A 144,179-nucleotide genomic window follows, 5' to 3' on the forward strand; every position below is an offset into this window, starting at 1 on the left:
AGAGTCTAATCAGTCAAAACAAGATCGTGGGAGTATTACAGGACTTCAAAACAAGTTAATAGGAAATCAAAAAGAGTTACTATTTATATATCCTAATTTTTAAAATTTTTTCCCTTAAGTAAGACAAACATAAGAAATGACTAAATAATTTTTTTTAAAAGAATAAGGGAGAGATTGAGATAAAACAGGACATAACAATATAACAATAGAGGTAAAAGCATGACTGTTTCAGCAACCTAGTACTTCACCACCATATAACCCGACTTAATAGTAGTTACCATAGTGTCTGTCTTTTTCCTTGAAATATTTGGATAAAACTTCATATACTCTAACTTCAAATATTTCCATATCAAGAAGCCCAGAATAAAGCCTTTCTAATTAATGAGTGAAAACTTTATAAGGCTTCAAGGCCACCTAATGGGGAGTCATGATTACCACATATTTTTATATATTTGAATCATTACTTACATTAGGGAAACTATTCGGTATTCACATATGCGAGATTGATTTATTTCACTTATGAGTATGGTCTCAAGCTGTGCCCATTTATTGATAAATATCTCAATGTGATCCTTCTTTATAGCTGAATAATACTCCATTGTATAGAAATACCACAACTTTTTTATCCATTCCTCAGTTGATGGACACTTGGGTTGTTTCCAAGATCTGGCGATTACAAATTGTGCTGCTATAAACATAGGAGCACATATATCACTGTGGTATGATGCTTTCAGTTCTTCTGAGAATATGCCTAGAAGTGGAATAGCTGGAATAAATGGGATTTCCAATCCCAACTTTTTGAGAAATCTCCAGACAGATCTCCACAAAGGCTGTACCAGTCTACACTCCCACCAGCAGTGCAGGAGAGTTCCTTTTTCCCCACAGCCTCTCCAGCATTTGTTGTTGGTTTTCTTGATCCTGGGCATTCTTTAAGGAGTGAGATGGTATCTCAGTGTGGTTTTAATTTGCATTTCTCTAATGAAGGTCATAACTCTTAACACATTATTTTTGAACAATGCAAGACTGAAATTATTGTACACAGAACAGTATGCATTGCATTTATAAAACCAATTTTAACATTATTCTGATCAGTTGGTAACCTGAGTGGAAACAGGCTTTTCATTTTAATGACATTTGTCTATAGGCTAACTTGAATTACAGTGTTCAAAAATGCAAAAATAAGTAAAAAATGGTTGAGCTCAAATAAAACATTTGCTTACAGATTGGACAGAGAGACAGACAAATGCATATAAGACAGTTTGTTTATAAAATCAGAGTGCACTCATGTTTGTTTGACCAAATTGAATTATAATAACATTTTTGTAATTTTTAGTTTGTAATTATTGATAGACTAGTGAGAACTTTTTGGTAGGTCAATTAACAGAGCAGAGACCGCTTAGAATTAGAAGAAAAAAATCTCTTATTTATGGTTAATATTTTTGTATTTTACTTTGTCTTAAAAATACTGACAACTTTATGCCCCTTTTCCTTTAAATAGCCTCTAGCTAGCAGCTATTTTCTCTTTATATTTTTAAACTTATTTAAACCTTTTTCTTTTAATTAGTACTTGTGGAATCTCTATCTGCAAGACAATATAATTTGGTTTAATATTACTTACACAGACATTTTTATCTCAACAGCATTTGTGTGATCTCTCTGTAGTTTGGGTTAAGTTGGTTTTTACACCTTGATAAGCTTTAAGACAATTTTTAAGATTTTTGTTGTGGTCCTGCTGGCCCACTGATCTTGTTGCTTTGGCTCCTGCCCAGGGTGGTGCTCTACACCCTGGCTCTGCCTGCACCCTGTACCTCAGCACCCATTGCAAGGGCAAATCTGATGGTAACTTTTACTTATACTTTTAAAAATTAATGGAAACATGGTAATTTTGGATTGTGTTTGCAAGTAGGATTATTGGCTTGTATTACCACACCCACAGAATTTGCTGTCAGCCATGAGTGCTGCTGCCATTTGATGACTGTAAGACTTGTGACATGTGTACAAGGATCTATGAAAGGCAGACACCAGGGCACTGTGCGTAGAAGGAGATAGAGAACTTGGTGGCCCCTGCGTGTCATATAGCATGGTGTTTTAGGCCATGGAAGCTGCAGCTGCCCCTTGCTCCAGTGCTGGATGGTGTCTGGTGTCCCTGCCATTTCCAGCTCAGCTGTGAAGTGTACTCAGGTTTCTCTGATCCCAGCACTGCCCCAGGCTCCTTGGTATGCAGGGCTTTGTAGTTCCAGCTGCTTGCTGCTGTGCGTTACCCAAGGACCAGCTCCCCCTCCCACCTGGGAGTCTGTGAGAGGTGGTGGTAGGAACAAGTCATAGCAGTTTCTCCCTATTATTACGTTTTAGGGTTGCAGTGGCCCCTGCAAGAATCTGTACGTGTCCTGATAGATCTATGCAGGTTTGTCCCTTCCTGACCCTTTCAGATCGAATTGGTACCTCTCCCAACATCTCCCGCACTGGTGACTGATCACTTCATAAAGACTCTCATGCTTGGGGAGTCAGCTCTTCCCACAGATGCTCTGTTTTGGGGGGTGGAAACCTCTCCTGGGAGCATTTTAGTTTTTTCTGTGTCTGAAACAGGAGCTGATGGTTGCAAGCTCCACAATGGATTTAAACCCGAGTGAACTGAATTCCAAGTTGAGAGATCTCAGGGGAGTATTTCTCCTCTGCCATGTGCCTGTTTAAGAGATTTTTGAATTTGTGTTGGCACATGAACCTCTGAATTAAGGGCCTGCTTGAATCAAGGTAAGCCTGCAGACTCCAACTACCTTACCTCACTTTTTGGGTGCCCCCATTTTTCTTCACATGCAATTCTATCATCATCCCGGCTCTCCAATGGTGTCCACTCAAGGTGCCCATCTCTGAGTAGGCAATTATAGCCCCACATTGAATTCCAGTTATCAGGGCCCTGGCCTAGAACCACTGATATCTTGCTCAAGGATATGACAGAAGAATAAAACACAGACAAGATGTATATATTTCAGTTACAAGATGAACCAAGATGATCAAAGCCTAGTGAAGGACTAAGACCCTGAGACGTGGTGTCCCTGGCTTTTAGTAGGTACACAGCTTGATGGGAGGGGAGTGTGGTGGCAGGCTGCAGAAAATGATGTGTATGCACTGATGATACAGGCAAGGCTCCGAGCCTGAGGGACAAAGCTTTTTTGGAAAAGCACACAGGAACAGGTCATGATTAACTAGCAATCTGATTATCTGTTAACTAGACTGCTGAGCTAGAAGGAATTTGGATGAGTCAAAGTCCTCAACTGTAGTGTTTGTCTTGTTTTGAGGCACAAGGACTTCATAAACCTTAGGTCAATTTTAATCCTGGCCTTTGGCCTGAGGATTAAGTTCATTTTGGCACCAGCCACTGGCCTCATCACAAGTACTTAGGCCTAGGACTGACTCAATTTATTTTATGTCAATTAATTAATATCAGTCACTGTCTTCTCTTCACCTGTGTCAAGCTGGTCCTCAGCAGAGGAGTATTGGCGATACATGTTCAAAGGTTTTATGCAATTCAATGAATTCATCAGGCACTGGGATTTTATTAGTTGGTAGACTATTACCATGTCAATTTCTTTGCTTGTTATTGGGTTGTTAAGTGTATTTATGTCTTTGTGGGTTAGCGTTGGTGATTTGCATGAGTCTAGAAGTCTGATCACTTCTTCAAAATTTGGTAATTTTTAAAAATTTTTATTTAAAGGGGGTAAAATTAAACACAACAAAACAGAACAAAATAGGACATAAGAAAGCAATGCAAGAGATATAAATTCCAAAGTTAGACGACCTGAGGCCATCACTGTCTATCATATTGTCGCTTGTTTTTTCCAAATCTTCCATATCTTCACATACAGAGAATTCATACAAAACAACATAGTATAAAACTGATCTGAAACAGAATGAGGAAGGCATTTTAGGTCTTCAAAACCAGACAACAGAGAAGTCACTAATGGCTGTCTCAGAGTCTCATTCTCTTCAAAATAGCTGTCCATATTATCATGTATATTGAAGTTCAGCAAAACAAAACAGGCTAAAATAACACCATTAATTAGAACAAAGTGAAACAAGGATAAAAGTATTTTTCTTCAAAGAGATGGTAAAAGGAAATCCCCCTATTTGCTGCATTGCCTGTGGTCAGCATCTCAAGGGATGTCCAGATCACCGGCTCCCACTTGCTAAATGGGAGTGGGTGGATATGATGTTTGATTTTCACAGCAGGCTCACAGCCCCTCACGGGGCTTGGGGGACAGTGGGTTGCTAGATTTCCCAGTGCTCTAGGTCCCAGGATGGCATGGGTCCTAGTAAACACTGGTGGCTCCCGTCCTGGGCTGCCACAGTCTGCCACGCCCACAGGTGCTCCAGTTGCATTGCAAGGCTTCCAGGTGTCCCAGTGTCCTTCCCACACAGCCCACAGCCGGCAGAAGTCTCCGAAGGTGGTCTAATGAGCTGAAGAACTCCACAATGTGTTCAGGACCAGAGCCATGACACCGGAAGTCCAAGACAATATGTTCTGCTTTGAACTGTGAGTCACAGTGCGCTACATTCATCATGGAGAGGACTCCCAGCCTCTGCCTCGCCCTGCCCAGGCTGCGTCCAAGGAGCCTCCCTGGGTTACATTTTAGTAGGGAGCACCCTACCCACCTTGTCAGGGACAAAGCCCTGAGGACCTACCTGATGGGACTGGAGAGACATTACACAGTCTCTTGTCCTTCAAGGTGATGGATGTCGGGGTTGAGGGGAGACGGATTGTTCCTGGGCGGCAAATGGCAGTCGATGGGAAGCCATGATGCTTTATTATTCTGAAATCATGCTGGCAGCCGGACAGCACCCTAAATTTGGTAATTTATTGGAATGAAATTTCTTAAAGTAGTTGCTAACTGTTGAAGAGTTAAAACATTCAGGAAACGCCTCTTGCCTTGTCACACGGTCAGAACAACCAGATGTTCTGGCCTGATAGGGAAGCTGTGGTCCAACGTTCCCAAAAATAAAAGCACCGTGAAATATTGACCCTGCCAGACAGTATATGAGTTTTCAAAAACATCAAGCCATCTGCTTCTGTAACCGACGCTTGCTTTGCGGTTTTCGGCTTTATATACTCTGCACTCCCTTACTCGGGCACTCTCCCCTCTCGGCACCGGAGTGCGGTTGGAGCGTCCCATGCATGCACGGATAATAAAACCCCTTGATTTTTCATGAGAGCTGGTTCCTTGGGGTCTTCTTCGTGACGGTGATCTTACACTGTCTTCTAGATTTCAACAGTGTCTGTTGTGATTTCATACTTTTCATTTCTAGTTGCACTGGTGTGAGTCTTTCTTCAAATTCTCTTTCTAAGTCTGACCAAGGGCCTATCTGTTTTATTTATTTTTCAAAGAACCAGCTTTTTAATTCATTGATTTCTTTAATAACTTTTTAATTTCAATTTTATTGAATTTTGCTGTCATCATTATCATTTTCCTCCTTAATTTCTATTTGGGGCTAGTTGTTGTTCCTCAGAGAAGGTTGCTTATTTGTCTTGTTCTTTTTCCCTATTATGAGCATTCATTGTTGTGGAGAACCACCAAGATGACACCCCCAAAAGAAGACAGTTTGCCTCCATTTTAATTCACCTTTGCCCTGCTCCCACCAACTGATATGGACAGAGCTGGCACTAGGGAGACGCTGTAAGCAGTGCAAATGAGTCTAGCTGAGGTGCCAATGTGTAGCTGTTGAAGCAAAGTGCCAGGTCTGTGTGCCACCTGCCTCAGGCTCCTTCCTACTATGCATAAACTAAGTGTTGTTACTGGCTGGGATAGAGCTTTGAAAAAGAAGCAGTGATATCTCAGGGCAGATAAAGGTCAGCATCAGAACTGAGGCAACCAACCCAAAACACAAGATACCTCCTGGAACGGTGTTTGCGGATTGCTACAGACTTAGAGGCTACTTGTTACTGGAATCTAGTACTCTCTCTGCATACCTCTCTCTGTGCATTGAGGAGGTGCCATTGTTCCTCCTACCTAGCTCAGCTTACAAAATTCACGTAGTTCCTGCCATTCTCACAGTCAGTCAACTCTGAGCCACTGCTCTGTTCACAAATGATTAAAAGTCAGATTTGGCCCTGGGTTGTGGCCTTTGGTCCAGTTCACCTTTGTTCTGACTGGGCTTAGGATTCTTTGGCAGATATGTTTCTGCCTCTTTTTTCTCACTGTGGGTTACATTTAAAGTGGTAGGTTGGGGTTTACTCATGAGAATTCTAATAACTTTCCCAGGGATTACTATATATGAACACTGAATCTGGATGAGGTTCAAACATTTACAGTTGTGATGAATTTTCCTCTTAGAATAGCTTTCATAGTGTGCCAGAGGTTTTGGTGAGTTGTGTAGTCATTGTCGCTAACTTCCAGAGGATTTTTAATTTCTTCTGCGAACACTGCTTATTTAGGAGTATGTTGTTAATTTTCTAGGAGCTTTGCCTTTTCTGAAATATCTTGTGTCCTTAATCTGTATTTTCATTGCACAGTGGTTAGAGAGTATGCATGGGGTAATTTATATTCTTTCATATTTATTTTACTAGGCTTTGTGGATTAATATGTGATTTATTTTGGAAAAAGTATGATGTACTGCTGAAAAGAATGTGTATTCTACTGTAGATGGGTGAAATACTCTCTATATATCCTTCAAGCCCATATGCTCAAGGGTGTGTTTCAGCTCTATAATTTGTTTACTGACTTTTTGTTTAGTGATCTGTCTCCTTGTGAAAGTGGGATGTTAAAGTTCCTACTATGATTGTGTTAGTGTTTATTTGATCTCTTAATATCATCAACTTTTGTTTTACGAAGATCAATGCTCCAGTGTTTGCCTGTTCATACATATTTATCAATGTTATAATTTTTTGTTGGATTGTTCCATGAACTAATATATAGTGACAATCTTTGATGCTTCTAATCAGTTTTTTTTTTCCATACCAGGGATTGAACTCACAACCTCGCACTTTCCAGGCAGGCACTTGTGCAACTAAGTGAAATCCTTGGTCCTTCAAATCAGTTTTAACTTGAAATTTACCATGTATGACATTAGAATTGCTACCCCTACTTGTTTTAGAGGTCCTGGTATATGAAACATTTTCCATCCTTCGATTTTTAGTTTATAATTATGTTTCTGAATTAGATGGGTTTCTGGAATGTAGCAGGTTGTTGGATTCTGTTTTGTGATCCAGTCTTCTGGTCTGTGTCTTTTAATTGGAGTTTTGAGGTTATTAATATTGAGAGATATTACTGAGATATGTTGACTATTCACTATTATTGTTTTCTTTATCTGTTGATGAATCCTTTGTTTTTCTTTTCCTGATATTTTGTATTGTCATTTATCAATTGCCTTACTTGGAGTTTTTGTTTCCTCTCTGTTTTTAGTTGTGTTGGTTTTGTTGTTTCTGTCTAGAATATTTTTAAAGTATTTTCTCAAGTGCTGATTTCGCAATTGTATATATTTTTCATGGAAATACTTTATTTCTCCATCTATTTTGAATGATAGCTTTGCTAGATAAATTAATCTGAGTTAGAAACTATTTGTTCGTAGGACTTGAATCACTGAATTCCAAGCTCTCTTGGCCAGTAGGTTTATGCTGAGAAGTCTGCTGTAAGTCAAATTGGTTTACCTTTATATGTGACTTTTTTTCTTTCATTGCTTTTAAAATTGTAGGGTTTTTATGGCAGGATATCTGATAATTAAATAAGGATGAGTTTTTTTCTTTTTGGGTCATATTTGTTTTGAGTTCTGTAAGGGTTGCTTAGTTTTATTTTAAACGTTTTTCATATATGCTGTACACTAGCAAAAAGAGCTTCGTTATGTTTGTGTTATGCCTAAGTTATATGACCAAAGTACCTGTAATGTCTTCATACTATTCTGTATGTGCCATTTTTCTGGATGACCTAATTGATATGTTAATCAATGCTCCCCTCTGCAAAGAACTGTAAATTCCTGGGAATCTGAGCTAATTGATATGTTAAGCATTGCTGCCCTCTGCAAATGACAGATGTTAACTAAAATTGAGTGCTAAAATAAGTTGACAAAGGATTGTTAATTCCTGTGGGACTTCTCTGTCCTCTGTGAAGGGAAACAAAGGTCTTCTCCATTCCTTAGCAGATCAAAGATTTTTCATCTCCTGGTCCACATCCATAACCCCTTACTTTGTAAACTGTGCTTTCTTCAAAAAGTCTGAAAAGTTTTGAGGGAGACACACAGCTTTTGCAAACTCCAACTGCACTGTGTTGCTGGGCCCAGGATAAAATAAATCAGCGCTGCTTTTTAAAAACATGTCTTGCCCCATTTTTGGATTCAAGGTTGGGGGGGTAGGGGCTCATTTTTGGACTACAAGAATATATTAGGACTTTTTTCTATGACTTCAGTAAACATGTTAATAAACCTACGTATGTTATCTAACTTCAGGTAGTCTTACATTCATCTTTTCATTTCACCTAGTAGTTGCTGGATAAGCTTCTCTTGTGTGTATGTGGCTTCTTTGAGTACTTCAGTGTGAGTCATTAATTTGTCCTCTATTTTAGACACTTTCTTCACATTGGTTATCTCTGCAAGTTATGAATGCCATACAGTTTTTTTTTAAACTTTAGGCATTTCTCTCTGACATCTTTTTGAGAATTCTATGTATTTTTGTGAGTATAGTATTCAAGTTTTGAACTGTTTTGGTTAGCTTGGATAGTTTTTAAAATTTGTTTCCATTGTATTTACTGTGCATATATTGAGAGAAACTGCTTTGACCTTTCAATTCATTTTCTCTTTGAACTTACCATTTTCTTCACCCCTTCATTAACTTCATAGAGTTCAGGTATCTGATATTTAGTTTCCTCTCACTTCAGGATCTCTTTCTCTGCCTTGGGAGAGTTGGAGGAACTTGGAGGACTTGTGTTGTGTTGTTTCCTCATGTTCCTATGTGAATGTATATCTGGGTTTTTTGGATATATATATATTTCATTTATGCCCTCCTATTTTCCCCTTCCTTTTTGTGGAGAAGTTTGATCCAGGTTGAGGTCTTGAAGAGTGAGAAGAGTTTGTGACTTATATGGAGATTTAGTGGCATATTGCTTCCACATGAATAATTTTCAGATTTGTAATTCCAGTGCTATTTCCTCTTTCTGTTATTTACTTTAAGTGATTTGGACTCTGTCCCTATGTTTTGCAGAAAGGATTACTTCTGTTTATAGCAGCACAAACAGATTGAAACATACAACATGGCTATATGACAGTCCTTGCATTTGTGCTTCCTGCCTTTCTCTATCCTGTATTCACACCATAACTATTTATTTGTAGTAGTTTTGCAATGCTGTAGGTGAGGTGGAGGGAGGAGGATGGAAAGTGGTTGGATGAGGAATGGAAGACACTAGGGAGAAAGGGGAACAGTGATAGATGAGAAGAAAAGTTTGATGTGGGCTCTGATTTTATTGAAGTACTTTTAGTTGAGTTGAAGGGTTAGTGTCAGAGTTTTAACAGTCTATTTGTGGGGTTAAAAGTGAGGCGTGGGAGAAAGGAGGTTTACTTTGTGATTGAAGAAAACTGTGGTTGTCAGAAGCTGCTGATATGGAGGACAATAGGTAAGTTATGGAAGAGTCATAGGTGTAGGCTGGAGAGGACTGAGGATTAATACTAGGGGAGATAAGAGAAGCTAAGTATGGGAAATTAAAAATTTGGAGAAGTTTATATACTTGGGAAAAGAATAAAGAAATATAGTAACAGCATTGCTTTGGGGCTTTGAGGTGAAGAAACTAGACAGGGAACTGAGATAAGGCACAGAACCTAGATATATATTAAATCAGAGGCAATGGGAAAAAAACACCTAGAATCAAAAGCCTAATAAACACAGAAAACCCGAAATGAACATAACATATCCTGCATTACTAAATAAAGAAACAAATGAAAGTGCAAACCTAAAAGATATCCAATGGGAACCCAGTTTAAATGTTTCAGAAAGACGGTGTGTATATGATTCCCATGTAGCTTCTTTACCAGAGAGTCTGCATGCCCTGGCTTCAGTAGGTCTTCTGATCCCTGATCCCACTGAAATACTCAAGCTAACTCAGACTCGGAACTTATCTCCTCCAGGTTGCAAGCACACTTTCAGAGCCTGATCCAGTCTTGAGTTTGGGGGTTAGGAATTCTTGTGTCCCTCTCCCCGGGTGTAATGGTGGAATCAGTAGACACATTCTTTGGCTCAAAATTGTGCATTGAGCCAGGAGTAGCCCTATACAATTAAATCAGCTACAGTAGTAGTAACAAGCAAATCAGTTTCAGTGTTATCTATCAAGGTAAGTTGAGATATAATATAACTGCAGACCTGATTTTGGATCTCCTTTGAGCCTAGAGAAGAAATATGTCATGGCTTGTGTCTAGATGTCCCCTCAAAGCCTCATTCGGTCATAGGCATGACTTTTTCAGGGGTGGCTGAATTTAGAGTGTATGATGCTGAGATTAAGGGTATGTGATTGCTAAAACAGTCCACTGATTGCTTTGGTATACCCTCTACTCCTGGTAGTCTGGATATAATACAAGGCTTGTTTCCTCCTTTGCTTGCATGATTCTGCTGTCTTCTGGTTGCTATGAAGTGGTTCTCCTCTATGATGCCCCTCTGCCAAGCCACCCTCTCTGGGGGCTAGCAGAGTATGGACTGAAATCTCCTCAAGCTGTGAGCTAAATAAACCTTTCCTTTCTTACTTGTGGATGTTGGATATTTAGTTTGTGTAAGGAGAAAGTTAACAAGACAAAATACATGGTAGTGTAAGCATCATAACAACCCAAGTATTGAACTCAGCTAATACGTACTAAATATGATAGCTATGTCTCCTCCTAATGGCAAAAATAAAAGCATTCAACAGTAATTTTATTACCTAAAGCTCAGGGAGTTGAGACCATGTAATTCCAAAGTATAGAGGAGGGATTTTTAAGGAGGTATTTTACTATGTGGTATGAGAAGGAGGAAATATCTAGTTGCCTTTTGGATGTGTGGTTCATATTAAGTAACTCAAATTCCTGAGCTTTCTATTAAGCTAATTCCAAACGCTTGACCATGAGGACCTGGCTGGTCAACCTTCCTCTGGTTTTCTTTTCCCTTCCTCTGCTATTTGTCCTGTTTATTACTTAAATACCTTGTTTTTTTCCCACTTCAGGGGATTCAACTAGCTGACCCATCAGCCTGAAGGGACTTTCACATTTTCAGGGTTGGATTATTCTTTTCATTCAAATTTCAACCCCAAAAGTCACCTTTTTACAGAATTTTTGCATGAAACTCTTCTAAAGAATCTGCTGACTAGAGCTTCTGGGAGAACATGGAAGATAGATAACAACAGCTATGGAGGCTCTCTGAGATACCCAGCTTAGAATCCAGGAATGGTGCTGTGTGAGGAGTCCTCAGCAAGGGGAGATATACCTTGCTGACCCAGGAATGAACTAAGCTGAGAGAAACCAACTGGAAATGCAGTCCCAGTGCTATAACTGGAACAGATAAAATCTCAGTGCAGAAGCTGGAACCCATGCCTCTGGAAGCTGCGATTTGAATTTCCTGCTGCTGCTGCTGCTGCTGTTGCGTCCAAATCGGCACAACAGGGAGAGAGACGCGCGAAAGCTCTGAGAGCCGGAATCGGGGAACAGAGTTCAGAGCGGGACTAGTGGGGAGCTCTGCATCGACCTGCAGTGAGTGAGAGGAATGGGCATCCTTCCATATATTAGGAGGCTCCAAAAGAGGACATTCTGGGACCAGGCAGACTAGCCGGAATAGGACGCTGCAGTGACTTTAGTCGCATATTCCCCTCTCAAGTGGGATTGATGTGGAGTGGTTGGCCTGGGTGACGCCGCTGACTAAGACCCAGTAGGCTAGCCCAAACCAGGTCCCAGCGCCTGGTGGTGCACCCTAGCAATGAAGCCTTCAGTAGGTTGACAGACCTGGAGGAGTGGGCCCAGCAGAGGCTGCCCAGGTCTGTGTCTCCCTAGTACACTTCAGTGGGCGGGAACACCTAGCCAGCAGATTCAAACAAACTGTAACTGACAAAGAAAAAAACTGGGCCTCCTATATATGCTTGTATGGAAAGAACAAAAAGTATGGGAAGAGGGAGCAACAAGAAAGGGTCCTCAGACCCCGATCCTGAGAACACTGATCCAAGAAAGGTAAATGCAAAGGAGAATGAGGACAAAAAACATGCAATATCAGACACAGCACCAATGGACATAAAGCGATATTTCCAGAGTCTCATAGACGAGTTCAAAAGTGAAGTAGTCAACAAAATAAAGCAAGATATAAGTAGAATAGTTAGAGAAATGCCAAGCACCACCCAAGAAAAAACAGATGATGGAATGGAAGAACAGAAAAAAAGGGGAGAATTGTTTGATGGAGAAAATAGAGAAAACATAGAATATGTGAAGCGGGTTCAAAAAGATTACCAGGAAACTAAAAACTCTACTGAAAGCTGGCATAACAGCTTGAAAGAAACTAAGGATAGATTATCTGAACTGGAGGGCAGATTTGTAATGTGGGAGCATGAAATGAAAAACTTCTTAAAAATAAGAAAAGAAACAGCAATAATACAAAGGCTAGAAGATGATAAGAGGACCTATAACTTAAGAATTAAGAACATAAAAGAAGAAATAGGGGCACAAACAGATGAACTAAAAAAGCTATTCACAGAGATAATCCAAGAGAATTTCCCTAATTTAGCAAAAGGTAAAGATACTGAGATGTTTGAGACATTCAGGATCCCAGCCACCTACAACCCAAACAGAGCTACACTCAGGCATATAATAATCAAAATTCTAGAAATCCTATATAAGAACAGAATATTAAAAACCGTCAGAGACAATAAACAGATCACTTACAAGGGAACACCCATCAGAATTGCAGCAGACTTCTCAGCACAAACCATCAAATCACGAAGAGCGTGGGGGGAAATAATTCAAGCTTTGAAAGATAATAACCTCCAGCCAAGATTGATATATCCTGCACAACTGTCCCTAGAAATTGATGGAAAAACAAGGTGCTTCCAGGATAAAGAGGAACTAGGGAAATTTGCAACCACCAATTCAGCTCTACAGAGAATACTGTAGGATATTCTAAAAAAGGAAAATACCAAGATTCCAGAAACAGTGGCAGAGAGGCCACAATGAATGGAACAGAAAGCAAAATGAAGAAGACAAACTGACAACTAATGACAGAAAAAGAGCTCAACAGAAATGAGGCAGAGAAGGTTGGATGGTAGAAATAGCTATTTTGGAGAAAACAAGACATCATAATAGCTAATGCTGATTTAGTATCATCTTGTTTTGAAGTCCCATCAAGCTTTTGTTCTTCTGTCTCCATCGGTCTTAACATGTTGTATATTACTGGATTTTATTATATGTGATAATATAAACAAAAACTTTTATAGACAATGAGATTATACAGAAACCATTGTTCATTTTCTGATAGTTGGTTCTAAATACCCTGTAATACTGTCATTCTCTTGAATGGTTTTACATTGTCTTGTTATGTTTGGTGCTACAGTATATGAAGTTATACTCAAAGATTTCAAGGAAAGAGACACTATGGTAACTATTTTTATGTTGGAGTATCTAGTGGTGAAACACTATTGTGCTTAAATGGTTATGTTTTGACCTGTGCTGTTTTGTTGTTATACCCTCTTTTATCTTAATCTCCTTTTTTATTATTTACTTTTTTATTTTTATCTTTTTAATTAAGGGAAAAATGAAAGAAAGATAGCAGGATATATTATACTAACCCACTTTGATTTCCTATGAACTTGATTTGAAACCCTGTATTGCTCTTACCATCTTGTTTTGACTGATTTTCCTCTATTCTGTTTTGCTTGATAGTACCAAGTTCAAAAGTATAAGCATAACTGTGAAGACAATAAGATTCATTATGACGCCCATTCTGGTTGACTATTGTCTTCTTTTGAAGTCCTGTGATGTCTCCAATGTTTTGGTTTTATTTTTTACTGTTTTGTTCAATTTTATTATAACTGATGACATTGGCAATTCTTTTTAAGATAGCAAGAGGCATTATGGTAACTATTGTTGATCACCTTGTATTTTGTTTTTACATTATGTATTATACCCATCCTTTTGATTTGACTGACTTTGTTCTGTTATGTCACATTTGGTTTTACTCTCTTCAAAGAAAAGTAATAAGAACTGTGGGAGTAATAAAACCCAAAATGTGTAATTGTCATTGTACAAAAGAGAGAAAAAGAAAGTGCTCTGAAGGACATAACTGTATATATATTGAAGTGTATAAGGTAGGTAACCATATTACTGAGTTTTGTTGGATCATTGAACAGAACTGCTTGTACTCTCACTGTTTGAAAGTCCACTTTAAATGTTTTAATTTTGTAACTTGAACAACTATTTCTAAGATGACAATATGTAATCTATTAACTAGTGACTTCCTACTGTTTATTTTTTCTGAAATTCTGTATAACTTGTACCCTTTTTCTGTTATTTTTTTTCTTCTTCTCCTTAAAATTAAAAAAAAAAGACTCTGCTGACTAATCACATGTGGCTCTACCCTTCTCTCATAACTGAGATTATCTGACTTCCTTGTTTGTTTCTTATAGTAAATCTAAGATCTAGGGCAGAGATTTTGCTACTTTATATATATATTTAGATGTGACTTGGATTTGGCATCCTTTGTAGTTCCTGTATTCACTTTTTATTGTTATAACAAAATACTCAAGGTGGGCTAACTTTATTTAAAAAGAATCTTGCTTAGTCAAGCTTTGGATGCTGAGGGTACAACCATTATAGCGTATGCTCTGGTGAGGACTCCTTGAGCTGGGTCATCAGAGTTAGATTAGAAATGATTCAAGTACATGTGAGTGGCAGGGACCACATGTCCAAACAAGAAGTCAGGGAGATATTTAGGAGTCAGGGTCGGGCTTCTGTAACAACTTGCTCTTGGAAGGATTCTCTCCAGTTGCCCAATATTTCCCACTGAGGGTGCTCTTTCCACACAATAATTTAATGAAGCACCCTAAGCCCTGTCGCTTAATGATTCTATTACCCTCTGGGACCAACCTTCCAACACAGGAACTTTTGGGAGACCAAACCACAGCAGTTTTTCAATCCAGGAAAAGACCCCCCGGCTGCCATCTTTTCTTTGTCTAGGTTTGGTTTTTCTTCACTACCAAATGCACAGTTGACACAGGGGACATCCCGTGCTACAGAGATAGCAGAAAGAATACTTCATTCAGAAGCCTGTCAGCTAGAGAGCTGTGCAAAAAGTGAACATAATCTAAATGCCTCTGCATAAATGGAATGTACCCTGGCTTCTCTAGAAGGAAAGGGTGTGGCCTTAGGTGGCTCCACCCCTGGATGCTAGAGGTGGCAGCCAGGGCCAGATTGGAAGCAGTTTCTGCTCTGGAGCAGTAATCATGGGGGAGGCTCTGGATCACGTCTTCATTCTTGTAGGGCTGCTGGTGTGCCTGGCGTTTCTGGTGAAGTGTGTGAGATTCTCCAAATGTGTTCTTCGGAGCTTCAGGAAAACTGTGCCCCCATCTTTCTTGCCATCCATGGGCCAGTGGGCAGGTAAGGAGGCTTTCCAACTTTGCTTTATTAATGTGCATGTTCTTTTCTATTCTTGCGGCTCATAAGAAACTTTGCATCTGATATACTTCAAGATGTATTGCATCTGATATATTGATTGCAAAGGTATAATTCCTTTGAGAGTTCAATTTTAAATTAAATTTAATTCATTTGTAGGACTAAAGAGAACAAGTGAAATTAGAAATGTGTGAAAAGCAAGAAGTGCCTCTAGGAGAGTGACTAAGAAAGAAGGCTCCTCAACTCTCATTGGTATCTTTACAGCTTTGCTAGTTGGGTGTTCTTTTTGGAGATTTCTAGTGATACAAATAATACATATGTCAGAAATTTTTGTATCTATGTCTCCAGATTTCTAAACCCTAGAGCTTTTCCATTTTGCCAAAGAGTGCTTCACAAATTTGAATCCAAAGAAGGTTCATTCACTTTATTGACAAAATATTTTCTCGACCCCTTTTGGAAGGGATGGTGTTGCAAAGTCAAGGCAACAAAATCTCGGAGGCCTCGTTTCCAAGATGATTGGATACAGCATCTGGGTCTGGTCTGCAGTAATTAAATGCTGCCTCTCAATGGAATTTATCTACTGGAGCAGCTGTGCAGAATTTCAGTCTGGGGTTAAGGTCAGGGTTTCAGTACTGCCTTGAGGGAAAAGCTAATCTCTTTCCAGGAGTTTATATTAAAAAATATAAAAGACCAAAATCAATCAATCAGTCAATCAACCAATCAATCCAATAATTAAAAAAAAAGGAACGAGTTGGAAGGAGGACAGGGGAAGGGAATGAAAAAGGAAATGCATTGTGTACAACTGTACATGTTCAAATCCCCTATGATAAATGTAATCCTTGTGTACTGCAAACATGTACTAGTGAAAATTTTTTTAAACGAACAGCTTTAGAAATAACTTCCAGGATAAAAAGAAAATATCAGTACCATGACAGGGCTGCCCAATAAAATACAGAGTAGTAAGTATGAATTTTGGGTTAACAAAAAGTAATTTTTTTTGTATATTACTATCTGGCTATATTAGGCTAAACTTCAAATTAACTGGGTATCCTGTATCCTCAGTTGTTAAACCTGGCTTGGCATTGGCAGTTTTTCAAAAGATCACATGAGAAATTGTTTAGAAATGGCAATGGATTTATAATGGATGCTTCTTTGGTGTGTGTGTGTATGTGTGTGTGTGTGTGTGTGTGTGTGTGTGTGTGTGTGTGCAAATGGGTATATCTTGCTTGCTCCAGCAGTCTTCTGTCTCCAGTGAACTTGCCAAGTGGCTTGAGCCTGAGTATTGTGGATCTCAGTGCCCTGTTGCATAGATTTGAGGCCATAGTGCTGAGTGGACTTCAAATTTGTTCACTAACTTGGGACTCAGCTCTCTGAGAACACACATTCCAAAAGAAGTCAGGTGGTGCAAGAGACAGGCCATTTATGGACTCAAAAATTATGAAAAACATCATCTTAATCTGTTTTTATGAGTCAAGACAGGATAGAGTCATCGTTTGTAAGACTAAGATGTCTTTAGAGACAGACAGACATTAGAGAGGTCACGTATCTCAAGTGCTGGAGAACAGGAAAACCTAGTTACTAGAAACTGAACTTTTAAACTACCTGAGCTTGATACTTGATAATTATTTTAATTGGCATGGTTTCATAGACTTGGGGTTCCCCAAATTAGCCTGAATTTAAATTTTTGTCATTATTTTTAGCAACAAGGTCATAATGAATTTAAGAACTTCCCTAGAACTTCTCTATGTATCAACTAAGATAATGCTGGTCCCGGCATCGTAAATTTGTTTTGAGCATTATCTGGAATGATACAACTAATCCACTTATTTCAAGTAGCATAAAGTCATCATTAATGAGCTATTAGTTGTAATTGTGAGTGATATAATCTAACTTATACTTTCTGCCTTGTGCTTGGTGATCTTGAAGATTCTGAGATGGTTTGTCTGGGGGCTTCTTTCCAGGTTCTTGGCATCCTCAACAAAGAATTGGACACGATGTGCAGAAAAGGCAGCAAAAGTGTACTTTACTGTAGGCATGAAAGAGAAGCATGGTACTAAGTGAGAGTGGGATGCTGGGCAGACTCTCAGTGGCCTCAGGGTTAAGGCAAAGTATTTTGTATCCAAAATTCTTTGATTGGCTTCCCCATTATTCAGATAAGACATTGGGACAGTTTATTCTATCAAAAGCTCACCCTACCTGGCACTGGATTTAAACTGCCCTAGTAAAAGTCTTTCTTGGCTACCCATCAGACGTAAATGAGAGATTAAACATAACACTTTCTGAGTTGCTTCATGTACACTTCCCAGGAGCCACAGAGCCATGTTGTCCTGGGTTCTGTGCATGTGACCTTTGACACCTTCTTCCCAGCTGTCCAGCTTGGCCCAGCTCTAAATTAGCTTAGCCATAGTGGAGGAGGAGGTGAGACTAAGAGAAGTCTAGCACAGCCTCTTTACCAGTGAAAACAGGTGGTGTGCATCTATCTACTTTAAAAGGCCCTTTAGGAACAGCTACAATGAGGAGTAATTACTGAACAGAGGGGGCTTCTGCTTGTGCATGGCTGGAGACTATCTTGGCCTGTGCCTACTCTCAAGTCAAAGAATGTGTTTTTGTTCATACTTAAAAACATGCTTTTTGATTGCTAATTCAAAGGTTAGTTGCATGTTTGTGTTCTGAACTGCAGTGGGTTTTGAAGAGGTGGGTGGGGAGCACAGGAATGAGGTTTATTTTAAACTCCATCACTAAATGTGTATGCAGTGTTGGGGGACAAACTCGAGAAGACCTACTGGGGTGTTGCATATCAAAGAGGGTTCTGCTGAGTACAGATTTTCCAGGGCCCTGCCTTCCCTTTGGGAGTTTTGGTGGCCTCCGTCTTCCATGGGCTATTCCATGGAGTGGGAGTGGAAGGAAGACAGAAATTGACCTTTAGAAAGAACCTTGAAATATTCTTAGGATGGACACTGGGGCTGTAGGGAGAGATAACAGGCCACAAGACTTGCCCTTGATGAACTAAGGCTTACATTGTCTAAATCCTGCGCAGTCAGGGTAAAATGTTACTCCGCTGGCATTCTTTGCTGCATTTTGGAGTATGCTTTCCACAGCCTCACCAGTCTCTAAAAAAACAAAACCAAAACCAAACCAAGCCAAACCAAAACAATGCAATACAACAATTACCTGTTAATTTTGAATATGTAATGAGAGGCAGTCAAAGACTGGGAACTTTGGAACTGAGTGCCTAAGGAATAGCATGAGGCAGGGACCAGCTGAGACCACCAGGATTGTGTATAGGCAACACGGCATGGAATTTATTGCGCCTTGGTGCTGGCAGTCAGAGGGTAAAAAGGCCATCAGTAGGGAGCAAAGAAAAGCAGGTTTTTAAAAATATACGACTTACAAGAAGGCAAAGGACATTAGATGGAAAGATCTTAGTGAACCTCAGTGGTCAAAGTTCTTTGGATGCTTCATGCCCCAGTGGGCAAAGTCATTCCTGATGTCCAGTGGATATTTAGATGTCTTCAGATGTTTGGAAGATTCCCTGCTCCATCTGATCTCTTTTAGGACATCCTGTGTTTGCTGAGGGCACCAATGCTAATTTGAGAACAATGCCTCTGCCAACACACAGGTTGGGTATTGGGAGAGTCATGACAAATCAAGCCTTAAGAACAGAGTGAAGCTGTTTTGCAATATCAAGTGTCCTAATGTTGCAAGGAAATGTATAGCCACTGGGCCAGCAGCCTGTTATCTCTCTCCCTACAGGCCTTGTGTTCATCCTAAGAATATTCCAAGGTTCTTTCTAAAGGTCAAGTTATGTCTTCCTTCCACCCCCACCCCACAGGATAGCCTATGGAAGACTGAGGATGCCAAAACTCCCAAAGGGATTGTAGGGCCCTAGAAAATCTATACTCAACTTATCTTTAAGAAAAGTTAAATTCAATTGTTTAAAACTGTTCCTGCCTTTTGCAGTTATCACTGGAGCAGGTGATGGGATCGGAAAAGCGTATGCATTTGAGGTAAGTTACTGTTCTATTTTACTTTTTAAGCTAGTGTATCACTGTGTTGCCTGGGCTGGCCTTGTACTCAGCTCAGATGATCATCCCATTTCAGCCTCCCGCATAGCTGCACTGCAGGTCATGACATCACACCCAGCTCTGAAATTTTCTTTTCAGCGAGTTTCTCCTTTGTATCCTACACAGCAAAGTCATGCAACACTCACTCCAAACCCTAGTCTTCGAGTATAAAATTGATAGGCTTTATTCAAGAAGGAAAATGTTTTCTATTTGTTAATAGAAAGTCTTTTTTTAAGACTAAGAGATCAAAATTTATCTCTTGAAATTTCTTTTAAAAATGCAGTGATTCTCAAGGTGTCAATACCTCCACCTTGAATTTGCTTAGAGATTCATTAGAACATTGTTGTTTTCTATCACAGTTTGGTCACCTTACTTTCTTTATTCCTTAATGTCTGGATTCCTTCCTTCCTTCTTGGACAGTTTCACTGGGTACAGGATTGGCAGTTGACTTTTCTCTTTGAGCCTTCAGAGAATATTATGCTATTTCCTCCTGGCCTCAGTGACTTCTGATGAGAAATCTGATGTCATTTGAATTGCTCTTCACTCATAGATAAAGTGTTGGTCCTGCTTTTATGATTTTTTATCTCTGGGATTTTTTTTTCTGAAATAGTCTCACTAGGTAGTTCAGAGTTCAGACTGGCCTCTTTTTGTAGCCCAGGCTAGGTACAAAAATGGTAATCTTCCTGTATCAGTCTGCCAAGTACTAGAATTACAGATGTGTGCCACCATTTCTGGCTCTTCTTTGCCTTTGTCAGAAGTTTAGTCCTGATGCACAGATTTTTTTTGTGTGTATTTTTGGAGTCCTGATCCACACATTTTTTTGGCTTTATTCTGATCACTGAGCTTACTGAATTTATACATTTGTTACATGGCATGAGCAGGCATAGTCTAGGCTCTTGTGTATGATGAGCAATGAATTGCAAGTTTACATCAAGTAGCAAGTAGCAAGCAGCTACATTTATTGAAAGTCATGGAAAGTTGCGCTCAGGATAAGTCCATGCCAACAAAGATATGGCACAGATGGAAAAATGGTGTCAGGGTAACAGAAAAGTAAAAGCACTGCACATAGGTCACAATACACAGAAACAGAAATAGCAACAGCCTTGGATCAGTCAGGCTTTTGGAATTTAAAGGATTGGTACTTCAGCCCAGGGGCCATCCCCAGAATCCTAGGTGTGACTGACTGGGATGATTGACAGAGTGCTGAGTCATCTTAGAGGCTCTCAGTACATTCCTGTCCCATAGTTCACTGTGATCTTAATTACATGTATGATATGTATTATAAACAGCATTTATGAATCCCTAATGGGTGGGAGTAAGGACAAGTGACTGATGTCGGTCTAGGGGATCCAATAGATGTGTGCTTTTGTCTGGAACATCAGAGACGTTCCGGTTTTTTGTTATTTTATTTTCTGCCTCTTTTTGAACAATGGAAGGAGAAATGGCTGTAGAGCATTGTTTAGAATTAAATGGGTGGAAGGGGATGAATCCCTCAGCTCCCCTGATTCTAACTGGGCCGTTCCCCCCCCACACCCAAGAAAACCTTGAGCCCCCAAAATCTTTAAAGGGTGACAAGAAGGAAGTTATATCTTCTGTGGCTACTTCCCACTGAATAGGGACATTGGCCCTACCAACCTGGAAAACAAATAGACATGGAGGCAAGTGCTGATTTTAGGTTAGGGCCTAAAATCACCAAGAAGAAACAAATTTAATTAAGAGATTATGTTTGTAAGATCCAAATATTAAGGTTACAAGAAGCATTCATAAAGACCATCTCTACGAAGTAACCAGGACCCCCAGTTCCAGATTTTGGCCAGGATCCTTGACTCAATTATGGATGTTACAAGCATAGTTACCATTTTGCATCTCTTGCTATTTCAGACTGATTGACAGAGGAACTACATGTTTATTTTAGAGACAAACATAACTTCTCTGTTTAGCAGCCAGGAGATCTAGTCACCTATGATATTGTTTGACTGTCACTACCAGTGAGCCTACTTGATCCTGAAGGATGGTGGTATGCTGGGCAAGTTCATCTAGGCCAGTGGTAGTATGGCAACCCCTTTTCTTTTAAGAAAAAGATGTTAATGTAGAGATTTTCCCCCCTAAACTAAAATATCAGTGTTCAGGTTTAATTATAGTTTGTGATAAAGAAGTGGGCTTTATGTTGCACTTTGGTACTCAGGCTCGTAAAGATTCAACATCAGTGGTCTAGGCTGTAGGTCAGTTTCTTAGTAGCTGTTGATAATAGGAGAAGGATGTGATTAGCTTCAAGGTCTTATGCAAGTAATCACTGTGTATTATCTCTCTTAGAGGCAGTTTTTGAATCATCCAGGAGGACCCCAAAAGAAATGGAAAACAACCAATAGAAGTCATTTTAGATCTTGGGCCAGGGACCTCAAGTAAGACAATTTACCTAGAAGGAACAAAGTTTTACTCATCTGGTTTAACAGGGTAGTTAGTTGTTGTCATTTTTTTTTTAATAAGCTTGTGGTATACCTGCCACCATCAGGGTAGCTTGATTCCCCCAGGCAGCCAGCATGGGCAGGGAGAAACAGCCAGACCTGCCCCTGCATGTCTGCCATCATCAGAATACTTGATTCCCTCAGGTAACCAGCATAGGCAGGGAGAAACAGCCAGATATGCCCTGTGTGTCCACAGCCAACCATTGGAGATGCTTGCTTCCCTCAGGTAGCCAACATGGGCTGGGAGAATCAGACAAACACATTCCTGTGCACCTGTGCACTATCAGGGGAGTCCCAGTGTTGCCATGCAGGTTGAGAGAAGAAGCAGCCCCACCATTACGAACCCATGACTATCAGGGAAGCCTCAGCGTAATTGGATGGGTCTGGAGAAGGTGCTATATACCCCACTGTCTCCCCTGAAACCTGGATTTGGAGAAACCCAGGTACCTGGCCTATTCACCGGCACTGAGGAGGGTTAGCCAATGTGGAAAGTGCCTTGACCTCACTACCAGCTTGTGGAGAGGAACCCAGGAGAATATCAAGACAAAGGGACAAAAGGTAATCCCAGACTTCCAGCCCACACAAAACAAGTCTGGGAGACATAAACATAGAAGAAAATGGAAGTCACACACCTGAAATCTCTGAAAGGATAGCAAACAACTGAAGTAAAAAAAAATCAACTTCATTAGGCTGTAAAAGTAATCAGATCAGAAATATCATCTCAATTAAAAGAAGAAATGACAAACAGAATGAAAGAATTGCTGAACATATATAAAAAAGACATAGATTTAAAAAGAGGAACATAGGAAAATGATGGAAACCTTGAATTAACAATGTAGGAAGGAATTACAATGCATGGAATAGATTCAAAGAGATATCCAGGAAATTAAAATCTCCATTGAAAGCTGGCAAAACTGCATGAAAAAGACTGGTAGACTTTCAGACCTTGAAGACAGGATGGCAGCCAGTGATTGTGAAAGAAACACTCTCTTGAAAATAACAAGGAACCAGGAAATATCAATTCAATAGCTATAAGACAATGCAAAGAAAAATAATTAAAGAGTGCTAAGTGTCAGCGAAAAAGCAGAAATGACATAAGAAGATTACTTATAGAGGTAATAGCAGAAAACTTCTGGAACATGGGAAAAGAACCTGGAATACAGATAAGCAAGGCATACAGAACTCCAACTAGCCATAACCAAAATAAATCCACACCCAGACATTTAATAATCAAGATCCCAGAAATTCAGCACAAGAACAGAATATTAAAAGCTGTTAGAGAAAAGAAACAGATCACCTAGAAAGGAAAACCCATCAGAGTCATAGTGGATTTTTCAGCACAAACCATCAAGTTAAGAAGAGCTTGGAGTGAAGAATTGCAAATCCTGAAAGAAAACAAGTTCCAACCCAGATTGATGTACCCTGTATAACTGTCTTTAAAAATTGATGGAAAAAATAAGAAACTTCCATGATGTAGAAAACTGAAGGAACTCATGACGACAAACCCACCCTACAAAGAGTGCTAAGTGATATTCTAGTTTTATCATTGAACAGGAACAGCATTAGAGGGGGCTGATAAACAGAGCAGGCAACTGAATGGAGGGGAAGGGAGGGAGGGAGGGACAACAGCAGGAAGACAGCATGGCAGGGGCGAGACAATGCATGCCAGTTTAACCATTAATGTAGTGCTCTAAACACAGGGAGAGTAGATCAGGAAACAAGATCCATCAATGTGCTGTACACACAAAACACATTTCACTCAAAAGAAAATTCATAGACTGAAAGTCAAAGGAGAGAAAACAGTTGTTTTATGTGGCAGGGAACCAGGAAAAAGCAGGGGTAGCTTGTCCACCAACTGCAGAATGGATAAGAAAGATGGTATTTTTATGATATTTTTATATAATCAAAAGCTACTCTGCCGAAAAGTAGAGTAATTGTGAGGCTCTTGTAAGTAAGTGGATGAAATTTGAGATCATGCTCATGGGTGAAATGGTTCAGACTCATATAGGTGAGCATAAAAACCTGGAGTTAGTGGGATCCAAAATGTACAGTAGATATTGTGAAAGTGATATGGGAGGAAATGTCTGAAAAGGAAAGGTGGTAACCATCGTTAATTTCCTAATATCTTGTTTTGAAGTTCTATATCATTTTCATGGTTTTGTTAGGTTTAATATTATTCTGTCTTGCTTTTTTGATTTTACTGTGTCTGATGATGTAGGAGGCTATTTTGAAGATAACAAGATACATTATGGTAGCCATGGTTGATTTTGTGCTATCTGGTTTTGAAGTTCTGTAATACTTTCATTGTTTTGTTTTCATTGGTTTTATTCTGTTTTGTTTGATTTTATTATGTCTGACAGTATGGATAGCTATTTTAAAGAAAACAAGAAACATTATGGTAGCCATTATTAATTTCCTATTCTCTTGTTTTGAAGTCCTGTATCACTGTCATTGTTCTGTTCTGATTAGCTTTATCCTGTTTTATTTTGTTTGGTTTTGTTCTCTTTAAAATGAAAAAAAAAAAAAAACAAGCTTGAGATCATCCCCTGGTTCACAGGTATATGAGGTTTGTGGTCCTTGTTTGTTTTCTGGTGTCTCACATGACTTCAGTTTTACCATTGAGAGGTGAATTGAAGTATCTATTTATTCACTGTACCTTAATGGCAGAAGGAGTGCTTAGAAAGGTTGCATATGGGCCTTTCCATTTGAGTGTGATTGGTTCTGGGGTCCATCTTCTTCCAGGTCTTGATTAGGACTTGGTCACCAGGGTGGGCACTGGGCTGATAATTATTGTTAGTCCTTGGGAGTGGAAGAATCTTACTTCTGTATTCTTGCTGGAAAGTTTCCAGATAGGTAATATGTTGAAGGAAATGAGAAATTTTTGTATCAGTAAGTCATATGTCAAAAAGCATCTCCATGAAGGATCTCAAATGGACTGAGATTCAGTTTGGATTTGGAGGCTGTTTGAAGATCATTAAGGCAATTGGAAGAGCCACTTATGGTGCATTTGTTGACATAGCTTAGCTTGAGTGTCTGATTGGCTCTCCTGACTTTCCCTGATAACTATTGTCTCCATGCATTTTGGAGATGGTGTTCAATTCCCAATCCTTTGGTGACTCCTTCTTTGACTTGGTATGTGAAAGAGGGCCCGTTATCACTGTAGATAGACCTAATCAGTCCAAACTTAGGAATCACTTATTTAAGAAGGATTTTTACCACCTCCAGTGCTCATTCTGACCTTGTAGGGAAGGCCTCTATCCATCTAGTAAAGTTACCAGTGGACGTCAAGAGGTGTGTGTACCTCTTCCACATAGGCATATGAGTGAAGTCCATTTGCCAGTCTTCTCTGGGGAAGACCACACCTTTGTGTCAGTTCAAGCAATGGGGGAGAATGAGTCTGGGGTATGGAGAGCACAGATAGAAAACATAGGTTACAATATTATGGACTCCAGGCCCGATAAGGCCTCTGTGCTTTAGCGGTGGTAGCACTTCACCCTAGGTGGAAGGCATTGTGCAGGAATTTAAAGATTTACTACTGCACACACTGTGGCAAAGAACAAGTGGGGGTCGCATATAACACCACTGGCCCTTTTGAATTCCTTCTGCATTATTACAAATCATTTAAAGCTCTTCTGTGGAAGATCTTGGCTCTAAGTTAAGATACTAGAATAGTACCATGGATAGAGATATTGATGGGCCAGAATTATATCAGAGCCCTATTTGGCATGAAAACTTCCTTAGAATTACCATAGAAGACAAGGTCCAATGATACTTGATGTACTTAGCAACAGACAAGTGTTACCTCACTTGGGAGACTTACTGCCTTGAAGAGCTTGAAGATCTCTGCTCCATGTTTACTGGGGACTGACAGCTGGTCAATGGCTGCATGAGCACATGGGATCAGAAAGGCATATTTGGAGTTAGTACATATATATTGGACTTTTTGTCCTGGGCAAGATAGAGAACATGAGTGAGGGCAACAAATTCTACCTTCTGGGAGGAAATCCCAATAGTAAGTCCTGTCTCATCAATGACCATGGTAGGGCTGACTGTGGCGTAACCTGCCCTCCTCATGCTGTAGTACCTTTATGAAGCTGCTATCATCAGTGAACCATGTCCTAACCATACCTGTCAATGACTGGTCCCTCAGATCATGGCAGCTGGCATAATTTTGGGCATAACATTGTTCACATTCATGTCCTATCTCTTGTTTGATTGGGAGGAGGATGGCTGGGTTTAAAGTGGCGCAAAGATCCAGTGGCTCACAGATGAAATTAAAGAAGAAATTAGACAGCTTTTACAGTTGAATGGCAATGAACTTGTGGGACACAATGAAAGCAATCTTAAGAGGAAACTAATAGCAGTAAATACCCATATCAGGAAAGGAGACAAGTAATGTTGAAACTCAAACTTCTAGAAAAAGATCAGGCTAAACCAAAAGCTCATACAAGGGAGGAAATTATAAAGATCAGAGCAGAGATTACCACACTAGAGACTAAAAAAGAATACCAAGAATCACAGAATCAGAGTTGATTCTTTGAGAGATTAAATAAAATTGACAAACCTTTATCCAAACTTATCAAAAAAGGGAAAGAAAAGACTCAAATCCAATGCAAGTAGGAATGAAAAAGGCAAAATCACAACAGACCTTGCAGAAATCCAGAAGCTCATCCATACCCACTTTGAAAACTTATATTCTAAAAAGATGGAAAATACAGAAGAAATGGACAGATTCCTAGATACATATGCATGATCAAAACTGAAATCAAGAAGATAAAAAAATCCTAAATAACCCAATATCAATCAATGAAATCAAAGATGTAATTAAAAACCTATTAACAAAGAAAAGCCCAAGCCCTGATGAGTTCACTGCTGAATTCTACACGAAATTTATAGAAGTCTTAACATTGCTAGTTCTGAGACTCTAATGAGATTGAATGGGAAGCAGTACTTCCAAATTCATTCCTGGAAGCAAGCATTACCCTCATAGCAAAGCCACTGAAGAACCCAACTAAGAAAAAAACTACAGGTCAATCTCCCTAATGAACATTGATGCAAAAATCCTCAGTAAGATATTGGCAAACAGACTGCAGCAAATTGTCAAGAAGATTGTACACTCTGATTCATCCCAGGGATGCAGAGATGGTTCAACATCTGTAAATCCATAAATGTAATACACCATATTAACAGAGCCAAGGACAAAATCATATGGTCATCTCAATGGATGAAGAAAGAGCTTTTGATAAAATCTAGCCCTACAGAAAATTGGAATAGCTTATCTTTATCTCAATCTGACAAAAGCCATCTATGACTAGCCAATAGCTAAATGAACAAAAACTGAAAGCTTTCTCTCTAAAATCAGGACGAAGATAATGATGTTCACTGTTTTTACTCTTACTCAGCATAGTCCTTATTCAACTTTAGCTGTAGTAGTTAGACAGGAGAAGGAAATAAAAGGAATAAAGGATATAAAGGAACAAAAGGAATAAAGATAGGACAGGAAGAAGTTAAAATATCTTTATTTGCAAATGACATGACACTCTACTTAGAAGACACTCTACTTAGAAGACCTCCAAAAAACTCCATCACAAGACTTCTAGATTTAATAAGCAAATTCAAGAATGTGGCTGATAATTCAAAGCTGACATTCAAAAATCAATAGCCTTCCTATTTGGTATATGAATACCAAACTCACTGAGAGAGAAATCAGGGAAACAATAACTTTACAATAGCATCCAAAAAAAATGAAATATATAGGAATCAATCTAACAAAGGATGTAAAAGACCTCTACATTGGAAACTGTAGTATCCTAAAAAAGGAGACTGAAGAAGATATTAGAAAATGGAGAGCTATCCCATGCTCTTGGATAGAAATAATTAATATAGTGAAAATGGCCATACTTCCAAAACTGTTATACAGATTCATGCAATCCCAATCAGAATTCAAATAGAATATCTTACAGAATTAGAGAATACAATCCTAAAATTTATCTGGAAACAGAAAATACCTAGAATAGCAAAGGCAATCCTGGGCAACAAAGACAAGACATGGGCATCACAATCCCTGACTTGAAATTATACTATAAAGCTACTGTGATAAAAGTGTGGTACTGGCAAAAACAAACAAACAAACAAAAACAAAACAAACAAACAAACAAAAAAAACCAAACAGACCCAAAGTTCAATGGAACAATTAGAAGATTCAGAAACAACTCCAGATATACTAAGCCACCTTATTTTTGACAAAGGCGTCAAACATATTCACTGGAAGAAAGAAAGCCTCTTTAATAAATGGTGCTGGGAAAACTGGCTCTACACATGCTGAAGATTTACAGCCAGACCCATATCTTTACTATGTACTAAGATAAAATCAGAATGGATCAAAGATCTTAATATTAAAACAGAAACATTAAATTTGCTGGAAGATGGAGTACATAAAACTCTTGAAATCCTTGGTGTAGGCAAGACGTTATGAACAAAACCTGGACTGCATAGGAACTACCACAAAGAATCACCAACTGGTATCTCACCCTACTGGAAAGCTTTTGCACAGCAAGAGAAACCACCAAGAGTGAAGGAAAACCCACAGCGTGGGAGAAAATGTTTGCTGCCTGTTCTTCAGACAAAGAATTATTATTGAGAACATATAAGGAGCTAAAAAAAATCAGTCTTCCCAGATTTAATGACCCAGTTTAAAAATGTGCATCTGAAATGAATACATACTTTTCAGATGAAGAAATGTGAACAGCATATAAATTGTGAAAAAACATTCAATATCATTAGTCATTTGAAGGATGCAAATTAAAACAATACTGAGATTTCACTTCACCCCAGAAAGAATGGCTACTATCAAAAAATCAAGCAATAATAAATGCTGAAGGGGTTATAGGACAAAAGAAACCCTTCTCTACTGTTGGTGGGAGTGCAGACTGGTACAACCACTGTGGAAATCAGTGTGGAGATTCCTCAAAAAACTAGAATTGGAGGTCCTATTCAACCCAGCTATTCCCCTTCTGTGTATATTCCCAAAAGAATTAAAAACATCATATCACAGTGATATATGTGCACCCACAACAGAATTTGTAATAGCCAGATCTTGGAAACAACCTAAATGCCCATTGACTAAGAAATGGATAAAAAAGATATGGTATTTTTTATACAATGGAGTACTACTCAGCCACAAAGAAGGATAAACTGGAGACTTTTATGGGTAAGTGGATGCAACTTGAGAACACGCTCAGTAAAATAAGACACATTTGTAAATATCATATTGTTTCATTAGTGTAAAAAGCTGGAAGAAAAAACATGTATATGTTTGTATAAGTATATGTATATAGAAATAGTTAAGATAGATATACTACTGATTTGTCTTTAGTTTGCTGAAGAGAAAGATTTGTGCCAGTACTGTTTGGACAATTGAATGCAGATGTCTTGTGCTCTGGGTGAATGATTTGGGGTTGACAGTGCACAATGTGCGTACCATTGTTGCCCCCTTTTTGAAGTGTTTTGAAATTTTGTTGTAGTTTTCTTCTTCTTCTTCTTCTTCTTCTTCTTCTTCTTCTTCTTCTTCTTCTTCTTCTTCTTCTTCTTCTTCTTCCTCTTCCTCTTCCTCTTCCTCCTCCTCCTCCTCTTCTTCTTCTTCTTTTTCTTCTTCTTTGTTTTATCCTTGAAATAAAATGGATTTTTAAAAAAACAAAATAAAATAAAATAAAATAAAATGGTACAAGACTGAGGAGAAACATCTGGGGTTTCAGTAAGTATTGCCTGATATTTAGTGAGCCTTTCTCTATCGTCTACAAATATCCCTTGAATTCTAACAGAACTTGAACTTGGTGTGGGTTAGAACTAAGAGCTTTCTCCTAAGAAGTTATATTAGAAGTTTCCTGTACTAAAAGTGTTGTAGCGGCTCTATTTTGTTGCTTGGAAAAGTAAGCAACTTGTCAGTTTTCTGGGTCCAGACATTGAGTTAGCACTCTGTGGCTACTTCTTATTTTTCAGCCAAAAAGAGAGAAAAAGGCTTGGTTAATGCTGTGGCCGGCATCAGGGCTTGTTTTAAGGCTTTAAACACTTCTTGGGGCTGCTGTCCATTATAAGCATTCAGTTCCTGGTCCCCGAGTTGCCTCACACAGAGGTTTAGCTATTACTCCCAAATGGGGCATCCATATGCAGCAGAAGTCTGCCATTCCCAAGAAAACCCTCAGCTGTTGTTCAGACTCTGGAAGGCCCAGAAAATTGCCTTGCTCTCCTTGGGGATAGTTGCCTTTGTACTGGAGTTAAAACACATCCCAGATCAAGGCCTTTGTTGAGAAATCTGGGACTCCTTGCGCAGCTCCGGCCGCCTGACTGCCTGCACTAGCCGCTGGTATCTGGAGTTCGTCAGCGCATCATGGCAGACATTGATAACAAAGAACAATATGAACTTGATCAAGATTTGGATGATGTTGAAGAAATAGAAGAAAAAGAAACTGGTGAAGAAACAAAAATCAAAGCGCGTCAGCGTTCAGATGATGCAAAATCCTCAGATTCTTGCAGCCCTTCAAGAAAGACTTGATGGTCTGGTAGACACACCAACAGGATACATTGAAAGCTTGCCTATGGTAGTTAAAAGAAGAGTGAATGCTCTCAAAAACCTTCAAGTTAAATGTGCACAGATAGAAGCTAAATTCTATGAGGAAGTTCATGATCTTGAAAGAAAGTATGTGGTTCTTTATCAGCCTCTATTCGATAAGCAATTTGAGATCATTAATGCAATTTATGAACCAGCGGAAGAAGAATATGAATGGAAACCAGATGAGGAAGATGAAATTTCGGAGGAGATGAAAGCAAAGGCCAAAATTGAAGATGAGAAAAAAGATGAAGAAAAAGAAGATCCTAAAGGAATTCCTGAATTTTGGTTGACTGTTTTTAAGAATGTTGATTTGCTCAGTGACATGGTTCAGGAACATGATGAACCTATTCTGAAGCATTTGAAGGACATTAAAGTGAAATTCTCAGATGCTGGCCAGCCTATGAGTTTTATCTTAGAATTTCACTTTGAACCCAATGAGTATTTCACAAATGAAGTGTTGACAAAGACGTATAGGATGAGGTCTGAACCAGATGATTCTGATCCCTTTTCGTTTGATGGGCCTGAAATTATGGGCTGTGCAGGGTGCCAGATAGATTGGAAAAAAGGAAAGAGTGTCACTTTGAAAACTATTAAAAAGAAGCAGAAACATAAGGGACGTGGGACAGTTCGTACTGTGACTAAAACAATTTCCAATGATTCATTCTTTAATTTTTTTGCTCCTCCTGAAGTTCCCGAGAGTGGAGATCTGGATGATGCTGCTGAAACTATCCTTGCTGCAGACTTTGAAATTGGTCACTTTTTATATGAGCGTATAATCCCAAGATCAGTATTATATTTTATTGGAGAAGCTATTGAAGATGATGATGATGATTATGATGAAGAAGGTGAAGAAGCAGATGACGAAGGGGAAGAAGAAGGAGATGAGGAAAATGATCCAGACTATGACCCGAAGAAGGATCAAGACCCAGCAGAGTGCAAGCAGCAGTGAATGAAGCAGGATGTTTGTGGCCTTGAGGATAACTTCACTGTAATAGCCTGAACACAACTATCATTTACTTACAGCCTTATGTTTTTGTATTTTCTTGGTAGACTCAGTAATTTTTTTTAAAGGAATTGATACTTTGAAGACCAATTTGTTCTAACTAGCATTTTAACTATAGTTTTACTGTCAGATATATTGAATGCACACATTCTCTGAAGCATGTTCATTCATTGCTACAATTTGGTTCTTTGCATCATATAATTATTGGAATATAACTGTGAAAATTAACTTTATTTTTTTTTCCTGAAGAACCAAAATAGTTTTCCTGCTAGTAGCAGAGTGGGTTTAAGTCGCTTGCATAATTATGCTCTTCATTTTTTATTACAGAAATGCAGTGACTTAATACTAAGATAATTCATCATTAAAGAAAAAAAAATAAACCCTTGGTTAAGAATTTCCAGTAAGACCAAATCTGTTAGGTTATTAATGGAGTTCTATATTTTAGGTGACAGTTAATTATAAGGAAAGCCTACCTTAAACGGTTAGTTATCACAGGGAGGTGAATACAACCTAGAATTTTCAGAAGTTAACTGATAATCTTTTAGTGTACCTCTAAATTCAGCATCTATTAACTAAGCATCTTTTCTTTGCGGTAGGATCTACCTTCTGCTTTCTTGGGAAGGATGACATTACATCATTTGATGAGCCTTTTTCATGTTTTTTTTTGTTGTTTGTTTGCTTGTTTTTGCAGTCTAAAATAAAAATATTAAATACAATTTTAGTTCTCACAAGATAATGTCTTAATTTTGTACTAATTCAGGTTAGAAGAAGTTAAACTTTGATCAGTGATAGTCGTACCCAGTTTAACATATTTAAGGAAAAGGAGCCAACTTGGGAGATATGATCAGCAAGTGGGAAACAAAAAGTAAAAATCTTCTAAATGATAACACATTTTTTAAAATAAGGAAAGTTCAGTTTCATTTTTTTGGATTAGAACTAAGAGAGAGCCCTAAGCCCCTAAGGTCTGTTCTGATCCTTATTGCTTACATATGTCATTTACCCATGTTTCTGTTTACTATGTATTAAAATTGGTAGTACTGTTTACTTAACTACCTCAGAGATGTGTTAAGGTTTAATACATTAAATTTCACGAAAAAAAGAGAAATCTGGGCCTTATGTTGGGACATTACATAACCCTCTTTCCCTAGAAAGTTGAGTCTTAATGATGTTTTGATCAGATAAATCCTTGATGGAGCTATAAATGAAGATACCTGTGTAATATAATAAGCCCCAATTTTTTAACTTTAAACTTTCAGGTCTTGAGCTAAAGCCCATTGAAACAAAAGGGGGCTGTTTCTAAAACCCTGAGACAAGACAGTCCAAACATACTGTGGGAAAGTTTTGTTTGGGGATCTCATTCAAAGCGCGTTAGGATCCACAAGGATAGAAAAGAAGGCATCCTTGAGTTCAAGGACAAGGGAACATTTAGAGTCTCCTGGTATGTGTGTTAAAAGGATATATGGGTTTGCTACCAATAAATGAATAGGTACCACTAGCTCATTGATGGCTCTGAGATCTTGTGCTAGGTGATATTTGCCTAATAGTTTAGCTACGATACAGTGGGTGCATTGCATGGGAACTGGCGTGGCACCAGTAACTTGTTAGTAATGGGCTTTAACCTCAGGCTAGCTCATTTCTTAGGGTAATACTATTTTCCATAAAGATATAGATTAGGGTCCTCGGTGTGCCACATCCCACACCTGGGGATCAACTAGCAGAGACATGGCATCCCATGGGGTCAGGGTACCTGAGTCCCTAGCATATAGGACCCAGATTGCCAGAGGTTTGAATGTCAGCCTGTCCCTGAGTAAGAAGAATATATCTCTTCCTGATATAGGGGAATGAAACTCCCGACCTACTATGTCCGCGAGCTCCTGTTCTCTAAAATTGAAGAATGAATTTTAGGAACAACGGAGGTTAAGAGTAGAATGTATTTATTGAGAGAAAGAAAGCTCTGTCTGAAGAGAGACAGAAGGGGACTCAAGCAGGTTGCCTAAGACTCTGTCTTTTCCCGGGACTTTTATAGAGTAAAACCATGGGTTCAAGGTGGGGGAAGACTGGGAACTCACAAAGCAGATGGGCAGAAGGTGGGACATAACTATAGTTAGCCAATCAGATCAATAGTTCAGGTAAAATTAATTACATTAGGGACAAATGGGAAAGCAAGTCAAATAGGAAACAGGCATTCTTGGAGCTGTGACTTTTCTCCTGGGGGGATGAGGTAGTGACTTCAGAGTGATAGAGAACTAATTAGAATATCAGTCTTTAGGATGTGGATGCATTTGTTTGATCCTTTGTCTTGAGGCCTGGCCCACAGCAGGAGGTGTCTGTCTCCACAGTTGTAAGGTATCTGTACTGGCTCCTTTGAGGACCTAGCCCTGTCTCACTGCCTATATTTCTAACCAACTCAGCTGCCTGCAACTTTCCAATTACTGGTATGGGGCACTCTGGTATTACCATAAAGCAAGCTTTGAAAAAGAAATCTTCCAAATGGCTGTTCAGCATAGAGGTAACGAAAGCTGTCTGAATAACTCTTTCAAGGCTTCTGTCACTCTTTGGACCACCTCAGATTCCCCTAGCACTGTGGGCTTTGTCATGAGCCTTACCAAGTAGGAACACACATGGCTTTAACCTGCCTCCTTTTCTTGTTCAGCTCTCATTTGTCTGCTGCTTCATTATGCTTATTAAAGACTGGATAAGTTACATCACTCAGTTGACTAATTGTGGTTTATCTGGAGTTCACTGACTAAAAATTACTGCTTCCTCTTGGGACCCAAATAATACAGCAGTTGGCTGATTATCAAAGAGTAAGGTTGTGAAGGCTCATCAGTAGCCTGCTTAGTGGCTCTTATAATCCATTTTCTTTCTGCTATTGTATAACAGGAAACCAGAACTCTCCAGTTGAGGTCACAAGCCATTGTTAGGGTATGGAAACCATTAGAAACCTTTTCAGGATCCTGAGAGAATCTACCCAGGCTTTCCTTACATCTTTCCTTACATCATTGAGCATCTATGGCTGAAAAAGAACTAGTTAAGAAGTCATATAAACAGGGACTCAGGTGGGTTGGATGAGGCCTGTGCAGCCCCAAATGGCTAGGGGACAGGATGTGGGAAACCTAACAGGCTTATCCCTGAATTAGTCCCTGACCCATTAGAGAGGACCTGACTGATACAATTGTGGCGGTGGGCTGAAAAGATAAGAAGTATGAAATATAAATGACCTTTATTTTAAGAATGTGGGGAGAGACCCCCCCCATGCTCTGGGGTCCGGCACCCCCCCCCGTCCGGCGATCTCTCCATGGGATACGTGGAGTAGGGGCATACATGTAGCTTAAATTGGGGGGTGGTGCCTGAGGGGCATTAGGGATGTGCAGGTATCTCATTGGCACTCATTTGGCACCAGGGGTAAATTCCTAGGGGTGAGGAAGATAGGGCCACGGGTAAATTCCTAGGGGTGGGGGAGATGGAGCTCCTTGGTTCCGCCTAAGGCTTCACCAGCTACAATGTCCCGTCTGGGCCATAATCCTTTCACTGACAAAGTTTCTCCTGATAGTTCCCAAGCCTTTTGGCCCCAGGGTCATACCTGGTAAAGTAGAATTCCTTGGTCAGAGAAGCCTTATAGAGCATTCCTCTGAGTTAGTTCCTGCGCGGAAGCCTGACATCCTCTAGATAACAGATAACCAATTTCAGCTTTTATCAAAGTGCCCCCTTATAAAGCTCAATGGCCTGGAGGCTGGATGTTTCCAGCCCTGTGTATGTGCTACTTTTCCTTTTGAGCCCTAGAATCTCCCCTATGTCTACAAAGAGTTCAGACACAGGCTAGAACTGGGGTGCCCTGTTGGCTGGTTGCTTCTTAGCCAGTTCTGAAATTCCCTAATGTCCTGTCTTGGAAAGTGGCAATCACTTTGCTCAGAATAAGCTCCAAACACTGACAGTTCCCTGCAGATGTGGTTCACAGTGTGGAGGCACAAGTATTTCATGATCAATTAGAGGTTTCTGACCAAGTCTCTGTTCTGTGGTTTCTGCTGAATTCAGTTGACCTTGACAGTGTCCTCTGCCCAGCTGTGTCCCTCTGAGGAGCACTGAGACAGAGTAATTATCTACACTTTAAGGCACCCAGGGTTAATACAAGGACGCCTTTGGCTATGCTCTCTCTGTAAGACCCCCTCCCCACTACGGTTCTGTGTTATGGTAATGCTTTTAGCTATGCTCATTCTGTAAGGGTCTCTTCCCCTTGTTCCTGGAGTGTTTCTATATTATGGTAAACAACCCCTTTGTTTCAATCTGTTCAAGACTCACCTGCCTGTTAATGTATGACTCAATGCATGTAACCAATTACACAGCATTTTATTACTTGCTTTGTAGTTCCCACTTCTGAATTCTATATAAACTAATCTCCTCCTAAGTTCAGGGTTGTTGCCTTTGAGGAATTATCCTGCAACAGTCCACTGACATAAAAATTAAATGCTTCCTTCTTATTTCCTCAGTGCAGTCTGCGTTTGGCTTGGCTTGGAAATTTTCCCGCAAAGCAGCATTGCTGGCTTTGATGATATTACACTATCTGGCAATCTAAAAAAGGGAATAAGACATGTCCCTAGAAAAACCTAAGCTTACTAGCTCAAGCCACATAGCATATACACCTGCGACAAATGCACAAGATAAAAGTTAAGCATGATGTAAATTTAGTCAGTGAATGCAGTATACACATCCTTCTAGATAGCTGCATACATCTGAAGCCATAGTTATTACAAGAAGAGGAGAGGGGAGGGTGTGATAACTCAGACCCTGGTATAAAATCTAAGGAAGCAAGAAACTAAAATTTGGGAAGCAAAGGCTTTATTTCCAGGCCTTTATTATTGCCTCCAGGAGCCAATTTGGAGACTGCCTACCTGACAGCTAAAAGTCAGGGCTTTTATTTTGTAAATCCACAAACAGTTGGTGGTCACACAATGTAAGGAGGGGGATGGGGGTGTGGCACACTACAAAACAGAAATGGCGATTGCAAGTCTCCCTGCATACAAGCAAGTTTAGATAAGAAGAAGTCTTGTTTTTCTTAGCAAAGAATAGAGAAGTCTAACAGCAATTAACAACCTTAGTACCTTACTTTAGCAACTGTTATTTGTAGAGGGCAACAATGGTTAACATATCAATTAGGTAAGATTTTACAATTCTTTACAGAGGAGAGCATTGATTAACATATCAATTAGGTCACCCAAAGGGAATAGGAAAACACATACAGTAAGGCCAAGTTACAGGTATTGCTATGATACAAATATAACGAAGCTATTTTTGTGAAGAATAGTACAATCTAATACAATCTAATGCAATTAACACAATTCGTGACGGGCCACCAGGTAGGGAAGGGGTTGTCAGGAGCTATTACCTCAGGCCTTTGTTTTATGGCCTTTTGGGAAGTTAAAACTTAACCTAGTTAGATGTGAAGGGAGAAGGGGAGGGGAAGCAGCAGGTGGGCTTATACAGAACAGGCTTCGGAGTGATAGTTAGGGGGCCTTAGGTTATAACAGAGGGGAGGAGAGTGAGGGGAGGGGAGGGGAAGGAAGCGAAGCCAGCCCACGAGCAACACAAGCAACTTCAAGGCCTGGAGGATTTTGTCCAGGGCAAAGTGTCCCAGTCTAGGTGGGGGTTTTCGGGGCCCACACTGCATGGACCACCCCCTGAATGCAACCCAACAGATCCACGGGAGCCTTTGTGTTTGCTGCAAAGGCCAAAGCTTTTTGCCCCGCAGTCTGGTCATCTTTGAATGGCGACCTGGTCAACCACTCATCTTGCACACCCAACAAACGGGAAGAGAGAAGGGGTCTCCCTGAGCAAGGAGGGGATTATTTTATTTTCCTAACTGGCTTCTTCTGACTGCCTGCCTGAGGCTGGTGAAGTCTGCCAAGACTTGTCGTCAATAGGATGCCCACTAAGGTCCCCTGACTGGTTCTTGCCAAAAGACGTTACTGTAGAATGGGCAGGTAGAGTCCAGACTCTTGTGTACAGCAAGCAATGAGTTCCAGGTATACGCCTGTTACAGTCCAATGGCCCAGTACTAGCCCAGGTCCTGTGTATACCAAGGAAAGAGCTGCCAGGTACACCCAGTAATAAGTAGTTCCATGGACTGAAGATCACAAAAAGGTGTGTTCCAGACCAGTCTGTGCCAATCTGCTGCCCTTTCTCACTCAGAGTGTGCTCTTCCTGTTTCTTGGTGTTGAAGAGCATTTTTGTTTTTAAATGTAATCCTGGAGAGTTTTTGGTTTTATGTTAGGAGACTCGATTTTATGTAAGTGCTGGCCTCCACTGACATCACTGAAGCAGAGGGAGGAGAGGTGCCCACTTGTTGGCTGCCAGGAGGAGTGGAGGCCCTGGTTCCCACCTGGCCTCCACTAGGGACTGTGCTGCCTCCTTGCTGCTGCTGGGTAAACTGGCGGTTCTGCTTCCTGCAGGCCCTCTGCTGATGCCACTCTGGCAGGGGTGGTAAGGGTTCCTCTTTGCCGGTCCCCACAGAGCCTCCAGTGACGTTTGGTGAGAAGAGGCTGTGTGACCAGGCAGAAGGAGAATTCTGGCTCTCCCTGAGGTGTCTCTTTGTCTTCTCTGGGAAAGGGAACTAACTGTACTATTGGGCGGGGTATTTATTAATCCATTTTCCATTGTTATACAATGCCTGAGGCTGGGTTCTTTTTTTTTGGTCTTTTTCATTTTTATCAGTATCAGGGATCAACTCACGACTGCCTGCTTGCAAGGCAGGCACTTATGCTGCTGAGCTAAATCCCAGCCCCTGAGGCTGGGTTCTTTATAATGAAAAGAAGTTTATTTAGCAGACATTTTTGGAAACTGCGAGTCCCAGACAGGGTAGCCCCCTTGGGTCAATTTCTGATGAGGTTCCCCAGTGGAAGTGTCAGGTGGGGCCATCTGAGGGAGTGATGCCTGGTGGGACCTGAAGCCAGACAGCCAGGAGGGTCAGGTTTGCTCCTCAAACTCATTTTTGAGAGAATAATTGGGGTCCTGTGAGAACAATCTTAGCTCTTCCAGGAGTAGTGTGTCCAGTGGCTAAGGACACCCCCCACCATCCCCAGCACGCCTCTGCACCAAGGACTAAACTTCCAGCACAGGAGCCTCTGGGTGACAAACCATGTCCAGATGAGGGGTAGGGGTTGGATTTCAGGTTTCCCCTAATGCTGGGGATAAAAGTCCGGCTCCCTGTGCCACCTTTGCTGATGCCAACCTGCCCAGGTGCAGCCTTGGCTTCCCACTCAGGGGGCTGGGACCCCATTTCTTCCAAGGCATTTGCTTGTATCATATGTATTTTCTGTCTTGCTGGGCTTCTCCTTTTGTGATCCTTAGGTTGGAGAGAAGAAGCTTTGCTTGGGACTTTTTGCCTCTGCACCTGTTGGTGTTCCTCATTCACCAGACTTTGTAAATGAGTCTGAAAGAGGCAAAGCAAAAAGAAAGAGAACCCTAGCTGAGCCATTCATCAGGTGTCAACTGTGCTTAACTGGTTTTTTTGCCTTTTTTTTTTTTTTTTTTTTTGCGCTGCCGGGGATTGAACTCAGGACCTCGTGCTTGCCAGGCTGGCGCAGAGTGAGGAACCAGCTGGCAGGCGAACCAGCTGGAGGGCAAAGCTGTGGGGAAGATCAGGTTTTATATGCGGTAGGAAGCCTGATGAATGGTAGGAAAGAGAAAAAGCCCTGCTACCCCATCTTTCCAGAAGCCTGGTATCTATCGCATTCTAATTAGTCTGCATTTATATTTGACTGGCAGTGGAGGCTTTGCCTCCTGTTAAAGGAATTTCAAGCATTACTTGAAGCAGGTGGGAAAGAGCTGTGGAGAGGGGTGGGCCTGGAGGGACCACCGACTCCCACACCTCTGAAGCCCCTGCCGCCACTATTTCTCACACCATCCCCTGTCCCTTATCACCTGAATTCAAGTCCTTTCTTTATTCTCTGCCACACAGAGGAAGCCTGTCTCGCCAGCCAGCGTTCCCACCACCGGGGATAGATTAGCAGCCACAAGCACCTTCCCTGACCCAGGCCCCAACCTACAGTAGCAGGAAAACAAGGCCCATTCATTGGGTGGGGAATTATGGGAGCGCAGGGCTGCTGCAGCTTAAGTCTCTGAAAAGGGGGTGGCAAAACCCGCGTATGGAGCCTGTCAGCCCGGACATTCTGGAATAAGATTGAGACCTGCTCATGGGGACAAAGGGAACAATGCCAGCCCAGACCGCCCGGCATTCCCTGTGCCCCCCTCCTGGCCCAGACCACTTCACACGGAACCTCTAAACCCTCTTCAGCTCTCCAGGGAAAGGGCACAATTAAGGAGAGGCCAGAAGCCCATCAGGCTGAGCTCATCCTTTGTGCTGAAAATGCAAATCGTTTTCCACTTTATGGACAATCTCCCTTTCAGAGGGCTGATGAAGTGAGTCGTGAGACAAAGGTGCTTAATTCTGTAGCCATTTTCCTGATGGGTTCCAGGACTCAAAGATGGAGGTGGGGCTGGGGGGTCTTCGGTGAGATGTGGGGCTACCGCTGATGGGCTGGGCCTCAGAGCAGGGCAGTCTTGGGGTTTTCTTGCTTAATGATTATTTTCTTTCTTCATCAACTTTATTTCTTAAAAGTTGCATAGTGAAATCCCACTCTGGTTTTTCCTTCGCATTTTCCTGATGGCTAATGATGTTTGTGTGTCTACTTCTTTATTTTTAATTAAAAGAGAGATTAAGAAGAAAACAACAAAAAGCCACCCTGCCTTTGCCAAGATAAAGGTAAAAGTAATGTAGGCATAAAATTAGAAAATGTGAACATACAGAAAAACACAGAGAAAGAAAGCTTTTTTCTTAGCCAGTCTTTACCTTACTTATTTCTATAAAGATAATTGGTGCTAAAAATACTTTGAGTTTCCTTCAGGAAATAAGAAGGAAGCCAACCTGGGTAATGCCCCTGGCAGCTACAGGGAAGGGCACAGAGCTGGCCCTTGGGTTAAATTGCTGGGTTGGCTCTGTCTCACACTCACTAAGGAAAGTAACCGTGTCCCTTAGCAATGTATGGTAACATGCTGTGCCACAAGGATGCGTGTAACACACTGGAAAAAAGTAATCGGGAGTTCGTGTCCCTGACACTCAGCTTAAAAAATAGAACAGCCTCGGCACCAGAGCTTTACAGTTCCCTTCCCTCACCCTACAAATGTCAAAACTGTGATGAACATTATGCCACTAATTTCCCTGCGTTTTAATTAAGAGTTCTATTACCCATTGTGTGTTCTTAACCAGTGTGTTGGTTGTATTATTTGTTTTGAACTTATTTTTTTTTTTAATTTTAAAAACAAAATGAGACCAAAGGATAAAAAGGATACAGAATTTCAAAAAAAAAAAAAAATGTCAGAAATGAACACAAGTGAATAGGCTTTGAATTTAATTTAAGTGGAGACATAGGCATTCCATCATTTCCTGTGATTATGATGAGAAGCTGAATGCTTTCAAAATTCGCCCGGGCATCTTCAGATCTGTGTAGCATTCCATCGTCACTGTACTATACCGTTCTCATAGACGGGTGGAGTTGCCTTTTCTTCTGTTGATGGACCTCTTTCTGCTAAGGTGAACACTTCTGTCTCCTGGAGTAGACAGCCCCTTAGGGCCAGCTATTTTTCAAAGAGTTTTCGTAATGCTTATACCTACCTCATCTACTAAGGAGTAACGGTTATAGCAACTTCTTCAACTAAGGAGGGAATTTTACTTTTTCACTCTTGGTGAAAGATTCTGCAAGTTTGAAATGATTGGATTTTTGAATGCTTGATGGGATTTACCTATAAGGTTGTGACTGGTGTTTTCTTTGTGAGACAAATTACTCATTTCTATCATTACTATCTTATTGTCAATATTACTTTGAGTGTTTATAAAACTATTTGAGATTTCAAATTTATCAGTTTCAAAAATTCTTGTTATTCTAGAAATGTATCCTTTTAAGTTTCAAATTTATTGGCAAAGAGGACTTTTTTGTAGCATTCTCTGGAGATGTTTGAAAACAGTTAAGCAGGAAATGTGTTTATTATAAGGCAATCATTGTTTTTGCAAAAGTCACTGGGAAGCTCAACAACCACTTCAGAAAGTGAGCACAGAGGGCTGGGGATTTACTCAGCGGCATAAGCACCTGCCTTGCAAGCAGGCAGTCGTGAGTTCAATCCCCGGTACTGACAAAAAAAAAAAAAAAAAGATAAAAAAAGAAAGTGAGCACAAATAAGGAGGAGATGGAGGATTCAGCCAGGGTCCCACAGGGCATGTTGGTCCACCCTGTTACCTCTTCTTTGAGGGACTCCTGTTACTCAGATATGGGGCAAATTATTTCCAGAACTTCCTATATTCAGACTCTGGAACTATTCTCTGTTTCTGTCTTTTGTTCTCTAGTTTCTATTTCATTCTTTTATTTTCCTTCCCACAAAACAAGTTCATTATTATTATCTTCCAATCCTTTTGGGTTTGTTTTTTTTTTGGTACTGGGGACCGAACTCATGACCTTATACTTGCTAGACAGGTGCTCATGCTGTTGAGCTAAATTTCCCACCCTTATCTTCCGATCCTTCAACTGATTTTTTTCCCATTTATGCTATGTTCTTTTTCAATTAAAAAAATGAAAATTATCTCACACACACCAAGGAACTTGAGCCCTGCAAGAACATCTGGAATTCCTTCACGTTCTCAATAGTCCTGTTTAAGAGTAACTTCCTTCTCTTCATAGAAATCGTATTCTCTCTGATCCCCCTGAGGAGACACAGGTGTTTCTTCTAAGTCAAAGCTGTCTCTTGCCTGCACTGTGTTCTCCCAAGGCTCCTCCTCCTGGGAGTGTGTTCTTCAGGGGGGTCAGAGATTCCCCTGAGGAGCATTTGTGCACTCCCTGCCTGTGGAGTGGAAGTCCAGGGTCTTTCTGTAGTCAGAACTTACCTTTCCCTAGTGCCTTATCCTGGGCGTGAGAACCACCTTGTCCTCAGCTCACAGAATGGAGAAGGCCTTTGGCTAATGCTCCCCGTTCTGGCTTCTCATTCACCTCTGGCCAGGGAGAAAATTACTTTTCATTGTTTTATCAGGATTTCAGGAGGTAGCAAAATTCATTCTGCTCTCTCATTTCTTTTTCTATACTTTATATCCTAGGTGTAGATGAAGTTTTAGCAGTACCTAGTTTTGTTCATCTTTTTATTCCTAATATTATTTATTGATCACTTGTGCTTTCTCCACTTTTTTCTTTATCTCCTAGCAAGAGATTTGTCAGACATACCAGGTTTAGTAGAGAGCCAACTGTCAGAAGAATGTAATCTTCTTCAGTGTTTATACAAGTCCGCTTGACTGAGTGTACTATTCAGGTGGTTTAAATAGTGTATATCCTTACCAAGTATCAGTGTACTTCCTCTAACAGATGCTGACAGGACAGATTAAAATCTCCCACTATAATGATGTATCTTTCATCTCTTTTTAGGCAAACTTTCATATAAAGCTAGTTAGTTAGGTGATCCAGGATTTGAATGGTTGTATCTTCCTGATGATTTAACAAAAAGTTAAAGAGTAAAAAACTCTTTATGTCTATTTTAATGCTGTTCTAGTTTTAATGCCTATTTTTGACTGATATTAGTAAAACTGTGCCTTTTGTTTGGATTATATTCACTATTTGTCTTAATGTGCTCTCACTGTAACAGAAACACCCTGGGTTGGCTAGAAATAATAATAAAAAAAATTTCCTTATTCTGGAGCCTAGGAAATCCAAGATCAAGACACCAACAGATTTGGTGTCTGGTGAGGGCTCCTTCCTGCTTCCAAGATGGCACCTATTGCTATTCTCATTGGGTGGAAGAGCAGGAAATCCAGGCCAGCCTGTTTTTTTTAATGGAAAAATAATAGGAGAATAACAATAATATATTGAGTACTGTTATTTTTAAGTATTTACAGAGTATAAGAAATGGGCATAAAAGTTCTCCAAATGATATTGGCACAAATCTTTCAGTGAACTAAGAGAAACTAGTAGTATAACTATCTTTTTTCCCCTTTTCCCTTCCTTCCTTTCCCCTTTCCCTCCATCATAGGGAGCAAGTTCTTCCCATTTCACAGTATCTATTATACCTTTTGGACCTTATTTACTCTTTCAGTTTCTCATAGCAGGGATACAATATGATGTTTACATATGAGTCTGACTTATTTCACTTATAAGTATGTTCTCAAGTTGCATCTATTTACCTATAAAAGTCTCAAGTCTATCCCTCTTTATGGCTGAGTAGTACTCTATTGTATAAAAAGACCACATCTTTTTTTTTAATCCATTCTTGGTTGATGGACATTAAGGTTGCTTGCAAGATATAGCTATTACAAATTGTGTTACTATAAACATTACTGTGGTATGATGTTTTCAGTTCTTCTGGGAATATGCCTAGAAGTGGAATAGCTGGGTCAAATGGGACTTCCAATCCCAGCTTTTTGAGGAATCTCCAGACTGACCTCCACAGTGGTTGCACCAGTCTACACTCCCACCAACAGTGCAGGAGAGTTCCTTTTTCCTCACAGCCTCTCCAGCATTTGTTGTTGGTAGTTTTCTTGATCCTGGCCTTTCTTTCTGGAGTGAGATGGAATCTTGGTGTTGTTTTAATTTGCATTTCTCTAATGACTAATGATGATGAACATTTTTTCATGTATTTATTTGCCATTTGTATTTCTTCATCTGACAACTGTGTATTCATCTCAAATGCCCAGTTTTGGTTTGGATCTTTGAATCTTGGAGGCGTGATTTTTTTCATTTCTTTATATGTTCTAGATGGTTTTTTGTGTGAGGGACAATTGGCTAAAATTTTTTCCCACTCTTTGAATTGTCTTTCACTCTATTGGTGATTTATTTTTATCTACAAAAGCTTTTTAATAAGATAAGATCCCAGTTGTTGATTCTTTGCAGTACTTCCTGTGCGGTCTGGGTTTTGTTCACGAACTCTCTGCCTACTCCTATGTCTTCAAGATTTCTAGCTATTTTATCTTCTAGTAGATTTATATTTCCATTTTAATATTTAGATCTTTGATCCATTTCAATTTTAGTTTAGTGCATGGTGGTAGACATGGGTCTAGTTTAAGTCTTTGGCATGCACGAAGCCCCCTTTTCCAGCACTGTTTATTAACAAGGCTGTCTTCCAATGAACATGTTGCAGTCCACCCTCCAGAGCCTGTTTTATAAGGGCATTAATCACACTCACTGACAGCCCTCAGGACCACTTCTAGAAAAGTCCCACCTCTTGAAACCGTCACCTTAGAATATCCTTTTGGCTTCAACTTCCCTGTGGTCTTATGTTTTATTTTATTCATTTATTTATTTTTATGGTGCTGGGGATCAAGTCCAGGGCCTTGCACATGTTAGGCAAGCATTCTACCATTGATCTACAGCCTCAGCCCAGGGCCTTATGCTTTAGCATAAAAATACCATAAAGCTGAATTTTGAAACTCTCCAGTATTCTTTAGTAGAGCATGGGAATATGTCTGTTTCTGAAATGTTGTAGGACATTAGGGTTATAATGTAACTGCTGTGGTCACCTAACTAGTAGCTCAAAGGATTAGCCAGCATTTTATTTTCAATACTGTAAAAACATCATTCTCCAGCAAAGGTGCATGTGTGTGCTTGTTAATGTTTCACTCAGTGTAGCAGAGAACCAGCAGGAAGACGGAAGTGCCTATGGAAGGGCACTTGAGCAACAGGGATTTGTACAGCCATTGGGGAACAGGGTATAGGACAATACTGCCGCGTTAGGCAGCAGCTGACTTTCTATACGGTCCTGAGCTTAGCAGCTCTGGGGTGGCTTCTCTGCCAGACCAAACAATGCCCCTGTTTCTAACCTTGGTGGCTGTGAGTTGTCAGCGACTTCATGGACTGAGTATTGTTAAACAAAGGTTAAAGAAAAGCAAAGACACCACTCCAGGGGACCAGATGGGGTGAAGCGAGTGATTGGAGGGTCTGATATTAATCTTCTTAAAAGTCAGGTAATCACCATTTCCTCCCTTGTTAAGTTTGGAACGACGCTTTCTTTAACCGTTGAACATCAAATGTAAAATTCTTGGCCCGAATGTGTGTCCCTATGGCTTTATTCATGAATAAGGTTAAGGGTAGCCTTGGCTGAAAAATAATTTAAAATGAGTAAAGGCATTTGTAAAATAACATTCATGGACAAGACAGAAAAGCATGGGTCTTGCAAATTTAACTTTATGATTAGCTTAATAAACAGCAAATTTCAAGGAGATTGCACAAACCCTACACTCCCATGTGTCGAGACACAGGTCTACCCAGGCAGACATGCTCTTATTTTTCTCTATTTTCCTCCTTTAGGCATCCCTTACCTTATTCCTTCTCTGTTTCTTTCTTAATAATACAAGCACACAGCTGAGCTATTTGTTTTGATCCATATAAAATGTCTGTCTTCTTTTCTTTTGTTTTCTTTTTTCTTTCCTTCTCTTTCTGTCTTCCCATTCCCCTTCTTCCCAGGACAACCTTTCTTTTAAAGTATATCTTTTGGTTTTGTGTGTTCCTAAGAAATGTTGCTTTGTGTGCATTTTCCCGGTAGATAAATGTTTCCTTATTCAGTTATAGAACTAGTCCTTCTGTAACTCTTCTTGTCCTTTTATTTTTGTTCTTACAGCATATTTAATAGAAGCAGATGACTTTGTGACATTATCAGCAGATCTGGTACTCAGTTACTCAACAGGAGGGAAGTGAAGGCCTCCAGTTGAAGGATGGATAAAGAAGGGCCGAGACTAAGGCAAGGCATATGGGGTGATCACAGGCTCCAGAGTGAGCACCTCCTGACACCGTGCACATGGTTCACCCCCTGCCCCGTGCTAGTACCAGTCCCGGGAAAATAACCTTGATATCTGAGTCACCTCCTGAAGGGCCATCTTGACTGTAGAACACACTGTGTAAGAAAGAATAGACCTTTCTTGTGTTAAGTCATTGAGGTTTGGACCTGATTTGTTACTATTGCATGGCCTATGCTCTCGCGTTACTATGGTCATAAAAGGAGAGAAATAACAAAGAAAAAACAGTGAGTGGAAAAACCTAAATAAGACAGAGGCATTAGTGTAGCATATCTACAATCTCAATAAATATGACTTGGTTAAACTAACCAAAAGTAACAGATATTCAGATGAACCAAAGGCAAAATAAAAAAAATTCAATGTTGAAGTTTGAAAATCAAGGCCTGACAGTGGACCAGGAGACAGGGTCCATCGATATGCTTTATACAAGAAATAAATTTAACCCAAAAGGAGGTTATAGATTGAAAGTCAAAGGTGAGAAAGCAATGTTCTATGTGACAGGGAACCAGATAAAAGTGGGGGTAGCTTGTCCATCAGCTGCATATTGGCTAGCAAGCCATAACACTTTTATACCATAGAAAACTACTCAGCTATAAAGAAAGAAAACATTGAGCCTCTTGTAGGTACATGGATACAACTTGAGATCATGCTCAGGGGTAAAAGGTTCAGAGTCACATGGGTGAATGGCATGTTGCCTCCCTAGTATAAAAACTAGAGTTTAGTGGAATCCAAAATGTACAATACATCCTATGAAAGTGAAAGGGAGGACTTGTCTAAAAAGGGAAGGCAGTGGCCGTTGTTAGTCTATTACTGTGATTTGAAACCCATATTGTTTTTGAGATTCTGTTTAGTTTGGTTTTATTCTGTTTCAATTTGTCTAATTGTATTAGGTTGGATGGCCTGGATAGCTATTCCAAAGATAGCAGGATATCTTATGGTAATCATTTTTGATTTCCTACTAGTTTGATTTGAAGCCTTGTATTGCTTTCATTGTTTTGTTTTGACTGATTTTATTCTATTCTGTTTTGTTTGATAGTATCAAGTCTATCAAACTTGATAGTATCAAGGCAATTACTTTGAAGACAATAAGATGTGTTATGATACCCATTGTGGTTTTACTATTATCTTCTTTTGAAGTCCTATTGTGTCTCCACTGTTTTGTTTTTATTGGTTTTGTCCTGTACTGTTTTGTTTGATTTTATTATGCCTGATGATATGGGCAATTCTTTTGAAGATAACAAGAGGCATTATGGTAGCCATTGTTGATCTCCTTGTATTTTGTTTTTAAGTCATGTACCATGTTCATCTTTTTGTTTTGCTTATCTCTATTCTGTTTGTCTCATTTGGTTTTATTCTCTTCAAAATAAAAAAAAAGGAATATTCATGTTAATAAAACAGTATGAATTGTGTAAGTATTCCCATGGGCAAGATGAAGTATCTGACACTCACAGCTTAAGGAGAGGTTCAGTTCGGCTTATGTTTCCAGGGGAGTTCTATCCAGGGCTGGCTGACTCCACAGCAGAAACACGGTGGGAAGGCGTGGTGCTCATTTCTTGATGGTCAGGGGCAGAGTACAGGGCAAGAGTGCCACTGCGAGGAAGTGTACCCACCTCCCACTGGTCCCTGCTCCGTAACCGCACATTCAGCTCTGGACCTCACTGGATGAACCCAGTGGTGAGTGTACTGACCCCATGGCCCAGTCAGCCATCTCTTCAGGCGTCTCTTCAGTCTGTCACATTAATACTGAGCCTATTCTATTCCTGACAATATAGTGTCAAAATATTAAAAGTGGAAATTCATCCAAGTAGAACTGATTGACAGTCTGACAGATATTGTGGGAAATGACCGGGTCTTTTTCAGGAATACAAATATAAAGTATCACTAGTGTTTTGAATTAGAACTCACAAGGCATGATCCGTCCTTTTGTTTCCTATCATTATGCCTGTTCCATCTCTGCCTCTGGCCTTGTCCTGTCACTGACCCCTTTTAGGTGAAACAGGGTCCTGTAGTCACTTCCAGATGTGGACGTGGTTTCTACTCCACAGAGACCAGTGTTCCATCCCGCCATCGTCAAAATGCGGCATATTTGATGAAAGCTACATCGTGTCCTGCCCCTAGTGATGGGAGGGTGGTGTGCGTTGCTTTCCTCTCTTTCTGGCCTTGCCTTTCTTCTTTTCATGATGGCTAATGGAGGTGACTGAACCTGGCTGAACTATGGAGCAGGAGGATGGGAGAGGGTAAGAGAGGAGAAAAGAGAGGCTCACACTGATTTTTCTGTCCTTGCTCTCCCTGTGGGTCCTTCTGTGGTTCTCTCATCCCCCTAGTGAGTGCCTCTTCTGGAAGGACACTTGCCCCTGCAGATGCTGTCCTCCCGGCTGTGACCTCGTTGGTCCCTGCAGTGTCGTACTCTTTTGTCAACTTCACTTCTGCCAAGGTCTCTTTGCCCTTGAGGCAGATGTGTGGCCAGAAGCTAAGATGACCTCACATTGCTTCTCACCTGCGTCTGGCCCAGGAGAAATACTCTTATTTTTATTTGCTGAAACACATCTGGACCTCATAGGAGCTGAAAGTGCCACTGTCAGGGCAGCTGAGGGCCCGCTGTGTCTTGCTTATTAGGTTTTTGGGTGTCTGAGTCAAAGACCAGTCTACAGTTAAAGGAACAGGAATAAGAATTAAGCTTGTGTTAAACCACAGAGGTTTCAGTGATTACTTGTTATCACAGCATTGCTTGTTCTATATTAACTAATTCAGTAAAAAAAGGGAGAGTAAGGAACAAAGAATTAAAAAGTACAGTGAGTATGAAACAATACAGTGAGGTGCTGTTGAAAAACCCTTTTCCCCTGACTCAGGTGATGCACAAGTGATGCATCACCTTCCTCCTCCTCCCCGTGGGGACAGGAGCCACAGACCGACAGTGGATGACGCCCCATAACTTTCCCTAAATTGCCTCCGATTGCTATTCTCTTCGTTGTGTTGTATATTTGTCATATAAGTGAGAGGTCCCCTGAGGAGTGGCTCAGGAATCACCTCAAAGGTTTATAGACATTATTTTGAACATCAACCTCCTTCTGCACAGAACGCTTCCAATACAACAGTCTCCTCACACCACCCAGTTTTTTAACTGTCTGGGCACTAACCAGATGATCTTCAGTTCCATTCATCTGACGGAAACTACCTGGGATTAGAGCAGACTGTACTTTAAGAGTACTTTTATGAGTCTGGTCCCACAAGAGTGCCTGCTTCAGAGGCCAGTGCTAAGCCCCAGGCCTTCCCCACTTGCAGCTGACTGTGAACCAGGGGTTCCCACCATTCCCTCCTCGGGCTCAGTAATTTGCTAGAATGGCTCACAGGGGTCAGAAAGCCACTTTATTTACCATTGCTGGTGTATTATACAGTAACCCAAGTGAAGAGGCATTTGAGTTAGAATATGGGGTGACGGTGCAGGAGCCATGTTCTCTCACCACTCTGTCATCACCTCTGTGTGTCACCAAGCTCTGTCGTTTACTGATCGTTTTATGGTGACTTCATTACCCAGCCGTGATTGATTAAACCATCACCAGCTGATGACAAACTCAATCTCCAGTCCTTCTCTTTTCCCTGGAGGTGGAGGTGGGAATGAAAGTTCTACCTCTGATCATCTGGGTGGTTCCTTTGCCAATCAGATCCCACTCGGAAGCTACCTAGTGACCCCAGCCCTCAGATGACTTATAAGAATACATAAGATACCTCTTACTTGAATAATCCCAGGGATCTTAGAAACCAGGAAGCAAAACCAGATGATAACAAAAGGTGGTCCTTCCACCCCCATCCTTAGGAAAGTATAACGGTTTTAGGAGCTCTGTGCTAAGAACCAGGTACGAGGAGTAAATATTTCTCTTTATATCACAAACATGTTTCTTGGTTCTCTCTGAAGTCATCTTGTGTTCCAGTATTTATTATATCTTAGAACTTCAGTGGAAGCTAACATCTTAATATGTGAACAAGAAATAGTTAAGGCTAAAGGGATTTGAATATCATTTCTTCCTAGTTTAACCAATATTCTCTATGCCTTAATGTCAGTGAAAACTCAGGAGCTGTAAAAGTAAACAGGACTACCAGGGATGTAGCTCAGCAGTGCAGTGCCTGCCTGGAAAGTGCAAGGTTCTGAGTTTGATTCCCCCCACTCCCCCCTCAAAAAAGTAAACAAGACTTTCTTTAGAGTCCTAGGAATTGCAGTTTGAGTGTTAAATCAGTGTTGTGAACAAGCAGAAAAGTAAGAGCTAATACTGAACAAACAGTGTTGCTTTGTTACAAAGCAGTACAAATTCTTTTGTGGGGAAAATTCAGTTGTAGTTGAGAACAGGTACAGGGGCCACTGGAATGCAAAAAAAAAAAAAAAAAAAAAACCAAAGAAAAAGATGAAGAAAAGAATGTACATACTGAGTAAAATGTCCATAAAACAAGAGTCCAGTGACCTCCATATGCACCTTGAGTCTCTGGGCAATTGTAGCTGTTGAGTGACCAGCAGTCAGAGCTGATCCAAGGTTACCCTCCCAGCAGTGGGTGGAGTGGTGCATTGGTCCCCCGACGGCCTCCTGGCTGCATTTTGTAAAAGTTCTTTAGATTTTGTTTGCATTCTAATTTTTCTTTCATTGTAAAGCCCCAAGTTTAGGTTAATAGGTAACTGTTTATAAACTGGGCAGTCAACAAAGATTAAATATACATTCCTTAAAGATACGTACGGAATGTTCTTGAAAACCATCTTCTTGTTTGGCTACAGAGGAAACTGTGCTGAAATACGAATAGTGAAAGGCATACCATTGTGTTCAGGGAGCAGAATGCAAAATGTTAAAAGAAAGTCATATGTAACTGTATCTATTGTAATCCCAAATTTTGTGTACAGTTATCCAAGTATTGTAATCCCTTTTCCAGTCTTCCCCACTATTCAAAAAGTTATATTTGTAACCCCATAAAGACGTTATTGGAATCCCAGCAAGTTAATTCCAATCTACCACCTCTAATGCAACCCACGTCGAGAGTAAAGACACCAAGACATATTCCAGGTGAAGGGCAGCCGAGAGGTCCTGAGTCCAATCCCCGTGGGGATGTGTGGACAAAGGCCCTGATCCTAGGCCTCTCCCAGAATTTATTATCTTGTGAAGAAGGGGGTGGCTCAGGGATGAGTGACAGTGAAGATGGTGGGAATTATGTGAGTAACTTGAGCTGGCTGGCCAGGTGGGGAGAAAAGCATCTCTGCAAAAGGCAGAGATTAGGATATACAGAAGGATCAATTTGCATAATTCAATTAAGGTAGCAACTGAATTGTTTTAGAAGGCTGTTGCTTAGGTTTCTGACATGTAAACTTTTGTGCCCTGGGGAGTCATGGCCTCTTTACCTTGAGGCTCTTACCCAGTTGACACTCCTTGGAGCTGAGTGGCTCTACCATCCCACTGTTCCCTTAACTTCTATAGAGAGCACTATTGGAGGAAACAGGAGACTGTCTGATGGTTTTAGAGGTTACATATGGTACCTCCGCTAGCCTTGTTTGCAATTCTTAGAGCCAACTGAAGAGAGAAGGAAATACCATAGCCAACTCTGTACATAGCAGTATAAGGAGATAGTCTCCATATAATCAAAGTTGCAGCAGTTGTTCTGCATTCAAGGGGAGTCACTGGAGTTGTCTCCTGCATGTATCCAGCTCCTGTCTATGTTGAAAAATTATTCTTCATTGTTGGCCAGCATGAACTGCATACTGAGACGCTGTGTCAGAATGAGCAAAAGAAATGGACGGGAGGGATCTCAGTGAGTTGATCATTTCAAATATTTCATAAGCTGTTCAGACAGAGTTGTTTGACTTGGATGCCGAAAGGAGGCAGAGGGAGAGAGAGCAGTGTGGAACTGTGATCCAAGTTAAATATTTGCAAACTGAATCTAGCAGCTTATAAAAGATGTAATTTGGAAAAAAAGAAAAAAATAAAGATGGTCTTGAACTGATAAAAAGAATCTACCAGGAATGAGAGGAAAGACACAGTGTTCCTGGGATGGCAGGGAACAAGGCGTTAAGTTTGCCACAGTGGTAGCAGCTTAACGAGGAACAGGAGGTAGCTAAGATAACAAGGACAAAGATATCCAAATGTTGATAAGAAGGGGACAAAACTGACTCTGTAAAAATGCTACTGTCATGTGAAAAGCCAAACATCAATAAACAAAGTATTGAAATGAGAAAAACAAATTCAGCTAGGCAGCTGGGAAAGAGCTCCGAATCCCAAATGAAGTGGTGGTGTTTCCTGTGTGACCAGTTCCGTCAGTGCCACACACCAAGCACCACCTCAGGTACTCATGTACCCCATCTTTGGAACAGTTGATTTGTGCAGACAGGTCTAGGTGAGAGGAACAGGAAATGAACCTGGGTATTACTTGTGGAGTTTTTTCTATCCCAAATAACATGGCAATAAAAAAAACCCCCAAACCTCATATACTGGTGGCAGAGGCAATGAAATGCCCACCCAGATTCCTATTCCTCCTTCCACCGTCATCTCTGTCGACTTGTAAGTGGTTGTTCAGCAGTGCACCCTCAGATCCCTACCAAACGTGTGTCACCATGGGGTTAAATTTGCAAATGAAGCCAAGCAGGACAGATGTACGATGCTTCTCATTCAAAGAGGTGAGTGATAGTGTATCTTTTCCACTATCAAAGAGTATTGTCAGACAATACTTAGAGTATCACATACGTCTCAGTTACTTTTCTCTTGTTACTGAGACAAAGTAAGTGGCACCCAAAGTGAGAGGGGGAAAGGTTTATTTAGTTTGCAGTTTGTAGAAGTTTCAGTCTATAATCAGTTGGCTCCCAGGCAGGCTGGCACATGGCAGAGGAGAAACAGTTCGTGGCAGGAAGACAGTAGCAAAGCAGCAAGGGACTTGAATAGTGTCTTTCTGCCCCGTTTATCTTATTCAGGCTATTCAGGGCAGGTAGCACTCATACTCTTAATCGGAGCACCCTTGAGCCTAGCATTGCACCATGAATCAATTCCAGCACTATACTCTCTAGATCCAGCCACACCTGAAAAAAGCCCCATCCAAGACTGCATGAGGCTTTGAAATAAAACCTACAAGGAAAAGTTTCATTTCTGTATGTATCTATCTATGCCCATAAGTGCAGGGAAAAATTTACAGGAGAATCAACAAGACACTAAAGCAGAAGGGTCCAAGGGTGGGGACATGGAACTGGGGGCACTGGGTTGTGTTTTCATTGGTATTGTTTGAATCTTCATAATGAAAATGTATTTGTGTGTTCAGTACTGTGTGTTAACACATTAAAGCAGATAAAGATGTAAACACTAAGGTTTCAATTTAAGATATTTCTACTTGAATGGTTTTGGTGGAAGTTGGTTTTTTGACACCTTTCTTGGTTAAAGGCCATTAGCCTGAAGAGTGAATTAGTGGCTATTAGAGACCATGTAGTCTGAGCCACAATTCAAGTACGTCTCTGTTTTCTCTGGTTTATACTTTTTTTAAAAATGAAAACCATAGCAAATGCTTGCTTTGGCAGCAAATTTTGCTAAGAGTGAAGACAGAGAAGATTAGCCTGGGTCCCCAAGGAAGAACTGAATACAGAAGGTATTCCATATTTTTGTTAAAATATTTTATGGCTTCAAGATCTAAATGTTAGAAAAGAAACACTTTATCTGCTGGAAGATAAAACAGGTAAAACTATTGAAGACATAGGCAAGGACTTTCTGAACAGAACCCCAGTGGCACAAGAAATAATACTGAAAAAGTGGGATCACACCAAATTAAAAAGATTCTGCACACCAAAACCCCCAAACAAGCAAGCAAACAAACAAAACAAAACCAAAAACACCCAACAGAATGAAGAGACCACTTAAAGAATGTAAAAAGTTTTTGTAAGTCATTCCTCAGAGGAATGGCATCTAGAATAGATAAAGAACTCAAAAAAGTTAGACCCTTCCTCAATAAAAGACCTGATAAAAATGGGCAAATGAAAGGAATAAACACTTCTCAGAAGCAGTACAAATAACCAGTAAATATGTGAAAAAATCTTCAGCATCACTGTACACTAGAGAAATGTACATTGTAACAACACTGAGGTGTTATCTTGCTTCAGAAAGAATAGTTATCATCAAGAAATCAGAACACAGCAAATGCTGGCAAGAATGTGGGAAAAGAGGAACCTTCCTACAGGCAGGAATGTAAACTAGCAGTGTTGGTAGGAATGTAAACTAGTGCAGTCACTATGGAAATCAGGGTGGGGAGTCCTCAAAAAGCTAAACATGGAAATTCCATTTGACCCAGCTATTCTCCTTTTGATAGCTTCCCTGAAAGAGTTAAAGTCATCATGTTACAGTGATATTTGCATATCCATATTTATAGAAGTATAATTTATAATAGCTAAATCTTGGAAATAGCCTACATGCCCACCAACAAATGAATGGAGAGGAAAACATTGTATTTATGTGTAAGGCAGTACTGCTGTGCCATACAGGATTTACCTGTAAATGGGTGCATTTCAAGATCGTAATGTTAAATGAAATAAATCAGGCGTAGGAGGTGAAATGTCACATGGTTTCTCTTACAGGAGAAACACAAAGTGCAAATAAAGAGCAGAATGAGGTAGATAATAGGAAACAAGGAATAAGAATAAGAGAGGAAGGAGCAGGAAAAGAAGGGGAAAGGGATTTTTCAAAAAGGGAGAATTGCAGAAAAACCAGAAACAGAGCTTTTGTAAGTGAGAAGGGGACCCAAAGTTGGGGGAGAAGGAAGGAATGGGAGGGAAAGGGGGCAACAAACACGTTAACATGCATGTACCAGCTCCCCACAATAGATGTGCTGCAAGCGTGTACTGATAAAACTTTTTTAAGAAAAAAGATTAGGTGGGGCTGGGGATTTAGCTCAGCGGCATAAGCACCTGCCTTGCAAGCAGGCAGTCATGAGTTCAATCCCCGGCACTGATAAAAAGACAAAAAAAAAAAAAAAGATTAGGTACCTTTTATGTTATGTGTCTTTAGCCACAGCTAAAAAGCTAACAGTGGAAGTCATTTGATTAAACCTGTAGAGAAAGACTTCAGTAAGCTGGGCCTTTGCCACTAACTCAGATGTCACCAACCTGTTTAAATGAGTAATGATTTTTTCTTTTCATTTTGTTCTTCTGGACAAAGTTTTAGCTTTTCTCATTGGTAAGACCTATTTTAGGGTTTCCTGTAACCCCCGGCGCAGCACACGTACACAAGCCCGGGACTCACTCTCACTCCAGCCGTTACACTCAGCCCAGTGTAGGCCTCGCCCTTGCTGGTGCCTGGGAAGCACCTGGCTTTTCCCCCGGGGCCCCCAGTTCCATTCCCCTTCCTGCCAGAGACAGAAGAAGAGCGTTCCCCTGTCCAGTGATTCTCCAGAAGAATGTTTTGGTGAATAGAAGCCGCTCAGGGATTGCTGAGAAATGCTATTTCTGTCCCACGGCCATTGTAGACCTTCTGCCTACAGCTGTCCCTCCCTCCTGAGGGGCACTGGTCCGGGCCTCTGCAGACACCAAAGTGCACAGCTGTCCAAGTCCCTCACATAAGATGGCACAGTGCTCTGCCTGTCATCCGTGTCATCCTTTTGTGCACTTTAAATCACTGCAGGTTACTTATAACAGCTAATATGACAGGAATGCCTTGTAGATAGCCTCATTATTATACTGTTCAGAGCAAAATGACAGGAAACAAAAACCCTGCTGTACCTATTCAGTGGAGATACAACTCTCCCCTATATTTTTGGTCTGTGGCGTGGTTGAATCTGTGGATGTGGAGCCGTGGGTCTGGAGGGCTGACTGTATGTAATGTGAAGTCTGTAATATTTTGATTTAGACACAGTAAATCCCATGTGTTTTGGATAAGCAGCTTTCAGATTGTGGGTGTGTAAAGAAAAGTACCTAGAATAGTTCCCAGGACATAGTAAACACTCAGGCACTAATGCCTATTATGCTCTCCCCTGTAAGTCCCTTGTGGGGGACTATTTTGTCCATATCTCAGCCACACTTGTCCTGTTCTGCATGGTGCCAGTCCTGGTGGAGCAGGCATCTTACACTGCACCCAAGTGTAGCACGTGGAGACTCACTTATTCACCTGTCTCCTCATTTGTTTTTGGTTTTCTCCGTTCTTACCCCCAGCTAGCAAGACGAGGACTCAATGTTGTACTCATCAGCCGGACGCTGGAAAAACTCCAGACCATTGCCACTGAGATCGGTGAGTTCTCCCCATCGTGTTTCAAGTCATGGAGCCACCAGCCCAGCCTGCCCCGTCCTCATTTGTGATCCCTGCTCTATCCCCAGAGCAGCCTTGTTTACAAACTGAAGGGTAAGGTTCAAGGTGCAGGCTTTAGCCTGCCATGGATTCTGTGGGCTGTGGTTCTGCAGTGCAAGAAGAGGCACAGGCACAAACAGACCCACTTCTTCCTTTGATCCAGCACTCGCATCCTTAGATTAGAGTCAGCCCTGCTCATCGGGAGACCCCCAGCTGCCTGGTAACTTCTACTCCTTTTCAAAGCAGAATTTGTGTGCGGATCTGCACTTCCTGTGTCTGTGCTCTGCCCCCTGCAGGAGGGTAAAGGATAGTGCTTACTGGTGGTCATCAGATTTTAAAAACAGATCTGGCCTAGAGCCGCCATGTATGGTTGCAGAAGCTGCAGAGGTTGTGTGCTGTGAAGCTCTAGAAGCAGCTGTTATACTATAATGTTTCATTATGACTGTTTGCTTGGAAGTGTTCTGAGTTAACATTGACTGTATATTTTTCTTTGGATGTTTGAAGTTTAATAATTATTAACGATTAGTAAGTAGTTTTTACCTCAAAGGGACGAGTGATCATGAAGTCTTCAGAAGACCATTGCAGACCTTCTGGGGTCAGCCTTACTGCCCTGGGGAGATCTGAGGTGGAGAAGGTGTGGGCGAGGTGGGGTCATACCACAGCAGCTCTGTACCCTTGAACAATGGACTCTGATTTTATCCTGTCTGGATATATGAAGGATCACTAGTGGGACCAAGACATTCTTGAATATTTTTCTTACCGTGCTAAACTGTGCTTTTCTTCAATCATCCTTGTGAAAACTAAGTCGTGTTTTTGCTTTCAAAGCATCCTGCTCACCTAAATTATGCCTTGAGATTGCTTGATGCAGAAATACTGTGTCTAACTGCAAAATGAAAGGAATATACCAAGAAATTGGTGAACTCTGCTTTTATATCTGCTGGAAAATTCCTACCTGAGGCACTGTAATAAACTGGCAGTGCATTGGGAGTGAGAAGAGTATGGGTGCTTTGGGGCAGTTTCCTGTTCTCTGAGGCTTAGTTTCCTGTACAGGAAAGTAGGAATGATGTTCTCTACTTCACGAGGTTGTCAGGAGGACTGACACGTGAGCGTGAATGTCTCCTGTCTCAGTGCCAGGCAAACGCACGGACGGCTCTGTCTGTGGCCTTACTGAGCGCAGGCAATGGCGGACCTGCTTTTCCACCCCTGGGCCCACGGATCTCCTGAACATGTGCAGGAGACCCAACTTGTGGCTGGGTCTTTTCAGTGGGTCTGTGATGGACATCAGCATTTGCATTTCTAACACGTTTCCCTGTAGTACTGCGGTCTCCACTTTGGGAACCACTGCACTAAATCTGTTTTAAGGCAAATACTTCTCACTGTAGTAACTGATAAATACAAGATAGTAGTAAGTATTACAGTTAGCATCGGGGAACCTCATGGTCCAGAGGGAGATTTCTACCCCTGTTGATCAATAAATACCTGTTTTCTCTAATGCAGCAGGTTCTACTGGGAGAAGTGTGAAGATTATACAAGCAGATTTTACCAAAGATGACATCTATGAATATATTAAAGAAAACCTTAAAGGCTTAGAAATTGGAGTCTTAGGTAAGAAAATTGCAAAATACTAAGGCTGCTGTAATATAGCATTGAAATAATTATCTTAGTGACATTTGATCATTCCATGGTAGCTTAATTTTAACCCTTGATGGTATTTTAAATTGCAGCATTAAATTGATTATTAAGGCTCAACTCTTCAAGAGAGATCATAGGATTAAAAAATTATATATGTATATATTAAATATACATTCCAACCTTCCAAATGATATTTTATAATGTTAAAGTGAATTATTTGTCACAGAACTGGTATTGACCATTTCTCAGGAAGAGTGATCCCAGAAACTGGCCTGAAGAATTAGTTTAGCAAACCAGCGTTTCTCTCACTGATCCACGAAACAGAAAGTCAGTGTTGTGATTTGAGAATTGAAATTTCTTACTCAGGAAACAAAGATATTTCCTGTAATGATTTGTAGACAAGGTCTTTTACAACCACATGCACTGTATGATGTTTGTATTACACATAGAAGCAAGTAAGATTTGATTTCTAAGCTTCTTGCTGAATTAAAAACATTACATAGTCATAAACAAAAATGTAAAACATATCAATGTAGAAAAATTTGAGAGAACAGACACATAAAAGAAAACTACAAATTTCTTAAAATCTTCAAAATTGGAGATAGCATTTTTACATATATGCACACATTTTCAAAAAACGGAATTACGTGTACTTACTGTTTCATACTTTAAAACTGATATCAAATATTTACCTGTATCTAAAATTTCAAGCAGCTGTAGTTTTTCGCTGCATGACCACATACCTGGTTTTGGAGACTTGTTTTTTTCCCATCTCATTTCCACTATCTTGTGTATAAATAAATCTTTTGCACGTGCCTCTTTGGGAATTTCCTACCTACTCTTCTGATGCGTTTTTGTTTCGCCCCTTTCCATCAGTCAACAATGTTGGAATGCTTGCAAGCCGTGTCCCGAGCCATTTCCTTACCACACCGGACAGCATCCAGGTGGGCCTGGGCTCTTTTGTGCACGTTTCCTCCAGCACAGAACTGACCCCTGCGATCCGTGACTGCTAGGGGTGAGGGAGGAGTCATGGGAAACGCATTCTCTATTGCACGGTGAAGGTCTTGAGATCTCTATTTTTACCTTTTACAGTCAAGAGACATCTATCTTTTCAGGACTATCTCTTGAATGAGGACATCTTTCCTCTTCTCTGCATATCAAAATTCTCCTGGCCATTGTCCCATTTTTGAAGCTCCGCACCCTGCTTGATAGAAGGGTGATTCTTCTCAGTGAATTCATAGCTATTGGTGTACAGGGGAGCAGCCCAGCTCTTTGGCTTTGCCTGTCTTTCTAAGCAAAGAAGATTTATTTCACTTTTTTTGTGAAGGAGAAACAGGTGTCCCCAGCATCCAGGGGGTACTAGTTCCAGGACTCCTGTGGATACCTAAATCCATGGGTGCTCAAGTCCCATAGAACCAGGGCACATCTTCCTGTGTACTTTAGATCACCTCCAGGTTACTTGTGATACCTAATACAGAACAAATGCCTTGAATGTAGTTGTTTTACTGTATTGTTTAGAGAATAGTGACAAAACCCCTGTGTATTTCCAGTACAGATGCAATTAAAGAAATAATTTTGATCCATGAATAGCTGATCGGACCCAATAGCTGATCGGGCATGGAGCTTGCAGCATGGAGGGCTGGTATGTGTGACACAGACCCTTGCTGGAAGGGTTCGTGAATTCAGCCCACTTTGCTCAGACCTGTGGTTGGCATTGCCAGCCATGAGCAAAGTTTTTGAGAACCTAACAGTTCCCAGATGCTCTTCCATCAGCCTTTTCCAGGGCCCTGTCTTTTGAAGCCAGGGGTTCTGCCACTCAGAGTGGGTGCTGGGCTTTCTCTCCTCAATTCCACAGCTGTCCCAGGGCCGTTTTTAGGTGGGGTCTCCGTGCCAGGAGGCTGGGATGCTGTTGCACACCCTCACCTGACTCCTCTCTGGACAGCATATAAACCCGGTGGCCTCTGCTGTTCCTCACTCCTGTTTCTGGCACAAGTCTGTGCTTCTCTGTTTGTCCTAGGAGATTCTAGTAGCTTTATTGATTTTTGTGACTGCCCTATGTAACCCAGAACCTCTGTCTTCTATCATACAACCTCTCATGTTTCTACCCTCGGTGCTATTGTCTCTTAGGCCCACACAGGCTATCCCTGCTTCCTCTCGGTGATAATTGAATATGGGTGCTCCTCAACTTAGATGGAGTTCATTCCAGTAAGCCCCTCACAAGGTGAGAATATAGGCCACACACGCATTTAACACACTTAGCCTGCTCCCACCTCGCGCAGCAGGACACTGTACACTGCCGCCATGCCCCTTCTGGCCAAGGGGCTGACTGGGACCGCACCTTGTTTTGGGGTCCAGCATTGAGGAGAAGGTGTCACCTGGCACATCCCTGGCCCCAGAGGAGATCCAAATCCAGCCTTCCAGGCACGGATTCTACTGTGTGCACATTGCATATGATACCAAGTCAGGCACCAGCTTATTTATTTATTTATTTATTTTTTGTCTTTTTTGTTTTTACCGGTACCGGGGATCGAACTCATGACTGCCTGCTTACAAGGCAGGCGCTTATGCCACTGAGCTAAATCTCCAGCCCCTAGCTTATTTTCTTTAAAAAGTTGACTCTACTCCCCTGACATGTTCAAGGAAGCTTGTGACTGACTTACAGGCAAGGTCACATACTGTAGAACCATAGAGCGAACCTGTGTGGTTTCCAGTGCTAGTGCACCCCTGCTGAAAATCAATCAGGAGACTGATTTGAGGACTGGGCGAGAGACGGAACCAGCCAGCCACAAGCTTTGGCCCACTTAATGGTTCTTTGCCACTAAATATTTTCCAAGCCAGTTTCTTAACAATCTGATTCTTGGTTGTGATTATTTATTACAGAGCCTCATCCACTGTAACATCACCTCGGTAATCAAGGTATGTAAATCTCTGTGTTAAATGCACTAAAATGTAGTAGTTGTTGGAATATGTCAGCTTCAGAGAACTGCCCCATCCCAGGGAAAGAGGAATGTCTGAAACTGAGCCACCCTTGACTGAGAAGCCATGTTATAATCTTTTGCTATTTTATTCTGTTTGCACCGAGAAAACACAGTGATGAATTCATTCTATGATCTGAATCTACTTCTACGTTCTGTTTTGTTACATATTAGACCTGATGATGCCAAAATATATTCAGGATTTCAAGGCAATTTTAAAAATTTAATACCCTTCTCTAATTTTAGTTTTTGTAAATAGATGAAAGTCCACTCTGGGAGGAAGAATGGCAGGAGGCATGGATTAGGCTTTCTGGACCTTTTGTTAATCAAAAAATATTTGTTTATTTGAAGCCTTTAACCATGGCTTTGCTTTTTACTGTTTTTACTTGTGATCAATCATGGTCCCAAAATATTATATGGGAACTTCTATGTTTTAAGAGAGAAGAGAGAGAGAGAGAGAGAGAGAGAGAGAGAGAGAGATCACATTAGAATAATATATTACACTGTATCATTATCATTGTTTCATTGTATTATTATCCATTATTAATCTCCTAGTATGCCTAATATATCAGATAAAATTTACCGCAGATGTGTCGGAGTAGGAGAGAACACCAGGGTCCCTAGAAACTTGGTACTGTCCTTGATTCCAGGCATCTACTGAGTGTCTTAGAATGCTCCTCCCTCAGATGCATGGGGAATACTGCGTTCTGAACCCATCTCTGCTCTAACTACAGTAACTGGACAGCACTGGGCAGGTTAGCTAGCTCCCTTGAACTTCATGAGTGCTGGACCCAACCATGTCTTAGGTACATTCAGCATTCTGATTCTTTGACTGAGATGAGCTGAACAGTCATAATGTGACTTTAAGGCTGCCCTATGCTATGCCTGAACAAGGAAAAAGGCAGATTCTTTGGACAGGCAGTCTAGAAAACTGTGCCACTTAAGAACAGAGCCAGCCAAGGCCATGCAACTCAGTTAATAGATGTTGCTTTTGGGTGAACACGATGCTTCTCCTTCTTTTGGGGAGCTCAAGCCCTCTGTCTCCACCACAGTTTGTAGCTAGCGAGTGAGCCCTGAGTTTCCTGCCTGTACTTGCTCCATAGCTCACCACTTTGCTCAGTTCACAAAGTCCGCAGCTGTACGTGGCAGCCCTGTGACCACTCTGGGAGCAGCAGTGGAGCTGCGGAGCTGGGTAAAGTGAGAGCCCTGCTTCCAAGGAGCTGGAACCATCGTTGGAGAGTGGGAGCGACTTAGCTGCTCTCATCTGAATCACCTAGACTAGTAATGGAGGAGGACTCATTTCTCAAAGGGAAACCAGATCCCTGTCAAGGAAGGACAAGGGCGCTGTAAGCTATGTAGCACAAAAATTATTTTCAGGTGGGAAAGTCAGGCTGACAACAATTATCTTTACCACTGGTTGTTTTCTGTAAGCCGGCTGATATTTTATAGTTTCCTGCTCGATTGTTATTGAGTAAACACATTCTTTTTTCTGCTTTTTAAAGCTCCCAGCTGATGTAATTTTAAGTTTTATGTGTCCAACTGTTGTCTGTAGCCTTACCACTAAACTCTTTCACATTATTTTACACATTGATCTTTCCGTCTTGGGCTGTTTGATCATGTAGTTTTCCCTAAATAGGTTTGACAGCCCTCTGATGCCTTTAGCAAAGAAATGCTTTGATTTGTCAAAAAAAAAATTGTTTTGTTTGTTGATAGATATTGAGTTCCCTAAGTAACAAAGAAAAGAAAGAAAAGATTAGCTTCTAAACACGCCGTGCCAAAATGAGCTCTGCTGGATGGCAGCATGATTGGTGTCACTGAATTACTTTACAGATGCCAGCTGGAAATAGTCAAGTTCTCTGTGAGGGGCAGAGATGGGAGAATGAGTTTGAGGGTTACGGAAAGGTGGGATGAGGCTAAACACGGGGCCCCCTGTCCAGCATCATCTCCCTTAATTGGGACTGTGACCCCAAAAGGCTCTTCCCAGGAGAGGGAGACTTTGAGGACAAGCTGGTGTCTCCGCAGGACTCCAAGAATGTCCCCAGGGGAGCTGGAGAGGCAGGGGCAGGGGCAGGAGCAGGGAGATACAATCTGGTTCCTCATCCTGCTCTTGCCTCTGTCCACACCCTGTGTGTCAGAGGCAGAGCGGGGAGTTCTAGAGAGCCCCCACCCAACCCCCCAGAAAGAGCATGATCTGGGGGCACGGAGCCAGGCCTGGGGACGACAGCAGTGGTGGCGGTGAGTTGAGAAGCTGCTGCAGGGGCCCTGGACAGTGGGAAAAGACAGTGTGTGTCTGCTGTCCTCCTTCCATTTGGACCCTTCCCATTGCAAATCTGTCCCTAGGACAAGCCTTGGCTGCAGTCCAGTGTGTGTTAGACACATTTCAGTCCATGAAACTGCCTCTTTCTCAATTCTTAAAAAGTGGGCCTTGTGATACTTCAGTGAAAAACTCTCTAAACAGAGTATTTAGCTTACAGAACTGACACCTTTGGTGGTGGCAGGATGGGACATCGCAACGCATCTGTAATTCCAAGAGACAGGAGTAGCCATGTGTTCTGTTCCCGTAGCTATGTACCGGGCTGCCCCTGTTGGATGAAGAGATGCATCTGGGATGCACCTGGATGCTTCAGTAGTTCCAGTCCATCACGGAGGGATATGCTGGCCAGCCTGATTTTGCCTGTCATTCAAAATAGAGAATGTACAGGAATCACTGTCTTCACTCCACAGCCCTAAGCCAACTCCCACAACTTCATAATGGCCTCCTTTACCAGGAAGACTTTAGGGGGAAGAAACTAGAAGCCTATAAATAACGTGCTGTTTGTCAAATTGCCTCCTGGGTTTCCAGCCCTACTGCTTGGTTGCCAGAGTGACCTCTCACTGAGCAATTTTCAAGGTCACCTAAGGAGGTTCGGCTCTCCCTCAGCTTCCTCTAGGATGTCCTTCCCCCAGGACCACTCTTTGCTCCTTGGTGCTGGGCCAGGGCTTAACTTTGGCCTTCTCTTCTAGATGACACAGGTGGTCCTGAGACACATGGAATCAAGGTAAGAGCTGTCTTTGAAAGTCTTGAGCAACATGGCCTTCTGCCCTGGCAGTCAGCTAACTAGGGGGACAGGGCCCATCCAGCTGCTGGTTTGACCAGTGATAACAGCCAGCATGAAAGTACTCGGAGCTTGTGGGGGAGGAAACACACTGTTCTGGCCTACGCCAGATCTTCAAACAGATTCATGTATTTGAAGGTCAAGGGTAACACACACTGGAAGGAAGAAGAAATGAGCCATTTCAGCACATATTGGCTTATAGAAAATTAACTCATGAGCATAAAAGAAGCCAGTTGGCCAGAGACCAAGACCATATCTTTTTTCTTATGAATTTCAGCCTTTGTTAGAATGAGCACTCTGACCAATCAGGCCCTTCATTTATTCCATGTTTATGTATACCACTTTGTTATAATCTGAATGCAGGAGCTGGTTTTTCTCAGGTGGTTGTCATTAAAAACAAATGGTTAATAGCTTTAGCTTCTCTAGGGCAATGAAGGGCTTGGCATGCTTTGCATTTGCAGTTCCTCGCCCCTGCCCTCCCCTCCAAATATCTAACTGGGAAGGATTAAAGATGCTGCATTTCAAAAAGACAGGGAAGACACCCCCCAGGACTTGTCTGTGTGAGCCACTGATGGACCACCAAATTCCACCCTAGAAGGGAACATCTGTCCTGCTGTGGGGCATCTATGTGTGCCAGAAGAGACCTGCAGCTTGTGTTACACAAGAGGACCCCTTCCTCCTGGAATCTTGTTTGGCCTCAGTCGGCCATCTGTATTTTGGTGGGGAGACTTTTGTCCTAGCGGAATCTGCATTCTGATGGGGAGACCTTTGTCCTGGCAGAGCCAGGAACAAGTTTCCAGGAACAAGCCCTTAATGTCACGTGCTTATCAGCGACACCACCGTGCAGCGTGCTCCTGGAGAACTTAGGGGAAGTTCCAACACAGTTCTTGGACACAGAGCTCTTAGAACCATGAACATCTAGAGAGAGCAGAGTGTGAGGGCATTCAGAGTCCCTTTGGTGGCTTTCTACCCAAGATGGGATCGGGCACAAAGCCACGGAAACTTGGTTTCTTTGCTTTTTAGGAGGAAAGGTCTCATCTTGAACATTTCTTCAGGGGCATCCCTCCGTCCTTGGCCTCTGTTCTCTCTGTACTCAGCTTCCAAGGTGAGTGACACATTATTGCTTTTCTTCCTTCTTCCTCTTGTTTCTCATGGGCAGCATTTGCCTTTGGACCACAGTGCAAGTTGATGGACAGGCTGGCTTGGAGGCAGTCTTGTGAGACAGAGGTGGCCCATGGAGGGTCTGGATGCAAGTTAGAAAAAGCTTCCCCTTTGGGCAGCACACCTCCAGCCCAGACACTTCTGGCTGAGAGCCTTGCTCTCTTTCTGTTTGCTCACAAGTGGTCCTGTGGCTTCCTGGAGGTCCTGGAGGTCCTGGAGGCCTAGCCTGGTGCCCCTGCCACCATGCCTCATCATAGAAGCAGTCTGAGGGATAGCAGGGACCTCATCAGGAAGTGCTGCCTTGTAGGCTAACCCGCATGCAGTGGCCCTAGGCATGTATTTATTTTAAGGTTATGTTCTTGCTGATCCAGGTTACTCTGCCTAGACTGGGGAACGAGGACAAATTGCTGTTTTTCCTACTTTCTCATCCCCTACCTGCTTGGATTAGGGTATAATTGACAAGTGTACAGCCTGATGCTTTGATAGATGTGTACGTTGTGGAAGGATTAGAGTGAGCTACTTAACATAACCTCTGACCTTGCATTTTTATTTTTTGTGATGAGAACATTTAAGATCTAAGGCCCCCACTCTCAGCAACTTTAAAGTATGCAATATGCAGTCACCATGCTGGACAGTAGCTCTCCAGAACATCTCCTTCCTGCATAACTGGAGGTGTGTTCTTTGGCCAATGTGGCTCCCAAGCCTGCCACATCTCTGTGGTACCCTTGGAAATCTGAGTCAGGTGGCTCTGGACCTGAGCTGCTTCTCTGTCTCACTCTAGGCTTTCGTGCGCATGTTTTCCAAGGCGCTGCAAATGGAATATAGAGAGAAAGGGATCATTATCCAGGTGAGATGGGTGGGTATGGAGAACTTGGGCATCATGGGCCTGTGCCACCGACTCCTGCGGGACTGGCTGTGTGTGTGCATCCCATGGAGAGACAAGCCGGGCGGTGATCGGTGGGTTCTGGGGTGTTTCCCTGGCAGCTGCAGCCACCGCAGTCCTATGGTTTCTGCTGCCCAACTTGTGCCTTGGTTCTGAGAGAGGAGATGGGCAGAGATGTGGGTGACCCGATGTGCTGCAGACCCTCTTGCGACCGACCCAGTGGTGCCACAGGACAAAGACTGCATGGCCCTGTGCTGCCTTAGCCTTCCCTAGGAAGTGGCCAGCTGGCCCTGGCCAAGCGGAAAGAGGGAGGGAAGGAGGAAAGGAGAAAGGGGGGAAGGGGTAGGGACTGGAGCATCTCTGGTCCACCATTCAAAGGCTTTTTTATCAACTGGGATCTTGCCTGGCCATCTTTTCCTCTCTGACCCAGATACAGAAGATGGGCCAATGAGGGAGGAATTGCAGGAAGTGAGCAAAAGAAAACTGGCCCTTGGTCTGTGTTGGAACTAGGGGAACAGAGGGGCCTTCCCTAGGGGCCATGGCTCTTGTAACCCCTACACTCTGGTTGTGGGGCAGTGAGGGCAGGGATACTCTGTGCAGAGACCCCCTGACCCCATCTAAACAGGCCGGGGTTATCTGTCCATAGGCTGAAGAGTGTGACATCCCAAGTGTCCGCGTGACATCCTGAGTGTCAGTGATTTATATGTGTGGGTTCAGCCACAAAGGGCTCCACAGTTTTTGGAATCTGAAATTAGCTGGATACAGAAGAGTTGTGCTGTGTGGTTTTGTTTTTGTTGTCTGGGAAGAAGTTTTATGGTATATGATTAGCCAGGATGTAGCTGGGAAGAAGTTTTATGGTATATGATTAGCCAGGATGTAGCTCAGTGGTGTAGCACCTGACTGGTGAGCACAAGGCCCTCAGTTCAATTCCCAGTACCAAAAAAAAAAGAAAATATTAAAAAATGAAAGAAATTAAAAAGGTGCACTCAAATTTATGTCTTTAAAGTCACTGCTACACACAGTGATTTTCAGTGTCCAGACTACTCCTATAATCTACCAGCTTGGTAAACAGTCCAGTGTGTGTTAACGGTCAGGACTGAGCCAAAGCCATCACTTTCATGACCACAGAGTGAGCGTTATAGCTCATGTCTAGATGACCCCAAAGCCTGATACAGTCATAGGTGGGGCTTTTTCAGAGGGGTCTGCACCTAGAGCATGTGGCTGGTTCATGGTAGGATGAAGGGGAAGCGATGGCACCACCCATACTCCAGGTTGTGTCTCAGAGTAAGGGACAGAAAGAAGCTTGTCTTGTCACTTGCTTGTTTTGCTTCCTTCTGCCTGTGATGCTAGTCTGCCACATCACCCTGCCTTGGGACCAGCTGACTGTGGCATGAAAACTCTGCAAACTGTGAGCCAAATAAACCTTTCCTCCCTTTAACTTTGGGCATCAAGTATTTTGCCTCAGCAACGAGAGAAATTAATGAAGACGGTGAGGGACTGTGCCTGCCGTGTCACTGTGCCGCAGCTCCTTCTCCTGCGCTGCTGAGCCAGTCCCACCCAGACATGTTCCCGGACTGGCAGGAGCTCACTGTGGTGCACCCAGCCTGATGAAGCAGCCCCGTCTGCGTCGTCCCTCTTGATACATCAGAAGTCTCACTTTGGCCTGGAAATGACACGTGGTGCTCATGTCACACTTACTACAGGGGCTCAGGAAGTACAGCTGTGTCAGGTGTCCAAGAACAAAAAACCAGAAATCCTTGGTGACTTCTGAACCCAAGGGACTCCTGTAACCTCCTGCTTCCTGGCCATGTGACACCCTAGCATCACCTTGGCTCATCATTGTGGGCCAGAGGTGCGGTAGCTGCCAATGTGATGTGTTCCATGAGGACACCAGGTGTGGAGACACGTGTTAGAGAGCTGTCCCTCCCGTGCCCTGGGGCCTTGAAGCTGTTGCTCTAGAAGTCTGAGAAACTTCCCTTTCAAAAGTCAACTGGCCTTAAAAAGACACAGAACTGGCACTCAGGAATATTTGTTACACGAATGAAGATATGTGTGTCATAAACTTGGGTTCAATTTCATCTCGGCTCTGCCATTTATCATCTGAGTCTTCCTGAGTAGCACGCTTAACCTCTGTGAACCTCAGTTTCCCCACCTATAAGATGGGTTTTATAATGCCTCCTTACTTTTCAGAATTATCATGAAGATCTAATAACTACTATATTAGTATATACACTTAAACCATATTTATTGAGTCCATATCTTGTACATTAAAAATTCTCACTGTAAAAATTTGAAAATTATGATTGAGAATGCTTCTGATATTTCTCAAGGAGCAACCCTTTGGGATCCTTGGAAGAAAAGTGTTAGTTACATTAATCGCAGCATTAATTTCCCTAAGAGCCAATGCAGCTGGATTAAATTATAAAACAATGTGATTTTAAATGTGATGTGAAGGAAAGTAAAACAAAACTAGCATGGATCTTTTTTGTTTTTCTAAAGAAGTCAGATGGTCTGTGTTGTGTTTGAGAATATAATAGTAAAACCTGATTAAGCAGCCTCATGCGAGTTGAGGGTGCAGTTAGAGCATGGATAGAAACAATGCTGGATTTTCAGGGTACAACATATGGTTGCTTATTTCTCTTGCCACACAGAAAAATTCTGAAGTTTGAGCTACTCGGCAACTAACTGGAGGGGAAACGATGGGAATCTGAGGGCTTAAATTGCTCCACTTTTGGTTATATGAATTAGAAGCAATATTCTAAGATAGGGTGGAGTGCAGAGCATCCAGTTAAATTTAAACGTCAGACAAACATGAGGAGTTTTTAGCAAACATGCAGCCTATACAATACTTGGGATGTAACTAATTATACTGAATTTTTTGGACGTTTGTCTGAATTTCTAATTGAGTGTCCTCCTCTCTTTGTGTCTGCTGGTAGAGCTTCTGTCCTCGCAGTCACCTGTGTGCTAGGGGCTGGCATATCAGAGCCCCTGAGTCAGTGTGGCTGAGGTTTCCTCTTGAGAAATGAAACTTTCTGGTCCTCACGTCTGTGCCATTTCTGGCAACAAGGATCCCCGACAGTGTTACAGGAAGAGAACAGAGTAGACAGGTGGGGGATGGCAGAATGGGTGCTGAGTTTTCAGCTCTTCCCTTCTCGGTGCCATGGTCTGTATTTTCATTGTAGGTTCTCACCCCGTTTGCTGTTTCTACTGCCATGACAAATTATCGAGACACCAGCATGATGACCAAAAGTGCTGATGGATTTGTGAAAGAATCACTGAATTACGTCATGGCAGGAGACGAAGCCTGTGGTTCCCTTGCCCATGAAATCTTGGTAATCACAACTTCTTTTCTTGTAGAGAACGAGGGTGGGTGGGCAGCCCCAGGCAAGGCTGCTAGCTTTTTCTCACTTTTGGAGCACGCAGTGGCTTTCTCTCATGGCAAGCCTGTGAGGTGAAGGGCGAGCTGTCCAGGTGTGATACAGCTGGTGAGGAGTGCATGGCTAAGCTGGAGAGCAGAGCGCTCGTCCTGGAGAGAACCGTGCACTCCTGGGCTCTCCTGCTTCTCCCCTTAGACTTAAAAGTGGCTCCCAGGAACTTTGGGGTAGGAAACACCAAAGACATCTAGAGTTTGCTGCTGTTGTCCTTGGCTCTGACTGCAGTAAGTGTTTATCAGCCTTGCGGGGGTGGGGGTGGGGGAGATAAAATCAGTTTGCTTTATAGAATGTGCTGATTTTCTTGGAGTAAATACTCCCATTGGGGCCAATTTTAAGCTACCAAGATGATATCACTTCCCAGGAATTGGGAAAGATCTCTTGAAAAAGAGCCAGCATATCTCAAGCTCCACTGAATGTGGAAATAAGGCTGGATGGCTGGGAAGTTCTTAGCACTCCTGGGATGCTTTGAAAAACAGCAGCACAAATCAAGGACAGATTTGGGCATCACACAGAACAGGGGCTCCAACACACACGTCCATGCAGTGCAGTTTCCCGAACTTTCGATGGACGTTCTTGGCTTACCTACCATGTCAACTGTCTCCTCTGTGTCAGAAGCCTTCCTACTGTAAGAATTACTTTTAATCTCTCTCCTTCCCTTCCTTAGATGCGAGTAGGATTCATTGCTTGATGCAATAAATTCAGCCATCTCCTGGGACTTGCAAAGACTTGGACAAAAGCTGCTGGACTTTCTTACCCTGACCACTTGTTATTTTTAACTGCAGAAGCTCAGCAGTATGCAGAAGTGCCCATTCCACGCACACTGCAAAGTGGACATATGGAAAGAACTGTTTTCCCTTCTCGATCTGTTTTTTCTCCAGATCCCAGTAGAGTGTGCAATGACGAATTAGGAAATGGGCTTTCAGTTTGTCACATGAACAGAATGTTCAGGTGTCCAGGCATTTTCTTTCTTCCTTATCTCTTTCTAAGACAGCTGGGGAAAAGAGTCCCTCCCATGATTCATGCTTGTCCTAATGTGTGTGTTCTCTGATGTCCTTCATCTTCAATGCTGCTCACTTTGCTGAAATGGACGTCTGTGGAGGTTAGAGATGTTAAAGCTGTCCTTTGGCTTCACCAGTGAACTTCCTGGCCAGGGCCTCCTTGCAGACCCCCAAGTTTCCATGACACCTCCCATCCAGGTCTGCCATCCACTCACAGCTGAGGTTCTCAGGCCCTCTGGCTCTCCTCTTGCCATTGTCACCAGGATGGACCTGAGGGAAGCTGAGAACATCACATCTCAATGCCTATGTCAGCAGGCTGGATAACTTTCTATGGTTGCACCTCAGCAGAAGGGGAGAAGGCATGCCCTCTCCTTGGTCTTCAGTGTTACCCTTACTTCTCACAATTCGCTATATTTACGCCAAGTCTCCCAGCCCCCAGGGTAAGTCCAGAGGCTGCACATAGCGAGGGAGAACTCCTAACAACTTCTGTGCCTTTTTCTCCTTCCACACCCCACCTATTCCCACAGAACACGCAGAAAAAGTAAAGATGTTCTGTACACAGTGTCTCTGCCTGTCCCTCTCCAAGGCTAGCTAGCTCCTGTGGGTAGCTATCTCTACCTTCTGAAGAGCATTGTGACCTAGTCCTCCAGGATGTTGAGTTCCTAAATGGAATCTATTGCATTTGGAAAATATGTTCTTCCTTTTTTTTTTTTTTTTTTTGTCCTGGGGATTGAACTCATGGTCTTGTGCTTGCCAGCCAGGTGCTTATGCCACTGAGCTAAATCCCCAGCCTAGAAAATAAGTTCTTGAGACAATATCCTAGCTTACCAGCTTATTGCTACACATTTTGCTCCATGGTCTAATTCTACCATGTCAATAGTTGAATGCTTTCCTGATATTTCTTTTTGATTTTTTTAGGTAATGAGTTCTAATTGTGTCAGCCAAATAGATGCCAAAAACAGGCTAGGATAAAAATGTTTTGTGCATGGTAAAGCAAGAGAGAAAGGGACATTAATTAATCATTGAAACCAGTTTGGAACTTGATGGATTTAGAAAGCTCGTTGGTTTGTGGGGTCTCAGACTCTTCTAGGGCACCAGGTCTGTACCTGCAGCCTGAGATGTGTTTCATTAAAACTTCATGCCTGAGTGTAAGGCATCCCCTCCTCGTAAGAGGGCACAGTGCATGCTGGTGTTTTACAAGCTTCTGTGAATGACTTTCATCCATTAGCTCATTCATGCATTCACGCGAGCGACTTAGGCACACTCTTCCAGCCTGGGCCAGGTGGTGGGAAATCCTTCTGATTCTGTCCCGGAGTCTTATTTGAATAGAATCTTAGCAGAGTGAGCATGAAGGCATCTGGGAAATGGAGCAGCAGGTAAAACAGATGTTTTTTGAGAGAAAGAGGTGGTGGGAAGTGGGTAGGACACATAGAGTTTCCCAAATTAAATTTCTTCCGAGATGATCCTGTGTCCATGGGGAATCCAAAGGCCACATTGGTGCTGAGGGAGCCTTGTTTGCTGAGAAAGGGTTGCAACATCCTTCAGCTTCAGCAACTGCCTACTTCACTGATTTGGGGACTTCACTAAATAATAATTCTTAAAAATCATGAGTATAAACTAAGGCATTTGAGTTACAATTTCTTTACTTGAGTTTTCTTCTATTAAAGGGACAATTTCTGAACCTGATCCCATCTTGGATCTTCTACAGCCAGGCCTTCCAGTCTCTCCTCCTGACATGCCAGTCAGATGACAGAACACAGAACCGCAAAGTCAACTAACGTGGGCGACGTGCTGGAGGTCAGCTTCGCCTCTCTTCCTGGTGTTCTTCGTGGGCTGAGGAGGACCAGAGGAGCTGACCAGAACCCTTCGCCTCCCTGAAGCTGGAGGTGGCCAATGTCACAGACACAGGACTTACAGTACACATTTTTGTGCCTTTACTCCAGTCTTGGGAAAGCTGTGATGTGCAAACATGTATTGTGCTGTGGAGTGGAACATTCCACGTGTGAGGAGAGGAGGGTGCCTGTGGGTAACACTTGAAGAATTTCTATAGAGAGCTTATTAAATAAAAGTGGTGAGCAGAATGATACCTCTGGTCATTGGCATCTTGAGAGCAATTATACCTAGTAGGTTACTATCATAGTTGGGTGTCAAAGTAAAGGATCAAAAGAATGTCTGAGGTTGCTAAACATCAGCTAGACTTTTATAGTCCTGATAGCATGTGTGGTGGATCCAAAAAATAGATTCCAGTTTCCTTGGATGGTGAGCAAAGACCGGCAAGTATATACTTGGTAACATGAGAAAACCCAGCTATGTTCATTGAAGTTAACAGGAAGGTGTGCTCAGGTCTGTGCCAACAGAAACAAAAGAGTGGCAAGAATGGTGCCAGGAAGCTAAGCTATGAAGAGTCCAGATAAATCAGACTTTGGTATTTAAAAAGATGTGCGCCCGCCCCAGATGCCTCTCACTGGCTCTCTCAGGATGATTGACAGAAATGATGGACAGATGTAGAGGCATCTCAAGGGCATCTGAGTACACACGACTCTCCCAGAATTTACGCTCTCTTAATCACATGCATGTGATGTGGTCCTTATGGATGAATCTTTCATGAAGTTCAAAGCGGGGAAAGGTTGCCGAGGGTCAGGTTACTGGGTCTAACTCATCAATGCTCTGGTCTGGAGCTTTGGAGATTGAGCCTTTGCTTTTTTTTTTTTTTTTTAAATTTTTAAATTTCTGTTCTTCGTAGCACAATGAAAGAAAGCAGAATTGGCCCTCGGGTACTGTCCAAATTCAGATGGATAAGAGAAGTGGTCTCAAGGGGTTGGCTTTGAAGCATTTTTTCCCAATCCCTTTCCCTCTGTTCTTTGTCTCTTGCTCTGCTGCACGACTGCCACGAGGTGATGGGACCATGGTGTTTCTTCCACACCACAGACCTCGGAGCAACAGAACCAAGTGACCGTGGGCTGGAACTTCTGATGCAATGAGCTAACATAAATCTTTTCCTCTTTTAAGTTGTATCCTTACACAACTAATCATGAAGCAACTATGCAAGTGTAGACATTGTGCTTCTGGAAACTTCTGTATCAAACTTCGGTCAATTTTGCCTCTGAGGAAGAGCTACTTCATATCTTTAGGTAGCTTAGGTGAAAAAAACAATGAACTTCAGTGTATATAGCCAGGGGCAGATATTTAGAGATAATTTTTAGTTGTGCAGCACAAGAATTTTTCCAGTGTATTAATCCCCAGTTGATTTGAGTTGTTGCCCAACAAAGTTCTTGAAAATCTTTTAAGAGAATTTTTTCCTAGTGAAGGCTCTGATATGTTGAACTGGCTTATGAAATGGGCATGAAAGCTCTGTATTTTAAGATTATTGTCCCTGTCACCTCTAGCACTACATAACAGCTATTATTTCTTGTACATCAGTCATAGCCAGGGCTATGTGAAGCCTCGTGATAACTTAAGAAGTTGGTATTACTGTTGCCTTCATTTTATAGATGAGGACACCAAGGCACAAATAAAGTAACTTTGCACAGATTCACCTGACCACGGAGGAGAAAAGCTGGGGATTTATTTCGGGTCGTCTCCTTCCTACGTACCTTAGCTGAAACACCCCACTGGAGGGCTGCCAGTGTGGTTAAGGCTATTTCATCAGAATTGATGGCAAAGGAGAAACACTATGTCCCTGCTAAGTTTTGGATAAGTATCCCCAAAGGCACATATGTTAAAGGCTGGGTCCTCAACCTATGGAGCATTTAAAAGATGAGGACTAGAGGGTGGGTATCGTGTCACTGGGGGCATGACCTTGATGCATGGCCGGATGCTGGCCTCTTCCCCTTTCTCCTTTTGCTTCCTAGAAGCCATGAGGTGAGTGGCTTCCTATTACTGTGTACTTCTGCTGTGATGCATGGCTTCACAGAGGCCCCAAGCAGTGGGGCCAAGCAAACACCAAAGACCTCTAAAACAGTGAGACAAATCTCTCCTTTTTTAAAAAATTGGTATTGGCATAATTGTTTTCTTAAAATTTATTTTAAAAAAACTAAACAGAAAAAGGACAGAAATGATACAGAATTTTTTAAAAACCCCAGGAAATCAACACAGTTACCATATTGCTTATCGTTATCTTAACTGCTCAGGTTACATGATCTAGGCACACACACAAAAAGGATCAAACAATCAAACAATGACAGCACAAACTGTTCTTTTCAGTGGATCAACAGAGATCAGCAGCACAGTGATCCACCTTATATACATATACATACATACGTTTATACATGTGTACCTACATAACGGGCATCTGAGATAAACAAGCACATCTCAGATGAAGACATACAAATCGCAAATAAATACATGAAGAAATGTTCACCATCACTGGTCATTTGAAAAATGCAAATTAAAACAACATTGGCATACCATCTCACTCCAGAAAGAATGGCTACCATCAAGAAATCAACCCATAACAAATGCTGGCGGGACTGTGGGGAAAAAGGATGGGAACTCTTTCCTCCTTGCCAGTCGATTATCTCCGGTGTTTTGTCACAGTGATGGAAGACTGGCTAATACAGCTCTGTATTCTTCAGTGTCAACGTATCATGGAGATAAGAGGAGGAATCAGACTTCTGCAGCCAGGCTTCACGTCTGGATTTTAACATAGACTACTTTCCAAATTTTCCACGATCTGAAATCCTTCAGGAGCAGGGAGCTCTGCCACGTCTCACTTGTATTTGTGTTTCTGTATGTGTGTGTGTACTGGGTCTCTCATCTGTGGAGGTCTAGGGGTCCCCAGGAATATTATCCCACGCTGCCCATCTGTGCGACCTCCCAGGGCGCTGGTCCTGAAAATCCCTAGGGCACAGGTAGCAGGAGCAGGAGGACAGAGCAGGCCCCTGGGCTGTCATCTTCTTCTTGTTCTTGGGAATGGGACCTGGGTGCTTCATTTCAAAGACTCTTGTCACTAGTGCTTGATCCCAGCTGTGTCTGGTTCTGAGGCTGAATAATGCAAAAAGCACAGTAGTTTATCCACCCAGCTCCGGGCAGGGGAGATGGGCGGTTCAAGCGGGATTGACTCCCTACTGCCCTCTAGTGGTCTGAGAGAGACGCTGTTGGAAGGTTTGCAGGAATCTTGTAAAAATACAGTAGTAGGTCTCAGCGAAGAGATACAGGGAGGCAACCGCAGTCTGCATAATCTTTCCCCTCCTTTTAAAGATAAGGATACGGAAGCCCGAGGACAGTAAACTTGAGGAAGATGAAAAACATCAGACCTGATATTTGACGGAAGCTCTTTCTGATAGCAAAATTTTAATTTTCTATCTCCTTGCCTTCCAGTTAATACTTTAATCAGCACCACATCTGTGAGATTTATCTATGTTGTAGCGATCATTTCTTTTTTTCTAAATAGTGTTGTTTCACATAGAGATATATCACAATTTGTTGATGGCTATTTGGTTTTCCAGGGTGGGATATCACGAGTAATGCTGCTGTGAACATTTTTGCCTGAGTATTTTTGTGGACATATGTTTTCATTTCTCTTAGGTTTATACTCCGGAGTGGATTTACTGGGTCAAAGGGTTGGTGTATTAAACATTTTATTTTAACTTAAAACATACAAAAGTATATTCTCATGCCAGTCTTTTGATGTAGGGCCAAGTCCTTTCCTTTCTGTATGGTTCACTCATCAGAATCACAGCTTGTCTTTCTGTGTAAACCATACCATGGAAGGTAGCAGCTACAAGTTTTGATTCTTTAAAGTGGATGACCGTGTAGTCACATTAAGCAGTCTGAATCTTTCTGGGTTTTCCAGAATTTACTCAATAACCTTTTACAGTTATCTTGTCCACACTTACTTCTGTAATAATAACTTTTATTTATTTGTCCTTTGGCATGGTTTGGATGTGACTCCTAGAACTCATGGGGTGGAAACAAAATCCCCAAAGTCATGGTATTTGGTCATGAGACTTTTGGGAGCTGGCTGGGTCACAAGGGCTCTGCCCGCTTGATTGGATGAACCCATTTATGGGTTCATGGATTAATGGGTTGCTGAGTGGTTAGCTTCATTACAAGTGAGCGCTCTCTGGCATGATTGATCAGGCATGTGCTGCTCTCTGCCATATTTTGATCTAGCGAGATGTCCCTCACCTGATGTCAAGTAGATGCCAGCACCACACTCTTGGAATTCCCAACATCCCAGGATTATAAGCTTCTATTCTTAATAAATAAATAAACTTTTCTATTCTTTATACATTACCTGGTCCTGAGTATTTTGTTATAGTAGCAGGAAGTATACTAAGGCACCCTTGTTGAGTCTTTCCAAAGCACTCACTCATGTTTTCATTATAATAATTGACAACGACAACTTGTTTTCCTTTCATGCCAACATTTCATTGGTTTATATTTTTAAAATTCCTCTGGTAATTATAACGATAAAAAGAACAGATATTGACAGGGTTGGAAGCAACATAATACCTCTTTATAAGCACCTGACTTGATTGGTAGAAAGAAAAGAAAGGGGACATAGCAGAGGTAAGTTTAGCTTTGGTAGTAGATGTGTAGCAGACACACTCATGATGTACAGATCAGTGTGTTTTTCAGAGTGAACAGAGTACTGATGTGTTCTGGTTACTCCAGCTGGTGATAGAGGTGACCCGTATCTCATAGTGGCTATTTCATTATGCTCACAGATTCTGCAGGTTATGAATTTGCACAGTGGACGATGGAAAAGACTTGTACCTGATTGAAGGTATATGTACCTCGGAGGGATTGAGGGGACAGTGGCGGGGGCCTGGGTCATCTGCAGGTCCCTTTGACCTGCATTTCTTGCCATGGGTGCAACCTGGGCTGGTGATGTTAACCAAGGCCTCTCCATGGGGCTTGGTCTTGGCCACCATAGAGAGGTCGCCTTCCATGGCAACTCAGGGTTCCAGCAGTGAATGTCCCAGTACATTAGTACTAGCGTCATTGTCTGTTTTGATCTAGTGTAGAGGTCCTTCTATTGGGTACAAATATTTGACAATAAATGAGATTTTTGTTTGCTATTCATATATCTTTAGCTGGTTAGTTTTTGACCATTTTCTGATTCAGTTTTTTGTTTTCTCAGTGTAGCATTTAAAGGGTTCTCTGTGTACTCTGCATACAAGTTCTTTGTCAGCATTTTCAAATGTTTTTTTTAATCTGTTACTCATCCTTTGAACAAACTCTTGCAGAGAAAATATTTTTATCTGTGATGAAGTCCAATTGATTGATATATTTTTCTATGGATTTGTCTTTGGTGTCATATCCACAAGTTCCGTGTCTAACCTTAGGTTGCAAAGATTTTTTGTCATGTTTTTCTCTGTAAGTTTTGTATATCACTCTTAGATCTCTGATCCAGTTTAGTGTAACATGTAAAGTATAGACTGAAATTCATGTTCAATGGTTCAAACACCATTTGTTGAAAGGACTGTCCTTTTTTGGAACTGTATTGCACCTTTGTTAAAATCAATTGGCCACTGTGTCTGGGGCTATTCTGAACCCTCTGTTGTGTTTCACTGATTTATGTCTCTATCTCTCAGTCAGTACCACGGTATTTCATGACTGTGACAATCATAAAACTTTGTCACGTTTATAATCCTTCATGCTTTATTATTTCTCAAAATTGACCTGCTTATTTTGCTTTTTCTATCTAAAGTTTAGATTTAGTTCATCGGTGTCTATAAAGAATTGTGCTAGGATTTTGGCAAAAATCCTTTCTTTTCACAAGAATTATGATCAGTATTGTGTTTTAGTTCCAGTTTCCTATTGCCCACTGGTAATTTATAGAAATATAATTGATTTTTGCATGTAGTCTTTCTATCATGTGGCTGTGCTAAATCTGTTAGTTATAAGAGAGCTATTTTGTTTTATTTTATAGATCTCTTACAATATTTGACATAGACATTCATGTCATCTGAAAGTAAGGACAGTTGTGTTTCTTCTTTTCCAAACTCAACATCTTTTCTTTTTCTTGCCTTATTGCACTGGCTGGAACTTGTAGTACATTGACTAGAACTGACAAGAGCAGAAATTCTTGCCTTCTTCTCCAGTTTGGAGCAATCCATTGAGTCTTTAATATTAAATAGTGGTATCTGTGGGTATAAGACATCACTTTTAATGGCTACATGGCTATACGTAGCCGCTGCTCCTGTTGGGCATTTAAGTTGTTTCCTGCATTTTGCTATTACAAGCAGTGTTTCCACAAATGTCTTTATAACCCCATCTTTATGCAAACCCTAGTCTTCACATTACTTTGGCTCCTATTCTGGACCTTTCTCACCAGCATCCAAACAAGTTCTGGTTCGTGCCATTAAGAAATTCCTTCTTTTTCTGTGTATTATCCTGCAGTTGCTGCTTCCTCTTGCTTGCTCTTCAGGCTTTTGCAGGTTTCTGTGTCATGATCTTTCCTTTCTCACTTTGCATTTTCCCCTCAACTCGCTGGTCGGTCTCTGTCCTCTCTCCGTGGAGACTGTGCTTGTCAAGGTTGGCTGTGACCCTTACGTTGCCAGCCCAGTGTTATATTTGGTTTTTACTTTAGCATCACCCTTTGGCTCTTCATGGAACCCTTTCTTCACCTCGTGACACCATGCTGTTTCCTTGGCCCTTGCTGGCTGCTCCAGAACACTTAGTTCTGAAAGGATTTTGCCCTAGATACAATATTACGGCAGTGGGAGGCAGGACCAAGGGATGTTTGCCTTGAGGTCACTTTCCCCTCCCCTATGACAACTTACTTGGTGTATGAAAAAAGTCGCAACCAGCTGCTCACACATCAGCAATGCTACCCTAAGCACCACCCCAGTGGGAAACTATATGTATGCCCCCCACACCACGTTTCGGGAAGAGAAAGCCAGGCCCCGGTGGTCATGGGATTCTCTCCACACTCTTAAAATAAAGGCCATTTTTACTTTATATTTTCCTTTCATTGCGCTGAAAATCCTATCATTGGGTTCCCTGACTGGGAGGCAGTGTGAGTGACTCCCCAGTTTGAGTCTCCCTGCTAATTCACGGACCAGACCATATCTTGGATTAATTCCTCGACACGTGGGAGCTGCTCAATTTGTTGCCACCAGCCTGCAAACACCGGCCTAGTTCATTTACCTCAGGTGAGCCAACTTCCAGCTGGGGTTTTCTCCGTGGCTGTGGGCTGGGCTCATGCCAGATTACCCATTCCGTCCCTGGACTGAGATAGCAGTTCTCATGTTTCTTGGACAGTCCGAGACAGAACCACTGTGGTTCTGGGATCCCAACCCGTGCCTTTTGGTGACTACCACTGGGTTTGGGTCGGAGCTGTGCTTTAATCGTGCTTCCAAAATAGGTGAGGATCTCTTTTGGTTAGGCATGGTCTGGAACATATTCCTTGGGGGAGGGCCAGAGTTCTTAACCCTTAAAACAAAATTATCCCTTTTGGCTCACTTTTAATTTAGTCATGGGAAATACTTTTTCCTCTCCCCAAAATAACACACTCTGGGGTGGCTGGTTCATAACCTTGGTACCCTTGGCCTAAAGAAAACCATAAGAATTAAACAATCCTTTACGGCCAGGAGGCTTGGCCGACCTATGAACTTAACGGCAGCCATGGCCTAAAGAGGGGACGTTTGATCTCTGTATTCTCAAAAATTTATGTGACTTTTGTTACACTGGCAACAAGTTAGCAGAAATTCCATCTGTACAGGCTTTCCTTACCCTAAGAACGTGCTCTTCTCTCATTAAATCATGTACACCTGCTCAAATTTTTTTGCTAACTCTACTGCACCACAAACTCTCCCCTCCTCCTCTCACAACCCATTAGATGATGTGCTCCCCACTTTTATTCCCTCCACCCCCAAGATTGAACCCTGCAGCCTTCTCAGCCAAAGGTTTCTATACCCCCTGCGTTATCCTCTCCTCCTCCTTCACCCACAAGGGCCTCTAATCCATCCCCTAGGGTCTCTATTCCTTTCCCTAGCATCTCTAATCCTTCCCCTAGCGTCTCTCCCCAATCTCCAACTTCTCAATCCCTCCTACCTGAGCCATCTGTCCTGTCTGAGGGTTCTTAGTCTCCTTCCCCTGCATCACTATTTTCTCCGCCAGCTCACCATACTTGGTCTCCAGCATTCCAGCCTTCTGGCAGGCCACATGGTTGCTGCAATTTATGTGGAGGACAGCCGCCATCCTGTGGTCCTCTGCCACATGACAGGGTGCCGCCATCTTGGGACGGGTCTCAGGGTCAGTGGCCACCCCCTTGTGGCTCCTTGGGTGATCAGCAACGAGCACCCTGCTGCAGGTCACATGATGATTTACCATGCCGTTGGGAGCAGCTAGGCAACCCGCCAGCAGCCTGTTTCCTTGTCTCATGGTGATGAGTGGCTGCTTTGTAGCCAGTCATTGGGTAATCGCCCACACATGCCTGCCGGATGGTTGGCTGCTCAATGGCCATCTACTCCACAGACTTCTCTGCCTCAATGTCTGCTCCCACTGGGAACAGGCTCACCCTGAGAGATTTGTTAGTATATGTGTACCTTTCTCCCTTTCTAACTTACCTCAGATTAGCCATAAATTAGGTTGCTTTTCTGTTAACCCACAGAGTTATATTAGAGAATTTGAATTTATAACTAATTGTTCTGATTTACATTTTAAGGATATTTATGTGATTTTGAACTCCACCTTCAGCTCACAAGAGCGAGCTCAGCTGTGGCAAGCAGCTCAAGAAGAAACCAATCGCAGACATAAGGCAAATACTGATGAAAATGCCGCTGGACCTTCTGCAGTGCCAGAACAAGATCCTAACTGGATGGAGAAGGTTCTTATAAAATACATAAGATGATTGAATGTCTAATTGTTGGCCTTAATAAAATTGCTCACAAAAAAACTAACTCTAACAAACTTTTAGAACAGGTCCAGGAGGCTAATGAAAATCCAGCTGTGTTCCTAAATCAGCTTAGGGACACCTTAATTAAGTTTACTAATGTAAACCCAGACTCTCATGAAGGGATGATTGTTGTTAACTCTTATTTTATTTCTCAGTCTGCTCCTGATATTCGTGCAAAGTTACAAAAGACTGAACATGGCCCTCAAACCCCACAAGGAGACCTTCTTAATTTAGCTTTCTGTGTTTTCAACAACAAAGAAAAATCTCAAAAAGAGGCACAAAAAAAGAAATTTGCTAAATATCAATCTGATCTCTTAGCAGTGACACTTGGATCTCCAAAGACAGGAAAGCCAAAACAAGGCAGAGCTGCCTGAGCCCCTCCTGGACCATGCTTCAAGTGCAGCAAAGAAGGACATTGGTCAAGAGAGTGCCCCAATCCTGGCATTCCCTTGGGGCCTTGCCCCTATTGCCATCTCAAGGGCCACTGGAAGAGTGACTATCCTAACTGCCAGAGAGTGGGTAAGCTATTCTCTAACTCCTTGCCCTCACACGAGACTCCATCACTGCTGCTGAATACTGATAGGGCTTGGGGTCCATAGCCCCCATTAAGGTGTCCTTCTCAGAGCCCTGAGTCTAACTGGAGGTCTCAGATAAGACACTATCTGTACTTATAGACATGGGGGCGAGTTATAGTGTACTTACTGAGTTTTCAGGTCCTTGTGTTAAGTCCTTAATCTCTGTAGTGGGTGTTGATGGCCAGCCTATGCAGCTTTTGCAGACAGGGCCTATTCCACGTAGATTCCAGACTCTCTTCTTTACCTACAGCTTCCTAGTAATTCCAACACACCTCACACCACTTTTAGGTAGAGATCTCCTTCAAAAGCTTAACTTCTTCTTTACCTTCTCTCTCCCCACAGCTTTAGTCCTCCAAACACCCTCACAGTGCACCACAAAGTCCTCCCCTTCCCTTCCTTCTTCTCTGGTTGATCCCATAGTTTGGGATACTTCCAATCCCACCCATGCTACCCATGCTATGCCTATTTTAATTCGTCTCAGGGATCCTTCAATTTTTCCCTTGTGTTTCCCAGTATCCCATAGCTCCCAAACATTTACAGGGATTTCAACTTATAATTAAGTGCCTTTTAGACAGTGGTTTTCTTAAACCTGCCCATTCACTCCCATTCTCCCAGTACTCAAGCGTGATGGGTCTTATCGCCTAATGCAGGACCTTAGGATAATCAGTGGTGCTGTACCCCAATCCACCCAGTGGTGCCAAACCCTTATACCATGCTCTCTCATATCCCTCTCTCCACCACTCACTTTACAGTTGTAGATCTTATAGATGCCTTTTGTAGCATCCCCTACACCCTGATTGTCAGAATCTCTTTGCATTTACATGGAGTGATCCAGACACTCCCAGGTCTCAACAACTTACTTGGACAGTGCTTCCCCAAGGGTTTAAGGACAGTCCCCACTTCTTTAGCCAACCTCTTGCTTCTGACCTTGCAGAACTTGGTCTCAAACCTAGCACTTTCCTTCAGTGCATAGATGTCCTTCTCTTATGTTCTCCATCCCATCATTGGCCATACAGCATTCAGCTAGTCTCCTTAATTTTCTTGCCAGTTGTGGATACAGGGTCTCTCCTGCTAAAGCCCAAATAGCTTCCCAAAAAGTCAAATATCTAGTTCTCTCTCTCACCCCCACCACTCATTCCATCACTACAGATCAAAAGATCTTCAGGTGCCCACAACTAAACAACAGGTTACATGTTTCCTAGGTTTAGCCAATTTCTTTCATCTCTAACTTTCATTCCTAACTTGCAGCTCTAGCTTAAACCCTCTAAAAATCTTCAAAGGGTGCCTTATCAAAACCCCTAAACCCCACTATGCCCATACATGCCCCTTTTCATAAATTAAAAGAGGCTCTCCTAAGAGCTCCAGCCCTTACCCTTCCTGACCCCACCCAACCTTTCACTCTATATACTATATCTCAGGGCCACAATGCTGTAGGTGTACTATAACACAAGAAAGGACCTTATTTTCAAGCAGTAGCCTACTTGTCAAAGCAGTTAGACAACACAGTGAAGGGATGGGCACCTTGTCTCCGAGCCCTTGCAGCTGCAGCCCTACTGACACAGGAAGCTAAGCTTACATTAGGGCGGTCTATTCCAGTACACTCATCTCATCACCGAAATGAGCTCATCTCACACAAGGCACTCCCTGCCCTGATGACCCCTTCTCACCTTCAACAGGTACATCAAGCCCTCTCTCAGGACCCTTGTATCTCTATTACAACTAGTGGTCCTCTTAATGTGGCAACTCTACTTTCCACCTCAGAGGACCACCCTCATCATGACTGTATTGAGGTCTTACAGAATAATCCCTCCCCTTTCCCTCCCATTAGTAGCACAACTCACTCTTTAGCCTTTGACACATGGTTTATAGATGGCAGTTCAACAAATACAGCCAGCCAGAAAAAGGCAAGATATGCAATAGTTAACCAGTCAAAAGTTATAGAGACTTTGCCACCTGAGACATCTTCCCAGAGAGCAGAACTTATTGCCCTTACAAGGGCTCTTACACTAGCAAAGGACACAGTCATAAATATATACACTGATTCAAAGTATACATTTAGCATTTTACACTCTCATGCCTTTATCTGGCAAGAACAGGGTTTTATTAACTCTCAGGGAACCTCCATCATTAATGTGCCTCTTATCCTTAAACTCCTAGAGGCAGCACTACTCCCAAAGCAGGTGACAGTTATTCATTGTAGGGGACACCAGAATTCTGCAAATCCCATTGCTCAAGGCAATGCCTTTGCAGATTCACAGGCCAAGTTAGCTGCACAAAGGCCCTATCCTTCTCATCTTTTCCCATTAGTCCCAAACAGTCTATCTCAGCCTAATTATTCACCAGAGCAGCTACAGCTACTTCATAAACCAGGTTACACACAAAACACTCAGGGATGGATTTTCCAGGGATCAAAATTTGTTCTCCCAGATCAGCAGGCCTTAGGCATCATCACTGACTTACACAACTATTTCCATATAGGATCACAGGCCTTATACAAACTCTTAGCTCCAGTAGTCACACATCCTTCTCTAAAGGCTATCATTCTTAAGATTACTCACACCTGTCATCTCTCTGCTAGGACCTCTCCTCAGGGACATATAGCACCCCCTTCCTTTACTATTCATCAATTTCGAGGACACAGCCTGTCAGGACTGGCAGATAGATTTTACACATATGCTCTGTCACAAAACTCTCAAATAACTTCTCACCTTTGTTTGTACTTTTTCAGGATAGATAGAAGCCTTTCCCACAACCAGGGAGACCGTTGATGTAGTTACTAAAGTCCTATTACAGGAAATTATCCCAAGGTTTGGCTTACCTCAGAGTATTCAGTCAGATAACAGTCCAGCCTTTATTTCTCAGATCACTCAACAAGTATCCTCAAGCTTAACCATCATCTGGTGCCTACACATCCCATACCATCCACAACCCTCAGGAAAAGTAGAAAAGGCAAATGTTCCCATAAAAACACACCTTACATAGCTCATTTTAGAACTACACCAACCTTGGCCTCAACTTCGGCCCTTAGCCTTAGCCAAGCTCAGGACACTTCCCTGGGCTCCTACATTTTTAAGTCCTCTTGAACTTATGTATGGCAGGCCATTCTTACTCCACAATCTTCCTACTCTCCAAAGTCTCCCTCCTCTTGCTGACTATATCCCAATCCTCTCCTTCCTCTGATACTTGTTAGGACAACATGCTGATCTCTGCCTTCCTCAACCCTCTGAAGGGACCAACCCTCTGAAGGGACCAAGCCAGATCCTCCCATATTCCCAGAAGATCTGATTTATCTCAAATGTTCTAAATCCACAGAACTACAACCAAGGTGGAGCGGCTGCTACCTGGTCTTCTTGGCTACCCCTACAGTGGTCAAAGTTGCTGGACTTTCATCCTGGTTTCACATCACTCAGGCTAAGTGGTGCCCTCCCAGCCCTAAATCTAATCATCCTGAGTGGTCATCTCATTTGTCGCCCACCTGTCTTTGTCTCACCAAGGCCTCAGAGGCACAACACTCAGACTAAATCATGTTTTGTTATCCAATTTGGTTCCTAATTCCTTACATTCTATTAATTATCTTTTTTACAGCAGGCCTCCTAATAGTCTTTCCTAAAGACTCCCACATCATGCGAAAGATCATCCTCATGTTGTTCTACATAACAACAGTCTTAGTTCTCTCTACCCTCAGCTTTTAGTCAAATGTGAGATCCCTGAAGGCCTAGGCTCTTACCTTCCTTATACTGACACAGCCACGGCCATCCCCACCCCTCTTATTCTTTCCAGCTCAGCTCCTGGACCAAAGACAAGCCCCACCTACCTACACTCTTAACTTTTACCCTTTCAGATGGGGGAATAATTATCTCTCATAACTTCACTCCTCCTAACTCCACACTTATTTTTCAGAATTCTACCTCACTGTGGTCCTGATAAAATGACATACCTAAATCAAAGGCACTTTCCTTCTACCTCACCTAGGTCCTTAAATATGATAGTGGCCTGCCTCCTCATAGCACTTTGTCTCTTTGTTTTCCAGTCTAACGTGTGGGCATTCACCAGTGATAAAGTTGTCCTGGCTGAAACACCTGGCACCAGCTTCTACATGGGCATCAACCATCATCCCGTCAACAATCTAAACCCCAATACAGTGCCTCCCCTTTTAGCAGGAAGTAGTAAGAGAGAGACTTTGCCCTTTTCCCAACAATAAAAAGGCGGGAAAGAAAGGATTTTGCCCTAAATACGATATTACAGCAGTGGGAGGCAGGACCAAGGGACCTTGAGGTCACTTTCCCTTCCCCTATGACTACTTACCTGTGGGGTGAAAAAAGTCCCAATCAGCTGCTTGCCCATCTGCAATGCCACCCTAAGCACCACCCCAGTTGGAAACTATATGTGTGCCCTCTACACCATGTTTCCAGCAAAGAAAGCCAGCCCCCAGTGGTCAAGGGATTCTCTCCAGGTTCTTAAAATAAAGGCCATTTTTACTTTATATTTTCCTTTTATTGCGCCGAAAATCCTATCAATTTTTCCATGAAGGAATTAGAAGTCTTCTGTTTGTTCCCATCCACAGCACAATTTAAATAGCAAAACCAACTTCTGTTCCTTGGCGGCTGCCTCTGAAGCAGCCTAGGCCAGCATGTTTTTAAGAGAGGATTCTTACAGCAGTCAGCGTATTCTGTGCTGCTGACTCTGCATTGCCTCTTTTTCTTTTATTTAATTCCTCCTTGCCTGGTGGAGAGTGCCCTAAAGCAGCGACTCGTGGTTTAGGTACGCAGTGTCTACATTTAATGGTCCCATTCTTTCACTCCAGTTGATCGCATTTCAACTAGGGTTAGAGAGTGCTGTTGTATCAGGGGAATGGAGGTATCACAGTGTTTAGGGACTCTGTGCTGCACTGACGGTGGGATTAAGGGAAATTTTTAAACAGAAAGTGTGAGTGTGAAGCAACTCAGCTTTTTAGCAATAAAATTTTCCTCCTGTACCAGGGAATCTCCAGTTGGCATTCTGGCTTCAGTTTTAAAAAATGTCAAGGCCTCACATTTATTTGGAAAGGTAACATACAACTGAACTTTTCTTCTTCTTGTTTTAAAAATATACAAATGTACAGGAACAAATACACATACAAGCCCAAATTGTGATTTAAACCATGAATGTTGAACTTGTAAGGTTCAGGAGAAAATGGGAAACTGACTAGGAGCCACTCAAGGGAAAGAATTTGTCAGGATGGCTTTGAGGTGGCACGGTTGGGAGAGTGCCCAGGGTGGTTTGTGGACGGGCCTCCGCCCTAGTGGTAAAGAGCTGGCTTTGCTTGCCACCGGCCACTTCACTGGCTGTGGCAGTGAAGCTCACTTTCTGCCAGCAGCTGGCTGCGTGGTGCTCTGCCTGGATTGTGGGCTGAGCTGGGTGGTTGGTTCCAGGGCATTCAGGGAGCCTGGCCGTCCTGGCCTGTGGGCAGAAGGGAGAGCATCTCTGGACTTCATGCATTTAAAGAGCTTGCAGCAGTGAAGCATTGCATTAGCACTCAGCAGGTACTGCTAGTTATAATTACTATTTAAGGGGCTGGGGATTTAGCTCAGTGGCATAAGCGCCTGCCTTGCAAGCAGGCAGTCATGAGTTCGATTCCTGGTACCGGTAAAAAGGAAAAAGACAAAAAAAAAAATAATTACTATTTAAATACTTGCATCCAGTTTTGTGAGTTCTCCAGTGGAAAACAAAACAAAGCGAAGGTTCACAGGATTCTGCAACCTTTAACCACAGGGGCCTTAACTTCTGCTTAGAGACAGTCTTTTTCATCCCTGGGTTTCCACCTGCTTTTCCCACAGATCACAGAAGTGTTCTAAATCCCCTGGGACTCCACTCTGCTTTGCCTTTCACAGCCGGATGTGCTACACAGAATTCAGTGTCCAGGGTACCCCCTTCCTGGCTTCGCGCCTTCTAGCAGCTGGAGGGGTTACAACAGACCTCTTGGGGCCTCTAAACGTGGGATGGCGGCTATCAGATAATTTCTGAGAGCTGCAGGCAGGTGTCCAAGTGGCTTGTCCTCCTGTCACTGACCTGCTCACTCTGGGTGCTGCGTCTGGTGGGGACTGGGGACCTTCCCTTGCAGTGCAAAGTGTGTGTTTTTTTCTTGTGGGTCTTTCCTACTGATCTTCCCACTGTTATGGGCTGACCGTGCTTCTCTTAGATTCCTTATGCTGAAACCCTGACCTCGAGGTCCTGCAAATATAGCACATTTGGAGAGAAAGTCCTTAAAGAAGGGAGGATGTGAAAATAAAGCTGTCAGAGGAGGCCCTGGTCCAGTATGGCTGCTGTCCTTTTCAGGCTACAGGAAAGATCAGATTCTATTTATCTACCTACAGGCGGGCTGACTCGGGGTAGGGGGCTGGGGGGTGGGGGGTTGTGACTTGAACAGGTATCTGAAGGGGAAGCTGAGTATATAAAGGATTTTTGGAATCCGGATGGGATGTTGAGCTCAAAGCTGCGAGGACAGTCAGCAGGCTGGCCTCCCAAGTTCAGTGTTAAATTTCTTTATTGTCCTTACTTCTTGTTTTTTTGGAGGGGGCGGGGCACAACCTATTGTTTCACATTGTTTACAAGGGGAAGCATGGGGTCTCTCAGGTCTCTCTCAGGTCAGTCCCAGCTCCGGCCTGCTACTCTTCTGAGAAGAGGAAGTTTCGACAGATACTGGCTACGTGTGCACACAGAGAAGTGACCATGCCAGGACTCAGCAGTTGGTGAGCCAAGCAGAGTGTGCTTTGAAGAAGCATCTGGTTCTGGGACCCACAGCTTCCAGCGCTGTAGCAGAAGAGATTTCCATGCTCAGTCTACAGAATCTGTGGTGTTTTTGCATAGCAGCCTGTGTTGACCACTGCTGCCAGCCAAGTCTGTTCCCCACCTTGATGATACGTGCTGTGGGATTCATTCAAAAGCTGTGGGCCGGAAGGTGGTATCCAGGAGGGGCTGGTTAATAGGACCTGATTTCAAACTCCTTTCTCCTCCCATGATAATCACACAAAGCCACTAAGACACTATTAAAATGTTAATAAGTGAACTGCTAGGTCCAGCGTGTCAGCTCCATGGGGGTGGCCAGTCCCCAAGGAAATGCCAAGCTAACTGCAGAGAAGAGAAAACCAGAGCTCCGAGAAGGTAGGCAGATAGCGAGAGCATTCCACTCTCAGAGTGAGAACCCCGGTCAGCACTGTGGTGGTGCTGAATGAAACCACGCAAAAGGAGAAGACTGTTCACAGGGGCTGGGGCCATCTGCAAGAGCCAGGCATGACCCCTGCTGCTGGCCAACTGGGACCTATTCAGCCAGACTGCATCAGTGTGGTTGGCAACACTGCAGGGAGGAATTTCCTGAGCCGTGGTAGCTCAGGGGTGCCCACAGGTGGGCAATCAGGTTCACTCACTGGCCAAGGCATGAGTATATTCTATTTTTTATTTGTAATTTTAAAGAGAATAAAACAAAACAGAACAGAACAAAGGGAATCAGGACAGAACAATGCAAACAATACGGGACTTCACAACAAGGCAACAGGAAATCAACACTGGCTACCATGATGTCTCTCGTTTTCTTAAAATTAGCTGTTCATACCATCGCACACAGTAAAATCCAACAAAATAGAACAATACAACAAAACAAAAGAATGGATTCATGACGCGACTTCAAAACAAGACAATAGGAAACCATAATGTCTCATTTTCTTCAAAATAGTTGTCCATATCATTGTGCAAATTAAAATCAAATAAACCAAACAGAATAAAACCAATCAAAACAAGAGAATGAAAGCATTACAGGCATGAGCAGATTCTCAAGGAGAACAGACTTCATGGTTTAGAATGTCTACTGAAGAACGTTCTGGGGACCATCATCCATGTGGAGGTTGGGCTGTCGCTTTGCTTAGATTATGTTTCCTGGCTTCGAAGGCTGGGCCAATACACGAGGGGCTGATGTTTCCAAAGTGCCTCCTGGATTTGTGGGCTTGGTATTGATCGTAGGAAGGCAGATGATGAATGGGTGGTCCCTGAACCTTCCTAAGAATGCTTAGGTGCAGAGGGCACTGGAGGGTGTGGACTTTGGGTTGCTGGCCTGTCTTCTTTGGTTGTCTTAAACTGTTAATCTCAAAATCTAATTATACCCTAGAATCAGTAGGACACATTGAAAAATATAATTTGTAAGTTCTGCTCTTCACTACCTGAATGAGCCTTCTCACCAAGGGGTGCAGCCCAGGAACCTGAGGTTCCTTGTTACTGTTTTAATAGTTTTACTAGGGGGTAGCATTTATTTAATGATATGCAACCTATTTGCATATATTACAGTTTTGTAATTTGACTACTTTTTTGAAGTCACCACCACAATCAATCAGAATGAATGCAATATTGATTGATCACCACCCCTCATTCTAACTTTCCATACGCCCTTTGTGATCCATCTCCCACCCTATCTCACACTCAGGTTAACCAGTTGTCTGTTTCAGTCACTGTAGACCAGTTTGTATTTTCTAGAAATTTATATAAATGGAATCATAGCATGTCGTCTTTTGGGTCTGGCTTCTCTTATTCAACTTGCTTATTCTGAGACTCACCCACATTGCTGCATGCACCGAATGTACCCTTGTTCCCTTTTCTTTTGTGTCCTGGTTGGTGGAATGGCTGCACCATGCTTCACTTATCCATTGTCCCATTAGGGAATATTTGGGGTGTCTCCAGGCCGGAGCTACTCCAGGTGGAGGTCTTTGAATGGACAGTGGTTTCCTCTTCTTGGGAGGGACAGTGCCCGGGCCGTATGAGAGGTGTACATTTAACTTTGCTTTTATTATATGTGATTACATTCATCACAGGAGTTGTACATACCACATCTGTGTGTATGTGTGTGTAGTGGGCAAACCCTATACAGTATGATTTAAAAATATGGTGAGCGTGTAAATATAGGACATTCAGAGACACATAGCCATTAATCTCCCCAACAGACTCCCGGTCATTTGAACGTACCTGTCCCTTTCCTGAGTGTCTTCAGTTCCACTGTCCTGGCTGCCTCCCTCTGTGTGTGCCCCACGGGGTCAGAGCCAGTGAGTAAGGCGGATGAGGACACGCTGGGCTGTCTTTACCAACCTGCCCTATGCCCACCTGATGACCCTGGGCAGCGGCATTCGGTGTATTTTCTCCTCACATTTCAGGAAGACTTTGGGAGCGACTTCACAAAGAGGCCAGAAGGATGGCATGAGTGTGTTCGCAGCCAGGCGGAGTGCCGGGTCTTTTTACTATAATGTTTAAAAATGTAAATGGTCAACAGGTTTTGATCACAGTTCGAACATCCCACTCACCACCCACGGCTACTTAACAGCCCTGAGATGCAAAAATGCGCGTTTTAATTCCTTTCCTCCCTTTGCAGCGCAGAGCAGAGAATTTCAGCAACTTTTCCGCGTCCCAGGGCTTCTGTTTCCACAGACGGCACGTCCTTCCTAATCGTGGCCACGAGACTCCCGCGGACCAGCTCTTAGGTGACCAGGACAGCCCTGGACAGCCTGGGACAGCCAGGACCACACTATCTGCACACCTTCCAGGAGGCAGCGAAAGGCCCTCAGGAACGTGTGCTTGCCCGGACTCGTCGCCAGAGGGCAGTGTGACCCCGCGGACCTGCAGACCCGAGCCCCGGATGGCAACTGAGGTCCTGCAATAGGATCTAACCTAGTAAAAGTTGGGGTGGTGAATAAGGTGGGATGCCCCCCACATTGCAGAAGGCGTGCGAGGGAGGGCGGCTCCTCTCCTTGAAGGCGACCTTAGCCTCTCTTTGCGCTCACAAAATCCTGCAGCTGTGGGTCCCTTTGGAGGCCGGGCTGCAGCCACTGCTCAGAGGGGCCCAGGCACAGGACCTGGCAGTGCTTTAAGGTCGTGCAATGTCTCTCAGTGCCCGCTGAGACTGGTCCGTGACCTCCTCTCCCATCCCCTGCACCCACTCCAGTCATCTCCAGATTCCATATAATGCCCAGTGCGTGTAAGGGCCGGGTCAGTAGTGTCTGGCTGTATTGTTTAGTGTGACAGGAGAGATACGCCTGTGCATACTCGGTTCAGTGTAGGTGCACCCCCCCCCCCCGGGTGTAATCCTTGGTCAGATCTGCAGAACTGGAACCTACAGGGTTGGCAGAAGGGTGGTACTTCCACTCCTTATGGCCACCTGGGCGAGGACAGAACTCCATCCCAGGGAAGTCTCCAGGGAATCGATCCTTTGCCCTCCAAGAAGTGAGTATCTTCGGGGTGTGATGGTGCACGCCTGTAATCCCAACACTTGGGAGGCTGAGTTGGGAGGATGCTTGCAGATTCGAGACCAGCCTGGGCTACAAAGTGAGCTCAAGGCCAGCCTGAACTGCATAGCGAGACACTGTCTCAAAAAAGACAAAAAAAAAAAAAAAAAAAAAAAAAAAAAAGAAGAAGAAGAAGCAGGTGTCCAAGGCTCATCAAGGGTAAAAAGCACAGTTTCCAAGGTCAGCTCCACCCTAGGACTTGGAGAGAAACCCAGGTGGAGGCCCGCTGGCAGTTGTTTGCTTTTGTGGTTTATCTCTTTCCCAAGCATGAAGCTGAGATTCTACTCCATTTCCTGAGCTCATCCGAACAGAATGTGGAGGTTCGGCCTCCATCCCTTCCTCTGAAGGAGGTCTCAGCTGGCATGTCCTGGCCTCCCTGAGGTCCCGATGGTGCCAAGGAGCAGCTCATGCCCAGGGTGGGAGCAGCTGCAGCTTTCAACTTAAAAGAAACACTCATTGCTCTGGCTTGCGTCTTCTGCTCAGCCCTGGCAGAGCCCGCCCCCCCCCCCCAGCTGGGAGGCCCTGGTTGCCCAAGATGACCTGCAGGCCTTATCAGTGCTTTGTGTCTGGGATTCCCGATGACTCAGTAGGGCTCTGCTTTTGTTCCAACCTCTTTTGCAGCTGTCTGTCCGGAAGCTGTGCTGACCACGGCAATTTGTCCCTGGGATTTGTGGCACAGTCTATGAAGGTGGATGCATTTGTTTGGAAAAAATTGTTTTTTGGATTCTACAGTTAATATCCATTTTATTTTTTTAAATTTTGAAGTGATTTGGGAGTGCTAAAAACAGCATGAAAATTATACAAAGGTTTCCAGGTGCCTAGTATCTAAGCCAATGCTCCTCTCACTCTAAATGGATTGGAATGTATTTCCTACAGGAATGTCTACAGTCTCTCTCTCTCTCTCTCTGTCTGTCTGTCTCTCTCTCTCTCTCTCTCTACAGAGTCTCGCTGTGCAGTTCAGGCTGGCCTTGAACTCACAATGTCCTGATCAAATCAGGAATCTCACACAGATACCACCCAGCTTGTCACCTAGGGCCCTCAGCCACTTTGCCCTGTTGTATCACTAACATCTCAGGACTGGGCCATATCTTTGTCTAGCTGCTGCCTGTGTGGTTCCTGCTGCCCTGGAACGGATCCTTCATCTCTCTCATTTCTCATGACTTGGACATTTCTGGATTTCTGGAGAGTGCAGACCAGCATGTCATAGGAAGACCCTGAGCTCGGGCTTTTCTGATCTTCTCTCGTGCTTAGACTGGCCAGGATCCCCAGGGGCAGAGCGTCCTACCAGGAGGCAGGGGACGTCCCTCAGTGCCACTGCTGCCCTCCTTACTTTTGCGGCCTAGTTGAGTGGTGCTTGGCATCTCTGAGCGATGGGATCTTGCAGGAGGGAGCTTGGAGATTTCAGGAAAATCCTGTTTCTCACACATATCGCACGTTTTAGGTAATTTGAGAAATATGATCAAGAAGAGGGGGAAATCACTCACAGCGCCTTGGTGAGCGGTGCCCACTGTTTCACCAGGAGGGTTCTTTCTCCTGCCCTCCAGCCTCCTTCGGAAGGCTGTTAACCCCCATCAGGGCCGGCAGGTTAATGTGGGAAAGTGCAGCCTCCTCACACCCCACCCCTCCTGCTGGGCCTTTGCTCGAAACAGAAGTGTGAATCTTGTGGGCATTTTGGGTCTATCATGGGGTAGAGGAAAAAGTTATAAGCAGGGGAAGCCTTTTAGATCTTTCAAAATTCAACACCTTGGGACCTGCCTCTGGGCAATGGAGAAGGGACTGGGAGGGAGTCGTAAAAGGAAGATCATTGCCCTTGTGAGCTGATAAAGGGAAAGAAAAGACAAGGGGTGAACTACCACTGATGTGGCTGACGCTGGGGCAGGCACCCTAGGATGGAATGACATGGATTCCAGGTAGCTTCATCTGGCTGGAGCAGAGCCAGTGGAACAGGGGGTCCCAGGAAAGGGTGACAGCTGGCAGAATCAGATGCATGAAGGAGTTGGCTAGTATTTTGAGTAGATGAGGTCGCCAGGGACACACTGCCAACTCAGTCTGGAGCAAAGAGAAAGAATAAGGACTTCACTTGCATTTGTGACAGAGGAGTCCACAGAGCATGGTCTAGTCAAGACTGCATCCAGGAGTTCGAACGATATTGTGAGGAATCCTCTCTTTCCTCTCCAAATCTTTCATTTTATTATTCCTTAAAAAAAAAAAAATGTTTTGGATGCTAGGGATTGAAGCCATCACCTTATGCTCACTAAAATGCTTCCTAAACTCTCCAACTCTCCTCTACTCTAGCTTTTTTCAAGTAGTGTCCGAATGGCTACTGACTTAGACTTCATCAGCTGGAAAACCCTAAAGGAACGATAGTGTAGCTCTGTCCTGAAGCATAGCGAGAAAGATGGGGCTGAACCTGCTCGGCTCTGATTGGCTCGGTGTGGACCACGTCTCCACTTCTGGGCCAATCAGTGTGGCTGGGAAAGACTGTCGGCATATTGGCCAAATTCTGGGCCATGTGTCCGCCTCTAGAGCAGTTGTGGCTCAATCTAACCGCGCTGACTGATTGTGGGAAAGAGTAAGACCTGAGGGTTGGTACCAGGAGAGAGGGGCAGGCTCTTTAGGAAACTCTCCGTACAGATTCACCTCCAGTGAGGGCTGGCTCTGGAGAGGGAGATCAGGGAGCCCGTCTTTGTTTCAGGAGGTGGAGGCACTGTGGGTGTCTTTCTAAGTGATAAGAGAAGTCACAGGATGGAGAATGTGGAGAGCTGACAGCTGGCGTTCACAGGGTCCTGGGTGCCGTTACTCAGTGGACAAGGATTACTTGGAAAAGAGTATAAAGACCTTGAAACAGATGGAAATGGTTTTTGAGCATCTTCAGCCACTCTTCAAATTAGCAGAAAGTGCCTAATTCTGAGAGACGAGGAGCCCAAGGTTGGGTGGTTGTTCATGGAGCAGCAACGGGCCGCAAGTGGGAAATACATGGTCCCTGGGTATCTGTCTCTTGGCTGGTTTTGTGCTCAAGTCCTTTTGTATAGTGCCAGCACAGTGTTTGCATATAACTTAGCACATCTCCAGCTCGTCTCTGGGTGGCTGGTAATACCTAATACCACGCGAATGCTGGGCTAGTCCTTGCTGTACTGTATCGCCTCGGGAATAATGCCAGCAAGAAAGTGTCCATGGTCAGTCCAAACGCAGTTTTATTCCAAGCGTTTTCCAGCTGAGCTTGGTTGAATCTGAGAATGTGGAAGCTGTGGATATAGAAGGCCCATTGCAGAAAAAGGACAGTCGACTTTTTGTTCGATTTAAGTGAAGCTGGGGCACAGGGGGAGGAAAGAGCAGTAACTCCAAGTGCATCCTTTAATTTCCCAGGAACTTCAAATTTCAGGGAGCTAAGGTCTTCTCAGCCAGCTATGGGAACCCTGCATGTCGGGGACAACACTCTATTTCAGTGATGGCGAACCTTTCAGAGCTTTTGATAATACAAATGGCCTCCTGCAGCCTGCGTGCTGTAGATTCGTCATCACTGCATTTTAATGCTGTGTTTTGGTTAATATGTTACATGGTTTCGGTGCTGGGCATTCAGCGGTGGCTCTTCTGTAGCGGAACCCAGGCGCGTTCTGTTAGAGCCAGGTGCCGTGCCTCGGTTTCTGCTGATTCTCACTCCATGTCATCTTTTGCTCCCTGTGCGTGTTTTACTTTCTGCTCGTTGCGTCTCTCACTGTCCTTCGGTTATTCGTGACTATTTGTCAGGGCTTGGAACAAGGGGGCACTCTTCCAAGAGCATCTGTGCTTCCCCCTGCCACCTGAGGCCACCTTCTGTCTGGCTCGGGGTTGTGGGTATGTGGCTGCAAACACAGGTCGGGGCTGCTTTGCAGGTTCCATTTAGCCCGGATGGTTTTCCTTTCCCCTGCTCTGCTCAGAGCTCGGAACAGCTTTTCTTGGCAGTCTCCTGGAGGGGAGGGTGAGGCAACCTTAGGGGTCACACTTTTCTATCGGATTTCCCACCTTGGGTGGTCCCTGGGCACCATCTTCTCTCTGGTGCTCCAGGAGGCTGTGAAAGTTGGGGCTCCAATGTGCCAAGTTCAGCAAATGCCTGAGGGCTGAAGAACTTCAAATCACAGCAGATCTCCCAGCTTCTGGCTTCATTTAGGCTTGGACTGATAATTATCAGGTTTTTTTTTTTTTTGGATGCTTTTAACAAGTTAAAAAAAAATCCCCCCACCCGCCAGCATCTTCAATGTTTTCCCTGGGAAGGCGGTTTAAGTCACAGCAAGCCCTAGCAGTGGAAATCTCAGCAGCTCCACACCGAGGCTTTCATGCTGGTGACCTTTTGTCCCAGGGCCACGTACGCTGCAGCTGGTTATGTGGCCACAAGTGGGTTTTGCCATCTACCGTTTGCCTTTTGCAACCTCTCGCAGTGACCACTGAGCTGGAAAGCCTCTGTGTCCAACAGGTAGGCTCAGGGAGGGGCTGGCGGAGGTCACAGGAAACAGAATTTTCCTTGGCTCCCACTTCCTACCTGAGGCATTTCGCTTCTACTCTAAGGATTTCAAAGAAAGACTTTTTTTTTCTTTCTTCCTAGTGGGCACCAAACAGATTCTCAGCTGTGGACTTTACACTCCAAAGTTTTAAACAAGGACTCCATAAAGCATCTTCCCTCAATCTAGCTTTAAACCAGGTTTAAAGAACTGGATCAGCCTTCTCCAGCGAGAGCAGAATTTCATATATTGCTAGTGTTATTTGCCTGCCACAAGTACCCCTCGAGCCACTGACCCATGAGATGGCCTTCATATGGGAGGAGCGTGTGTGTGTGTGTGTGTGTGTGTGTGTGTGTGTGTGTGCGTGAGGGTGCACAGACATGGCTATTAGAGCTGACAGAGGACTTTGTCCACCTGACTTTTCATCATGGTTCCTGATTAGACAAGGTCCCCAAGACTGGGGACTCAGAAACGCTCTGCTACTCCCTGGCTGATGTCAGAACGGATCCTTTCGTTCTCTGTGAGCCATTTTCCGCATCTCACAGCGTCACTGCAGGCATCTGGTGTGCTGCAGGACTGCGGCTTACAGCGCCATCCTGACCCATTTCACCTCTGCCGTTGTTAGGCGCTCAAGTTCAGGGCACTTGAAGCTGGGAGTCGAACTGACATTTTAGGGTCCAGCTCAGCCTGCTTTATAAAGCTTTGTAGTGTGTTGGGTGTGTGCTTTCTTCTTTTTGCCTCTTCAAAACAGGAGATTTGACAGTACAGCTGCTGGCAGGGTAATTTAAACTGCAGGAAAAGCCACAGACAATAGGAAGATGATAACACACTGCATTCATATGTAGTTGTCCCAGGAGATTAATCCCAGGGCCCCCGTGTGTACCGAAACTTGTGGATGCTCAAGTGGCTTCTGTGAAATGGTGTCGGATTTCTATATACTCTGCACGCGATCTCTTAAATACTTTAAATCATTTCTGGATTATTTATAATAACAAATGCAATTTAAATGCTATATAAATAGCTGTTTTACTGTAATTTCTAGAGAATAATGACCCAAGGAAAGCCTGTGCATGTTCAGTGCAAATGCAGCCATCGTGAGGCTGCTGGGCATCGAGGTGAAAGTTGGTGCTGGCCGCAAGCTGAGGTCTCTAAAGAGCTGGGAGCCACTTGAGCTGTGGCCACTTATCGCTACATTCACGTGGACCCCGAGCTGTGCTCAGTGAAGGGAAAATTTAAGTTTTGTTTTTTGGAATTTTCTGGATTTTAAAGGTTGGGAATCAAATAGATTTTCTTTCTTTCTTTCTTTCTGTCTGTCTGTCTGTCTGTCTTTCTTTCTTTCTTTCTTTCTTTATTTTTTGGTACCTACAATCAAACTCAGGATCTCATGCTTGCTAGGCAGGTGCTGTATTTCAAATATTTTTGATCCATGGTGACAGGATCCATGGATATGGAAGCTGTAGGTAATGAGGATCAACTGTAGGGTTTTACACTTTACATGCATTTAGCTGATAACTCAGTGGATTCGAATTACTGACCTGAGTTGTAGGCAGGGTATGTTTCTTCATTTGACAATGAAAGATGCAGACAAAGAAAAGATTTCTCTAAACACCAAAACTCCTGTGAAGGCCATAAGCTGGTCCTATAACTCGGGCCTTATGCTCTATCCACAAGACCTTGCTGATGTTTTAGAGAAAGAGTTGTCCTAAGTTAGCCTGGTGGTCCAATGTCTTACTTCTGAAAAACTTTCAAGTATTTTTTGGTGATGGGGTGTGGCAGGTGTCTTCCGGCATGCTAACTAGGAAAACTTAGTCTCCTTTCACAGTAGTCCCAGGAAGCCCACTTTCTTATGTCTGAGATGGTATAGTTGGGGGTGCGGTTTATCATGGGAAACTGAGTCATGAGAACATGTGGTGTGTGGGCATCCATTAATCTCCTAGTAATAGGCAGAGCCTGGAGGATCAAACTATTCTCAAGTAGTTCCCAGAATGCTCAAGTAGAACATTCATTTCTGGATATACCATTGAGTCTGTACTGATTGCTAGAAAACCTGGAGGGGATTTTAGGTGTACTTAACATGGGGTACTCAATATAGGATGTTCCAGTTGGCTCCAGTACATGTCTGTACCCTGGCTTTTCTCTTTCTGCCCCATAGTCTTGTAATGTGTGTTATACTGCTGTATTTATGCACCATAATAAGCTACCTAAAATACTTCTACATTTCCAACTAACAAGTAAGGAATGCATGTATGCATGCTTAAATAAACAGGTTTAGGAAAGTATAGATAGCAAAAGAATTGGAGAATAAAAATTTTCTTGGACTGAAACAGTCACTGCATGATTCATGGAGTTGAAGTCAAATCAATACAATATAAGTATGGGAGGAACAGGAAGTGAAGCAAGCAGTCGGAACAAGAGAATGAAGCTGAGAACAAGGGTGATATTTGCTTCAGTGAATAAATAGTGGGAGACATTGGCAGGTAAATGGGGCCAGCTGATGGGTGGATGCTGTACAGGGGACTTGAATTTGAAATTTAAAAAAAGAATAAGAAAAAAAGAAGTCTTTGTAACCGTGGTGGATTGATTGCATGTGTTGATCTCCTAGTCTCCCCCAAAACTGAGTGAGATGACAATAAAGGAAACACAAAGGTAAAACCCAGCGTGTCCATCTGAGAGAGTTCAGGAAGCCCTTAATAGGCGGCAGCAGCCAGAGAAGTAGTAATAGGTCCAAAATGCCCACCTGGAATATTACCAGAAGGAGCAGGCGAGAAGAGCTCACTTGTCCCCCAGAATCTGCCAGGTCTCCAAGGTACCAGATGCCATGGAAGGTGGAACCAGAACCAAGGGCTAGTGATGGCCTGAGTGAAGTTGTCTGTGCACTCTGGCAGCCAGCACCATCCTCGCACCCAGGAAGGCTGGGGGCTGTGGTTTTGTAGGGAAATGGAACCAATCTGCTCTGGCCTGGGGGCTCCAGGCAGCACAGCACAGAAGAGGTTAAAATGGAGCACCACAGAGAACATCTTCCTAGTGGGTGGCGGAGTATTCTTCACCTTCTTTGTTTTTATTTTTTTTTATTTATTTTTATTTTTTTTATTTTTTAATTTTTATTTAAGGAGAAAAGAAAAGAAAGAAAAAAAAAACAAAACAGTGAAGGGGTACAAGTTATACAGATTTACAGAAGAAAAAAATGCGCAGTAGGAAATCACTAGTTAATGGATTAGATATTGCCATCTTAGAAATAATTGTTCAAGTCACAAAATTAAAGCTTGTAGAGTGGACATTCCAACAATGATACTGCAAACAGTTCTGTTCAATGATCCAATAAAACTCTGTGATATCATTTTCTATCTTATACATTTAAATATACATGCAGTTATATAGTTTAGAGCACTTTCTTTTCCTCTCTTTTGTACAGTGACTATTACACATTTTGGGTTTCATTGATCCCACGGTTCTTATTGCTTTTTTGGAAGAGAGTAAAACCAAATGTGACATAACAGAACAGAATCGGTCAAGTCAAAAGGGTGGATATATTAGATAATATAAAAACATAATACAAGGTGATCAACAATGGTTACCATAATGCCTCCCGCTATTTCTAATAGAATTGCCTATATCATTAGTTGTAATACAATTGAACAAAACAGTAAAGAATAAAACCGACAAAACCAAAACATTGGAGATATTGTAGGTCTTCAAAAGTAGATAAAAGTCAACGAGAATGGGCGTTATAATGAATCTCATTGTCTTCTCAGCTGATGCCTAAACTTTCGAACCTGATACTATCCAGCAAAACAGAATAGAGGAACCTCAGTCAAAAACAAGATGGTGAGAGTAATACAGGGTTTCAAATCGAGATAATAGAAAGTCAAAGTGGGTTACTATATTATATCCTGCTATATTTTTCCCTTTAATTAAATGGATAAAAATAAAAAAGTAAATAATGGAGTGGAGATTGAGAAAAAAGAGGGCATAAAAGCGAAACAGGGCAGATCAAAACATAACCATTTAAGCAGAATAGTGTTTCACCACCAGATATTTCCGACCCAAAAGTAGTTACCATATTGACTCCCTCCCTGAAGTCCTTGAGTACAACTTCATATACTGTAGCATTAAGTATATCAAAACAATGTAAAACCATTTAAGAGAATGACAGCATTATAGAGTATTTAGAATCGACTAACAGAAAATGAACAATGGTCTCTGTATAATCTCCTTGTCTTTAAAAGGTTTTTGCTTATACTATCGTACATAACAAAATCCAATAAGATACAACCTGTTTAGACCATTGGAGACAGAAGAACAAAAGCTAGATGAGACTTCAAAACAAGATGGTACTAAATCAGCATTACCTATTAAGATGTCATTTTCTCCAAAATAGCTGTTCCTATCATCCAATCTTCTCTGTCTCATTTCTGTTGAGCTCTTTTTCTGTCAGTAGCTGTCAGTTTGTCTTCTTCATTTTGTTCTCTGCTCCATTTGTTGTGGCCTCCCCGCCACTATTTCTGGGCTCTTTGTATTTTTCTTTTTTTAGAATATCCTGCAATACTTTCTGTAGGGTTGAATTGGTGGTTGCAAATTCCCCCAGTTCCTCTTTATCCTGGAAGCACCTCGTTTTTCCATCAATTTCCAGGGACAGTTGTGCAGGATATCTCAATCTTGGCTGGAGATTATTATCTTTCAAAGCTTGAATTATTTCCCCCCATGCTCTTCGTGATTTGATGGTTTGTGAAGAGAAATCTGCTGTAATTCTGATGGGTGTTCCCTTGTAAGTGATTTGTTTCTTGTCTCTTACAGCTTTTAATATTCTGTTCTTGTATTGAATTTCTGGAATTTTTATATATGCCTGGGTGTTTCTCTGTTAGGGTTGTAGGTAGCTGGGGTCCTGTATGCCTCATACATCTGAGTATCTTTACCTTTTGCTAAATTAGGAAAATTCTCCTGTATTATTTCTGTGAGTAGCTTTTGTAGTTCACTTGTTTGTGTCCCTACTTCTTCTTTTATGTTCTTAATCCTTAAGTTATGGCTCCTCTTATCATCTTCTTGTCTTTGTATTATTGCTGTTTGTTTCTTTGTTATTTTTAAGAAGTTTTTCATTTCATTCTCCCATATTTCAAGTCTGCCCTCCAGTTCAGATAGTCTGTCCTTAGTTTCTTTCAAGCTGTTATGCCAGTCTTGGGTAGACTTCTTAATTTCTTGATAGTCCCTTTGAACCTGCTTCACATACTCAATGCTTTCTCTGTTTTCTCCATCAAGCAATTCTCCCCTCTTTTTCTGTTCTTCCATTCCACCATCTGTTTTTTCCTGGGTGGTGCTTAGCATTTCTCTAACTATTCTGCATACTTCTAGCTTCAGGTCGTTGATAACTTCATTCCTGAATTGGTCTATGAGGCTCTCTATATGGCGCTTAATGTATATTGGTGCAGTGTCCACTATTGCCTGTTTCTCAGGATTGGGGGCCGAGGAGCCTTTTTTGTTGCTTCCCTTCCCCATATTTTCTGTTCCTTATAAAATGCAAGCTTACGTAGGAGGCCCGGCTTCCCTGCCTGTCAGCCACAGCCTGATCAAATTGTGCTGGCTATTTGTTCCCGCCCACTGCTGCACACCAGGGAGTTGCGGAGGAGGCAGCCTACGCGGGAGTCAGTCGCTCCTCCGGGCCACCGTCAGGCTCTGGGATCTGGGTTAGGCCAGCCTAGGGAGTCTGCCAGCAGCGTCACTCAGGCCAGGCACTTTTCACCAATCCCGTCCAAGAGGGAAATGTGTGGCTGGAGTTGCCACCGCGCCCTGCTCTTACAGGACTGCCTGAGTCCAGAAAGTCCTCCACTGGAGTCAAACTGTGGTAGGGGGTCAGTTTCTCACTCACCTCGCCACCAGTCAGTTTTCGTGTACGCCTCCTTGTCCGTCCTGTTTTCGACTCCGTTCGCAGACTCCCGTTCCCAGAGCTCTGCGCGTCTCTCCTTGCCGAGCCGCTGTGGAGGCAGCCAGCCGCCGGGCGGCGGGAAACCCAAATCGCAGTTTCCAATGCCGCGGGGTCAATCCTCTACACCGAGTCTTTTCTGTTCCTATTTTAGCGCCAGGACTGTATTCTAAGTTGGTTTCTCTCAGCCCAGTTCGTTCCTGAGTCAGCAGAGCATATCTCTACTGGTTCGTGTCTCCTTAGTCCGCATCATTCCTGGGCTCTGAGCCGAGCCTTTCAGAGAGCCTCCGGTAGTTGCTGTTGTCTGTCCGCCATGTTCTCGTATCTGTTTAAAACACTATGTGATGTTAATCGTCTCTGCTGAGAAGTTTCTCTCTCACAGTAAAAGTGATCTCTTCTGATTCTCTCATATTTTTCACCCTTGTGTTTCCGCGCACGGATGTATCTAAAGCAGCAGCCAGAAGTTCACGCAGGAATGACGGCGGGCGTCAAACGGTCTCTTCACCTTCTTTGCTGTCAGAGTATCTGGAGGTAGACATGCACTGGTGGCCTCACCCGTGACCTCCTGCTGGCCCTGAACTGAAGGATTCTTCTCTTGGAAATCTACATGGCCCAAGAGAAAAGGACTCCTGACCCTGGCATTGAAGTGTCCTCTAGAGCAAGGCTGCTGATGACCCTAAAGGGGACTCCATTGACTGAGAAGCTGGAGGCTCACACAAAACTTTCCACCAGACATTTAGCACTTCAGGCTTAAGGATGAGCAAATAGCTCTGAATTTTCAGACTTGAAAGGGCACAACTGGCAGGGCAGACTGAGTAAAAGGAGCTTACAGGAAAGAGAAAACTCACAGAAGACATCTAAACTGTACATTTAAAAAAAACTCCAAAAGACAAGGCAACTAACACATACATATATTATGAACAAGATCATTTAAATAAAAAATCAGTGAGACAGTAGACAAGTTTTTGAAACTTAAAACAAGTCAAATAAAATATGAACAGAAGGAGAACATGGCGGATAGATAGCAGCAGCTTTGGAGGCTCTCTGAGAAACCACACTTAAAATCCAGGAATGGTGCCGGGCGAGAAATCCTAAGCAAGGGGAGATATACTTTGCCAACCCAGGAACGAACTAAACTAAGAGAAATCAACTGGAAACGCAATCCCAGTGATATAACAGGAACAGATAAGGTCTCAGTGCGGAAGCTGGATCCCGGGCCACTGGAAGCTGTGATTTGAATTTCCTGCAGCTGCTGCTGCATCCCAATCGGCAGGGCAAGGAGAGAGGCATGAAAGCTCTGAGAGTGGGAAGCAGTGAATGGAGTTGAGAGAGGGACTGGTGGGGAGCCTTGTATCGACCTGTGGTGAGTGAGTGGATCAGGGACCCTTCCATAGAGTAGGAGGCTTCAGCAAAGGACATACTGGGACCGGGCAGACTAGCCGGAACAGGTTGTTGCAGTGACTTCAGTCACAAATTCCCCTCTCAAGTAGGATTGTTGGGGAGTGCCTGGCCTGGGTGATGCTGCTGACTAAGACCCAGTAGGCTAGCCCAAACCAGGTCCCAGCGCCTGGAGATGCACCCTAGCAGTGAAGCCTTTGGTAGGTTCACCTGGAGGGGCGGGCCCAGCATAGGCTGCCCAGCTCACTGTCTCCCTAGTAAACTGCAGTGGGCAAGAACACCTAGCCAGAGCAATTCAAACAAACTGTAACCAATAAAGAAAGAAACTGGGCCTCCTATATTTGCTTGTATAAAAGGAACAAAAAATATGGGAAGAGGAAGCAACAAGAAAGGGTCCTCGGCCCCCAATCCTGAGAAACATGCAGTATTAGACACGGCACCAATAGACATAAAGCGCTATCTCCAGAGCCTCATAGACAAGTTCAGGAATGAAATTATTAATGACCTGAAGCAAGATATAAGTAGAATAGTTAGAGAAATGCTAAACATCGCCCAAGAAAAAACAGATGGTGGAATGGAAGAACAGAAAAAAAGGGGAGAATTGTTTGATGGAGAAAATAGAGAAAACATAGAATATGTGAAGCAGGTTCAAAGAGATTACCAGGAAACTAAAAACTCTATCGAAAACTGGCATAACAGCTTGAAAGAAACTAAGGATAGATTATCTGAACTGGAGGGCAGATTTGTAATATGGGAACCTGAAATGAAAACTCTTAAAAATAACAAAAAAACAAACAGCAACAATACAAAGTCTAGAAGATGATAAGAGAAGAAGTAGGGACACAAACAAATGGACTACAAAAGCTATTCACAGAAATAATCCAAGAGAATTTCCCTAATTTAGCAAATGGTAAAGATACTCAGGTGTACGAGGCATACAGGACCCCCGCCACCTACAACACAAACAGAGCTACACCCAGGCATAAAATAATCAAAATTCCAGAAATCCAATATAAGAACAGAATATTAAAAGCTGTCAGAGACAAGAAACAGATCACTTTCAAGGGAACACCCATCAGAATTACAGCAGACTTCTCGGCACAAACCATCAAATCACGAAGAGCATGGGGGGAAATAATTGAAGCTTTGAAAGATAATAACCTCCAGCCAAGATTGATATATCCTGCACAACTGTCCCTAGAAATTGATGGAAAAACAAGGTGCTTCCAGGATAAAGAGGAACTAGGGGAATTTGCAACCACCAATTCAACTCTACAGAGAATACTGCAGGATATTCTAAAAAAAGAAAATACCAAGATTCCAGAAACAGTGGCAGGGAGGCCACAATGAATAGAGCAGAAAGCGAAATGAAGAAGACAAACTGACAACAAATGACAGAAAAAGAGCTCAACAAAAATGAGCCAGGGAGGATCGCATGGTAGGAACAGCTATTTTGGAGAAAACAAGACATCATAATAGCTAGTGCTGATTTAGTGTCACCTTGTTTTGAAGTCCCATCAAACTTGTATTCTTTTGTCTCCATTGGTCTTAAAAGGTTGTATCTTACTGGATTTTATTATACGTGATAATATAAGTAAAAACTTTTATAGACAAGGAGATTATACAGAAACTATTGTTCATTTTCTGTTAGTTGGTTCTAAATACCCTGTAATACTGTCATTCTCTTGAATGGTTTTACATTGTCTTGATATGTTTGGTGCTACAGTATACGAAGTTATACTCAAAGAACAAGGAAAGAGACACTGTGGTAACTACTTTTATGTCAGGATATCTTGTGGTGAAACACTATTTTGCTTAAATGGTTATGTTTGGACCTGGGCTGTTTTGTTGTTATGCCCTCTTTTATCTCAATCCCCCCCCCTTTTTAATTATTTACTTTTTTCTTTTTATCTTTTTAATTAAGGGAAAAATAAATAAAAAATAGCAGAATACTTTATAGTAACCTACTTTGATTTTCTATTAACTTGATTTGAAATCCTGTATTGCCCTCACCATCTTGTTTTGACTGATTTTCCCCTATTTTGCTTTGCTTGATAGGGTTAAGTTCGAAAGTATAGGCAAAACTGTGAAGACAATAAGATTCATTATGACACCCATTCCGGTTGACTATTATCTTCTTTTAAAGTCCTGCAATGTCTCCAATGCTTTAGTTTTATTCTTTACTGTTTTGTTCAATTTTATTATAACTGGCAATTCTTCTTAAAATAGCAAGAGGCAGTATGGTAACCATTGTTGATCACCTTGTATTTTGTTTTTACATTATGTATTATATCCATCCTTTTGATTTGACTGACTCTGTTCTGATATGTTGCATTTGGTTTTCCTCTCTTCAAAAAAAATAATAAGAACTGTGGGAGTAATAAAACCCAAAATGTGTAATTGTCATGGTACAAAAGAAAAGAAAAGAGAGTGCTCTAAAGGTTATAACTGCATATATGTTTAAGTGTATAAGATAGATAACCATATTACTGAGTTTTTTTGGATCATTGAACAAAACTGTTTGCACTCTCACTGTTTGAAAGTCCACTTTATATGCTTCAATTTTGTAAATTGAACAACTATTTCTAAGATGAGAATATGTAATCTATTAACTAGTGATTTCTTATTGTTTATTTTTTAAATTTTGTATTACTTGTACCCTTTTTCTGTTTTTTCTTTTTCTCCTTAAATAAAAAAAAACAAAAAAATATGAATAGAATAGTCAAAATAGAAAATGTTCTAAACAAAAGGAGAAAAATAAAAGAGAAAGAAATAAAAGACAGAGGACCAATCACAATTATCTAAAAATGAAGAATCTAAAAATGGAACCAGTGAATGGAAGGGGAGTAAAAAATATACCTCATCAGAACTTATGGATGAATTTCTAGATCTGCACCATCCAATATGGTAGCCACTAAGTTAAAATTTAAGTTACTTGAAAATTAAAATGTCTGCTCCTTTGTCACATTTGACACATGTCAAGTACTCTATAGCCATATGGGGGCCTAGTGGACAATTCAGACAGAAAATATTTTGATCATTCTAGAACATTCCATGTAAAGTGCTTCTCTAATCAAAAGCAATTAGTGCCCAGCACAATGACCAAAAACATACTCACTGTAATGTATTTGACCAAATTTTCATAATACCAGGGGGAAAAGCTTGCTATGGTTTGAAGGTATCCACCAGATAACGTGATGGGAATCTACACCCTAAAGTCACACAGCATTTGGAGGTGGGTTGGAGGGAGGTGATATGAGTTCATGCAGGCAGGGTCCCCATGATGGTGCTGGTGCTGCCGTTCTGTCTCTGCTTTACCATGTGATCCTGCTGCCACGCTGGCACTGAGCAGGAAGGCCCCATGCAGTTGTCAGTGGCATGCTCTTCGGCTTCCCAGCCTCCGGAATCATGAACAAAATAAACCTCTGTTCTTTTTCAAATTACCCCAAAGAGACACACACAAAGCAACTACCCCAGAAGTTTCTAGAAAGAGAAGAAATACACCACCATACAATGGAATGAGAAAACCATGGCATGAATTTCCCATCACATCATAGGAAGGAAGAAGGCGGCTACAAAACGCCTTCGTAGTCTTTGTTTTGTTTTGTTTTTAATGGTACTGGAGATTAAATCCAGGACCTTTGCAGTTCATTTTCAGCTCTCTTTCTTTTAATTTTTAATTTTTATTTTGAGACAGAGTCTCAGTCACTAAGCTGCCCAGGCTGGGCTTGAACCTGCGATCCTCCTGTCTTAGGTTCCCAGAGTTTTGGAATTACAGGTGTGATTCCCTGCCTTTGTGATTGAGGAAAATTAATTTTTAAACCCAAGTTTCTCTACACAGCCAAACTATGAATCAAATGTAGACAAAACAAAGACATTTTAAGCTTACTGGAACAGATATATTTTGCTAGTCTTGTACTTTTTAAAGGAAGATAATGTAGGGCACATTCCTATGGAATTTAAGTCTACGGAGAACAAGCAAGAGATGAGTTTAGGAGAACTGATTCTTAACAGCAGCATTTGTTTCTGCTGCTGTGCCACAGATTACTCCGAAATTTAGCCACTTACGTTCTGAGAGTCAGAAATCTGGAAGTGGCTCAGCTGGGAGGTTTTGACTGGGGTCCCTTACAAGGTGGCAGCCAACTTCATGGCTGGAGCTCCCACTTCAGGGCTTGCTGGCTGCAGGAGCCGCTCTGCCTCACCCCCAGGCCCCGTGGATACCTCCACTTCTCACTGGATGATGCCACAGGGATTTCTTTCTCAGCTGCAGACCACTCACAGCATGGTAGATGGATTTGAGAGAGAGAGACAGAGACAGACAGACTCAGATACAGACAGACAGAGCCAGAGAGACAGAGGAGGGAAGGGAGAGTGGAGATGGGAATGGGAGAAAGAAAAACAAAAGAGGAGGAAGGGGGAGATGAAGAGAGGAGAGGAGAGAGGTAGGTAACTTTATAACCCAATGCTAGGAGTGAGCTGCCATCACTTCCTCCACTCTTTGGAAGGAAATCACAAGACCAAGCCTATGTTCAAGGGAAAGGGATTTAAACTCCACCTTTGGAAGGGAAGACTACCACATAATTTCTGGACATAGTTTTAAAACCACCATGAATATTAATAAAGAGACTAATTATGGAAGGAACAAAAATAACAATGTCAGGGGGACTCTAGAGTAGAAAATGAAGTATCACCTCACAGTTTATTTCGTGAGGCCAGGGTAACACGAATGGCAAAACCTGAGAAGGACAGGCTGGGCCTGGTGGTGCACTTCTGTAATCCCTGCACTCGGAAGGCTGAGGCAGGAGGATCACTGCAAGTTTGAGACCAGCCTGGACTACCAAGTGAGCTCAAGGCCAGCCTGATGTGTATAGTGAGACCCTGTCTCAAAAAGACAAAAAACAAACAAACAAAAAAACTAAAAACACACCCCAAAAACAAAAAACCTGAGAATGACAGTGTAAGAAAGAAAAATTGCAACCCTGTATTCTCCCTGGAACAGCACAGGATACACCTGTATATCCTACAAAAATAAGAAGTCATCATGGACACTGAACCTTTTTCCTAGGAATGCAAGGTTGGTTTAATATTCAATATAATTATCATATTAATCAAATAAAGGCGAAAGAAATGTATCAATTGATCGTCACAATATATCCTTAAAAAGTGTTAAGTAAAATTGAATACCTGTATACAGTTAAAAAAATAAAGTCCACTCTCCAATGAAGAATAGAGAAGACCTTACATAATCTGTTAAAGGATTTTCTTTGAAATTACTATGGGTAGCATCCATCTTAAAGATGAAATATTGGACACTTTTCTCCTGAGATTGAAAACAAGTCCAATTCTAAAAGAACACTGTCCTGGTACTGGCTACCCAAGGAACGTCTCCAGCTGTGAGATGGCCCTGTGTCCTTCACGTCTTCGTTGTCTTCTTCTTTGCCCTCTTTCTTCACCCTGCTTGTACCTGCCAAATCCTGCCAGACCTCTGTCCAGGCTAAGGTAATATCGGATGGGGAACCAGACCCCATCTGGGCAATGTGGCAAGGCCTCCAAAGGTCTTCTGCATCAGGCTCCTAATCCCCTGGGTAGGTGGGGAACACAGTACTGAGCATTACACTGCTAGAAAGAACTTTCCTGAAGGAGCAAGTCCCCCTTTGGAGGGCGGAGTCTCCTGGAAGAAACTCAGAGAAGAGAGGGGCGAGATTCAAGGGCCCTGTTTGAGGGACAAAGTCCATGAAGCTCTTGGGTCATGAACGCCAAACGCTGATTGGCTCAGTCCTCATGGAGGTGTTCTTCCCATTACAGAAACATTGGTACCATCACTGAGTGTTTACGCTGGGCCAGGTCTTGATTAATTCTCATATTGCCCTGATGAGGATTAATGAGGGAACAAAGAAGCAGAATCACCATGTCTGCTACCCTGGTTCCCTTCTTCCCAGTAACCAGGCACCCAGTGGCTCCTGGCAGCCCTCTCTCCCTTCCTTCCTTCACCAGGGTTCTCCTAGGGTTGCTACTCACTCACCTGGCCCCATCTGCTTACAGCGGCCACAGAAGAAGCAAGTGAAAATTCCTTGGCTCACTGATATCCTTGCACTGAATTCCTTGCATTCCCTGGCTCACTGCTGTCCTCCACTGAGGCTCTGTCTGCTGAGAAGCAAAGCTCCTCTGTAGAGGGGTAGTCTCTGGTGCCCATTTTACAGAAAAGAGAAAGGAAAAGCGATGCATGTGGAGGACCACCTGGACGACTCTCCTTGTACAAAGAGCAATCTCTACTTAGGCTAAACCCAGTCCTGTCTCCATGTGCTGATGTGTATGGAGCTGGTTGGGCCATTTCCTTTTCCCTTCAGTTGGCTCCAAGCAATGGAAATAGGCTGGCTGAGGTGCTGATGTGTAATTGCTGAAGCCAGGTGACAGTCACTTTTCCCTGCCCTGTGACTCCCTAAATGTAGTTGAGCCAAGTGATATGCAGAGCCACGGCTCCAGGGCTGTCAGCTGGGTTCCAGCCTCCAGATTAGAGGCTGTGATTGCCCAGGGCAGAGAAGTTTGCACCTTAGAGCTGAGATACTGCCCACTAAACATTAGATGCTCCCTCCGCTGTGTTATGCAGATCAGTCTCTGCATGTCCTCCTCTCTGTGTATTGCAGAGGGGCTTTCAGGCCTCCTGCCCAGCTCACAGTACTCAAATATTTCCTGCCATCTTCACAGTCGCTCATTCTCAATCCCCTCCCTTCTTTGTGAATTAATAAAATCAGAACCCCTTGGCCCCCCATAATTATAAATATGTCTTAGTGTCTTTATTCTCACCATGGGTTTCACTGGAAGTGGGAGACTGAAATTCACTCTCTAGAATTCCAATAATGTTTCCATGGAATTACAAATCTAAACTTCTCAGATGACAGTGAGAACAAAAAAGGGATCTCTACTTTTGGTGCTCAATGTGGCTGAAATGCATGGCCTCCAGCCACGAAGACTACAAGTGCTATCAACCCACTGGACCCGCATAACAAAGTTTAAGGTGGGTGGAGCATTTTCCTAATCACAGTGCTCAGATGCAAGTAGCAAGTAGGAGTCTATTTGTCAAGGGTAACAATGGTGTAAGGGCAGGCTTTATCTACAAATGTCATTTGCTAAGGTTACAGAGCTCCAACCATTGGGATTTACTGCCCTTCTTAAGCTGTAGCCTCCAAAGGTCTTCGTTTATCCTTCAATACACATCAAGTTTTTTTTAATTCCTTGGGCTAAGCACATTTAAAAAGAAAACACAGGAGACCCAAAGAAATGGCCTTTCTGTGACAAAATATCAGAATAGCAGGTGTAAACAATTTCAAGGGACAGTTTCCCTTCTACTGCTTCAGCCACAGGCCGTCCCCATGTTTGGGGCCTTCTGCTGGTTCCTGCTCATGTTCTGTCCCTCAGCAAAGTACCCAAGTGCCCCAAGGACAGGGAGCATACAAGTACAGGAATGAAGACTCTTCCCTTTAAGCTCACAAAGCCTCAATGCTTTAATAGGAATACAGAGCAAAGGTGCTAGTCTGTTTTCTGTTGCTGTGATAAAACACCTGAGGCAGATCAATTTAAAGGAGGAAACGTTGGTTTGGCTCATGATCCCCGAGTTTCAGAGTAACTTAGTTGCTCTGTTATGGCTGCCTCTATGTCCTGAGTTGATTCAAAATATTTACTTTACATGATTGTTTTGTCACTTTGGGGAAGAGCCAGAATCATGCGGTGCCAGATCTGGTGAAGAAGGTTGATGAGGAGAAACTGTAATATTTTTACGAGCCTGTCTTTCCGTTGGATGGCATCGGGCAGCTGCTTTCACTGTAGCTTTCATCACGCCTTGCCTGGCTCTGTTGCCTTCAGGCTGTGATGGAGAAGCACACCGCTGGTGAATCACAGAGCAGAGAACTGTTTACCTGATGGCAGCTGGGAGACAAAGGGGAGAAGAGTCCCTGCGAAGTGGCTGAACTTCCTTCGAGGAGGCCCCAGCTCCTAAACTTTCTGCCTCCTATCAGTAGCACCATCAACTGGGTACAAAGCCTTTAATGCAACCCTTAGGGGGACATTTAAGATCCAGACCATGACAACGTAGAATGAAGACCTGAAGCCCCTTTAACATGAGCTACATAGGAGGTGCCCACCTGCAGCTGGATCTGAGTGAGAGACACAGCAGGCTGAGGAGCAGCATCTTTCCCAAGCAAGCTATGGGCGCACTCTGGATGCTTCAGCCTTACACATTTGAAGTTGTAGCCAGAGGGAATACTTTCTGCAAGAGACCTCTCGTTTTGTTTCCTATTAATTATTTTGAAAGACCATGTTAGACTTAGCTATTAGTGCCTTTTATTCTGCTGTGAAATTGAGGGTTACTTGTGGGGAAAGAAAGGCGAGATTACAGGGTAGTTTGCAGCTGAGGCGGCAGAGGCTGTGCGGGTGGGCATCTTCAAGAGACATGAGAGCCGAGGGGGAGCAGATGGGTCTCAGACTGATATGGGAAGGAAGAGAAAGAAGGAAGGGAGGAAAGATGGAGGAACAAAATACAGGAGGACAGAACAAAGGAGGACGGAAGCAAAGAAAAAGATACAAGGAAGCAAAAATGAAGTTTTATTTTCAGATGAGTTTTATGCAAGGCAAGCATTTCCGTATTCCGGAGCTCCTGGCCGCCCTTGCTTCTGCCCCAGACTGCCACCTGGGGTGATCTGGCAGCCCACAGGGCTGGGTGAGCCTCTCCGGCTCCCTGGAAAAGCTCCTCCCTATGGTGGAAGGACCTGAGGCCGACGGATGTGTGTGGCCGCGTGTGTTCATTTGAGCAGCAGCGTGCTCAGCGGCAGGGTCTTCTTCGTTTTAAGAGTGCTGAGCTATGAGGTGGACGCTAAGTCAGATGCTGGGATGCCAGGGCTCCTTTCAGGTACAGAGAGCCTGTTCAGGTTCTGATAACTGAGTGGGATAACAAGGTGGGATGATAACAAGGTGGGATGTGTGTGTGTGTGTGTAAGATTCGGTTTTAAGGGCCACTGTGAGCTTCTCTGGTACGAGCTTGCTGGGAAGATGCTGAGTCTTTAGTAGCTGCACTGGAAAAGCCCTGAGAACCAAAGAGGACCCATCCTGGCCCCTCACGTCAAACTGTTCTGAGCGAGGGCTCTGGGACCTGGTCACGACTTCTCACGATGAGCTTAGGGTAGATTCAAAGAAGTAGAACTTAATTTTTTTTTTTTGCTTCATTAACCAAAAGGTGCTGGACTTAAAGTTTGATTTTTATCAATCAATTTTTAGAGAGAACAGATCAAATGCTAAGAAGGAAGTGTTAGAGATACTGCCTGGTAAGGAGCCCACACATGTGCAAAGCAGAGAGGTGTTTGAGTAACCCAGGAATGTATAGCACTCACCCCTATTCCCTAACTTTTCACAGTGTGACATTGTTGTTGGGGAAGGTTTGGGACTTTTCTGGGACTCCAGATTTTGTTTATTTCTGTCCCAAACAAAATTACACTTAAGCAAGCCACATACAACCCCAGGCCTGGTGTTGTTCTTAGTTGTGAAAGCTGATGTGATAGTTGTCTTAGTTATTTAGACAATTAAAGGAGGAAAGGTTAATTTAGCTCACAGTTTGTAGAGGTTTCAGTGCATGAGTGGTTGGCTCCAAGGCAGGGCAGCGTTGCAGAGGAGAAACAATGCATGGTACACACAAGGTAGCCAAAGCAATGAGGGACTTGAATGGTGTCGTTCTGCCCCTTTTATCTTATCCAGATCACCCAGGGTGGGCAGCACTCACACCCTTAATCCTTGTGTCCTCGAGTCTAGCATTGCACCAATCCCAGTGTCACACTCTTTACATCTAGCCACCTCTGAAAAAGCCTCCCCCCATGACTGCATGAGGCTTTGGGGGGCCATCTAGGCATGAGCTATAACAGTAATAAACTTTAATTAAATCTCCTGTTTTCACTCTGAATCTGTTGCTACAAAGACATTTTCCCAACTGCCCATAGAAACTTCTGAAACCACACAGGTGTGTGAAGGTGGCAGAGTCGGGATAAGAGCCAGGGAGCCTCTCAGTCAGGAGAAGCTGGGTTTCACTGCAAAAAAAAAAAAAAAAATATGCAACCCCAAATCTAGTGGTTTTAAAAACAGACTCGTGGCTACATGAAATGTGACAATAAAAAAATTCAGTTAATGTTACTGCCAGGTGCTACCCAGTGGAGAAGCAGGCTCTTAAAAACATGCATTGATTGATTGATTGATTGAAACAGGGTCTTACTACATAGTTCAGGGTGACCTTGAACTCAGTACATAATTCAGGCTGGTCTTGAACTTGCAGCAATCCCCCTGCCTCAGCCTTCTGAGTGCTAGGAATACAGGGCAGGCCTGGCTTGGCTCTTAGAAACATGTAACCCTATCCACCTTCTATACCCGATTTAGCAACTCCTGGCTCTTCTGTGAGGTCGAAATGACCAAGAGAGATTAATACTTTAAGTTGATTCAGGACATTCAGGCACCCACGACCATGCAAGCAGAGATACAAAAGAGTGCGATGCTGCTTCAGAAAGCCGCAAGAATGTTAGGTTTGATGTGATGTGTTAGGTCTTCATGGCAACCTGCCTTTTACTGTAATGAATATTTTTTTATTGAAACACACTGTATCTTCTGATCACACCTCCTGTGTATGCACAGATGTTTTCAGGAAGAAGCCTGAAGCTGATTATTCTGTAGCTGGAGGCTCCCTGCCAACGTGGCAGGACCGCTTTTCACAGGACCCCACAGGGCAGGGACACGTGAGGAACATCTTCTTCCAGGCTTGGCCTCGTCTTTGAAGTGCAGCCGCATACAAAAGTCCCTGCTCAGGCCTGGGCCTGCCTGGCTCTGCCCTGCAAAGCTCCCCCAGGGGCTCTGGAGACCCCTGCCTCCTACATCCCCTGGGTGGCCCAGCCCTCCGGAGGCATCTCCCTAGGGGGGTGGGGTCCATCCCATCTGGATCCCAGAGCCCAACCGTCTTGGCTGATGCTGCTCAGAGTGTCAGTCAAACTAAAGAATATTCTTTTAATTCTGAATAACCATGGAGGGCTGGCGGGGCTCCCTTCGCCTGACAGATGGCGAACACATGCCGGGGAGGGCCCGGCTCTGCCCATCAATCTCTCTCCGCTGCTTTCAGCGGGTCCTTCCTGTGGCGGCTCCCTTCTAGCCTGGCCCAGCCCGTGAGTCTCTCTGTGGCTGGGGGTGGGCAGAGGGTTTCCAGAGGAGGGCAGGAAATCCGGGTGCTGATATCAGATGCTATTAGATAAATGATCAGCTGTCGCCCTGACCCGAGCTGGCTGGTCTCCTGCTGATGAGTCCCATCTCAGCTCCTGTGTGGGCGGAGCAGCCTGGAAAATGTTCCAGCAACTGGGAACCATTTTGGGTTTGTACGATTGCTCCCTTCCCATTATTGCAAGGATTTTCCTATACTTCAGATTTCAAAACCAATCTTTTAAAACATGTCCTGCGGAAGCTTAACGCATGTTGGAAAAGACAGCTTGTAAAAGCTCTCGATGATTGGTAGGAGCAAGGGGATTCCAGAGCCCCTTCTGGATGGGGGGCAGACAAGCAGTGAATTCAGCTGCAGGGGGGACCCCTGGCTACAGCCTTGGGGTCCAGGCCGCCCTGAGCTCCCTGCTCCACTGCCAAGGTTTGACTTGGTCTCTCCAGGCTGACGATCTCCAGATTTCTATTTTCAGCCTAGATCTTGCCCCAGGGCTCCAGATCCTTTATTGTGTCTTCTGGGTGTCTCATTTGAGTATCTCATGACCACTGTAAACTTCCCACATTCAAAACTAAACTCAGGTTTTTACCCTGAAATGTGCTTCTCTGCCAGTCCCCACCAATCTCAATCAAGGTAGCCACCTTCTCCCAATTCCTCCAGGCGAGGACCTCAACCTACCTCACGACTTGCCTGTCTAATCCACCAGGAAGTCTTTGCCATCTTTCTACAACATGAATCCTGAGTCTGTTTTCTTCTCTTTGCTTCCAATGGGACTGACGCAGACTTCTATCATTTCATCCCTAGGCTGTCCTCTCCTCCAGTCTCATCTTATCCCATGTTAAAAGACAGTCTCCAGGGGGCTGGGGATTTAGCTCAGTGGCATAAGCACCTGCCTTGCAAGCAGGCAGTCGTGAGTTCGATCCCCGGTACCAATAAAAAGGAAAAAGACAAAAAAAAAAAAAAAAGACGGCCTCCACTGGGATCATCCAACAGGAACATGGCTACAGGCGTGTTAGGCTAAAGACTTTCAATGACCAGAGAACCAAGCTCTTTTTCTTTGACAGCACCAGCTGATCTCTGAATGAGTCATTCAGTTTTCTGCCACTATGACAAATACCTGAGTTAAATAACATATAAGGAGGAAATGCTCACTTTGGCTTATGGTTTCAGAGGTTTAGTCCATGGTTGCCGTGGTGAGGAAGTGTGTCATTATGGAAGAGTGCCCTGGAGTTGCTGCTCACCTCATGGCAGCTGGGAAGCAAAGAGAGAGGCGAAGAGGCCATGGCCTCCATATTCCCTTTCAAGGAAACTCTCCCAATGACCCAACTTCCTCCCATTAGGCCCGACCTTCCAGAGTTTCTGCTGCTTCCCAGTAGTGCCATGGGAATGCTATCACACAGGCAGAGCATTGACTAATTGCTGCCCTAAGCTGGGAGTGGAGGCTTGTGCCTGTAATCCTAGCACTCAGGGCAGGAGGATCATTAGAAGTTGGAGAACAGCCTGGGCTACAAAGTAAGTTAAAGGCCAGCCTGAACTGCATAGTGAGACCCTGTCTCCAAAAGACAAAAAAAAAGGGACTGATTAATTGCTGCCTCCAACTCTCCTTGTCTCTACAGCCCTCCAGCCACGTGGACTCGGGAGGTCCTTGGATTATCTCAAACTTCTCAGGCTCGGGGAACTTGCACTTATTTTTCACTGCCTGGAGGGCTCTTGCTCAGCTCTCTACTTGGCTCTTTTTGATAATTTTGGTCTCAGCTACACAGTCTGTGTCTTGGAGAATGTGTGACAATGACTCTGCAGGGCTTTGTGTTGGGTGTGGCCTGGCATTACTGGCCATACCGGAATGCAGAAATGCTCAAGACAAGTAGATCAGTTGGAAAGGTGACACAATAAGTTAGGTAAGCATTTAAAAAGAGCTGGGACTGGGGAAGCTGCCAAAAGGCAGCACAGTAACAAGGGACCAGTGTCAGGTAGGTGGTGGGAACTGGCCCATCTGGTGTCATCTGGGAGCCTGTGTCTGAGGCTGGGGGAAAGTGTTGTAACAGTTGTTTTTTAAATTTTTTTTTGGAGCTCCTCACCGACTTGGGAAGGCTTTGCCCCAGGGGTGCCATTTGTTGTGTAGATGGCTCCATAGGACCATTTGACATCTTCTATTTGTGGTTCCTGGGGTGGAGTGGCCTTCTTTGCCTCGGTCTGGGGTAAATTGCCATCGCTTAAGTTAAGTAACACTGGTGTCTTGCACATGTGCTTGGAGAAGAAGAATCTTCGAGAGCAGAAAGAGGCCAAGTTCCTCCAGAAATGGAGCTGCAGGATTCCCCACTGAGGAGCGCCGGGAAGCTCGGGGAGCCACGCTGGGAACATCCTGAAGCCATCTGTCCCACATCGCAGCCAAATGAAAGCCCTTCCAGAGAATGGTGTGAATCACTGCTTCCCAAAAATAGTGATGGGGCGAGGGAGAAGCATGGGCCAGCCCTCCATATGCTTCTCCACACAATGGGAAAAACTCTGGATACAAAGCCTGTTTCTATTCTGTTTACCGACACTGAACTTTGTAATGATTTTCCTCATGGCCATGACAGGCTTGTCTTGCCTTTTGTAACTACTTCAGGTTAATACAGAGGTACCAGCTTCTCCTCATTTCTTCCTTAGCTTGAATCAATCTACTGAGGTTTCATCACTTTACTGTTCTTCATTCACTATTGGACATGCAAAGCTACATTTACCGGAAAAAGGAAAAGAAATGCCAACTTCAAGAAGCCTGAGCCTTCCCGGAAGAAGTTGCTGCCACTGGGTTGAGGTGCACTTGGAGAGTTATAGAAATACAAGCTTTAAGGTATTTTAGTGTTTTGATGCTGGAGACATGGAGAAACCGTAACTATTTAAAGAAAAGTAGTAACAGTCGTACTGTGCTTGGCCGTAATGCTCTTGTAGATAGTGATTTTCTGAGCGAATTTACTTTAGTAATCCTGAGTGGTTTATTTAGTTTATCAATGTATCTTCAGATTGAGATTTGACCCCAGGAGGATCAGAGGGAAGGAAGATGAAATTGATCCATTTGTGGAACTGTACTTTCTTGAGTCATAGTTTAAAATTTGAAGATAATATAGGGTTTGAACGTGAGGTTTAGATGAGGCTTAGGGTCAGGATTAAAATTCCCCTGCTTGTGTTTATTCTTGTGCGAAGCTCAGAAAATACCTTTGGGTGTTTTGAGGGCCTTAAAATATTTTGTCTCTTTTTCTTCTTCGGTTTCACCTTTTAATAGATAATTTGCACATTCCTAGAAAGACACATAGTATTTTAAAAAGACCTGATGAGCAGGAAGCTATTTTTCTGCTCCTGCGCCCACAAAACTTCACTACCAATTACTTTGCTTGCCCATCAGATATGAGCCACACACCTACAAACGTGTACGCCTTAGAGGGCGCGCGGTATTCTGCCCACTGTTCTGTAACTTTGATCGTTTACTGAGAACTATGCCTTTGGGACTGACATTGCACTACTAAGCAGATGGTTTGGTTTTGATGTGGTTTTTCAGCACCAACATTCAGGTGGGAATTTGCTTGTCAATGTAGCTGCAACCAGAGGTGGAGCCTTTTAACAGTGATTAGAGTGTGGTGGCCATATCTGCGATTTTAGCTCTCTGGGTGGCCAAGGAAGGAGGATCACAATTTCAAACCCAGCCTGGACAACTTAGTGACTTAGCCAAACCCTGTCTCAAAATAAGAAATAGAAACAATTGTGAAGGTGGCTAAGTGGATTTATTCCCTGGTATTAGAAAAAAATAGTAGACCTTTAAGTGGGGGTGGGTTTTAATTTATTCCCTGAGACTTGGATTGATTTTTAGGTGAGTGGGTTAGATCTCATGGGACTAGATTAGTTCTCATCAGAGCAGACCATCAAGAAGTCAATCCACTTCCCTCTTCCCTTGTCTCCTCTTCTATATGTTCCCTCTTCTTGCTTTTCCATTTTTCTGCCATTTGTAAGGTCCCTTACCAAAAGACAAGAAGACACAGGCACTGTCCCAGCCTCCTGAACCATGAACCCAAATAATACTGTTGTAAATAATTTTCCCAGACCCAGGTATTCTGTTACAGTCACAGAAAGTGACTAAATGCAAGTAGGAAGCTCTCATCTGTAAACTACATTACTTGCGGCAGCTAGTGTGAGTCTGGATTGCTCTGCATGTTCCATATTCCAGCTAGGGAAAGAAAGGAACAGTTGTTCATTATTCCTCAACTCTCTTTTAGCATTTCTCTCCAGCTTTCTTGTGTGGTTGGCTTCCATTGTCTGTGATTTTTTTTTGTCTTCCTTTTGTTTGACTCTCATGACGGCTTCCTGTTGTCCCTCACGTGCCCCACTGTTTCCACATGGCCTCTCAAGAGCCATTCTTCCTCCTTCTAGCATGTTTTCATTTTTTTTCTGAAACTTTTTTCTTTAAAGGATTAGTCTGGCTTTGCGCGAGGCAGGCCCTTCATGTCAGTGATTGGCACAAGGTGCTGTTTTTGGCGCCTGGCGGTCTTTCTTTTTGGTAACCTGTATGAGGGGAGGAGGGTTCTGCTTGGAGACGATGTTATTTCTGGTGTGCGGGGAGTATTGGTGGTCCATCTGGGTTTCCCACTGGGTGCTGCAGAAGGAGCTCATAGTGACTCAGCGGATCAGAAAGGGAGTCACCAATTAGGCGAAATCAGGATGCTTCATTCTCTGGCCCCTCTATGGTGACAATAGGCAGCTGTCCATGGAGAGAGACAGAGAGAAGCAGCAGCATCTTGGGACCAAGAAGATGGATGATGGGAGACACTGGATATGCATGAGAACATGGTCATGAGCAACAGGCGGAGGAGCCAGCCCCGGGAGGAAGTGGCCGCAGATGCTGATAACTCAGTGCGCTGTATTCCTGTGTCTCTGTCCTTGCATTGACCCTGGGTGCAGGCACCCAGTAGCCACAAGTGCTACTTCAGTGACCCTGGCTACAAGAGCAGCATGTACCAGTGATGTGAGGTGGCTGCTGACAGGAGGCGGATGAGTTAAGTGGGACCCTTGGTGGGAACAGCAGATGGCAACAGTGACTTCTTAACCCAGGAATCAAGGCAGCTCCACTTGAGGCTCTGACCCCCTTCTGCTGGGAAGGCAGGGTGCCAGGTGCAGGAAGACTTCCTTCTCCCCTCAGGCTGCGGCCAAGAGAGGCACTGAGGGCTTTGGCACAGGTGGCCCAGAGTGGCAGCTGCTGCTTCTTCCAGGATTTGCCCCAGGTCTCTCTGGTGGGGTCCCCACTCCAGCACTCCTAGCCCTACCTGGTGTTTTCTCCTTGCACTCACCACCTGCTTAGTATTTAAAGGCTTTACCTCTCTTTACATCATCAAAGATGAAGCTGCGTATCCATGTTCCCTCCAGATCCTCCTTCTGGTGACTCTTGAACTGGCTTCCTGGGTCACCTTGACGTGCAGTCTTCAGGGTACAATGTTCCTCTCCATTCCAGCTCAGAGACTTCAATATCAACACGGATGACCCATCTGCCCCTTGGCTATTTGTCTTTGGTATTGCACTGCTCAGAAGCCTTTCTTTCCCATCAGCCATCCATTGCCACTGGCACACCACTGTTATTTATAGAAGTAATTTTATCTATTACAGTTTACACCTAGATGTCCCCCAAAGCCTCATGTGTTCACAGGTGGGACTTTTGGGAGGTGATTGGGTCATGGGGGGGGGTTAGTTTATAGCTAAATATAGCACTGGAAGCTGGCTCAGAGGAGGTTTGTTGCACGGGTGTGGCCTGGAAGGGTTTATCTCCTTCCTTCCTCCCTTTGTCTCTCTCTGCCTCCTGTTGCCAGGCTGCAAGCTGTTTCCTTCTCCGCTATGCACCTCTGCCATGCTGCCCTGCCTTGGAGCCAGCTGACCATGGACTGAAACCTCTACAAACTATAAGCCAAAAGAACCTTTCCTCCTTAGAGTTATGGGTGTTAAGTATCGATTCTCAGCAATGATAAAGCAACTGACATTATTCAAATCTCTTTGTCAAGTATCTATTCTCTGACAAGCATGCCATTCTCTTACAGAGGGGCCATCTCAGGAAAACACAGAGAGGATGCTGGAGTAGAGCCTGGAAGGGATGGAGGACTAAATCTATGATCCTTTGAGTCATCAGAGTGGGTAATGAGTTAAGGAACCCCAAAGATGGATGTACTGATAGGCAAAGCATAGGCTTTAGGGACTCAGAGGTCTTGATGGGATTGAGGAATTGTAACAGCAAGATTAGAGCAAGATAGGCCCCTCTGCACGTCCTTCTGCATTGTGACTGTACTACTCCCCGTGGGGTGATGGAACCTAATTCCCTGCCCTTGCATTTGAACGGCCCTATGATTTGACTGTAAGGGAGAAAATGCTGTGTAAGCAACATAGCCAGATTAGAAAGGACCATTGAGCTTTCTCCTGACTTCTTCAGGGTCCTCGTTCTGGAGAAATCGGCCAACTAAGTGGGGAGTCCATGCAGTGATCTGAATCCTGGTGTCCTGTCAAAATTCATATGATGAGACTCAATCCCCAATGCAGTAATATTAAGAACTGCAGCCTTTGGTTAGGTAGTGCTTAGGTCATGAGAGATCTTCACAAATAGGATTAGTGCCCTTGTAAAAGAGACTCCAGGCAGGATGTATCAGCACATGCCTGTAATCTCAGTGTGCTGGGAGGCTGAGGCAAGAGGATTGCAATTTGGAGTCCTGTCTGGATCACTTAGTGACTTAGTGATACTCTGTCTCAAAATAAAAAAATAAGAAAGGCTGGGGATGTAGTTTAGTGCAAAGGCTCTGGTTTTAATCCCCACTGCTATACACACACACACACACACACACACACACACACGCATATCCGTGTCATCCAGAAAACAAACAAATAAAATGACACCATGAGGTCTCAGGGAGCATGTCTGTTCCCTTCTGCCACATGAGGACATATCAATGGTGCCATCTATGAGGAACAGGCCCTATGTAGACATTGCCTCTTCCAGTACCTTAAGTATCTAGTCTGAGATACACTGAGCAGCACTCTGAGTGGACTGACATTGTCCAGTTACTCTGAAATGTTCAAGATGAAAAGACTGTAGGTAGGTTCTTCAATCAGCGCCTCAGGGGACCCACCTGTCCCTCCCACTACACCCAGGTGCCAAATATGGGAGAAGACTCCAGAACACCCTGCTTGCCAGCTGAGTGTCATCAAGCATGGATGGTGTCAGGAGCAGAAGTCATGCAGCTGACGCCTGCCTGAATCCCTGGACAGTGAGAGAGAATAAAATCGCTGATGTTTTAGACCACTAGGCTTCCAGGCATTGTGTCGTGCAGAATGATAACACAGCTCTCTGCCTTCTCATCTCCTACCTCTGAGCTGATGGAGGGAGTCAGGAAGGAGGGACAACTGGCTTCCCGTTAAGCATCCAATGGTCACCACACCTAGTGACCAGCTTGCCCTCCCTCTGATTGCTTTGTGTCCTTCTCTTGCCTCTAACCTCCTCCATTCCTTTATTTTTAAAGAAGCCTAAGTCCTTTGAGGGGTGACATCAAGCAGATGCCAGGACAGATCTCAGGAGTTCAAGGGGAAGGTTGGAGATAGAGATAAAACTCTGAGAGTCATGAAGATGTTTAAGATTATGAAGCTGGGTGACATCACTGCACTGGGCGTGAATGGAGCAGCCAGCCAAGGAGAAGTCCTTAACCTCTGCAAAGTGGAAATGGGGGGGCGGGGGAGAAGGTAGTAAAATGGGTTGTGAGACTTGGAGGGGTGAGGGTGAGCGTGAAATGGAGAGTAGAATGCTCTGAACACTGAGAGGAGATCGGTTTAGAAGACCAGTCCCTGAGCAGGTGGAAGGAAGCAAGGGAGGGGACAGAGACGCAGGATCAGCTGTGGTTCCTGGAAACTTCTTCCGGGACAACGGGAAGTGAAGGGGAAGGCGCCCACAGACACTTCACGGGTCCGGATGAAGTGATGGCAAAATGAGGTGCCCGAGTTGGGGTGTTTATTTCTTTGTGAGGCCTGACTGTGGAACAGGCATCTCAGATTCAGTGTACCTAACTCACTCGGACCTGAACCTCTCCACATACCCGGCTGCTTCGATGAGAAACAGGAACCAGCCCAGCAGTAAGCTGTGCTTCCACCATAAAACTGGGTCTCCAGCCTGACCTCAGAGTGTCTACGATGCCCACCTGTCCCCCACCAGCTCTGATGGCTGCTCTCTGGGTGTCCCTGTGGTCACTCCTGTGCCTTCCCCTGTCCCACGCTCCACAGTACTCTAGAGTAATTTAAACTATGTAGATCAAACACGATTCCTGCCTAACACCTTGTGATTGCCCATCTGCTTGCCCCAACTCCATGGTGTTCCTGGGCCTTACTTCTGTGTTTAGTGAAGCTGGTGACTCAGCTGGGGAGGTGGGAAGATAGTGACCATCAGTTGGTGCCACAGAGTGGACAAGTCCGGAAGCTCAAGCCCTCCCTTTGGAATTCAGGCTGCAGGGCTGGCTCTTGCGGTCTTGTGATTTAGCGGCAGTCTTTTGTTGGGAAGGTCCCGCTGGTCTGGTGCAGGTACCGAATGTCCCTCTTCATTATCAGGCCCATGTGCTTGCCAGCTGGGCCATAGCTGGGTCTCCTGACCTGTGAACTGTTTATATCTGGGCTCCTCCCTAGGGCTGCATGATGTGCCCTGGGTGGCACAGGTAAAGTGGCCTTGTGGTGGCTCTCATGTGGCCTCCACTGCCACTGTGACAGCGGATATGGCCTTGGCAGTGCTGAGGGGAAGCTGTCGCCCTGGGCTCTTTGGTCTCTGCAGGGGCCCTGGGCTTTTCCCTATGGTACTTGGCTAGATTGGCACAGTGGTTACACAATTTTCTGCCTTCATAGGTTTCTCCTTTTTCTGTTCTTTAACAAGAGAGAAGAGAAGGCCGGGAAGACTTTTTTCCCTTCTCAACTTATACCCACTGGCATTTTGGGGTTCAAAAAAAGTGGAGAGGTCCTATGTGGAGGTTAGGACCTGGCTGGTGAGAGAGGCAGGGCTGTAGATGCTGGAGCTTGTTTTCAGTATGATTCAGATTTTACCCAGTGGTATCAGAAGAGAAACGCACTGGAGACTCCGTGGTTTGGCTGAGCGACCTGAATGGCCCGTGTGTTAAAGATGTGGTCCCTGGGTGTTCTATTCAGAGATGTGCAGACATTTAGGAAGAAGGGGCTGTTGGGACACCCTTACCTCATCTGAGTGTGCCATCAAAAAGGATCGTGTCCCCCCCCTGCCTCATGATATGGGCACTTGCTGTGACACACACTTCCTCTGTGGCAGCTGCCCTGTTTGAGCACTAAGCCAAGGGGGCCGCCTGATCTGAACCCAAACCTCGAGACCCATGAGCCAGAACAAACCTCTGGACTTCACATGTGGCCTGCAGCAGGTATTTCATTGTGGGATGCAGAACTGATTACCATAGAGGCTTTCAAGGATATTTGAATATCAGAGCAGAATATGATGCAAACAGTCCAGATGAATTCTGGCCTGTGAGGTGCTCTATCTCCAGAGCCCAGGAAGTTGAATTCTGACCACGGGAGTATTTTGAGAAGCCCGAGACTCTCCCAGGAAGCTCCTGAGGACCTGTCATTGGCATCTTATAAATAAAGTGCTGTGGTGCTTGAAGGAGGATGGTGCTGGTTTTTACCCGCAACTCTAAATTATTTTAAACATTTCTGGAGAGAAAAACCCTTAAAACAGAGCTGAGGCTGCGGCCTCAACCCCAGCACCACAGTTCGCTCTCCCAGGGCACCGGTACCCTGTGAAGGGTCTTGGTCCTCAGCTCTAACTGTCCTCCCTCATGCTGTAGTGCATGTAAGGCTGAACCCACTAAGTTGATGGCTCTGCCCCGAGCGGTTGGCTGGAGTCCAGCTGTGTCATCCTCTGTGTGAGGAGTCATCACTGTTCCTCCACACCAGGCTGGTGTGGACTCTGCCTTACACAGTCCCATGAGCCCTTGAAGCTTTCAGTTTGAAAACCAGGTGCTTGCAAATCCTAGAGACAAAGCCCTGGCTGCAAATGTAATTCACATCCTCTTCCTACTCTGAGTGTGGAGCATGGTGTTCAGAGGGATGTGGGGATCTTTGGAGCCGTCCATAGTGGGGCTACCACAGTACTCTCTTCCCATTGTATCACAGATTTTAAGGGACCTTGCACATGACAAAGCAATTTGTTTTTGTGTCTAAAAATCTTCTGGGAAAATTCCAGGTATCCATGGTGGCCACTTGAGGATGGTGTCTTAAGTGTCCTCTCTCTAGGAATCCTGGAAGGAAATCTGGTCTAACCAAAGAGACAGTACTTCAGTATGAAGAACTGATTGACAATTAAAGGTTTAAATAATTTAAAACTCTAGGTGCCTGTGCTAGCTCTCTGTTACTATCACAAACACCTGAGAGCACCGGCTTTGAAAGGTTGGTTTTGGCTCACAGTCTGGAAGGGTTTCAGCCCTGCTGTTGACCTTGTTGCTTTGGAGCCTGTGGTAAGGCAGCACATCCTGGTGGGAGCAATGATGGGCATGGTGGGTGACAGTGGAAAACCACTCACCCCACAGCTAGAGTAAAAGAGAGTGGGGAAGGCATTGAGGTCCTCAGTGCTTTCAAGGGTGCATCCGCAGTGACCTTCCCTAGGCCCTAGCTCTTTAGGTTCCACCACCTCCCCATGCATAACAGCGCCTTTTTAGCACAGTGCTTTATGGGACCTGCCAGATCCAAAGCATAGCAAGGCCCATGACTAATCAACTGAGAACTTGTACATTTCATGTTATGCAGAATGGACTGGAGGAAGAGAACTGCTATAGACTAGAGGGGTTGAAGCTTGAGCTGATTCATGGGAGGAACCTGGATTTGGCTACTCAGTGTGTCCAAGTGAGTTGAGTTAGCCCTGCAGGAGGAATGCAGTCACCCTCTGGGAGTTTAGTCCCAGGACCCCCTGCAGATGCCAAAAGTCTGAAGATGCACAAGTCTCTGATACACAAAGGCACAGGATTTATGTATAATCTAAGCACCTCCTCCTGTGCACCTGAACCATCGCTAGACAACTTAGAACATCTAATCCAAGGCAAGTGCTTTGTTAATTATACTGAATTGTTCAGGGAGTAATGGCAATGAAAAGTCTGTCCATGCTCAAGACAGGTGTCGATTCTTTTGATACTCAGTGGCTGCGTCCTCAAATGGGGAACATCAGACTGGGCAGGGCTAGGGTGTTCCCAGCAGGCAAGCAAATGAATGTTGGAATTCACACACAGAATGCTCACAAAGAAACTGAGAGGATCTGTCTCATGCAGAGAAGAGACCAGGTAAATTGAGAAAAAGAATTTCCAAGGGTAGTGGGGGCCGGGCTGTGGGAGCCTTTGGAAACCAGACTAAAAGTCACCTGGGAGTTACTGGTCACTTGCTACATTCTGTGCAGTGTTCTAAGCCCTGTGCACATACTTAAATTCTCCTAACAACCTTCCCAGGCTGCTTCTGTTGTCAGCACGTTTTGTAGCTAAGGAAGCCAAAAAAGGAGGCAAGGTAAGTGGTAGCATCTGAAGTGAGCTGAGGAACAGCATGCAAACAACAGCCAGCCCTGCTGCGCTCTCTCCTGCCGAGGTAGACCAGATAATGGACCCTCTCTGCGACCTTGGCTGATGTGGTTCCTAAGTTCTCAGTGATTGGTGTCAGTGCATTCTTCTTTCCTGTGCATTTGACACCTTGGTGCTTCCTGGGCCTGCATTTGCTTCCTGGTCCTTGGTTCATATGGAAAAGTAAGAGAAAGGCTCCCCCATGTCTGAGTCCAGGCATGACTCAATGAAGTGTGCAGTGAAGTGACGCTGATTCCTGCCAAGTGGCTTTGCTGTGTGGAAGACTCTGACCTGGTCATGTGTATCTCACTGGGGACAAATGGAGACCATGCCCAGCCAGTGGGGTTGGGGATCAGCTAGGGAATAGCACCCACTTAGTCTTTCATTCATTCACTCAACCAGAGTTAGCTGAGTGCCTCCCCTGTGCCAGGAACTGAGTTCGGTGTGATGAACACAAGCAAATTACTTTTATGTATGGTAATATTAATCAGTGAGATAATTTTAGGCACCCTTGTGAAGTCCATAGATCAGAGTGGTGGAATAGAGACTGAGATGGATAATGGGGGGTGACATCTGGAATGGGCTGGAAGGATTAAAAGGAAGGAATCCAATGAAGAAGAAGAGGAGATAAATGTTCTTGGGAGAAGCAGCAGGAGTGTCAAAGGCCTTCAGGTGGAAGCGAGCTTGGGGAGCTGGAGAAAAGGAAGGCCAGCGTTGACAGACAAGGTGATGGGAAGAGTGAAAGACATGGAAGATTGGCGAGGCGGTGGGTCAGCTGGCAGGGGCTGTTCGGGCTGGCAGTAAGGAGTTCTGATTTTATTCTGTGTAAAACGAGAAGTCACTGAGATTTTCAGTCAGTGGAATAAAGAAGACTCCCTTCCTCTATGTGTTCTTGGGGCTTTGAACAACTTTTGTCAAATGGCTTTTCAGGAGAAGAGTGTGGTGTAAGTGGCTGGTGGCACCTAACTGCTGATGCAGGGAACAGGTGCTGGGAGGTAGTGGCCCCTCCATGTGGGGCCCTGCATGGTGGGACACAGAGTATTTGGCCCTAGGTTCTTCAGTCAGTGAGCAGATCAGAGAAATGGGGATCAGTGGGAGTACCTCTTAGGAATGGCACCTGTGACTTTTTTTGACAAGGAGAGATGGAATCCTTGCCTTCTTCCTTGAATCCAAGCAGATTTGTAACTATTTTAGACAACAGGATACAGTAGAGGGACGTGATGTGACTCCTGAGGTTAGATCATAAGGAAGACACAGCTGGATGGGACTTTGCTCTGGAGGCCCCATCTTTCCCAGGTCAATCACTGGAGCCATGTGGCACTTGGATTGACAGTCCCAGCTGAGCTCAGCCTTCCAACCATGCTGCCAAAGTGTCACCCATGGGAGTGAAGCCATCTGTCAGTTCAGTCCCGCTGAGGGACTTTGTGACTCTGCCATAAAACAGAAGACACCCTGCTGAGCTTTCCTCAAATTCCTGACAATAAATCTAACCCATAAAGTAACAAGATACAACTAAGGCATGGTTGTTTTACATCACTATGGAGTAGTTTGTTAAGGCAAAATGGGTTTGTGGAACAGGTCTTGTTGCTATAATCTCATGCTTTTCTTCTTTAATCCATCCTTGAGGGAGAAGACCTCTTTGGGGGGCCTGGGAAATATGACCCTTTGATTAGACTCAACTCAAAGGATAGAAATTTTTTATGGTCTGGGTATTATATTTTCCCCATGGGCCCAAATGCTAGAGTCTTGGTCCCCAGCTTGTGTCACTATTGGGAATGGTAGAACCTTTAGGTGGTAGGAGCTGATGGAATGAAGTTAAATTATTGGGGGTGTGCCCTTGAAGGGGATCTGGGATTCCCAATTAGTCCTCTTTTTCTCTTCTTGGCTTCCTGGTCATGATGAGGTGAGCAATCTCTTCTGCCATATACTCCCTGGTGTGATGAAGTGTAGTACCACAGGTCAAAGCAACCAGGGACTGAATCAACATAAACCTGTTTTCCTTGTGCATTTAATTATCTCAGGTTATTTTATCACAGCAACAGAAAGCTGACTCACTCAGCAATCTCCTGCCAGTCTCTTGGGAACAAAGTGTGATGGAGATAGTGACTGGTTAGTCAATGAAATTGAACATGGTAGTTTTCTGCTGGATCTCAACTTGTGGGTAAATCTCAGAGGGTTGTATTCATTTTTAGATAAGCGCAGGTAGAGTCTTACTCAGGCTCCATAAGTACCCTAAGTAGACACTTGGGAGCAGAGAAAGAATGGCTGTTGAAGAAATGAGGAGACTTCTGTTGCTAATGTTTCTTCTCTGAGATGAAATACAAGGATGCTACAAGAAATGGGCAAGATGGCTACACAGGACCAGATTGGACTATAGGGACTCCAGCTCCCTTTTCTGATCCCTGTTTGCCAGGATTTGAGAATCTCAGGCATCCTTCCTGCAGAAGGGCTGACTCCTTAGCCACAGCAGACGTGAGAGTTATAAACCTGTGACTCAGAGGTAGGATAATCAGGTGCTGGAGCTGTGTCTGATCAGGATTCTCAGACAAATGTTCCTGAAGGATCACATCCTCAGGGTCTTACTGTGAGCATACATTTCAGTGTGTTTAAGGGACCCTGGCCTACCTTTGGAGGCAAACACATTAGGCTACAAATAAAAAATAACAACATGTGAAGACCAGAGCTTCTGCAAGATCACACCTGGTCTAGCTTTTCTGTCATCTTGCTGTGAGATCTGATCCTATTTTGAGACAAAAATATGGGCAACATTCCCAAATGTGAGAAATCAGAAGTCAGCTTTGTCAACATGGAAGTTTATGAAAAGAAAAAGTTATGCTGGTCCCAAACCTCTGGCTGATGGGACCATACTATGGTTTGGGCTCCCTTAGGGGCTTTACAAAATGGATTTATGAGCAAGTCTAAAGAAACTCCAGAACAAAAAAAGAAAACAAACAAACAAGCAAAAGTTCTCGGCATGATGAGCGTGGGCAGGGAACTGTACTGCTCCAGGATACTCTGAAGACTCCACAACTACATTTCTTTAGTCTTATGTATATTTTATGAATGGATCATAAGTTGGCTGTAGGCCTTACCCTCATTCTCAGGGGCAGGATGGTCAGCCTTGAAGGACTGCAGCAAAGGGTACCTGGTTGTCTGTTTCCCCTGGTGGTTGGTTAAGAACCACAAGACAGAAATCAGCTTTCTCAGACCCTGGATCCCTGACCCATGATGTTTCTGATGGGGTCAAAAGTGTTAAGGAGGGGGAAGAATTGTGGGCATGGGTGTATCCACTTTGGGAATTCATACAGTATACTGTGGTCCTTTTCTGTCTTATCTTTGAAATATTTATTACTTCTTGTTAAATACTTTCTGAAATGTACTTATATCCATAAAGAGACTTTCCAAGAATATTCATCATACATATTTGTGCACATGTATTTCTATTATTTCTATTTTAACTTTCAGTAGATCATAGATTCCAAATTATGTAAGGTCAGAAAAAATCCAAATTATGATGATTTTATGAAATTTAAAAACTTGAAACCAATAGTGTGAGTTTCTCATTTCTTCAGTTTGTACATAACATACAGTCTAATGGGGTTCTACACTATCATTATTGATAAGTGGATGTAAAGAGTGTTAATGTATGAAAAAATCTTCATTAAATTAAAAGTCTAGCTCCAGAACCAGAAAAACAAGAATAACCAATTAGCCATAAATAGTGGAACCTTAAATTGAAGTTAAATATATATAACTCATGCATTTTATTGAAAAAAAAAACAATCAAAAGTCAACAATGGTGATCTAATTTTTAAAACTTTCTTCATGAGGATTTTAATAGCGGCAATATAACTATTATCTCTTTGATGTAAAAATTTGGAAAAACTCAACATTTAAAGCAGTATATAAAAATTAAAAGGAATTGAATAAATTTACTGAGGAAAATTGTACCATAAGTAAACACATAAGCCAAATGTTTTACTCCATTTTTGTTTGTTTTAATATTTTGGTGTACCCATTATGAAGCTGAGAGTCTATGCTGAGGGTAACGATGACCTCAACCATAATCTCAGCTCTAACCCTAACTCTAACCCCAAGCCTAGCCCTGACCCTAACCCAAATCCTAACCCTACCCTAATACTGACCCTAATGCTCATCCTAACCCCCATGCTAACCCTTTGTTTGCCTTAACATTTATTGCCCTCAGTAATGGAGTCACTAACTTAGGTGCAATCTCACCATGAATGTGGTGTTTGCGGTATCTTTTTATGAATCCAAGTTTGCGGCGATGTCCAAGTTCCCTTCTCTGGAGAGAGGAAGCTTGTGCACAGAAAGGTTAAGTGCCATGCGTGGCTTCAGACAGGGCTGCCCTCTCCCCAGCTCTGGCATGCTGTTCCATTTATTATTTCTCTTTATCGCCTATGTGCCGGCAATAAAGCCAGGGTCATAAAATTAGAGTGCGGTCACCCCGTATGGTTTCCCAAATTTCCATGTCGTGTTGGGGAGAGCTCAAAAGCGCCTGATCAATGCCAGGAGATAATCTCAACAGTCTTAGCACAGAGTTGTGTAGATTGACAGGACACAATTTAAAAAAAAATGTGTGGGGTGGGTTAAAGTAAAGTTTGACATTTTGGGGGCAAACATGCTTTGTATGCAAGAAGTGTTAGTAATTAAAGACAAACTTGCAATCTTGAGTACTTTCCTCTTGCATGAGAAGCAAGTAAAGCCAAAGCCAGCAGCCTGGACCCCTGCAGCCTGGGACCACCCAGGGAGAGACACACAGGGAGAGAGGGGTGTTTATCACCAGCTGGCGGGAGCTCGGGACCTGCTCAGGCATCTGCCCTGCCAGCAACACGTCTGAGCTTGAGAAGGCTGCCTGGGGCAGCCACCCTGCTCTGTCCCCAGCAGCCTCCCGAAGCCTTAGCCAACTAGCAGGTGGTTTGACATTTTTTCTCTCTCCTTGCACCCTTTCCTAAGGGACAAGGAGTGGCTGTCTTTGAAGAGGGCAAACTCACGGAGTTCTAACCACAGAAGCAGCAGAGAAGTTTTCTTTGTTGTTCTTCCAGAGCAGGGCTCTAATTTAAAAAAGAAAAAATCCAAACAACCCCAACTTCCTTGGACATGCCTGAAAATAACTTCCCCCAAAGTACACCATCTAAAAAATACCTGTTTTTATTGTGGTGCCAGGAAATGGCTCCACGACACTGGCAACTCCCTCTTAGTCCAGCCACTTGTCTGCAGTCATGTGTGGTTTTGCAGCAGCTTGGTAGGTGGGTACGGTGACATCCTCATGACATAGATGGAACCCGTGACACTACTAGTTTCAGGTCACACAGTTGCTAATTCTAGCCTGAGTCCGGCCAGCTCTCAAGCTCCTGCTGCTGAGCCCTATGCAGAATTTTATCCCTGAACCTAGGGTTCTGGCCTGAGTGGCAATGACTACATCCAAAAAAGTGGCGGTTGTCCTTACCTAGGAATTATTTTGCTCCCATATCCCCCTGGGAACATTTGGCCCAGTCTGGACCTGTTGGATGGCCACAGCTTGTTACTGACTGCCAGTGGAAAGAGGCCAGCCTCGAGAGAATTATTGCACTGAAAGCGTCCAGAGTGACGGGTCCAGAAGCTGTGCTGCGGGAGCCTCTGTTTCATGATGTCTACATCTGAGGTGTCTTCCGGCTGTGAATAGCTAGACAGGAAAGAACCTGGAAGGCAGAGGCCAAAGCGCTTCCGTGCACCAGCACCCACTGCAGCCTGAGCGGGGCTCTGTGTGTGCAGAAGGATTTGGAAACTAAACAAAACCCTGTAGTGCTTTCTCCTTAAACCCAGTGCTGGGTGTAGGGAACAGCTAACTGGAGGGTGCCTTCCTAGTACCCTGTCACCCCTTTCTCTTCCTTCCTTGTGGGGGCTGCCGCTGGTGCTCTGGGAGATCCTGGTGAGCTGTCTACAAGCCTAGATCCCAGGGTAGAGGAGGCAAGGAATTCTATGATAGCCCATGTGGGTCTGGGGCTGGTCGGGGTGACCACTGCAAAGGGGACCTTGAGATATTTGTGGGGAACAGGAATGCAGGTTGACAGCTCTCCCCCTGGGAGAGGAGGGAGGCAGGGCCTACAGTGAGGCCAGGCTTTGGCTACTTTTCTCCTTGAGGGGCAAACAGTGCCAAGAGGGTGAGAGAAAATGGAGCCAGAGCCTCAAGGCCACGGAGAAGCCTTTCAAAGGCAGTGTGACATGCGGTCTGTCCTCTGCTTCAGTTTGAGTTCCTTGGGTGTTGCTGTCTGATATTTATCAACATAAGTGGTTGTGTAACTGGGGAACAGCTGTCTCCCTCTCAGCACACTAGAACTGCAATGGGACTCGTGGGGTCTAGCACTAACCCCATGCCCTGTGTCCGTTGGCTGGCTGGGCACCTCTGTGGCCAGGCCTTTTCTGCTGGGCTTCCTAGGGGGCTCCTCATGGCCGAGGTCCACCTCATTCTTCTGCACCTGTGAACACACCTTATGCAGGTACCTTCGCTTGGAAAGCTGACCAAGGGCTGAGTCCAGCCCTCAACAAGGCTCTGCTTCAATGCCGCCCCCAAAGTCCTCCTGCACTGCCCGAGTCCTTTGTTTACTGACCAGAAGGCCTGAAGTCTAGGGTGCTTTTCCACCACCTACCCAGTTGTGAGAGACAGCTTGTGTTTCCTTTGCACAGGATGTGATTGAACTATATGGTGAATGTTCAAATCCAATAAAAAAATTCTAGTAAAAGTCATGTTGCCATTAATCACCTCAGAATGCTCTCCCTGGCTGTGATCATGGCCTTGCCATTGTTCTGAAGCAGTTCCAGAAATCCTCTTTCTCGTGTGCCTTTATAGTAAACGGTCATGCCGGGATCATCTCACAAGAAGGCGGCTTGTTAAAGCAGGACATGCCCTCACCTGTTGTACATACTGGATCCATGGTGCGATTTCAGATCCTTCCTCAGTGTCCAGATGACCGTGAACGGCCAATGTCATGAATTGAGTCAGGACACCGGAGGCAGTCACAACCACACAACTAAAGACACTTATGAGAAAGGACTTCCAGATCTGTTGCGAAAAATGGGGAGAACAATAGGGTATGTGTGTTTGGAGTGAGGGGGAGTATTTTGGGGGGATTAATGGCAAAATGTCTTTTACTGTAGTGATTTTTAAAATTTAAACAATTGTGAGCACACTTTGTACTCTGTGCTGTGTGCATGGATACTTGTGGCTGCAAGGGTCACCAGGTCTGGGCACAGAACGAGACAGGGTTGTGGGATCAGGGGTCCTTGCTTTGCATGATGGGAAGGTTTGTATGTGTTAATGTTCTGTCTCTAGCCTGGGAAGTTACTGGGAGATCTGCTGGCTAACAGTGTCGCAGGCTCTTCAGGACACATTCCAGAGCCCGACCTCCTCAGAAGGCTGTCACTCGCAGCAGGGTAGAAAGAAGAGGCTCCGGTAAAGCTTTAAACCTGTGGCTGCCCATGTGCAGTTGGGGTTCACTGGCTCACTCATGCACTATGGGGATCTTGAGCCCAGACATGAACACAAGACGTGACTTAAACCCGTGCAACCACATCACAACCCACAGAGCCCACAGTGACTACCATTCTTCTGGAGAAGCCTTGGATCTCAGCACCATGAGTCCCATTTTGTGCTGGCTCTGGGAATGGTGACTCCCATCTACTCAGTGGGAATCGTGGAGAGTTTAGATGGAGAATGTCACAGCCGAAGTGACAGGGTTAGAAAGACATCTCACTGTTTCCTGGTTTGTGAGGTGCATTCCAGGGAAATCTTTCTTTCCCCTGCCTGTAGACAGGTGTGAAAGGAGACACCCTAGTCAAGCTGTGTGGTCCAAAGAGGGGGCTTTCCAGAAAGGGGTAACCCTGGCTAAGTGCAGTTGACCAGGTGAATAGACCAAAGAGCATTTTCCTACTTGTTTAAGCTTTCCCCTTTAATCAGAATAGAATTTCTTGTTAAAATCAAAGACTCTCTTAAACCATTATCTATGTTTACTAACATAAACATGTAATGGAACGATTAAATGCCTTTGAAAATAGAATGAATCGTAGAGTAAGCTTTAAAAGAATGCAGGCTCTTTGATGCAAATGTCAAATGAAAATTTGACAGCTCTACCTTCTCTCTCATTTTCTGATGTGGTTTTAAATAAAGACCCTTTAGTTCTTTTACTCACCTGCAGTTCTGCAGAGCTGTGAAGTTTAAAGCTCAACGACTCTGCGATTTTTTTTATTGTCCTTTATTGTCTCTGATTTCTTAGTGCTAATTCCAAAAAGGAATTGATCAGTTATCTTTAAGTGCCAAGGAGTACAAGTGTTTCTTTCTTTCATGGACATTGTTAGGTGTGTACCTTCTGTTTCCTTAGCTCAAAGCTTTTTTAACAGGAGAAACTGTTACCCTTCCAACACGTACCTTTATCCAGAATCTTTGCTTTGACAGGTACAGATGACAGTGACTTTATTTTGTTTCAGAATCTTCACTGGCACTAGTCTACACTCAGATGGCTTCTGGTAAAGAGCTTAGTATTAAGAAAAGAAAATCTCAATTTTTACCAATAATTTTGTGTTAAAAACATTTAAACAAAATAGTGAAAGAATATTAAATACTGATACAAAATATTTTCACCTCATGCTGAAGATCAAAAACTCAGTAGGTTAGTGGGTGTGGGTGGTGCATGCTTGTAATCCCAGCGTGTAGGAGGCTGAGGCAGGAGGATCTTTGTGAGTTCAGGAGCAGCCTGGGTTACAAAGTGAGCTCAAGGCCACTTTGAACTGAAAAAATGAAAACAAAAACAAAAATGACAACAGTAACAACAACAAAAACCTCAGTAGTAACGCATATTCTTAGCATGTGCAAGGCGTTGGATTCAGCCCTCATCACTGTGAGAAAAAAAGGTAAAAATGAAGCATAAATCAGTCATTTTATTCAAATCTGCTTGCAAGTATGTGTTTAATATGGGATCAACTTGGCATCACTGCATGAGTTTTTAAACTGTAGAAATTTAATCTAAAGAAAAGATTAGAAATAAGCTATAAAGATTATGTAAGAGAGGGGCTGGGGATTTAGCTCAGCGGCATAAGCACTTGCCTTGCAAGTGTGCAGTCGTGATTTCGATCCCTGGTACCGATAAAAAAGAAAAAGAAAAAAGAACATAAAAGATTATGTAAGAGTAAATTGGGTTTTCTTGCCATAGTTCAGAAAGATTTCAACTCTACTATCCTCTCAAGTTACCTCATTTCTAAAGCATTGGAGATTCATGGGCATGGAACCCAATCTTGTTTAAAAAAAAAAAAAATATATATATATATATATATATATATAATTCATCAATTCATTCAACAAACATGTGTCATGAGCTCAGTCTGCTCAGGTATTGACTATGTAGCTGTAAGCCGAATGAACCTGGTCCGTGGAATAGTTTCGAACCTCGATCTTGATATTATTACCATCCCATTTAGCCTTGGTTGCTTGAACATCTCTGAGACCTAATGCACGTTTCTGTAGCCTGTGCAAGGTGATTTCTGCCATGCCTGAGCCCTAAGTCCATTCAGTGTGAAAGGCAGGGACTGGTCAAGTGTGAGCTCATCACGGTGGCCGGCTCACTCCGCCAAGGCCAGCAACTTCTCGTTTCCCTGTCTTCTGCTTCATCAGGTTCCGCTAATGACCAACGAAGTCTGGATGCGTCTGGGAGAGGCCAGCTTGTCACCCCCCCCCCGGGGGGGGGCTTCTGTCCCAGCTCCTCCTGGATCAAGCCACATCTTTCCTGGAAGGGCAGGAGCCTTCCTGCATCATAGTCTGCATTAATGAATTTGAAACCACATTAAGTTAAATAGTGAATTTGCTTGGTCCCTGACGGCATCTTCTCAGCTGCAGGCGTGGTCCAGCTCTGGAAAATCAAGGAGGTGCTGCTTTTTCTGTTTTGGTCATACTGGGGATCGAACTCACAACCTTGCGCTTGCCAGGCAGAGGTGCTGCTTTATAATATGGCGCTTCACAAGGAGTGGGAGAGAGTGACCTGAATCCAACCCTGTCCTTTGACTGGTGAGAGATCAGGGCTTCAAGAGGTGGAATGAATTCCCAGGGCTCCACCAAGGTCAACTGCCAGTTGGCTCTGGAAGGGGTGACCCCACAGCAGACGTGGGCTTGCAGAGAAGCCTCAGCATATCAAAGTACTGGCTCTGTCCTTCGCTCTGAGAATGAGCAACCAGAGAAAATCACCTCACAGCAGGAGTGAAGGCAGGATCAGGCAGAGTGGTAGGGAATCTACTTCTTAGTCACAGCAATGATGACTCTGGATGAGCATTCAGGGTCTCTCGGCATGAAAGACAGGAAGGCAGCATGAAAGGAAAAAATTAATAAATAAATGAAATAGTGGCTGCTGTGACTTGCTTTTTTTGGTCTTTTGGAGACAGGGTCTTGCTTTGCAGCTCAGGCTGGCATTGAGCTTGCTTTGTACTCCAAGCTGGTCTCGAGCTCACAAGGATCCTCCTGCCTCAACCTGCTGAGTGCTGGGATTACAGGCCGCCACCACACCCAGTTATTCTGACTTGTTTTTTAGGGTTCGAGTAGATTTGATTAATAAAATCGGACCTCAAAGAAAACTACCTTTGGCCGTGGTCAGACTGATGACCTTTAAAGTCTCCCTGAGTTTGAAACCCAGCAACAGGAATCCACAGCTTGCAGGCTTCCCCTCCATTTACTGGCAAATACATGATTCAAGGGCTGCCTCTTGATTCAGTCGACTCATACTGACAGAGCATCAGCGAGCACCGTACCTGACACTGGGCCAGTGGATTTCAAATGTCATCTCTGGTCCACAGAGGTTAGTGTCACCTGGGAGCTTGAGAGGCAAACCCAGGTGCACCCAAACCTGCTGGTCCAGGAGAGCCGGGCTAGCATGGGACCTAAGAAGCCCCCAGGTGACTGTGACCCAGCCCCGCAGAGGCAGGGGACTGCTCGAGGGCTGGGACAGGAACAAAGGAGAAAGTGTGCAGTGTGGTTTCCAGAGCCCTGCGACTGCCTGGAGAGGATCACACATGTGCTGACACAGTAATGCTTAAAAACCACACACACACACACACACACACACACACACACACACACACGTACAAACACACGTACAAACACACAGGCATACACAAAACAACTCTGTTGGCCAGAATGAAGAAATGATGAATTTATGTTTTGGTGAAATATCACTGTGTCCTCTGAAGCTAGGCCACATATTAGGAAATCTGGCATGGTTCAGCCATAATATAATGTTATAATTTTACCCTGAATGAGTCTTGATGAAGATTTTTGTTTCTCCTTTTTCTGGTTCGTAATTAGCTCCCAGTGTGGAATTTTAATGCAAGAAAATCACACTGTGTGGCATAGCCTCCATCTGCAAACCAAGGCGGTGGAAAGCCCGGCTTATCAGCACTGCTGAAAAGCAGGACCAGTCCTCCTCCCTCCCTCCCTCTCTCCCTTCCTCCTTCCTTTCCTGTGTAAAAAAACGTTCCATCTGCTGAGACCTTTCTACCCTCAGGTCCTGTATAATTTATCTCCCACACACTGGGGTTCCTTTAGGCCAAAGACACAATTGAGGACTCGCATTGCTCTGTAAACACACATCAGGTGATGCAGCCCTGCAGATGCTGGCTTCCTGAATCCCCACCAGGCCGTGTCACTGGGTTGCTGAGCTTGCAGGTGGGCCTGGGACCTGGAGCAGCTCGCACCTCACTTCAGATCCCTAAGCTATGTGGGGGAGGAGTCAGAGCCAATAGGCAAGCCCAGAGCTTCCTGCCCTCCTCACTACCCGGTGCCCGCAGGTGACATGTCGTGCTCTGCTACAGTCATATCTGTTGCCTGGCCTGTTTCACCTGTGCCCAGGAGCACTTGGTCTAGAGATGCCACCCAGGTAGGCCAGGTTTATCTCTGGCCTCCACCCCTTTGGCCACTCTGTGTGTTACCACGCACTTGGGGTCACCAGTGGAAATATGTGGCCCAGGGAGTCTGAGGAAGAGCCCCCGACATCTGTAGCACAGGAGAAAGCACCAGTGGTAGAACCTCAAATGTCAATCACCAGGTGGGTGGTAACGGGTCCCAGGGGACCAAGGGTCCCAGGCCACCTTACTCGGAATCAGGGCTCTGTCAGTCCCCCAGGCACTAGGACCTAGGTCTCCATCCCACGAGCTGTATTGACTTTTGCTGGGAAATCCCAGCAGCACTACCTCGGCAATCAGGGCAGATGTTGACTGCTTCATACCTTTCAGAGCTAAAGATTTTGCCACTGGCCAGGAGGCAGGGAGGTTCCCAACTCACCCACCTGTAGAATAGATTCGCAGTTTACCAACACCCGTCATAGAGAAAGAACTTTCAGGACTACTCAGGACTACTACACAGAAAGGATTTTATTAGGCAGAAATTATAAGATACACACTCAAAGAGATAGAGCATGGGGCCGGTGGGGCGGGGGGAGAAGCTTGTTTCCTCAAACAAGGAGCATTTCTACTTCTCTTGAGGGGTAGAAACCCGAGAAAAGGTGACACCCCCAAGGGTGTGGACCATACTACAAGTATAAGCCCTGTCTTTAATTTTTTTCCATAGGTAATTTGAACATTTTTGGATTCTCTCAACCTGTTCCTTTATCTTGGCATCAGGTTCCTGCTCTTTCTCGATTAAGCCGATGTAGGAACTTACAGTATTCCTGAGGAACTTGGGGGGTGAAGGATCTGAAAAGGAAGGAGCCTCAATTTAACCAAGTGAATGCTGACTGCATCACCCTGGGGGTGCAGAAGTTACAGTCTTAAAAGTGAGGTTTATAACGTGTCCTCAGCTCCATTTTCCTATCTTTATTCCTTCTACCTCAGTTTGACAGGAGAGAAATTTCTTCCCTAATCAGGTGAGCGGCGCGTGGAAACAGGAGATGCTTCGTATGGTGAAGCTCTTTGGAAAATAGGATTCACCCGCGGTGGCGTAGAGGAGATTTTTAGGGCACATAGCTGCTCGTGTGCGGCATCACAGTGACAGACACGTGTCCTCACGCGCATTTGCCAAAATCCATGGACAGCACAGCACTGAGAGTGAGCCCTTGTGGGCACTTTGGGACTGGCTACTGCAGGATCAGCGGAGGCCACAGGTGCCTTTCCTGCAAGAGATGCTGGTGGGTGGGGAGGCCGGGGCCGGCTGGGAACGCTGCCTTCTGCTCCATTTGGCCGTGAACCTAAAACTGCTCTAAAGATGAAGTCTGCTTAAAAAATAAAAAGGATTTATCCTTAGGGGATTAAAAAAAAAATAATGGTTCTTAAGACTAATGTTCTCCCCCTCAGTCTGTGCAGCGAGGATTGCCCAGCTGTTGGGAAGTTATCAGAGGAATTTGGATGTCAGTCAGTTAGCATTTTTAAAAACCCAGCTGATGTAAAGGATAAAGGACAAACAGATAAGAAGTAAAGGCCAGTCAAACTGACCCCTCTTGCTAGGCACAGGGCCATTTATCAGCGGCTGGGAAAGCTTTTGGAGAATGAAAAACAAAAACAAACACGCACCCCTCCCTGGACCTTGCAGTAATTCAAGAATCTGGCCAGCAATCCCCTATTTGAGACATTGGTCATCTGTCAGGAAAATGTAGCAATGTAGAGCATGCTAAAATACGTCCCAGGCAATGCAGGGCTTATTTGATTTTATTTCATTTCAGCGAGGTTTGAGGTTCCCCAAATCGCTCACGCCTTCACAAGCTGCCTGCAGGGTTCGGAATCAGGGTCTAAATTGCCCAGCAGTGAACTCCACACAGACCCCAGGGCCCAGCCTCGCTCCCTCCCGGGGCAGCCCTGTGGGCCGCCATCGGAAAGGCCATTTGGAAGTCCATCTGGTTCTTTCAAAAATAGCCTTGTTTGTTTGCCTTCGGTGACATTCTGTTTATTCAAACCCTCTTTTCTCTCCGGAGAAAGAAAGCTTAACATTTTTTCTCTCTTCTTTGTTTCTTTTGCTTTCTTCTTCTCTTTTTTTATGATCTGCTCTTCTTTATCACCATTGCAGATGAGAAGTATAAAACTCTAAAGACAAAATAAAGGGAGGCTTAAAGCCCGCAGAGAAAGCGCAGGGAGGGAGGGAGGGAGGGAGGAGGAGGTGGCCGGCGCTGCTGGTACCACACGCATGCATTCCGGAGCGCCTGGGCGCTGGAACGCTCGCCTGTCATTTCCTCCCGGCGACGACGTGGGTGGCCTCTGGGAAGCCTCAGTGTCTCGTCCCCTTCAGGACCTACCCTCGCTGGGCCCTGCTCGCTTGCCCGATCCCACAGCCAGCGGGATGTTTGTTGTTTAAATAAATAAACTGGTCGGAGAAGGCTGGGGCTGACTGCGAAGGCCCGGAGTGGCTCAAAGCAGGGAAAAGGCCCACCGGCCACGCCAGCCACCGATGCCACCCACCGCGACGCCCCCTCCCCGGCCAGCCCACTCGGAGCAGGGCGGCCAGGCGGTGGCAGCCAGCGTGCTGGGCCACCCCAGGCAGCCGAGTGTGTCGCCGGGGCTCGGCCACCAGGGCTTCCCCTGGAGCTTCCTTCCAGGACACAGGACAGGGCAGGCTGTGTCATCGCCTGCCTCTCCCCCTCCGCCGTCCCCTGGCTCACTGAGGACCTCCGGTACCTCGTCTTGTTTTTTCAGATGTTCCATTGCATTCTTCCCAGTCCCTAGCTGAAGGCTCCTTTGTGTCTTTGGCTGCAGGCCGGAGCCCAGTGCTGCTCCAACGGTGGCCTGGGAGCAGGGGAGGGGGTGCCCTAGATGCAGCCTCACCTAGAACCCAGTGAGGAATGTGAATTCTCGGGGAATCAGACCTCCCAGAAGGGCTTGGTCACCTGTGTTTACCGTCCTCCTGGGGTGAGGAGGGGAGCTAGGCTATGCTGCTCTGTTGTCTGTTTTGTGTGCCTCTGGTCCCTGGAGCCAGAGGACTGCCGGCAAACAGCAGGTGCTCAATAAATCTCTCACAAATGCACAAAGGACCCGTGTGAGTGGTGAGTTAGGGATCTGAATCTGTGGTTTCCTCTCTGTCCTGTCTCATAGCCACTAGCCAGGAGGAGAAGCCCTGGGTGTGCTGTGGGTTTTGTGACTCTCTTGCTCTTTGGGGGAGAATGAAGCATAGAGCAAGTCAGAGACAGGAAGAGAAGGGTGTGGGATATGCAAAATGCATTCATCATCGTCTTTGCCTCAGTCTCTGTCTGACTCTCCATCCTCCCAAACCATAAGCATGGGTCAGCTCTCCCGTCATGGGACAAATCACTGACACCCACAATGTAAAGAAGAAGAGGTTTACTTTGGCTCATGGCTTCAGGCCACAGTCAGCTGGCTCTAAGGCAGGAACCTCATAGCAAAAGGCCTGGGGCAAAGATGCTCACTTTGTGGTGGCCGGGAAGCTGAGCACAGGCAGGCAGGACCAGACAGGAAGCAGTGGACGCACCCCAAGCTGTGCTTTCCTAATCCGCTAAGTGTTTATTCAAATTGACAAAACACAAATATATGCCTGTTTAATGTTTTAAAAAATGCTTTCAAAATCCTTGATTAAAAACAAACAAACAAACAAACTCCCTTCTATAGCACAGTCTAGCATCCAGGTTGCCCCAACCAAGTTGGGACAGGAGCCCATCCCATGTCCTCTGCCTCTTGATCCCCTTGACCCTGTCCAAAGCTGTCCCCTGTCACATGCAAACAGGCTGGTATTATAGGGAAGTAATTCCCAACCTGTTGGATGTGCCCAGTTCCTGTCTCAGCACTCTGGAGAATGGAGTCAAAAACACAGGAGTGGAAGAGTAGGACAGATTCTATTACGAGAAAGCCCCTGAGAGGCAGGAGGGGTCTCGAAACAAGGTGACCGCTGAGGCTCTTCATCTAGGGGGTTTTTATACAGTAAAATCACATCAAACTACCATCAGCCTATGGGATTGCAACACAGTCACTTAGCTATATGGATTTAATAGAAATACAGGGCACTGGGGTGGGGGGTAACGCAGCATGAACCCTTGAAGTACAGGAACCCGTGAAGGACAGGCATTTCTGGAAGGGCGGGGAGTGAGGGTCAGAGTGGCCCGGCCTCTGCTACATATTCATGTTTGCTATGCTGTTCAGGGTTACTGGACCAGTTGGTGCTGGTTACTGTGCAGCTCTGAGGGATTGTTTGTCCCTGGCTAGGCTGGCCATGCTGTCTGCAACTTGGGGCACAGATTTTATGGACTCAACCCTTGACAGCAGGCTTAGTCAGCCTCATCTCTGTTCTGACTCTGTGTTGGGCTCCGGCGCTTTCTGACGGCCTGTCAGCTCTCCCTGACTTTGCAAAGCTGTGTGTCAGACACTGGTTAGGTGGGAGGGTGGGAATGGCGGGTGTGTCTATGCTCATGAGGCTTCTGCTGTAAATTCAGAAAGATGGATAGTTCAGTAATTCTACTCGAAGAAAGGTAACAAGTGAGGCTGGCAGATGGCAGTTTGGAGTGGATGGGCAACTTAAGAGATGTTATCTCAGAATTTTAAAACAGGCTGGCTGTGCAGCTCAGTCGTAGCCTGCTTCCCTAGCATATGTGAGGCTCAGGGTCCAATCTCTGGTATTAAAAAACAAGCGTTAGGGAAGAACTATTGAAGGTCCTATCGATTCAGCATCATATCCATTAATACCTGAAGTAACTTAAGTGGAAGCTCTTAGAACGCTCTTCTCCTGTCCCGTCTGACCCAGGACAAGGGGTACCATCCTGACCGCTGTCGGTTAACTATTTTTCTGTGTCATTCAGCAAACTTACTTCTTCCTCTTCTAGGAGATGTCAAGTTTCTGGAGGATGCAGAGGGTTGCTTGAATTCCTTTTCATTTTCACAGTTGTTTCCCAGCTGTGCTTTGTG

The 144,179-nt window shown here is 43.8% G+C and overlaps 2 protein-coding genes across 9 annotated transcripts; both read left to right on the forward strand.

The window, feature by feature from the left end:
* Nucleotides 1–6,213: 6,213 nt before the first annotated feature.
* Nucleotides 6,214–73,067, forward strand: Hsd17b3 (hydroxysteroid 17-beta dehydrogenase 3). 8 transcript variants are annotated; one of them, XM_063227385.1, is made up of 12 exons: nucleotides 6,214–6,356; nucleotides 15,448–15,564; nucleotides 19,540–19,586; nucleotides 56,676–56,751; nucleotides 58,306–58,413; nucleotides 59,317–59,384; nucleotides 61,321–61,356; nucleotides 64,419–64,453; nucleotides 65,534–65,615; nucleotides 66,453–66,518; nucleotides 69,737–69,886; nucleotides 72,654–73,067. In XM_063227385.1, the coding sequence occupies exons 2-12, from the start codon at nucleotides 15,549–15,551 to the stop codon at nucleotides 72,762–72,764; spliced, it is 795 nt and encodes a 264-aa protein (XP_063083455.1). In that variant the 5' UTR covers nucleotides 6,214–6,356; nucleotides 15,448–15,548; the 3' UTR covers nucleotides 72,765–73,067. The 8 variants fall into 8 exon arrangements, with proteins under 8 accessions (XP_063083455.1, XP_063083456.1, XP_013006141.1 ...); XM_063227386.1 differs by lacking the exon at nucleotides 6,214–6,356 and adding an exon at nucleotides 7,415–9,590; XM_013150687.3 differs by lacking the exon at nucleotides 6,214–6,356 and adding an exon at nucleotides 70,867–70,936 and having other exon boundaries at nucleotides 15,380–15,564.
* On the forward strand, nucleotides 30,425–32,435 carry LOC111756313 (nucleosome assembly protein 1-like 1). Its single transcript, XM_063227382.1, is given in 2 exon segments — nucleotides 30,425–30,604; nucleotides 30,606–32,435. Coding segments are annotated over 2 exon segments (1,170 nt in total). The 5' UTR covers nucleotides 30,425–30,494; the 3' UTR covers nucleotides 31,666–32,435.
* Nucleotides 73,068–144,179: the final 71,112 nt, after the last annotated feature.

This window comes from Cavia porcellus, unplaced genomic scaffold (assembly GCF_034190915.1).
Source record: "Cavia porcellus strain 051 isolate PalLab524CR breed Dunkin Hartley unplaced genomic scaffold, mCavPor4.1 scaffold_17, whole genome shotgun sequence".
NCBI lineage: Eukaryota > Metazoa > Chordata > Mammalia > Rodentia > Caviidae > Cavia > Cavia porcellus.

Excerpts from the sequence above, each read along its gene's own strand:
- Hsd17b3 (XM_003468399.4), top strand. The coding sequence starts at position 15,411 with ATGGGGGAGGCTCTGGATCACGTCTTCATTCTTGTAGGGCTGCTGGTG. Across the intron at positions 59,385-61,320 it reads CCACACCGGACAGCATCCAG|AGCCTCATCCACTGTAACAT; the intron begins GTGGGCCTGGGC and ends TATTTATTACAG. Across the intron at positions 64,454-65,533 it reads CTGAGACACATGGAATCAAG|GAGGAAAGGTCTCATCTTGA; the intron begins GTAAGAGCTGTC and ends TTTGCTTTTTAG.